This window comes from Blennius ocellaris (assembly GCF_963422515.1).
Source record: "Blennius ocellaris genome assembly, chromosome: 4".
Classification (NCBI taxonomy): domain Eukaryota; kingdom Metazoa; phylum Chordata; class Actinopteri; order Blenniiformes; family Blenniidae; genus Blennius; species Blennius ocellaris.
In genome coordinates, this window is record NC_137653.1 from 6256881 (window position 1) to 6378776 (window position 121896).

At 40.4% G+C, this 121896-nt stretch overlaps 2 protein-coding genes across 3 annotated transcripts; both read left to right on the plus strand.

Annotated features, from left to right (window-relative positions):
- Positions 1-9914: 9914 nt before the first annotated feature.
- LOC308129761 (plexin-A2-like) lies at positions 9915-79264 on the plus strand (the record flags this gene model as incomplete). The annotated part of the gene is made up of 31 exons (XM_080495824.1): positions 9915-11138; positions 15011-15193; positions 29875-30009; positions 39562-39662; positions 41753-41876; positions 42833-42986; positions 43745-43841; positions 46948-47062; positions 47955-48155; positions 48867-48963; positions 49669-49868; positions 52528-52679; positions 53724-53841; positions 54348-54484; positions 55007-55174; positions 57121-57214; positions 58906-59145; positions 60047-60190; positions 60675-60909; positions 61293-61435; positions 62193-62461; positions 64615-64681; positions 65069-65215; positions 67064-67223; positions 67997-68100; positions 72403-72499; positions 73361-73560; positions 74400-74569; positions 75601-75813; positions 78113-78263; positions 79169-79264. The coding sequence occupies 31 exons, from the start codon at positions 9915-9917 to the stop codon at positions 79262-79264; spliced, it is 5736 nt and encodes a 1911-aa protein (XP_080351950.1).
- A 9338-nt stretch (positions 79265-88602) lies between these two features.
- Positions 88603-105670, plus strand: LOC308129767 (uncharacterized protein). Of its 2 annotated transcripts, none has more exons than XM_080495837.1 (8): positions 88603-88789; positions 97589-97699; positions 98072-98328; positions 99558-99650; positions 101479-101599; positions 101935-101987; positions 102892-103041; positions 104399-105670. In XM_080495837.1, exons 1-8 carry the CDS (start codon positions 88705-88707, stop codon positions 104591-104593), a joined length of 1065 nt encoding a protein of 354 aa, XP_080351963.1. In that variant the 5' UTR covers positions 88603-88704; the 3' UTR covers positions 104594-105670. The 2 variants fall into 2 exon arrangements, with proteins under 2 accessions (XP_080351963.1, XP_080351964.1); XM_080495838.1 differs by having other exon boundaries at positions 98126-98328.
- Positions 105671-121896: the final 16226 nt, after the last annotated feature.

A 121896-nucleotide genomic window follows, 5' to 3' on the forward strand; every position in this document is an offset into this window, starting at 1 on the left:
AGGGACCTGCAGAACATGCAAACTCCACACTCAGCAGGTTCAAATTACCTTGTTGCTGTGAAGCAACAGTTCTGATGCCTGAAGTCTTTCCATCCAGAGTTTAGCTGTTTGATTGCTCATCTCACCCTTACCAAGTGTTTAACACAAGGAAGCTGAGACCCCCCCATGGTGCACAGGCACTTACTGCTACTGTCAGTCAAAGGCACTACATACTGTGTTGCCTAGTTATCAATGCTTCCCTCACAATTTTCCCTAACCCCAATCCCTTTCGAAGTCTCTTGACCCAGGAGGCGACACTGGACCAGTGTCAGTGAAGTAATTTAGAACATCTCTCTTTGTGATTTTCACCCAGAAGCAAGGAGTTAAATGTGATCACAGACTTCCACAAAGATTAATGAGCTTCTGTAAGTTGGAGGATTCCAAAAAGAAATGAAAAAAACAACGAGGAAGGAATCGCCATGACATTAAAAAACAAAAAAAAAACAAACAAAAAAACCTAACTTCTGATGGAAATGTTCACTAGTTCAATACGTGACAATGACTTTGGAGTCATTTGAATATCGGGGAACACAATGTGGGTCAGGGGCAAAGGCGATGCACACACTCGCTGCAATAATACATCAGGCGAATTAGCGTACGTAACACAATTACACGGTGTGTGAGTGCACAGCAGTTCACTGCTGCTACCCAAAGCTGGAGACCCCCTCATCTCAAAGCCTCGACCCCTCCTCCCACCGCTTCCCCCGTTACCCATGGAGACGCTGATTAAACACGACTGTTCAGATGCTACTGCCTGAGGAAGAAGTCGAGACCCCAATGTGTGTGTGTGTGTGTGTGTGTGTGTGTGTGTGTGTGTGTATTGTCTGAGTGTGTTAGTGTTTGCACTCATGTGCATGTACTATATGATTAGGAATAGACACACGTGTGTATTATATGTGCACCTTTGTACGCAGGTGTTTACACTGGAGAGAGTCGACAAAACGACAGAATTAGGAGAGTGAGCGGTGAACGTTGAAGTGGTTGAGAGCTCACAGCAATGTGAAATCCACTGAGTGAGAGAGGGGAGAAAGAGAGAGAGAACAAAATAGTGCAGCTCATCAAACACAGCCGACGTGCTGTTGTCCTCACTCTTTTCTCTCTCCTTCATCCCCCTTTCAATCTCCACGCTTCCGCTTATTTCAGCCTGTGATCCAAGCCTGGAGGGAGGTGGATGTACAGGTGGAGGACGGGAAACTAACAGGGGAGAGCAAGAGATGAGAATAAATAGGTAGCAGTTGTGAGAAAAGGCCATCAAAGGCAGGACTAGACAGAGCGGCAGAGATGGAGAAACAGAGAGGTGGTAAAAAAAAAAAAAAAAAAAAAAAATAGGAGGAGAGATGTGAGAAGGAGGAGAGGTACAAGTGGAAAGTGTGCAGCTCACCTGCCAGATGGCAGCTTTGGCAGCGCTCAGCGTGCAGCGATGGCAGTCTTGCAATATGGCGCGTTGCCTCCAGATTGTCACACCGTTGTTGATACAAACAGTGCAATAACTTTGCTGATGTGTGTGTTTTGCGTGATTTTCTTTGGCACTGGTGTGAGCGCCCAGCATATGGACATACAAAAAAAGCTGACGAATGTCAAGTGGTGTCGCAAGGTTTTCACTCTTTGAAAAGTATAGGAATTGTTTGAGGTTTTAAATCTATTTGGCTTGATGAAATGGCCTTGTAATTTCACATCTACAGTTAATCTTTTTTTCATCATTGAGTGAAGCTAGTTTTTCATCATTCAGTTGTATGTATCCCGCTGCCTTTTAGTCACCGAACCACACATTTTCAAGAGTAAGATTTGAAAGGTGTTTGGCATTTATCATGATAAGTATCAGTTTGCATTATGGGAATTAGAGGATTCCAGTATATGTGGAGTTTCACTCAGATTATGGACCAGAATGGGCTGGATATTCAAGGAGTTGTTGGCTTGATGTTCATAATATAGTACATGTCTGTTTTTAACTGTGCTTTTTAAGCCATTTCTCAAGTGGCCCCTGATTTAACTTTTATCTCAAACTAAGGCTGCAGGGTGATGCCCTTGCCTTTCCTTGTAGTTCGAATAGTCCTGGTCTGAATCCAGGCTTGGGACATGTGAATCTGTCTGGACTGTACAACCGGTATCACGTTGGGTGTAGGTGTGAATGTGTGTGTTTTGCTGTCGCTTTGTGTTTGCTCTGTGATGAACTGCTGACCTGTGCAGGGTGTACCTGATCTTTGTCTATCAAGCCCTAAGTTAAAGGAAGCAGTACAGAAGATTCATGAACAATCAAACTGCTTCAGATTTTTTTAATTTAATTTGCTATCAGGCTTATAAATGCTCTTAGATAGTTGATGGTAAATTAACTTTCTCATTTAGCCAAAACCTGATTGATTGATACAGACGTTATCGACATCAATCTCCACCAGATGACTATTGTTTTAGTTTCAATGGCCAGTTTTTGTGCATTATTAGAAGCAGAACGCAAATATCAGTTTTAGAATAATTTAAGTTGTTTCTAAGAATTACAGATGATATCATTGCGTGAAAGAACCATGATGTGCAGTGATGTATTTAAGAGGACAAACACAAGCATGCTGCAGGTCTGCTAAGGTTTAAACATTACGTATTTTGTTTAATTTTCCATCATGGAATTGTAACAAACCTCAGAAAGCATATGATGTGCTTACTGAAGAAGAAAAAACCTAATCAATGGAAAGAACGAAGAAGCTCAATTACAGATTAAACAATGTTGCACCAAATTGAACTGATTGATACTAAAAATATTCTCTCAATACATTAGTAAAGACATTTTTACCCCTAAAATGTCAGGTGACAGCCTAAATTTTCCAGTGCGACCACTCAGTGGAAAACATCTATGAAATGGTCCGTGGCGTTATCTACACCATCTCCCACAAGCCCTCACTACCTGAACTATATCTGAGACGGATGTACAGTGTTCAGCCCTTGGCAGCTCCAAACCAGGTGGGACTGGACTTAATAGACTTTGAGAATTCGGTTTTAATTGGAGGATCAAGTCATATTAAGAGGACAGGTTGTAGCAAAAGGACATGTTCTCTGCTGTGTATTCACTGCAAAGATTTTAATGTCTCCACAGTATGCCTCAGTATGTTCTTTTTTTTTTTTTTTTTTTCAAATCAGTTGAAAAAAAGTTTTAAAACCCTGCATCCCATTTGCCTTTTAGGGATTTTCTATTTTAATGAAATTCACCTGTGTTTGTAGTCCTGGTAGAACTCTGGTTCACGAGGGTAACTCCAGGCTATTTCTATATTTGAAGGTTAAGACAATTTCTGTGCGTATCCTGAAAAATCAAGTGAGAGACTTGGAGAATGGGACAGAGTTTATATGACTGGGTTAGAATCAGACTGAACCGTGGAAGCAGACTGAGATAATCCGTGCAGATGCTTGTATTTGTACAGCTTTTGGGTGAATGGCCAGCAAAGGCTGTATTTGCACTGCGGATTAAATGTTAAATGGGCTTTGGAGCAGCAGATACTTAGAAGGAAAGTTGTCGAATAGTAAAACATGCAGAGTCTCTCCTCCTCTTTTCTGTTTCTTTCTCCCTCGCTTGCCGCCGATCGCTGTCTCCTCGTGCTCACAGTGATTTGTCAGCAGTGGAGGTAGCAGCTGTTCTTTTTGCATTGTAATTTCTTTGATCATAATTATTCGTGCCAGCTACCTCCCACCTTGGCATCCTCCACCCCACGAAGCCATATGGGCAAAGAGGGAGGAAGCCGAGGAAACATACAGGCTTCTTTGGAATTAGTTCTTTGATTTCTGTGTGCAGTGGTGTGGGAATTGTGGACATATGTGCTTCACATTGATGCTCTGCATCACTGTGTTTGATTTTTTTTTTTTCCTCATTCATACATGCGCTCAGGTCTAGTTTCTGCCAAATATAATGTATTTTCCCTGTCAGATCGCCATGATTTATGCATGCAAAAGCAATATAGTCCTACACATCTGCAAGTGAATTACTCTGAACAGGAATATGGCTTTGCTCTACTGAGAAGGGGAAAAAAAAGAAGCAATGTCAGCTCAGACAAAAGAGAGTGAGAGACACTGAGGAGATGGGAGCAAACAAGAAAAATCACTGGCATGATATATGGAATATCGTGCTGGCTGTTATTGAGCCAAATGAAAACAGCTAAAAGATAGTGCTCTTACAGTGCACAAAAAAACAAAAACCACACGCTCAGCCGTTATGCATTTGTCTCAGGACTGGAGAAGAGGGGTCATATTTCAACATCCTCATTCTCTATTCCTTCAGTTGGTCTGTCCACAAATCACTCCAAACCCTGCTCAGACCCTTGTTCTGCTTGCACTTAAGCGACACTAAGAATGAGGGGTGCTGGTGCAGCACATCACTACACACAAACACACACACGGTAAAGGAGACGCAGCTCACTCTGTCTTTTTCTGCAATCGTTGAATTATAGAAGACCCTCTATTGCACTCAAACTGCATTGGTTTTCATCACAATGCTGGAGGTCACTTTGACTTTCCCCTCTTTGCTCATCATATATGCAACACAAGGGCTTCAGCAGTTGAGATGAGCCGGCTTGAGGTCAACATTAACCAGGAAAGACCGACAATGAGATTTATGGAAGAGGAGAGAGCAAAGAAGAGGGGAAGGGAGAAGAAAGGCATGCATGGTTAAATCTGAGTGTGGCGGCAGTGCCCTTCATCTGGTCCCGGCTCTTAACAGCAATTTTAGAGATAGTACTGTATCTGCATGTATAATGCATACGTTCTGAGATAATGGCATGCGTTGCAGAGGAGGTTGCTGACTCTGTTGTGGTGATGTGTTGGAATGGGTCCCTTATGTCACATTTGCCTCGGCCCAGCTTCCTTGCAGCATCCTGCAGTTATTAGGAGGCGAGCGTGTTGCGATGACATAGTGCCGTTTTACTGTTCCCCACAGACACCCTCCGCTACTCTACCATCAAGATTAGTGGCTGACTGGAGAGTCCTAAAGCCTACAATATCTGCGCTGACCAATAAACTAAACAACAGGCGTGGAGAAAAGGCAATTGTGGTTTATTTTTGTTAATATAAAGTAATGTTGCGACAGGCAGACATGTTAGGATAGCTGCCAACAGAATGAAATGAATTCAAAGCAATTTGCACTGGTTTCCAGAGGATACTTGAATCACAAAGCGTTATTACCATTAATCTAAATACTGGTTGGAACATTCTCTCCCCCCTGACTGAGAGAAACGTCTGAGGGAAGCGCTGCTGTTTGAATTTACATTGTTGAACATAATGATGAAAATTAACCACAGGCCAACTGTCACAAAATTTCACTCTGCGGCATCAAAGTGGAAATATCCTGTGGGTATCTGCAGTGTGAGCGTCCGCGCTACACACTATGCCTTCCAAGGCCTGACTCTGTGTTTCTGAGGAGGGGTCTTCGGAGGCGGGGCCTGTTGCCCTGGGGTGCCCCTTCACTACGCTGCCACAGACAAAACACGGTGGGCTGATCACAAAACATTGTTTTTTCTAATAAACCCACTAGTCCCGCGTGATTCAATATGACATTCATTTAAAAGTCATCGTTAATAAAGACGGCATTTTCATGTCCTAATTCCCCGACTCATCACTGTAGGTACCAGCGACAGCCCCTGGCTCTGGCTTGCTGGCTCCCTCCTCTCTCCTGTCTCTGCCACGTTTGACCTACTTCTGTCTTCACAACATTGTAAACAGATCTACTAATTGCCTTCATTTATTCATTTGGAAGTCAAGTTCTGTTGCGACTGGCGCCCTCCCAGTCCATTCATGTGTAATGTGAACAACGTCGGCCCTACCCCCACTGGCCCGCCTATGTACTGTTGAAAGCCCTGAAGACAAAAGTATCTCATGTGGGTTCACGTACTGTAAGTGCAAACATTGTTCAGAAGTGCATTGGTCTTTTTTTTTTTTTTTTTGTATTAATTTTTTACCATAAACATTTTCAAAATGATCTTCAAGAAAACTGTTGAAACTTCAGCAGCCGCCTCTCCTCAAACCCACAGCTACAAAGAAAAAGAAAAAAAAAAACCTGGCGCGCTTCTGCACAGCCGGCTTGTAATCATGAGGACAGAAGCTGTTATGACTATTGTAGTTCAGACACTTTTTCCGCCCCCGTGGTCTTGTACTGTTATTGCCTTTGTGTAGCCTTATAAAAGTAGGCCACAAAAAACAACAGCGACAACATTTTTTTCATCACCTCTGAGGCGAGTGACAATGACTCCTATTGTTGACTAAGTGTGAGAACAAAGATGTACTTTCTGACCTTTACAAAGATCATGGCACAGTCTGTCGACAGAGCTCCCAATCTCTCACAAATCTATAATCCAAAATGTAAACAAGATAAGATGGAACAGCATGCTTTCAGAGCCAAATCTGGCGATCCGGGAAGTGACATAAATTATGTTATACCATCATTACTTCTGTTACTTCAGTATACATTGCCAGCATGCAGACAATGTTTATACTTTGCAACAATATTGTCTCCATTACTGTTTTATAGTATTTTAGTCAATTAGGACACTCTGATGACAAAGCAGCAATCTTGACTACAATTTATTACAAACTACCAAATCATATTAGAGAAGCAAAATTCAGATTTGAGTAATTACTTTGAGACAGATGGATCGATCAAGACACACACATAAACACACACAAAAGAAAAATCCTAACCACCCCGCCTGCCTCATGAATCATGCCTAACAGGGTGTTACAGACGCTATATGACAGCATTTCACCCCAATAAAACCTGAACTGAAACGATGGACTTGGTTTCACTGATCTTGATCCAGGTCAAAGGGTCGTGTTTGTAGAGCGCAAGAGGCTGGCTTCTCCCTCTTCTACGTTGTGATTGGTGCCCGCTGAGAGCTTGTGTCCCCTTGAGGCTTCAGCAAACCATGTTCCTGTGTGTGAGTGTGAATGAGTCACGTCTGGGCTGGAGCGTGTCTGAGTGGCGAGGCGGAGAATTCAGCAGGGAGGACTGCGCAGGGCGAAGAGCTGTCTCTATAATCCAGGGTAAACACTGAGCAGCATGACTGCACGCCTTAGACGTGACCAAAGTCGGCAGAACAGAAATGGATGAAACGATGAGGCTGCTGCTTGCCTGCATGCCTGCCCGGCTTCGCTTGCGGCCGGTACTTCCTAATTTCTCTTCTTGTTTTCCTCTCTTGTTTTCCAACCCCTCTGAGGATTTGACTGGAGACTTTCAACAATAAATTAACCTCGGGGTGGCACTTCTGGTGTCTGTTGTTTAAGGCCACGCCAGACTCCAGTCAGGTTTTTGCAAAAAATCATTGGATTTGCTTTTTGAAATTGGACTTCAAAAAGGCTGTCTTCTCCATTATCGAGGAAATGGCAACATGAGAGTTTCTAATAAGATTACAACACAAATTACGTGAAATGTGCTTGTTTGTAACCTTTTTGTGGAATTTTAACAAGAAAAATGGACAACACAAAAAAAAAGCCACCCTGAGTTGACAAAGTAAGCATAAACCCATTTTTCCTTCTTTTATAGCAGTGAGAGAATATACATAAAAGATCGGGGCAGATTTCTGTGACCTCCTTCACCCACTTTCAAACAGCTCTTTAGTGCTTTGCATGATGTTCCATTATCTACATAAAAAGCCTATATAAAAAAATCAGAAGAGGTCTGCACTCCAGGGAGCAAAGGTTTTCCACAGAATGATGATTTGAGTTTGTTTTTTGTACTAAAAAACGAGCACATATATCTTGCAAAGAGTTTTTAACTTTAGTTTACTCAATATCAAAACATCAGAATGTCACCGCTTCCCCTGCAAGATCTTGAAATGCCTGAATTCTACTTTCATCAGGTTTCACATCAAAGTACAAATGAACACGGGAACACAACCAGGGACTAGTCAGCTTGCAAAGCAGACGACTTGGGAATTTGCAGGACAACATCTTGCCTAAAATAATGAAGATGTAAATATTGGAGCCAGCATGCTCTGCCAAATCTCAGCTTCCTGAGAGCTAATAAAAGCAAACAGTTTTTGTGTCCAGTAAGAAAAGAAAAGACGAAAAAAAAAACCCCAGCTTTTAAAGAAAGTACAAGATGCTTTTGTGATAGAATATAAAAAGTTGAGACACTACAAGTAGGGAGTAGCTTACTTGATTTGAATCTGTTATAATGTAAACTTCCCAGGAACCAAAAAATGTGAAATCAAAGCTCAGATTTAAAAGCAGCATTGCGCTGTGCGACAGATATTACTCTTCGGTGGCCAATTACTGGTAGAGTTGCTCATACTGAGCCTGCCAAATTGAGCAGAGTAGGTCGAGACACTCGAGTGACTTCTCCCCCTGTGCGAGTGTGGCGGGGACAGATGGACAGGAGATGCTGGAGTGGAGCTGGAGTCAGCCCAGCCAGCTCAGTATCAGTCCATCCGCCCCATCCCTGGCCCCGGCTCAACTCAGCCGGACGTCCTGTTAGTCAGCCAATGGTGAGCACCCACCGAATCATGACCCCCACATTAGGATCTGACATGGCTGTCTTCATTTAACCTTTACTTATACCAGGAAGTCTGACTGAGAAAACACTCTGTTTACATTAACTCCGGCCAAAAAAGACAGTTGCCTTTGAGCTGAAGCCCTCCAGCATTTGGCAGGATATCTTCAGAGGAAATTTTGCACAGGAGGAGGATTTTTCTTTTAAAAAAGTGTCAGCAAAGCAGTGTGAAGGTGCTTTTAGGCTGGTGAAGGAGACAACACAGGGAAGATAGAAATAATCTTTGTGATACAGACAGGAGAAGCTCCTGGCGGCACACAGGCGGGATTTAGGGTGATGTGGGTATCTTAATTTATGGTGCGACCTCCTATACAGACAGTTTTATTACTCCATTAATGGACTTCAATGAAGTAATGGTATAAGTGAAGTCACTTTATCTACAATGCGAGCATCGCCTTCACTAAACATCTGTCTGTATTTTGAGCTCTAAACCTGTTTTCATTACAAATGTGCCAATTTAGTCGGATCTGCATGACAAACACCTTGCAGCAGACTAAAACATACTTTATATGGTAGTTATGACAAGGAAAAATAAAGGTAAAAACCCATCTAACATCCTTGTGTCTAACTCATCCATCCCTCAGTCCATCATGTGTTTGACGGACATTGTTTGTCCCCTGAAAATATCGCCATAAAATATGCTAATGAAATTAAACAGGCGAAGTGTGAGAGTGGATGTTGCCAGGCTCTGAATCTCTAATGACTCCCTGCCATCCCTGGAAAAAGCCTGATTAATTTAGGAATGTCGGCCACGGTGGAGAGTGATTAATTCCTCCTGGATTCAACCATTTAAACGAACAAGGCGGAGGGGGGGGAAAGGGAAAACAGGGAGCCCAAAATATGGATGCATAATTAATACATTTGGATCATTTAATTAGCCACCCAGATAGAGGGAGCGCCCGGCTACATTGTGTCACTGCTTTGTTCAAGTAATAGGCTGCAGTTAGTTCATTCTTACAGAGGGGCGACTATAATGAGTCCCCCTGTTGATAGGGAGAATATTGGACCATCTCTCAGGCTAGTAAATATGCGGAGACAGTTTGAACAAATGATTACATGTTTCTTTGATGCTGCATGTCTGACTAAGCAGTAATAGAATTAAAAAAACAAGCAAGCGCAGTTTGAGGCTTTCAGATAAAATGTTTTAATGATACCCTCAAAGTGTTTTTTTTGTTTTTCAAACTCGAAAGCATCAATGATCTGTTTGAGTCTAAAAGCAAACGTTTCTCTTTCCTTTTACAGAATGATGTGAAGATCACTTGAGGCGGACAAGACCACACATTGGCATATTCTTTTTTTTTTTTTTGCACAATCGTGCTCCCTGGTTACACGCAATCAGATTTTTTGGAGCCCTGTGGGAATGGGAACGTGCTCGGATAAAGGATGGACTTACTGCGGCCTCACTAAAGGTCACAGTCCTCTAAAGGTCATGTCATCGCCCCTGGCACTGTGGCTATTGACTCTAATCTCTGTGAATCAAAAGACAACTCTCGGCCAAAGTCTGAACACCTTCCAATCAGAGAGAAGGGAGTGGTCATTGAACCACCTGACGGTGCATCAATCTACTGGGGCCCTTTACATCGGAGCGGTCAATCGAATCTACAAGTTGTCATCTAACCTCACCCTCCTGGTGTCCCATGATACAGGGCCAGAGTATGACAACAAAGCGTGCTATCCGCCACTGATTGTCCAGCCCTGTTCTGAGCCTCTGGCCTCCACTGACAATGTCAACAAACTTTTGCTCATCGACTACTCTCAAAATCGGCTGCTGGCCTGCGGCAGCCTCTACCAAGGTGTCTGTAAGTTGATGAGGCTGGATGATTTGTTTATCCTTGTGGAGCCCACGCACAAGAAAGAGCACTACTTGTCCAGTGACAACCAGACGGGCACAATGTTTGGGGTTGTCGTGCCCTCGCAAGGTCAAGATGCCACTCTATACATCGGCACTGCTGTTGGCGGCAAACAGGACTACTTTCCAACCATCTCCAGCCGAAAGCTGCCTCGTGACCCGGAGTCCTCCTCCATGCTGGACTATGAGCTTCACACTGACTTTGTTTCATCTCTTATTAAAATCCCCTCAGACACGCTGGCTCTTGTACCGCACTTTGACATTTACTACATCTACGGATTTGCCAGCGGCAGCTTCGTCTACTTCATGACTGTGCAGCCAGAAACTCCAGAGAATGGGATGCCGGCAGGTGGCTCCCCCGGTGACCTGTTCTACACATCTCGCATCATCCGCCTCTGCAAAGGTGACAAGAAGTTCCACTCGTATGTGTCGCTACCTGTGGGGTGCGTACACAGAGGCGAGGAATACCGTCTGCTGCAGGCCGCATACCTGTCCAAGGCCGGCAGGGTTCTGGCGAAGTCACTGAACATCAGCGCTCAGGAGGACGTGCTCTTTGCCTTGTTCTCCAAAGGGCAGAAGCAGTACCACGACCCTCCAGATCACTCTGCCCTCTGCGTCTTCACCATCCAAGACATCAACACACGCATTAAAGAGCGACTGCAGTCCTGCTATCAGGGAGAAGGAAACCTGGAGCTGCACTGGCTGCTGGGAAAGGACGTTCAATGCACCAAAGCGGTAGGTCATCTGACAGAACCACACTGCTGTATACTTGGTTTGCACTTCATAACACAAACATATGTGGACTCAATATGGAACTAGGATAGTCGTGAGCACAGATATGATCACTCTATCCTTAAAATTGAATGAAGTAGTGCTAATTTGACAAACGATTCTACTTAAACTCGGATTTTTTGATTAACTGAAACTATTTTGAGGACTAAGCATGTACTACTTAAAAATTAAATTACAAAGTTTGAGGCAATCAGTTGCCTTACTTTTCAGAGTGTGGCAACTTATAGGCGTCTACAGTGTAGATGTGCTGAAGGTTGGCCTTTTGATTATAAACTACTGAAGCCAAACAGCTGATAGGCAGACAGCCCATGCTGTTGCTGAAGACACCATTCAGGTTTTAGGATCCCGTGAGAGCAGAAGAGCTGGAGGAGATTAATTCCACAATGCTAATCAGAGGAGTTTTGTAGGGAGCTTTGATTTCATTCAGGCGTTGGGGCACCGGCTCCCGCCTTCTTCTCCTCCTCTTTCTCTCCCTCGCTCTCCTCATTGCCTTCCTTTTGCTCGTGTTGCTGTCAGCGGTATTTGAACCCTCCGAGACCTGTTCTTGATCTTGAGAAAAGGGCTTTCTTGTAAATGTCCAAGTCGGTGCCTTTGTGAGTGCTATAATTCTGCATAATGAGCGGCTTTCACGGAAACAAGTTGAAAGCGACCATAAAAACAATATTCATCGCATAAATCGCTCTGGTGCCTCCCAACATGCATTTTGATACGACTATGCCATCAAACAAATAATATGCAATGTTATTCATAAAAACAACTGAAGGAGAAAAGAGACACAGTATAATTAAGTAATTAACTCTCACTGCACAGTTTAACAAAAGGTTTTTTTTTTTTTTTTTAACAAACATGGAATATGATCCGGTGTCATCATTAACATGTCAGAAGATTGTGTGCTCTTTTTTGGTTTGATGAATAATTACTCACCGGAGGAACAGGAGCCAAATGAGAGACACACTTGTATGTTTTTTTTTATTTTTGTTATTTATTTATTGTTATGCCTTGTACGATATTCTAAGTGATCTACATGTACTGGGATTTTAGAGAGCCAGTATGGCCTCTTTGATAAATTGTTAAATTCTGCTGCTTTAGTGAAATGTAACAAGTTTCAGGATCACTAATTTTCTGCAAACTAACAAGGAAGACAATAATAAAACACTCGGTGAGAACTTTGTGAGACATCTCATAGGAAGGTGATATATTACCATATAATAATACATATAATTTTAAGACATCTGATAATAACCAAGTCTTTTACATGCAGAGCTGAAATAAAATGTATATTAGTCTATTTTTCAGGTCCTTGTTTAAAACTAGAGCTTTGACCTGTTGATACCACCAGACAAAAGTTATAGGTCCCCCAAAAATGTATGTTATAAATATAAACTCCAATGCATCCAAAAGTCATTGATAAATGTTAATTCTCTCAAATTGACAAAAGCCAAATCATGCACCAGTTTTTAAGATGCATCATTTAGGAAATATAACATTTGCATAGGACTTATTAGCCGTCCAATAGTACTTGAGACATTTCAGTGATGGAACTTGAGTTCACTGAGTTTATGCAAGGAGACGTTAGCATATTAATAAAAGTGTGGAAGTGCTGTTAGATAAAGAGTCATCTGATAAATAAAGTCATTAGGAGGTGTCTTCTTACATACCTGCATCAACAAGTGCTGTGAGGACCCAGCACTGAGAAAAACACAACGTACTTTCATAGGAGTTAAAGCTGGAGTGTCTGCAAACATCATTATTTATGGAACTGAATAACAGGAGACCATGACCATGTCATGGCAATCCTTACAACAGTTAATGACATATTTCAGTCTGAATAGAAATGGTGAGACAACCGAGGGAAAAACTGGTGTTCAGTCCGAACAGAATCTCACAGCCATTGTTTATGATTATTATGGTCAAAATCTTGAGTTTTCTCATGCATGTTTCCAGATGGTGTCCATTAAATGAGAAGTATTTATTGAAATTGTGAGGAGAAAATAGTTTTAAAATCCTAACGCATACCATCTCTTGTTTAATCATGAAAAGTGCAACAAAGGTTTCTATTTGTTTCTCTGGCTTCCTTTAGTTACCTTTAAATATGGACTCTGTTAATGCTGCAACAACAAGTTGATTATTAAACCAGACAATGTAACTGTAGAAAAAAATTTACCTAACCTACGATTTGTGACATTACTTGTTATTTTAACCATCTAAAACTGTTTCTTGTACTCAATGTGATGAATATAACAAATATTTAATGTGTAGTCGTGTTAATTTGCTTAATGTGGAGTCATGTTGAATATGCACTCATTATTGTGATTGCAAATGTTCAAAATATTACTCATATCTCAGTCCAGCTGAAAACAATTATATGTATAATACATAAATGATGATTATAACTAATGCTATGGGAAAAAAAAGTAACCAGCTACGTGGTGACACATTAGCTGAGCTGTCAGTACAATATGGGTCGGTTTATTGATGGATGCCCTCATTGAGCTCAACTGGAGCTAAATCAGTATGAGGATGATGCTCTATTTGCATGTTAGGGGTTCTTTAAACAATTGGATTGATCAACTTTTAAGAAAATTCCACAAGAATAACTACAAACGGAGTCAACAGAGAGGTTAAATGAGGATACGCTACAGTAATGTTGACACAGAAACCGATTCCATGTTGCTGCAAGGAGGACCGAGTTAGTTCAGGATTAGCTTCCTGATATAAACAGGAGTTTAGTGAATTAGTAAGACAGCTTTTGGAAATGCCATGGGTAATGTTGAAGCCAACCCTATGGGAGATCAGGGTATAGGAGCTATGTAGTTCCTCGACTGCTTTCATGTATGGCAAAACATTTTAAGAATTATTTGTGGCACTGTAGGCAACCTTTAAGCTTTTTACGCAGCTCGTTAAGGCTGTAAGAACAGACATAATTAATGGACTGTAATTTGATACTAATGTGTGCAAAAAAAACTGAGAAAGAAGATCCATGAATTAAAAAAAATATGTATTTGTAATTTACAAGACTGGAAATTCTGTGTAACAAAAAAAAAAGAAAGAAAGAATTGAGTGAGATGAGATATGAAGCTTGTTTACAGTGAGATCACTCCACTAATCACATTCAGTGAAGCTCAAGCACATTGCTTGATGGAAAAAAAAGCACACAATGGCATAATGTGTGCACAAGAAATGGGGAATGTGAATGAAAGAATTAGCTTTCCCAAAAAGGTAGATTTGGATCCTAAGTGACAGGCAATTAACAAAGGTTTGAGGTGCATGTTCGCAGATAGAAAAGGACTGCTAAGCATGTAGCTCTCTTTGATGCTTAATCAAAACCTGACATCTCTTGTGCTGTGTGTTTGTGTGATGCCAGATCAAGCAATCTAAAAAAAAAAATAAAAAAAAAAATCACAGAAACAGGCGCAAAACACACAGCTTTTCTCATGTTTGCCATCAGCAATTAGTCTGCTCTGTAAAATGTTCTCCTCTCGGCGGCTTGTGGAGGAACACACAACCGAAACCCTTTTGAAGCAACTATTTACCCTGAAAATTGTGCACTTAATGCATGTTAGACTTACCAGAAGTCAGTCTGAGTTCCCCTCTTATACTCGCATGTGTCAAGAGTAATCTCAGTCAATTTCTGGCTTTCCTCACCCCTTCTCATTACCTCTGCCTCCCCCTGCTTACATCTGTCATACTCACTCCCTCTTCCTTTCACTTTTTTCTGTTTTGGTTCCTCCTTTTTTATTTAATATACATTTTTTTTTTCCTCTCCTCTACTATCATTATTTTCTAATGCTCTCCCTGCCCCCTTCTCCCTGCAGCCTGTTCCCATCGATGATCACTTCTGCGGCCTGGATATAAACCAACCCCTGGGGGGCTCCCAGCTGGTGTCGGGTCGGACTGTGTTCACCGAGAGCAGGGACAGGCTGACCTCTGTCACCTCCTACGTCTACAATGGGCACAGTGTGGTCTTTCTGGGCACCAGGAGTGGACGTCTGAAAAAGGTAAGGGCAGTCAGTCATCAAGCATGAGAGGCTTTAATCTGTCTCTTATTAGTACGGGCATGCTGGGATAGTCTGGTGGTTTACAGTGAGCCGCCGAAGCTCAAGGGATGAAACCAGATATTTTCTAATGCTGCTGCACCTTTGTAATTCAACACGACATTACTGTCTTAGAGATGCTTATTGTTGATCCACTGGTATCTTTACTTTTTCTTTTAATAAGAAACAATTTATACCAATTAGAAAATTGCCCTGATGTTTTACTTGCTGATGGCTGTTTGTGCTGCTCAGTAAGAATTATCATAATCAGCGCAATTATTTTGATTACCAATATGAATATCACTTTCTTGCTGATCTACTAAAATAGTTTGCACCACTGAAGTTAAAAAAAAAGCAACTCTTTAAAATGGTGATAATTAAATATATTTCTAAGAATGGTGTGAAAAAAGTTGCCCTGTTTCCTCTTAAACAAGTTGATACAAAATGAAACAAGCCAAGAATTCCGTCTGCTTATCCTGTTTTGCAATGTGTGTCACCCCGTACCTTTAATAAAGATTGTAATGCAGCATTTTACTGGAGCAGAAAATCTAAGGGTTTCTGAGAGGCAGACCGTGAAAAGAACAGCCAAACATGCTCCAGCTACACTTTCCATTGTGCAACCCGATACCATCTTTTAGTTCGATCCTCCTGGTCTTGTAATACTCGCCTTTTAAACTGCACTCTTTTAGGTTGTAGCTTTTAAAAAAACGGAAAGCTCCAGGCTCGAGCCAAGATGACTTCACTGTGACAGCAGGTTTATTTCTCAAAGCTCCCTCCAGCATGACTGCGTAACCAAGTAATCTAAGCTCAAATATCTCATCTCAGTCCCAATTTAGACAACTGTTTTGACAGGCATAAGTCATGCTGCATGACAAATAAACTGATCATTGTGTGTAAAATGGGTGGATTGCACCTTAAATGCTTTGGCTGGGTTAAATGGTTCGTGCTCTCCAACACTCCGTGTTACATCAACAAGATTTATCTATCTCGATGAGATACAGACTGCGGAGATACGTCATGCAAAGCTGCTTTTTCTGTCTCACTGCCACAGACGTTGCAAAGACCCTTGATGCTTTACCAGCAATTAACTCACTGATCTTCTCAATTACCGATCTAATTAGCATAACTGGCCAGGTTAAGTATATCTGGGCGATTATGCGGCGACATTACGCAGCTGAACAAAGGTGGGGTAATTATGCAACGCCACATCTTCTCACTCAGCCTTTAGACTTTCACTCATCCTATTGATGTAAATGTCCATCCATGACTACTTCAGCAGAAACTGAAGTACCTACTCATTCCTTCAGGTACTTTGTATTAACTGAAAGTAACAGGACATTATGCAGTTGCAGAGGCTCTTGTTAAACAGTGCTCCAGTGAATTTGGGTTTGAAACAGCTTTTAGCATCACAAATTACTTATAAAGGGCCTCTTCACAGACTGAACATTAACGGTATACCTGATATTCATTTTACCGTGCTTTTAAATGTAATTAGCTGCAAAACTTTTCCGTGTATTGCAGGTCAGTCACTAAATCTTTAATCTCATGAAAGTAAACAAAATAATTCCAAAGCGGGATTTAGTTATTAAACAGATCTGACGGGTCTTTGTTTTTAAGCCTATCATAGGATTTTCTATTTGTTTAAAAGTCTCTTTTCAGATTTGTCACATAATTAGGGATAAACTTGACGACACCTTTTTTAGCAGAAGCATCAATGTCAAGGAAGACCATATCCAGGAATTAAATGAATTAACAACTCAAACTGTATTTTTTTTACACACTGCTGCAGATCTCTGTTGTAGTGCAAAAGCTAATAATAACAACAAATTATTGTGCATCGCTGTTCCACCAGCTGAGCATTCACTTTGTAGTCTATTTTAACTCGTTTGACTCACAGTGCTGTGCAGCATTACATTACTCACTAAATCTGTGTTTGAAAATAGCCCAGAGCAAATGCACTTACTACACTAATTTGAGTAACATTTGTTAATAATTACATTCTCAAACAGGGTTTGAAGTTTCAGCTAATTTTTCTAAGTCATGTGAACTAAAAAGCTGAATGTCCTTGAGATATGAAGTTGACTGTGCTCTGCTAATAAGAAGAGTTTCATGTTAAATAACATGTTGACTACAAAGAGCAACTTTAATTTGTGGTGTTCCAACAACTTTGGATACAAACCGAGGCTTTTCATAGCGTATGAGTTTATGAATAAAAATATTGTGTATTGTCAGATTTGTTCGCTTAATGACATCTTTGTGTAGCCAAAAAAAATTAAAAAATCAATAACTCACGAGTACAAAATGTGCCAAAAGTGTACAATCAACATGAACAAATATCTCTATGTGGAGGTTTCATGGTCTCCCTGTGCATGTGTGGGTTCACTGGAGGTAATCCAGTTTCCTCATAAAAATATGTATGTGAGGTTAATTAGTGATTTGAAATAGACGCGAGTGTGTGTGTGGGGTGTATGTGTTGTTTGTTTTCTCTCTGTTTTTTCTTTGAAAAAGAGGCAACCTGTGGCAGTTCCAACCTGCCTTCAGCCATTGTAAACAAGAATCAACTTCAGAAACACTGAACTAAATAAAGGCCTATGGAAGATGTATAGACAGTTCGGAAGCAGAGTGTACCATTTAAGAGGTGTTCAAGTACAGTTCACATTATCCTTGAGATTTCTTTTGAGAAAGGTCACAGCTCTGCAAACTTTAGTTGTATTTTAAAACCCTAAAATAAGCATCAGACGGTTTGTTGAATCTCTCAAAAGGTCCAGCATTAACAGCTCATGTACAAAATAGTAAGGGGGAAAAAAAAGCAAAAACAACTACTCAAAATAAAATGTCCAACAAGCTCTTTTGAGGCAAGATAAACATCTTCATTGAAGTTTTTTTTCTTACTGAACTCAGGACTAGACACTTTATGATGTCTTCATATGACAGCTTTTTTTCCTAATCAGGTGGTTTAGTAGTTAAATATTTCACTATCACAAGAATTCATTCGACATCATTTTAGGGATATTTGTTCATTCCGAGACACTAATGCGAGTTATTTGACTTTGGCAGTAACATTATGCCGATAAAACTGGCAAATAGTAGTATTTACTTAATCTCAAACACAGTGAAAGAAACCTGTAGGTCTGTCATGGTGATATCCTGTTGTCTAAAGGCTTGACGCTCCATCAGTAGGACTGACCAGGACGAGTATCTGGTAAAAGAGCAACTCCGCTCTGTTCTCTTTTGGCTATTTCCGCATAATCACATGAGGACCTCCAGGCAACCTCAGTACCAGCTGCACTGCCAAAAATAAAATAAAAATAACCCCCAAACATGAGCTAACTATGCCCCAGTTCACGCCTCTCACACATAGCTGTCGATTGCGTTCGCGCCGGCTTAATGAGTGCCAGCAGGAAAAAAGTATTTTATGCATGAACAAGATTTATGCCTCTACAGTGGCAGTAAACACAGCACATGGGCCAGCCAAAAAAAAAGCTCTGATACATGATTAACAAGATAGCTCAAACAAAACAATTTGTCTACTTATAATCGAGCTGTAATCGAGCTAATAGAGACCCTTGTGTTTCTACTTATGAGGACAATGGGGAGCATTTTCAAAAGTCAGTCATGCAGTTCCACTTAAATAAATACTAAAGTTGATAGACAAGCCATTAACATATAAAATTTGATGAAGTTCAAATCTGCATATGACTTTTTGAAGTAATCCATGTACTTCTATTAATTAGACAACTAAGAAAAATCAAGACAAAATGCCCTAACAGTGGGTTTTTTAAATCTGATTAACAGCCCAAATGGTGAAGTAAAATCAGTTAATCAGACATGAAAGAGAAAAGCCTCAAATCCTCACATTTGAGAATAAAAGACTTTAAACTGATTATCAAAACTGTGTCTCTGTCAATCAACTCTTACTTGTTTAATCTCTTTAACTCCAAGCGATAGAAGTGGACATGCTTCTCAGATTGTGCGTTTGGTAAACATTAAACTACTTTTAGAAACTGCTGAGGAAATCAAAAACACCAACCCGCCCCAGACTAAGCTTGGAACTCACTGAACTGCTCCTTTATTTTGAGACGTACAAGCAAACAAGATGTTCACTAATCATGCTTCGAAATGAAACACGGCCAACTGTATAAATGTAAAAACAGCTTAAACCCTTTCTAGTGATTTCTTTCTTTTATCACAATAAGATGCTTCACAGCCACACGCATAGTTTGACCCCTTTCATGTAGTTGATTCAGCTCAGTGTCCGTCATGTTTCACTTCTAGTGTGCACTGTAAATATTTATTATAATCAAGTTCTTATAAGGCTCAAGTTTTGAATTAAATGAATTGACTGGATGGGACCGCGGGCTCGGCGCACTGCAGTCGTACAGCATGCAGCTGATTGAGGAAATGTGTGAGAGGACTGTTGTGACATTAGCCTGCGGGTCTCAGTCTTATGAGGAGCAATCTGTGTGACACACACACACACACACACACACACACACACACACACACACACACACACACACACACACACACACACACACACACACACACACACACACACACACACACACACACACACACACACACACACACACACACACACACACACACACACGGCCAGACTCGGGGCACAGATAGTATCGCTGCAGCTCTTTCATTTGATGAGCCATCGGGGGGGAAAAAAGACAAGATAGCCTGACAGTGAAAGAAAAAGAGTGAGAGAGAAAGAAGAAAAACGACAGGCTATGCGAGACAAAGAAAGAAGAATGGCCAAGGGAAAGAGAGAAACAACAGATATTGAGGAAGAAGGACAGAGATTTTAAGTGACCGAAAGAAAGGCGGACAGATGCGGAATGAGGAGGGGGAGCGAAAGACTGACCGAATACGATGTTTTGGGTTTGTGTCGGAAAGTGAGCAGTGAGTTTGGGTGAGCGGAGAGAGGAATCCGTCATTACTACTGGTAAGTGCAGTGTCTAAAGGCCAGACTTTGTCATTACACTGACAGAACATGCAGCCCTGATTCCAGACTCCCAGGAGCCTCTGAGGAGCAGAGGGTCACCTCTCCAATCCTTTTCCATCACCCCTAAATGGACAGGCTCAGTGGAAATGGGGCATGACAATAAATGCCATCAGCAGATCACTCCAGCACCAGGGCCACTGCAAAGGTCAAGCCTGCCGCAAAAAAGGGTGGAACAAGGTGAAAGGTCAGAGGGATAACCAACAGTGTCACTATCTGGGCTCAGCACAGCATATGGATCCGCCCATCAATTCCTCTCGATTAGATGACTCCTGTTCCACATATAACAGGACATTTCTGTCATCATCTGCCACAGCTTTGTTGCCTTAGGTGCATGGATTTAGCTGAGTAATATGACCCTGAGGGTAACTCTGCGCTGAATACAAAAGGGGCTCCTACACTGTACGCGACATGCACTAATGAGGCGAATCTGGGTAAAAGTCATTATCGTACTGATCCTTATTAAAATGTATTCCAGTCTCAAGGCAGGAGGTGTAGATACATGCAACTTTCAACGGCATGGTTACCACTTAGCAAAGTGCTGAGAGGACCCAGCGAAGAGAGATTAGCATTTCAGTTGGTGCTGTCACATCAAGGTTTAAACAATTTATTGCAACCGTGATGCACAATTGGGTTTGGTGATGTGGCTCTGCTCATGTGATGCTCTGGGAAAGAAAAAAAACAATAATCTTACTGAGCTTCACAAACATTGCCCCTGAACTTAGAAACCCGCTGGCAGAAACTGAGAAACACACCATGTACTTTCTCTGGTCTACACACAGCTTTTTCATGTCTGTTTAAATGAACACTCAGAGCCCCTCACAACTCCCATAAAGGCAACGTCTCTTACACGAAAGTGAGTAAAATGTGCGAAACCACATACAAATCTCAAGCAGAAATCTCAAGATGGAGTGAGAGAACAAGCTGGTTTTTGTCATGTCTTGTCTTGTTGTTGTATTTAACAGTTACTTTCAGTCTTTTGACTAAAGCAAGTTGAAGGACTGAAAGAGAATCATGGTGCAATAACTGTGGCACAAGTACCTTCGGAGGCATTCACTGTATAAATTACTTTTTTTGACCTATTTTGTACTGAGTTGGAAGAAAAATTGAACTGTATACAGGCAATGCGAGTATAGCTCTCAGTTTGAAGAATGTTTTCTTAAATCTTTGACAATATCTTAAGAAACAAAGTGAGTGAGAACAAAGCTTCTAACTAAATTCAACAAAGCCTTGTATCAGCAAACTGAAATATATTTTCTACTCCTTAGAAGAAGGAACCAAATGAGCAACAAAGATGCAATGCTCAGCAATAAACTGCATTCATACTTAATGCTATGGCTTAATGACAGCCCAGTGGTTGATACCTGCAGTGTAGGTTTTGATCTATAATTTAGCATGGGATTTCACCTATAGACAGCAGAATCCTCACAGCACATGGAGGTAGCACATTTGACCAGGCCGTATCAATCATGTACATTTTATCCTCCACCTCGCCATATGCAGCAGCCTTGGAAAAGCAAATGTTGTCTAATCAATGAATAGGGCAGGGAGGATACAGCTCAATAAATGCAGCAAATTACTTCGCCTTTTCTTCAAGCTGCTTGGTGTTGTCTTTATTTTATACAGCCTCCATCAGTGTCATACGTTTATAGAACAGAGTAGGAAGCTTACACCATTTGCAGTATGTTTGTCATCTAGGCTATATGTGCAGGATCTATTGCACAAAACTGTATGGAATAAAAAAAAAAATTCAAATCAATTTGGCATCGACATATGGTTTTATTAAAGTCCATACATTTAGCAAAACTGGATGTTGATTGGCAAGCATATAACAAAACGATGAAAGGATCCTGTTTTGATATCATCGTATTTTTTCCTGTTAAGAAATGTCATTGTTGCCGAGATGTGCAATACAAATATAGCTGCCTTGCCTTTAGTATTGTAGCCTGGAAAGTAAGCAAGCAGCAAGCATGCTGTAGAGTGACATTATACCCTTGCTTACCCTGTGGCAGCTTCAAACACACAACAGGTGTTGAGTGGAATTGATTTTCTAAGGAAATGTTTCTGCAGAGCACAGTAATGCTCAGATGGACCGCCCCAGCATACAGAGTGGAATTGGACGCTCCACTGACTTAGTGGGCACATTAAAAAGATTGTGCAGCTCAGTATGACAATGTTCCTCATTTCTTGTAATTTCTTTGTGTATAACTACATTTGAGGGGCTCAGTCATGTCATAGCTGCTGCAGGGGGGTTGCAGTAACATTTTATGATTAACCCTTAATTGTGAGCCAGTAGACTGCCCAGGAAAACCAACCACCATAGAGCTAATCCCTGCGGCGGCTGCCTCAAGATTGTTCTTGTGAAAGCCTGTGATGCCTTTATTTAGTCAACTGAAGAAAATCCTGGGCCAATGGAAATTTCTGGATGATATGGTCATTTAAAGGTGGGTAAACCATTAAATGAAATTAAAATGGACAAGCACACTATCAGTGGAAGTATTTCTTTAAAAATGGTTGAAAATATTAAGCTAAAACCTTAATCAAACACTCGCGTGCAAATAGTGGACTCATTATGGCTCATTGAGAAAGGTGACCCGAGTGGGGAAATTTCTCAGTGCAAATGATGTGAACTTCTCAAAGTCACAGTTTTTGATGGGGAGAGATCATTAGAACAGGGTTCTGTGGAAGGGAGGACACAGGCAGAAAAGGTGTGCTTAAGGCTAAACTGTAAGGATTTTCATAACTGCATGAAGGAGGCAGGACCGGAGGTTAAAGTCTTCAAAGCGGATTGCCAGTCGATGTCTTTGCGTCGCTGAAATCGCAAATGGCATTAAGAGAAGCAATTTTGTGATAACACAGAAAAGGTGTCTATCTCACTGCTCTGTCCTGACCAGAATTCATTGGGCAGCACCACCTCCTTACTCTACTTTAACTTGCTTTGTCCTCTCTTCCTTCTCTGGCTCATCTTTCTTCTTCTTGGTCACACAAATGGAAACAAACTAGAGGGCTATGACTGTTGTGCGGTCAGGAAAATGAAGACCATACGGCCGCCATGAATTGTTCCACTGTCTCCCTCCCACTGCTTTTGTTGGTGGGCCATGGGAACTGGACAAACAATGGCATTGATGTGAAGGATGAAGGCCGTGTGGAGGAGGACAGGAAGCGTAGAACAGGAAACCGTGTCCTCAAGGAGAGAGAAAAGACGTGAACATGCATAGACAGAGAGGAGACTGTGGCTGAGTTGCAAAAATTGTGGTATGAAGACCTGGATGCTTGCCATGCAGCTGAAGGTTCTGAAAAACTGAGAATTTGGCTGCTGCAACTGGAAGACTTAACTATATCCACGGAGACACATTTGCACAAGCTTAAATGACATGATCGCTCTTCCGAACCAGTTGATAATCACCTGTAGGTGAGCATTTCCCAATATCCAACGTATCCACTGACTGTAATCAATATGTCCCTCTTTGTGGCTGCATTCAACATAATGGCTGAATGATTAGTCGTGTCCTGTACTACACATGTGCACCGCTGTGATGCTCGTTGCTTTCATTAGCCGCTGCAGCTCAGCTTTTGTAATGAGCCCGGGCTCTTTAGCATTCACACAGCCGGGATGGATATATGGGCTAATCAATGTGCACTCTCTTGGGCTGTCAACCGCAATTCGACCATATGCACAGCCACTCAACCTTAAAGGTGGACAGTTGTCTGGCCCTTATGTCACTACATGCCCCCTGTCACAACACAACAGTCAAGCCTGGGAGCATCCAATATAAATTCTCTGCCAAAATCCCTCTTGGTACAGTTTGTGTATATCTCTATTAGATCTGGTCTTGTATGTATATAGTCATTCTGTCTCCCTTTTTACAGGAATGACAATATTTATGTGTGTCTTTCTGCCATAAAGTAATTCTGATGACTTTTAAGTGAAAAATTAAGTGATTTTTAAATAAAATGTCCACAATGAGGAAAACCAATCAACGATTCTAAGAAAAAAGGCTGAATAACATTGTGTTGTAAACAAATACACATAGCTTGTCATGTCTCGTTCAAAATATGAAAGACAGACGGGTCTTGGGGGACAGATGAAACCTTGTCAGGGCGGCAGATTGAGAATGATTGGTCGAACAGATTGCGCCTTGCCTCCTGGGTCATCATCCATATGTTTAGGTTAAATTGGGCACAGACCGGCTGGAGCAATATTCCTCCGGTCTTTGTCAAGTTTGGATAGCCATGACCACATAAACACAGCAATCATCTTCAACCTCAACAAGGTTTTCCACCAAAACAGCAAAAACAGGGGTTTAGGTACATTTACTTGTATACTCCTGCTGGAATCTTCACTTGAAATCAATCCCATGTGTACATACTCATGGGAGAGGCATTCGGGTGAGTGTTTTGCTATACAAGGCTTGGCAGATTTACAACAGAGCCAACCAGGCTAGAGCCAAGTGACATCTTAGAAGGCATTTTCTGTTTTCTTTGGCTCTCACAGGATAAGAGTGGAGCCTAGTATTTAAGATGCACAAGGAAAGAGGCGCTGTTTTCTTTTGGAGGCCATGGGCTCAGGTTGCGTATCTGTTTGTGGAGTCCAAACTAAGATGTTTTGTCTCCAACCATCGCAGGTTCTACGAGGGTATTTCAGCAACAGGAAGGATATTGCTGCTATTAGCTTACATATTATTCTTGGTTTAAAAATATATATCCCTGTCAGCTGTGAGAAGCTGTGAAAAGAAAATGAAATAAAAGGTACATCGAGGTCATATGAACATGTGGTATTAAGTGCAGTTCCTTTGTTACATGGCATGGGCCACACAGGAAGATTCATGAAGGGGGTTTACAGAGGTTTGGGGGAAATAAGCTTCCTCTTGGTAAAGAGTCCCAGTAAGTAACAATGTTATTTATCTTACTGTAACATGAAGGCAGCTGGACTTACATGAAGTATTCCAGAACAATGACACACAGAGATACCAAGCACAACAAAGGGACCTTCTTTCAATAACTCACTGGGGGATTATTGATTCCATCACTATTGACCTGGAACTCCCAGACTTGTCAAAACATGAAGCAAGACCGCTTTTAGTTGTGATACAAACACACTTGGACCTTGATCCATTGCCTGATTACTTTAATACTAGCTCACGTGTCCTGGAAAGACCGTATGTTCCACTACAGAAGGCCTGGGTTCCCTTTGTGCCAAAGATCCCAGGGGAGCACGAGGTCTCTTCTGTCCTGAGATTGTCAAAATTAGATTTTCACACACGTTAGACGAATAGTATTGCACCTTCTAAAATATAGAGTCAGCATTGGTCAATGCTTTCATTTTGAAAGTTTCTGCTTTTCGATATTCATGACAGTCTGCATGCCTGTCAGTATTTGGCTTCACTATATTATTTTAGCTTACAGAATATCAAGAGGGGGAAAAAAAAAGCCTGAGAATCACTGTTTTACTCAATACAACAAAAATCTAAGTACAACCCAAAAAGATTCAAAGTGAATAAAAGTCTCTGACATTATAGCTGTATACACTATAAAAATACAAACTCAGAATCTCAGTCCCTTGAGAGAAAAGGAGCATAAGTAACAATGTTTTGAGACTAAAATGAGCTATTTTATAGAAGCATTAGGAAAGGTGCCATCAACCTATTCAGATATATGGAAAGTGGCACACCTTGGGAGGATGTATCTCATGGCAACTCAGTGAAACAAATGGTCAAGCAGTGGGAGAGATGCAATGTAAAGTTGTTTTCTTAAAGTTTTAAACTATGAATGGAGATTGTTACAAAATTCCCTTACTTTCCCACCTATTGGTGCCTAATATCGCCAAGCATGCTTTGTTAAATAATTGCTGAGTGAGTTTCTGGTAAACTGTGTGGACAACATAAAATTACGAAGATTATAAAATCAAGTAACTTCAGACTGAATGCTTAGTGTATGATTTGTGTTTGCTGGCATGGTTGTGTGTTTTTGTGCAGCATTTAGCATGTATGTGTGTGTCGGTAACTTTGTGTGTCACTTCAGCATGCAACCTCATTATAAAACCAATTAAACCCGCCTTATTCTCATTATGAAGCTGTGGGGCTTAAGGAGAGATTGAGGACCTGTTGTATTCCCAGAGGGCTCCTGCCTGGTCAACCCTGCTTTAAATGATAAAACCACTTTTAAATCCACTGAAATCAAACACCACATATCAGTCATGATGGGTCAGCATGTGCCTGAGCTCAACCCGGTATCCCATGCCCTTGGTGGAAACAAGTCATACCCAACTAAAATCACACACAGCTTCATATCCGTCCTCTGAAGGATCTTCTTTTAAAGCATTCTGTCATAACAGAAATACTTACATCCTCTGTTTTCTATTTGTGCTACTTAGAAAAAAAAAAATAAGAAGAAGAGTGTGGGAAAAATAACACAAACTGGCTCTATTACTGTGTGGGATTATGCCACAGGAGAGAAGGAATGGGATAAGGAACTAGGAGTAGGAGGGTTAGGAGAAGAGAAGGCAGGAGAAGGAAAACAGACAATGAAAGTGAAAGCCGCTTAGTTCTGAGATGAATCTGTCTTTGAAATAACTATTTAAAGGATGAGATGGTGTCACGATAATGACAATGTGACAGGTGAGACAGACAGCGGCCTCTTGTGATCGGGGATCAAACGACCATCCCATGTCTCTATTGTCCTTGTTACTTTGCTGTTATTGCATGAGGATGATGGCGCCAGAGTGTTGCCTCACCCCCACATGCAGACTTTGGCACATATTCCCTCCCTCTTTTCCTTATTCCTGGATGGCAGCACTGACAGTCGGAGAGGCGCAGCTGGCTGAAAGGTGGAGGCATGATTGATTGATGAAGTTTTGGTGCCCAGGGGATCCAATCATGTAATCAGTGTGTATTGATTGACTGTCCCTATTGAGAGACTGCAGAGGCTCTGCCTCCGTGTGTATGAGCGAGCTCAACCTGGCATGCATTCAAAATCTTCTGCAGTCAAATTTGATTTGGTTGTTGAGGTCGCGTCAGTCCACGTGTCAGGATGCATGTGGGGAAGACGGGCATAATCTCACTGCAGACGTTTCAAAACTCTCATAATTCCCTGCTCCAAATCTTCTTTAGCTTGCATTTGTTTTAATTATTTGACTGAGGAATTAATTCAGCTTTACTGTAATTGCATCACATAGTTAATGATCCCATGTCCCCTGAATATAAATATGGCTTCAACCTGGGTTTACATATCTAATGAGGATATTTCTTTCTAAATAGGGTTTTTTTTCCCTCCAATTCAGGCTTTGCTCTTTTGTTTCTCATCTGACTTGCATTTCATATGTCACATCATCCTCCCTTTATGATGCAAGTCACTTCACACCTCCACCAACAATAAAAAATGGGTTTTGTAAGTGCAAACAAAGATGTTTGTGTGATATAAAAAATATGGTCTACATTATAAAGGGAAGATTTGGTTGTTGTTTTTTAGCTGGGATTGGCTCCAGTTGTTACATATTTTATATAAGAGATATATATTATATATAAAGGCATTTCAAAGAGAACATTGCAAAATTACAAGGCTGCTTACAAGGTTTTCCGCACTTCTTGTAAATGGAGACATGTTTATTTGTCTCCATTACTGAAACAGCACTAGTTGATTTTCGGCAGAAGCAAGTCAAAACCGATTCACTGGCGGGCATCTGTTCTCAATGCCTGCATTTAATGAGCCCCAAAAGATTTCAAGCTTGAAAGTCATTCCAAAGTCGAATTAAGGCTGAGCTTGCCGAACGCATTTAAAAACTCAGCTGCGTCACTGCCTTGTCACCTCAGGGTGAGAATGTGGGTCAGTTTTGCAGGCCACTACTGAATGCGCTGTGAAGGCTATCAGCTGATCTATCTTTTCTGTCTCCTCTCTCCTTTTTTAGTCTCTTCACTCATCGCAAAAGTACCATTTCTCAGAGGCACAGTGATAAAAACACTCACAGAGAACTTGCACACAGACTGCTGCAAAGAAGCCTCGTGCTACATTCTCTGCAATTACCCACAGTGTTTATTTTGTAAGCTTTTGGTCACATGAGAGATATTCCCAAAGAAACTGTTGACTGAAAACCAAACTATAACTAAAGAGATAGGAAGGCAGGCAAAAATGTGCTTATCATGAGCTTTGTTGGAATCTTTTGTTGTTTTATTTATTTTTTTTAAATGAGGACGCTTTCAGCTATTAATACATATTTTTGGTGCTTGTTTATCTAGAAGCAGTTCTCAAGAGTGAGAGATTCAAGAAAGTTATTGACTCGCAGGTGTTTGTTCAAATTCTAAGCTAATTTCTATATACAATGACAAAGCCATGAATGAAAGCCAGCATACATAAAATATAGTATAACACATTTTATGCAGCCTTGATGCTGCAGTGATCGGTGTCTTAAATCCTGTTTTAAAGTGATGTAGCTTTATGCCAAATAGTATTGATATGATAAAATATAAGATATGATCAATTCAAATAAGATAATCCACGGCTGGGATTCCATGCTGAAGGGTCAAGATTTGAACTGATGCACCAGAAATTGCACAGTACTGGAGACCTCATACTATGAACCTATGAAGCTACTTGGATGAGGGGATACACGTCTGTACAAATGAGATTATACAGAGACAGTACTGGCGAAAGTAATATTTTATCTTCTTTATTACAAAGGTACACACACTTAAGGTATTTAAAATAGTCACTTCAACATTAGTTTTCTTACTCTGCTTCATGCAGTGGTTAATGTTCTCATATTCAAGTTTGAGCTTGGTGGGCCTTTCTGTGTGGAGTTTGCACATTCTCCCTTTGAGTGCCTCGGTTTTCTCTAGTTAAACCAGCCAAAAGCATACATTTCATCAGTAATTGCTTGTAAAATTACCAGCAGATGTGGTTATGAGGGTGTGGTTGTCTGTCTCTTTTTTTTTTTTTTTGTACTGTGATGGACTGGCGACCTGTCCAAGGTGTATTCCGCTTTTGCTCATTGTTAGCGGAGGTCACCTCCAACCACACATGACCCTGAATGGGGCTTTTTAGAAAGTGGATGGCTGTTTTCAGTTCTAAACCATTTAGTGTTTGTGATTTACATCTAAATGAATGTGCAAATTTGCAAAATATTCAGTCATGCCCTTCACAAGATAAGCATTCTCTCATTTAATAACCAAACCTTGTCAAGAATTACTGTGAAGGAGGATTTCTTTACAACTGATTATCCTTTATAAAAACACGTCTGATTGCCAACACAGAACAAAATGTGAATGGCTTTGACATTTTGGGCTTTTCTTTGTTGGTCTGAAGAAATATTTTGACAGGTTTTGCTTTGCAAAGGACTGAAATAATAAGAAATGTAATGCTTGCCTGCAGTCCTGCAGGAGAGATTTTCATGAAGTTCGATATCCATCTTCAAAAAAACAAGATAAAAAATGAGGTTCATGAACCTAACGAACAGACTGCTTTTCTATCTTCTTTATATTTTCTACTCGGGGAGGAAAATGATGTGCATCGAGAGAACCAAAATGATTTACAGGAGAGGGACAGATGTCACACTACAAATGTACAGTAGCCACTCGCTGTGACCTGAAGGATGACATTCAGCATCTCTGCATTTCTGTGTTTGTCCGCGTCTTTGCAGATCAGGGTGGACGGTCCTCTGGAGGGAGGAGTGCTGTACGAGACAGTGACTGTGATGAAGGATAGCAGCCCCATCCTCCGGGACATGGCCTTCTCTCTGGACAGGAACGCTCTCTATGTCATGTCCGACAATCAGGTGAGGAAACGCCCTGATTTCAGTGACGCTGTCACGAGAAGCCCTCAGCGGCATCGGAAACCAACGTAGCAAACGATGAGCCTGTCTTTCAGATGGAAGCCCATAGGGCCAAGCCCCGATGACACGGAACACTCAAGCATGCCGACATTGCCTTGAGCAACATACTACATGTGTATAGGGGGAGATTTCTAGTTTTCTTGACATAGGAACGTACACAAAGCCACATCATTGGGTCAGTAGAGACAGATTTGCACTAAATCGTTGTCCTTAAGGGATTTGTTTGGATGCTTGGAATAAGGCTTTAGTTTGCAGAGATGCTAGCATTTCCGTTATCATTCGATTAGTACATACTGTTTACGAATCATTTTAAATCGAAAACATTATTTTATTATAAATAATAAATGAATGGTATTAAGCTGGAAGCGTACCAGATAATAATGACTTATCCCCAAAAATCCAATGTAGCAATTTTCTAACGTTCACAAACTGTGTGTCTCCAGAAGGGATTGTTAAATATGTAGGCTGTGTGTAAAGGGGATGGACCACTGTTCTAATTACTTATCCATGCGAATCGACTTACGGTGCATGCATCTTTTGTACGCGGAGCACACCCGCACACAGACACACACACACCCCATAGAAACCCATCGGCGGCTTTTTTTCTGTGTGGCTGTATCCCCCATCGTCTGCTCTGCACTTGGCCCGGCATCACAGAGGCGAGCAGTTGTTGTTGTTGTTGGACGATATTCTCTGCACTCATTGGAGATAAGAGTGAACAGTGGTAATCACTTTCAACTCCCATCAAGTGATTATTTTGGCTCGGCGGCATGCCACTGTGAAATGGGATTAGGTTTCAGTGCGGCCAAAAAAAAAAAAAAAAGGCCCTATCACTGCTCTCAGTTGTCTTTTGACTGCTGGAATGTATTGAGCTGGAGTCATAGGACACAGAGGCAAAGGGCAGTGCCACAATTGCAGCTGTGTCAGTTATTTTGGAATGACTCAAACTCTTTTATAAAGATTTTTTTTTTGGGGGGGGGGGGACAAACAAACGGCCTGAAAATCCTTAAAAGCTTCAAGTTTACAGCAAATGATATCAACTAAAGAAACAAAGGAGAATAGAAAGAGCATTGTGTTTGGTTCTGTCTTTTAAACCAATCAGGGCAGCTCTTGCCACTGTGTGATAGACCGAAAGAGACAGGACATCACTTATTGATGAGCTCTGGTCTTTCAAGGAGAGACACATGCTTCCTTCAAGGAGATAGCCAACTGCTCTCTTTACTACGCGTTTCGTGACGCATAATAACTGAGCAAAAACCAAACCCAGCTTTGCTTGGCATTTTCTCTCAATATTAGAACAGCTTTGACTTTGGAGCTCCGAGGAGCCTGCAGCAGAGTAAAGCCATCCTCTTTCTGTCTCCTTCACTATCTTTGCTCAGCTTTCCCTTCAGACTCTTCCCTGCAGCCCGGGTGAGGAATCCCCCGGGGAGGGAGCTTTGCTCACAGATTTCCCACATTTCCAGTAGATCCCAGAGATGAGAGATTTTCAGATTCCTGGGAGTCAAACAATACAGGAATGATGTGGAATGAGGAGCGAAGCACAGACAGATTTGGCTGAGATCAGCCGACCCATGTGGAATAACAATGAGCCCCTCTGTCTCCCACCGAGTGAAACATGCAGGGTTAGCATGATGATGAAGACCGAGGGAGAAAAAAAAAAAAAAAAAAAAAGACTGTGTGAATCTGTGTGCTAATATGTGTGTGTACGTCCTCACCAAAACGCCATTTGGGGAACATTATTGATATGAAGGGGAAAAAAAATCTTCACAGCAGTTAATCTTTTTTTTCTCAGTGTGCGCCTTTAGTTTGATCATTCCTAAGAATAGAAATGCACCGAATCCAAACACACAACCACCTCACTGAATGTCACTCCTCAGTCTGTGAAGTGATGGCTAAGGCTTTAAACCTTAGAGAAGAGGGGGACTGCTGCAGGGTTTTTCCAGGGCAATCTCTCAAAGTGCCACTCTGTAAAATGTAAAAGCGTTGTTTGATATCCCACCCATCCTCGCCTTTGTTTCCCCTTACACTGCCTGCCTGTCTGTCTGTCTGTCTGCTTTTCCTCCTTCATTTGTATGGGAGTGTACCGTCCAACACTGGTTTCCAGACTGTCTTAGCTGACATACCCTTGCTGATCTCTTAAATGTGATCAAAAAAACCATTTACCAACTCTATATGTCAACGTCAAATGGCTTTTAAACGTTCAACACTTTGAGCAACACAGTGAATTTACAAATTTGTAAATCTAGAGATTGAATTGTGGAAGTTTCAAACATAATTTTCTCAGGCTTCCAGTTGGTCTCATCAAGTTTGCATTTGTACTATGACCGTAAAACCCAGAGAAGCAGAAGCTGGGCATTGCAATACTTTGGCAACATATTTATTTACATGTTTTTGTAGAAGCTGGTGTGTTTAGTGTTTACTTGTTTTACAAAAAAAAGAGCAATAAGGATAATTCATAAAACTGGGTATAGAGATCATAAAAACCCACACTTCTTAAAATCAAAAATACTAAAATTCACTGACCTGGTACATTTTCGAACAACACAAATAATGTAGGAAACAATAAACAACTAACTTCCTAGTAATATTCAAAACTTTTTCTTTTAAAACAGAGATAGGGGGTTATATCTGTATTTAACGTTAAAACACGGAAGACTTTGCACAACACTCAAGTCATTTAGTCTTTCTATATGTGTAGTGAGATTGTGGAACTGATTGGAGGTGGAGTTCAGGCAGTGTCCAAGAACAACTCAGTTCAAAAAACAGTACAAAACAATGGTGTTCACAAAGTACAGGGAGGAGGACGGGTTGTTGACATCGGTGTAAGCATGATTTATTATTCAGATATATTTATATTATAGTGTTTGTTGGTAAATACATACATAAATAAGTCCATGGGGTATGAATGACTGATGGTTGAGGTGGGAGTAAATGAGCTTTGCTTCTTCTTACTCCTTTTTGGAACTGTTGGGTCATTATTTAGTTATTATTTGTTACTTATTTTTTGCTTGCTTTGCCTGTTACGTTTGCGTTTTGTTTTTTTGTTGTTGTTCAAATAGGCCCAAAATTAAAAAAAAATACAATAGCCTCATATTTAGCTATATATAATCCTATTCCACATCAGTATATTTAACATAGTTATATTGCCCTCCATTTGAATACGCTGTCTTTTTTTGACTGTTAAATATTCTACCAATATTACAATATTGTTTAATATTGCATTAAAAACAAAGAAAATAAAAAAATGTCCACCAACAAAAAATATTTCATTTCCAGAAGTTGTTGGGAAAGGCTGCTGTGCTGAATTTATTCTGAAAAAGCAATTAGCAAGTTACTGGAAATGTGCCAAATTAAAAATCAGCCTATATGTCAGATTTAAGAAGTTGGTTTCATCTACATTTTGGAATAGATAAAGTGCACTCAATTTAAAATGCAATCCCGAAATTGACTCCTTTCATTCCAGACAACTTTATCGATTCCAGGAAGAAAAATTCATTTACAGCTTACTCAGACTGAGTGCGAAAGCAAATGAACACATACATGGGTCAACAACAAGGAGGGATACATTTAAAAGAAATAAAACAATTATAGATGGATGGACAGATAGGTATAGATTACAGTTTCTAATGCCGACAACAGAGGGAAAGACAGACTTACTTAGCGGCAGCAGTGTGTTCTCCTATAAGAGACACATTATAATGCCAGCCTGAGGGCACTGCAGTGAATTCAGCGGACAAAACATGGTCAGATTGCTTGATAATTCCTTTTGCTTTCTGGGCCACCTGCTTCCCAAAGGGAGTACGAGACTCTTTGTTAGATTGTGGTTATCTTGGCACAAACTACTATTTGGGCAATTTTTGTCCTTCACAGGCCTATTAAACTAGCAAATAAAAGAGACAAATGACTTTCAGTGATGATAAAAAGAAATTCATCAAGGAGTATATCAGACAAAAAAGATCTATGGTTTCACAAGAAGGCAATACCTCTCTGCAGCACTTCACAACATTCTCAATGTTTGCATCAACACTGGATGGGATTGTAAATAGTACACATGTGGACAATTTAAAAATCCTTAAATTCTTCTTAAAACAGACGGCATTAGTGAGAATTATTATGTTTACACATGCCTGACTTTATCTGGGATTTAGTGACTTCAAATGTTTTTATGAGCATGACATTTATCTCACTTGTAACATTAACTTTATTTAGGTTACACGCTTAGAAATAAAGTTTATAAAGTGCTTTGAGGGAAAAAAAACAACGAATAAAAGTAAGAAGAATGTGTTTTGAGGCGGTTTATTTTCAAAGATTTGTATAGTGTGCACACACAAAACAAAACTGGTTTTACAATAACTGTTACGCAAATCTACATATCTGAGTCTTACAAAAATTGGGAGAAAAGGCACAAAATGCTGGATGTGACCCGAAATGGCCAGCGATCATGTGACGCAAGCACAGTTGTGAAACGTGGATTTTCCGAAGCAGAGCGAGGATATAGGATGACAGCAGCGCAAAGGTCTAAAAGCCTGTATGCTCGTCTGACAGCATTCGTAAAGTTCCACTAAATCCGGATGAAAGTGTTAGAGTGATCGCACACTGGTAAGATGATAAGGTGGCGCATTAGTGTGAGGGGCATCCCAGATGTTGTGAAAAGATAAAGACTTTGTAATTCTCAAAGCTGAAATGGTGGACATGATCATCACCTGGCCCTGTAGTGATGCGACGCTGGAAAAACATTAAAGAGGCAATTGGACTATGATTGTGCCTTCAAGGGAAACTGAGGATTTTTTTAGTGGTGGTGGTGGTGGTGGTGGTGTTGGGGGGGGGGGGGGTTATTTTCTTTCATTTACTTGAAATTATCTATTTTTCCAGTAGAAATGATCTCTGCGAAAAACAAGGCAAACAAAAGCTTGATGAGAATTACTAAATACTCCGTCTGGTCATGAATGATTTATGAGGAAACTGCAGTACATTGAAACAAAACAGAATGCAGACACAGTCACGTATGCTACTGTTATTTGTAAGCCTTTTGTAAATATCACCATTTCAGGATCAATTCACCTGAAAAAAAAGTTCAGCATTTCTTTGTTTGAGGTTTTCCTAAAAAAAAAAAAATAACTACACCCCTATTACATGTTATATTAAAAACAACACAATAATTCAGAGAAGCACGGCAGGTGATTAAATCACTGTCTACTGGCATCTTTGTTAATGAGATCCCACAGTGTAAACGTTGCATTTCCAGGTATTTAAGTATAATCTTTGTTGTTTTAAAATGTCAACATCTCGCCCTCCATTCAGCAAGTTCTCAACGCTATACTGCCTCCAGACATGCTGAAGGGTTTGTCTCATTCTCCTGAGCTGTGTCCATTAAAGGTCACAATATAATGGAATTGATCAATTAAAAATTGGGGACAGCCACGCAGAGTTGTTATGCTAACATCGCACTGAATCAAATTGATTATTTTTTTTTTTGTCTCAATAGGTTTTTCAAAAGAGGATTTCGTTGATCCAGATATTTGACACCATAGTTTTCCATGTTGTGTTTTTTTTTGATCTTCCAAAGTAAGATAAAAGTGTGGCTCACTGGTGGTGTAGAGATTAAGATGCATGTTGCATAGCAGCACTGGTGTGATTGCAGCCAGCAAGCATTGATACAAGTTGTATAATTATCCCCTTCGACTGTATCTTGACTGCTGCTCAGTGATGGGTTAATGTAAACTGTATTATACAGTAGTCTGAAACATATGTGAGCAGAGCAAAAAAAAAAAATAAACATGAATATCACGGAGAGAGAGCGACTGATGCTAATCCCTGTGCATTTCAACACAGAGTGCACATAAAACCAAAAGACGTGTCTTTTGATCTTATTTGGATTCAGCTCACTAAGCTCCCGCTTAGGTCAGCTCCACTAAACAAATCAACCCTGATGCACAGTGCAAGCTTCGCATTTGATTCTTCTCGAGGTTGCAGAAAGTGGAAGATCCATAGCTCTCCCCTTGCAAAGGTCAAGCTGCCCAATGGCCTCAGACCAACTTTGTTAGTTTAGATGAGCTCCGGTCTACAACAATTCGTGGATTATTCCTGCTGCGTCAGATATGGACCAAGAGCCCTCAGCCCCTCCCTGCTTCAAAATCATTTTGTTAATGGAATGCACCGAATAGGCTCTGAACTGCTGCAAAAAGACAGAAAGTTATTTCGTGGGGAGCAGCAGATAATCCATTTTGCCAACACAGACCTGAGAGAGCGCCCACTTACGCTATCAAGAGCACCGGAGACACTCTAATCCATAATCCACTCTTCATTTGTGATTGCTTACATCAGGAAATTGCTTGCATCATATGTCCAGACCCAGAATAATAACCAAGTATAAAATAGCCGGACTCAGGCTGGGGCTCTAACTGGTTTAGTATTCTGGGGCTGCGACTCTCACAGCAGCTAATGTTGAACTTGTGCTTTGCCAGACATTCATGCGCTGAAGTGGTAGCAGAGCGGGAGTGGGGGGGGGTTGTCAGTCTGTTGGAGTGTCTTAATGCTCGTGTTGGAAAATAACTTGTCATATCCAGAAATGACATTTTAGTGGAGTACAATATCCTTCATCATGATGAGTCACACAAGAATGTTGCTGCAAAACTGTTTTTGCCCATTGTTGTGGTATCATTTCATCTGCTCTCTGACATCTGAGAAAAAAAGAAACCTCACAGTTCCTCATCTGGCCACAACCACAACACTACATGTATTGGAATTTTCTGTCAAGGTGGTTTTTCTTTGAGATATCCAAGTAATGAGGCTCCCATATATAAATATAAAATGTAAAATAGAAAAATGATGAAATGGACTTTCCTCCATCCCCATCATAAGTGCTCTTTATTTCATCATAATGTCTTAGCTGCATGCCTTCACTGACCTTATTTCCTCTATCCATGACAGCCATTTTTAATTTGTCACAAGAGTTTGAGACTTGTCTGCACAGTACTTGAATTTATAGGCAAGTCAAACAACTGTGGCAAGGCCAAACGGAGCGAGAGTGAAGCTTAAGCTTTGGTTTAATAGCTCTCGTTCAACATAACTGCTGGATTGTTACTCTAAAAGTGACATATAACACATTACTTATTAAAATAGAAAATAACTTAATTATTCGGGGACTGCAGATGGAAACTAGCAATGGCTAAATCTGGTACAAAGCATCTTTACTCTAAGATTGTTTTTTTTGTACATGGTCTCTGAAAAATAGACATAAGCAAAATTAAACTATTCAATGTCAAAAGTAATGTTTGTCATACTTGATCGATCAAATGTGTGTTACGGTGCAGATGTGCCATCTGCTAAATTATTCTATATCATGAAACCTTCTATAAGCCTTCACATCGAATCCTTCTTCTCATGAAGAAAATGTCCATAAGAGTCTAAATTACAGTCCTTTTTTTAAGCATTCGGCTGCTTGTAATAAAAAGTGAAGCCACAGAAGAAGCAGCCCAAAGCGCCAATCTGAGATATACCATGTATCCAGAAACTTCAAATTGATGTTGCTCTTCTTTTGATTAACAAATAACGTCGATTTAGGCACTACTCAACAGATGGCCTGTGCCATGTCTGACTTACATTCTGCTTTAGGGTTAGAGTTAAAGCAATTATTGCCCGGCAGTGTCTTCTCAATGCATATGAAAAGCAAAGTTAATCCACTTGATGTCAAATGAGACCAAGTTATTGTCGCTTCCATAATTCTATTGCTGACTAACCTTAATGCGATTTTAAGATTTTACACCCAACACTGATAACGACATATTATATTCATCACACTTTTAAAGTATTTGACTGTGTTAAAATCTAAGACATACATACATTTATCTAAGTTAGTTGGGTCACAAAGAGGCAGTTTCACAGTAACCAAATAACCTATCATGCATATTTTTGGATTGCAGGAGGAAACCTGGGTATTCGTAAAAAAAAAAAACATGAAGACTAAAGTTCCGGTGACCCAATTCCCTACAATATGACTGTAAAATGCTAAATGTGAGTCAGTTAGTTGTGACTTGCTTTCTAACTTCGCGCTGTTAAAACTACAAAGGAAGTTGATCAGACACAGCATGACGTTGTGAGATAGAGTAGTAGAAGCAAGTGGAGGTCAAGACCAGATCAGTGAGCAGCACTTTGGTTTCGTGCCAGCTAAAATCACGGCAGATGTAATTTTTCGCTTTGAGGATGCTGCTGGAGGAATACAGAGAGGGCCAGAAGGAGCGGCACTGTGTTTTTGTGGATTTGGATGACACATGTGATGCAATGCCAGGAGAGAGAGTGGTGTTGTATGAGGAAGTCAGGGGTGACTGAGAGGCTATGCATGAGGGAGGGCCAACAATAGTAAAGGCATCACTGTCTGTCCATACTCTCCAACACCATTTCTTCTTCATGTCTCTGTCGGTCTCCGGGAAGCTTATAGATATTGAGCAACTGCAGATCACTGCCATCAATAACTGACGGATGACAAGCTCGTTCAGAGAGTGGCTGTGTGATACTTTAACGCGTTCAACAGCCTTATGGACAAATAGTGCTGCAACGCTACCTCCTATTGTGTAATAATATTTGTGCGACCTTTATTTTCCATCACAGTTATCAGCGACTTACATCTCCCCACATTAAAAAAAAATACAACCTGTTTACAATCATTCTTGGTTGTTGCCAGTATGTTGATTCAAGGTGGTACCTGCTGAGATTGATTACAAATACTAATTTAATGCATGGAATTATCAGGTTTACGGCATTTACACTATCTGAACTGCACATATCAGTTTTTTTGTTCACACATAAAGTATAAATGAGTCTTAAGGTGTTCTGCCACTGTGCGTCATAATAGCTACTCTGAGCCCTTTTATTTTTTTGCCGTGGTGAAACACACTCCATGATGTTTGCAGATGGCAGAGTAACGAGCAGATGTAGGAGAATCTGGAGAAGAGAAAAGGAGCGAAACAGACTCCTTTAATGTGAAGTAGGGAGGATGGTGGCACAGTGAGGAGAGATAGCAAGGAGACAGGCGATTAAGTACTTGGGGTCAAATGTGCGAAGTCGTGGAAGAGAAGTGAAGGACAGAGGAGAACCGGGATGGACTGGGTGGAAATGCATGCAAGATGTTACTCAAGAAAAACATGTGAAAATTGATACAAAGAAAACATCAGATTCATATCTTAACTTAACCCTTAACTGGATTGAGACGATAACAGGATAAAAAATAAATAAATAAATAACTATATATATATATATATATATATATATAAACATAGTTTTTGTTGAACAGTGTGATGAAGCCCGATGGTTGCATAACAATTTAAGAGTATTTGACATGTCCAGATTGTATTGTTTATCTCTATGTAGTTTCTGTCTGCATCTACACAGCTGAAGTTAAACACGCAATGTCCAATTGCTCTTTGAAAGCCTTCCATTTGTTTCTGGTTGTTATGTAAGCACGATGGTAATTTAACTCATGTCATTCCTTTGCTCTAGGTGGCTCAGGTCCCTGTGGAGGCCTGCGAGCAGTACGGCACATGTGCCGAGTGTCTGAGCTCTGGTGACCCCCACTGTGGCTGGTGTGTCCTGTACAATATGTGAGTCTGGTCTTTTTTTTTTTTATCTCCTCCCAATGCTTACATACACATATCAAAGCCGCGAGATTAAAACCACAACATCACTGTTTACCAAACAGCTTGCAGAAAGCCAGGAATATAGGCCTCGCACAAAGTCATGTGATTTGTGCAGTTTAATATAACGAACTCATTGTACTCCCCGGGGTTCACCATTATCAACAGCTGGCAGGAAAAAACGGAGAACTATGAAGTGGTGGCCGGACAGTGTGATCCCTCCTAAATAATGTTATTTAGGACAGCAGAAACTGCATGCCCACCAGATTTTATTGTCTGTCGGGCAAGAGGACGACTGGTGTTAATGGAGGATGGAGGGATTAGCTTTGCAATCACAGCAGGTGTGCCAGCTGCACCTCTACATACCCCGGGAACATTTTGGACCTGACAGTGCAAGCTTATCTCTTCCATCTTAATTATCTGACCCCAGGTTAGCTTGCATAATACCTCGATATGGAGCAAAGGGGATTCAGGGGATTAAAACCCTGTGTTTTTGAACCAGCCGCTGTGTTTGAAGCTGACCTCAGCCAGGGATTTAACTCCTGTCTCATCATATGACATCTGCATTTCCGCATGCAGTATCTTGATAATGATCACTATTATTTAAATTGCTCTCCTTTTAAAAAAAAAAATCAAATTGGCAGCAAAATGAGCAAGAAAAAAAAATTCCTTTGAAAATCTAAATTACCTCATTAAAGAGTTGTTTTTTCCTTTTTTTCCCCCCTTGTGTGCTGACTGTGTCTGCAAGTCCCATTATGCTGCTTATTTAAATTAATGCCTCACACTTATCGGTGAGTAGATAGGCTGCTGTTCCCATCAAGTAAACCAAAGTGAATCATGATCCCCCACACTGCAAAATGAGGCTGCTTTATTTTTCTCTCTATTAAGTCAGGATTGGGGTCCCTTTTCAAATCTCTGAATGACTCTCACAGTGTCAGGAAGACTGCTTTCAGGATCTCACTTTCCCCACCCCTGGCACCGTGCACCGAAGCACCTATCTTACCGAGTGTGTGTGTTCCTGAGCATGTATAAAGCTTGCAGGAAAGGGGGAACGAATGGTTTCATCAGACAAAACATGGTGAATAAAAGAGGCAAAAAAAAGCAACGAAAGACAGTTGGAGTTGAAAGGCATCTTTTTTTTTTTTTCCCCGCCCGGTGGCACTTCAGCTGATGAGCGGTCAGAAGGTGACCGTGGCCCGCCTGAAAGAGACAAGCCAGCAACAGCTGTCATTGCATTTTTCGTCCACCTTTGTAATTGTAGTTGTAATTACAGCAGAGGCCTCGGCGCTCTTTGAGCCGTCTCAGGAGGTGCCACCCCCCTCAGCAGCTTCTGAGAACGTATTAAGCAAAGTGTCCTCTTGCTGTGCACATGACACATAAAAGCTGATGGTGAGCGGCCAAAATACAGTGAGTTTGGGAGTGCAAGTCCACAGCAGATAAAATAAGTTTATTTCTTTGTTGTTATGTGTTAAGAAACACAGCATATCTACAACTTTCAAAGCGTGCACAGACAAAACTCAACAAAAAAAAAAATCTTTTTTTTCTGAGATGAATAACAAATTATTCCCATCGCTTCACAATAGTCTTGTGAGATTAATATAAGGTCACACCATCACCTTGTCAGATCTTACTTTTAATTACGTGAAAGGACTTCCATCTCATTTTAATAATTTTTTTTCCAGTAATGCAAAGAAAAAAGGAAACTTAATATCACCGCTGTCTGAAAACAATCTGCTGATGATTCAATCCATTTGAACAGGCGCCGTTTCTGTTGTATCCCTTTGCTCTGCATGCCTTTTGTTGTTTTTGTTTTGCAGATAGTGATATCATGTGACATAAAAAGATTATGATTCAGTCTGTGGGGGATATGAGTGGGTGCACCCCACCCCCACCTTGGTGGTTACACAATTATTTGGGTCATTCATGGCAACGGATATCACCTTGAAAGTGCTGTAAATGAATACGTTCACTCAACCCATGAAACCCATCCTTAACCTTGCTGCTCCGATATTGTGTACATCATGTATATATTTCAATGAGTCCATGTTGCGCCACAGGTGCTCGAGGAGGGATCGCTGTCAACGAGCGGAGGAGACCTTTCGCTTCGCGACAGACATTGACCGTTGTGTGAAGGTTATTGCTCACCCAGACAGCATCGCTGTATCAGCACACAGCGTCCCCGTGAGTCTGCTTATCACTCTGCCAATCACCACACTGTCACTCCACTCGCACAATGCCAGTGTTTATGAGCAATCACTGTGAGTAGCCTTGTGCAACAGCATGTACAGTAAGTATACGCCTGGGAGAGAAGATTAGTTTCTGTGCGAGGTGAAGTAAGACTGAAGGGTGAATCTCCCCCCAGGGCGCCCGCTGTATTTATTTGAGTTTAAAAACATGCATTGTGGGATGGGAGACAAATGTGACAGCAAAGAAAATAGGTAGGAGTTGTTTTTGTAGCACCGCGCTACTCTATCTTCCTCTACGGTGCATCTGCCAAAAGGTTGATTACATTCTCCGGGAGCTTAATTCAGCTGTCTTTGCACGGTAGCCAAAAGCTCAGAGGACACTAAAGAACATTACCTCAAAGGAAAAGTTTGACATCTTGGAGGAAGCATACTTATTAGCATTGTTCTTAAGAATTCAACCAGAGGATCAACATTACTCTTGTTTTTGTCTGTTCAATTTCAAGTTGAATTTAGGAGATGGTTAGCTATATTACTAAAACAAAACATGTAGCTTAGAATCATTAAATCAAATAAATCAAGTGTTTGGCTTTTGCACTGGTATTTCAATGAGACAAAATGTGGCAATTGGGGAAATTTAGAGAGCGTAACAGTTGGTATCTACTGGGAGAGAATAAGGCAAGTTGGCTAGACATCTCACTCCTTCAGTAGTCTGTACAACAAGGGCAGAAATCTTATTATTGTACAGCTCGATAAACAGAAAAATAATTTGTCACAAGCAATTTTTTTTTTTGAGTCCACCAACTGTGCCACTTCTGTCCTCAAACAAATCCAATCTAATGGTTTAGTTATTGTGCTGTAAATTAATAACAAACATCAGATTCCTCACCACTGTGCCTTTATCAGTGTATTAAATCTCTCATCTCATCTTTTTTTTTGTTGTTTTTTTCCCAGCTTCTGCTCGAGGTGAATAATGTTCCCGATCTTTCTGCTGGAATCACCTGTTCATTTGGTCAGCAAGCTGAAGTGGAGGGTCACGTCAATGGAAACAGAGTTATGTGTCTTTCCCCTGCTGGGAAGGAGGTTCCACGGATACCAGAAGGACAAGGTGAGTTCAGATATGACGTTTATAAAACAACCGCAAAAGGGGTGGAAAACGATATTATTTTTCTTTTTTAATGAATTCATTTCAGGCATGTACACACACCTCATATATCTAATAAGCATGCTTAAGAAGGGGAAGTAAGAAGTAAACTTATCAAATCCCACGCCTTCTCCAATATTTAATAGTTATATTCTATAATTATCCTTTTGTATTAATAATAATATTACAGTATTACAGTAGATAGACAAGCCCACATTTACAAACTAAGATTGATGCCAGTGTCCAGTGAAAAGCTTAAAATATGAATTATCCACACTGCGAGAAAAACAGCTTTCAATTCAGACTGACCAGCCTGCATGTTTTTGTTTATCCAAATAGTTTGGTGAGTAGCAGGGAGCTGCTGAATTTTCTCCGAGCGTACGCAGTAATCCCTCAATTGAAGTTTCTGACTGAAGGTTTTCTCACAACAGCAATGTGCCCTTCCAGGAAGGCAGACACCAGGTGGCTCCTTACAGGAATGTGATAAAAGTATTAGCATTTTCTTCTCATTCTGACCTCTTCTGTTTATTCATTGTTTTGGTTCTTCCACTTATATTTTTTCTTCTTCTTCTTCTCACTCAGTGTCTTTCTCATTCCCCCCCTCCCCCTTCTCTCTCTTTTTTATATTCCCACTCCCTCTTCATTGTTTGTTTGGGTTTTTTTTTTTACACTTATTGTGCTCTCTCTCTCTCTCTCTCTCTCTTTGTCCGTCCCTGTCTCAGACTGGGCTGGCGTAGAACTCCGTCTCAATTCAAAGGAGACGGGTCAAATGGTCGCCAGCACCGAGGTGAAGTTTTACAACTGCAGCACGCATCAAATGTGAGTCCAGCTGCCGCTGCCACCACGCCTCCTCTCTCCTCCCCCCTGCCTTTGATTTGTTCAATAGATGGGAGAGCACAACTTAATTTAGGGCAATGATGTACTGATGCTCGCAACCTCCACTTAAGATCGGGCTGTTAGATAACCTCTGAGTTCAATTTATCTGTCAGGTTTCGTTTGACTCAACATGATGCATTTGCCATGGCTTGTTTGTTTCAACTTTGCTTAAATGGGCAGTTTATAGGCTCACTGCTCACAGTTTTAAAATAAAGCCCACTACAGATTTTCTTACACACACGAGTGAACTCAATAATTCAGAATTCTATTACAATAACTTTCATTCACCTGAGAATATGTGTGCTCTTATTATACTGGAGCTGAAAACCTGTTAATCCATGGAGAGATTTATTTGTTAATTCGTAACAGTGTCTGTATTTGGATGCAAGACAGAGTGAGAATTCTGGCAAGAAGAGCTATTCAGTGTGAAGCCCTTTGATAAATATGGACTGTTTCGTTCAAGAAAATCATTTGGTTGCTTCCAGAGTGTTTCTTCCTGATTGTACGATTTTGCAGCTTTCACTCGTTAGGATAAAATTAGATTACATATGAGCGCTTTGGACTTTTGGTGAAATGATCATAGATGGTTTCTCGTACATTTTACTGAAAGTACACCGGTAGTTCTATATTCTTTTGTTAATTTGGCTACACTGGGTGGGGGGGCACAGGGAGAACCTGCAAACTTCTCATACATACCACTGCGCTACGATGCCAGCCAATTGCAAGACTAATCAGTGATAAAGTATAATTATCAGTTCCGACCCTAATGCATATTCACACCTGGAAATAACTTTGCTGTAGGCTAGCTGTCTCCAAGGACTGCAAAATTAAGAGGTATTACACTCACACACACACGCACCCATTTCACTTGACTTTGTCCCAAAGGGCCCTGTCAGAGAATTGTGTTTGCGTCTGATATTAGACAGGAGATATTTTATATTTTAAGCTTTGCTCTGGTGCCTTGAGGGTAACTGAAATAATGTAAATTGAAGAGCACTTTATTTAAATGTCATCCAATATAAGCTTTCTAACTGGGCAGGGAAGCTGCTTTGACTTTGAGCCATTATGCAAATGTCAACTTTATTTATCATAACAGTAAACTATGACAAGAGTCTTTGTGAATAACAATTACAAACACTGCAACAAAGGTGGATCTTATTATGATGAATGCCAATTAGATGCATTTGTCCTCTTTAATGGAAGTGCGCAAATCAGCAACATTTGCAGAGCAACATCAGACTGTCAGCTGTGATCCAAACAGGCCAAGTCATGTCATGCTGATCGCGCCTTCAGAAACACAGCTGAATAAAGTGAGTCATGCTGCAGCAGTTAAAGAACAGCGAGATGTTGCTGAGCTCTGAACTGATGGCCTTCAAATGCAGTCGCCACCAGCCTCTTGCTGCACTCAGAATTGAAGGGAACCTTGAGCTCACAAACGCTGGATTCATGGATTTACAAGTTCATTCTTCTCAGGAGCGTTTGACTGATGCAGTATTCATACCCAACCCAGGAAAATTACCCCACAGTGGATACACATGCCATCTACTCACAGTGCTCTTTGACTGCGACACGAATGCCCCGATATAACCATATTAAGCCATTAGAGAGAAACAGTTGGAAGCTCATCACATCCCCAGCACACCAATACGGTCTCCATTAGCTGTGGGCTGACCCTGCATACTCCCTGTGATTAATATTTCAAACCAAACACACTCCTAACCCTGCACCTTGTCTCCACCTCCCCCACCATCACATCACCCTCTATAATTAATTATCCAGTGTTTGCTGCTCCCTGCCAGTCCACTTCTATTAATACGCAACACCCCAAATTCCTCTCTCTCACTCTCACTCACACACACACACACACACACACACACACACACACACACACACACACACACACACACACACACACACACACACACACACACACACACACACACACACACACACACACACACACACACACACACACACACACACACACACACACACACACACACACACACACACACACACACACACACACACACACACACTTTAATGTCCATACTGGCCCTGAGCAGCTAATTAATATCAAAAATGTAATGATCCTACACTACAAGTATTGGCATTTGCAGCTTGCGATGAACTGCAGTATGAAAGAGCTGTTGCTGGAGTTGCAATATATTGAATGGCCACATTCAGAAGAGCAGACCATGGGAGCTCATAGCACTTTTTCTTGTACAACGTACACCGATATTAAGTCCGTCACCTCCCCAAAGGAAAAAAAAAAAGGACATTTTCAGTTTTAATCTCTCTGATTGCTCTGCTGGTATATCAACAGCTGTGTATCACCAATCTCAATTGTATCTCCACTGCCTCATTCATGTTGGCTAAAATGTGATTAAATCCAGCACAACAAGGTTGTTTAAGCACGACTTTAATCCACAAGTGACCGCCGGATGTAGACGACCAAGTCGGAGCCAGGCATGTTACACAATTTTCGCCATCAAATATTCAATTGTCACTTTGCTCCAAATTTTCTACAGAATACAGAATTGAGCGAGTTATGCGATTAATGCAAGTTAGCCCGCAAAAATATGTATGAACTGTACAAATTCATTGTAAATTACTTAGAAAAATGAAATGCTGGGACTGTGGTACATGTAACAAGGGCACTGTACTTCCTTAATGCAGCATATTTTATTACATAGTTACAGCAATCATATTCTATTGTAAGTGACAGCAATGCATGAAAAATTGCTCTTCTGCCAAGACTTTCTGCTCAAGGTAATGCATCGCCATCTACAAAAATGACTGCATTGAAACAGCCTGCATCAAAACTCGGGACGATCGTTCCATAAAATACAATGACAAGAATAAACTCAGCAGGAGGTTAGAATCTTTTATATGTCACCCCTTTTTATGTTTTCTCTCCTGGGAACAGGATGCAGATAATGTGAAAATTCTGCATACTGCATAAAAGAAAAAAAACCCAAGATCTTTTATTTGAAATGTTGCACGCATCCTGCTCAGCATGTAGTAATATGTTCGTTTCCTCCTGCAGGTGTCTGTCCTGTGTAAACAGCACTTTCCGCTGCCACTGGTGTAAATACCGCAACCTGTGCACCCACGACCCGAGCAGCTGTTCGTTCCAGGAGGGAAGAGTCAACGCCTCAGAGGTACATTACCGCTGAAGCTCTGCAGTAGGCTAAAGTGCTGCTTCTAAGAACACCACTCATGTTTTAATTGTTACATTGTTTTTTTTTTTGTTGCTCTATGGGCATAATATGTCATTAAGTAAAAATATTATGCCACTTGACTGACGGCCTTCCTAATAGTTGCTGAGTTATTCGAATAAAAACCTTGAAACTAAACCTTTTGGTGGCACTCAAAGAAAATCGACGGGATCGACAAAGTCCCAGGTAGTTCAGGATAAATATTTGTGCTTGTTTATTTTTAGAACTATATTTTTTTCTGTTAAAAGTTTTAGAAAACAGTTTTTTGGTAGTTGATTCATTTTGCTGCAAACAAAAATGTTTTGGTTTGGATTTGATCGATGTGTCTCGTGGCTTTCCCACCTACGCCCTGTACACATGAAAAATATTACAAGTAGTCCAGTTTGGAAGCATAAAATATATTGCGCAGACCAAATGTTTGCCAATTTTCTATACCATCACAGGGTAAAATTGCCTTACACAATAAACATGGTCTTGTGTTGAAGAAAACGTAACACATAATGCAAATATAAATCATGTTTGAATTAGCAGTTTATTTGTTCAACTATTCCCTGTGGTACATTAGTATCACTGTTTATGTAACAGCTGCATATGAATTAGTGCAGATTATATATTACAGACAGGCTGATAAGCATCTACAAATACAGATGTATAGATGCTATAACAGCATACTTTAGATACTCTTCAATAAACCTCACATGGAGAAAGTAGTTATGTAAATAACATGTTTTATGCATGAGTAAAATTAATCCAACGGGAACAGCGATTGAACATTTTTTTGTGTGTTAATCATGTTTGGGTTAATTATTATTGTATGTTTGGGTGTTTTAAACAGGATTGCCCTCAGCTCCTCAACTCTGGGGAACTTCTCATTCCGGCCGGTGACGTCCGACCCATCACCTTGAGGGCCCGGAACCTTCCCCAGCCGCAGTCAGGCCAGCGGGGTTACGAGTGCGTGGTGAACGTTCAGGGTGTCAGTCACCGAGTCACGGCGCTGCGCTTCAACAGCACCAGCGTGCAGTGCCAGAACAGCTCGGTATGACCTCAAACACTCCCAGTGGGAGTCTCACAGCTGTCAAATGAGGCAGGCAGCTTGGATGCTGTGTAGGCAAGGTACACAGGGTACATGAGCATCAGTGGATACCGCCTGAGGTGCCGAGCATACTGAGGAGGAAGTAGAGGAAAAGGAAAGTGCAAAACATGTGCAAGAGAGCTGGAGAGTAGCAGGAAAGATAGCACCAAAAATGAAAGTTGTGTGGGGGGAAAAAAAAAAAAAAAGTTAAAAGAATGAAAACCGTGACAACATGACCTTTCAAACTGACATTTCAAGATTTACTTTTGACAGTTCACTGAGGGTGAAGGTCAATTTCTAAATAGAAAGTTGGAAATTTAGGAGACGATCTCTCATCAATTTTTCCCACAGAACACAGATCACATGACAAATTTCAATACAAAGTGTACTTTGCTACTCTGTGACAATGAAGGAAAAGGCCATTTTCTTCAGTTGTGGATGATTGGCCACCAGTCAGAGTTTGCATCCCTACATGTCAAAGAGGAGAGGAGCAGACAACCATGGCAGAGATGACAGATGGTTAAAAGCCTCGTCTTTCCGCTGCCCTTTCATCCTCTCATTTTCCCCTGCTCTGTCTGTCTCTGTATTATACCCCATCCTTTGTCTCTCTTTGACTTTCTCTTTGCCTGTATTAACTTTCTGGACACTCTCTCGCTCCCTGTTTCTGCTTCTCAGTACATGTACGACGGTGTGAAGATCAGTGACCTGGCAGTGGACCTCTCCATCGTATGGAACGGCAATTTCATCATCGACAATCCCGAGAAGATTAAAGGTGCCTCTGCCATCCATCATTGCCAGGCCACAGAAGTGTAAAGCACTCAATCCACGGGGAATAGATGGGTCATAGAGAGCACTTCAAGGCTCCCAAAGGGCCTTGAGAGAAAGTTCACAATAGCAGGGAATGTTATCAAAAAGCACCCAATCACTCGTGGCCCTGATGTGGTGAAGGGTTGAATCTTCATACTTGCTCAGCTTGGAATGGCTTGAGGCTTAGTCTTATTTCCATCATCATGCAAAAAAAAAAAAAAAGTGTCTGTTGCCATTGTGGGTTGTACAATAAATGCATCCCCGTAGTCAAGGATACTGTGACTGATGGCCATGAATTTTAATAGGACTTGTCATTTAGGCTTCATGTGAGCATAAATATAGGTTCCTGTGAGGATGTAAGAAACAGAGTTCAAAGAAAGGTTTAATGGATTACTTTATATCCCATGTATTACATGAAACAAGAATTTTGCACAATTAAGTTGATGTATTTCATGAAATTCTCAAGATTGCTGCCTTGCTATTTCAAACGAAGTGTACAGTTATTTATTTTACATATTTCCAACATGTTTTATGTATGGACAACAGCCTTTAAGGCTTATTCATATTTACAGCCTGTTCTTTTCGATAACGTCAATACATTTCCACTTCCATTATGAAATTCTCGATATTGCGTCAACTGACATCATCTTTACTTGTGTGCTGCCTGCAGTGCACCTCTACAAGTGCAGTGCCCAGCGGGACAGCTGTGGCATGTGTCTGCGGGCGGAGAGGAAGTTCCAGTGTGGCTGGTGTAGCGCCGAGGGCCGATGCACCATGAAGCAGCACTGTGCTCCCATTTCCCCTTACGCCAGCCGCTGGCTGGACCTTTCTGCCAGGAATGTCAAGTGCACCAACCCACGCATCACTGAGGTCTGTTTGTTTGGGCTGTTGGCTAGTTTATCACTGACTCATTCACTGGAGCTACAAGTACTTCTAGAGAGTTCAGATTGTATTTGGATAGGGGGAGAGAGTTTTCTAAATACTTAAAATTATTGTGACAGTTGTGTTTATATTGGTAAATATTTCCATATGTTGGTTTTTTTTTTCCAACGTGCAAGAAGACAAACCATTAGCAGGATCAGCAGACAAATAATATGAGTATTTTCTGTACAATTCACACAAACATCTAACAACCAGGAAAACTATTCTGATAGAAACAACTTTGTATCTGATTCCGTCACCTTCTGTACTGAGGTCTTGTTTGTTGTTTTACCATTGTCTTGTTTATGGGTGGTATGGTTATTCGTCATCTTGTTAGTGACCTTCAATCGACAGGTCATTGCCAAAGGGGTGTGTGATTTTCACTGATCTGCATGTGAAGGTTGAAGGATAAAAATTAAAAATCTGTTGTTTATCTTAAAAATATATATATAAAAATGTGATTTCTAATGAGCCGAGTTGGGTTTTGGTGGGCTAAACAATGTAAAGGCCTTTTGTACAATGGAACAGCAATGAGCTGTTGCGTATGCTTTTTAGAGACTTAGAATTCCTCAATAAAAATGAGTTTCATGCATCTCAGTATAAAACTAGGAAAAAATATTTAAGACCAACACTGTGACATTGCATTCAGTAAATTTTAAAGATGGTGTATGTGTTTTGTGAAACATTTGATCGAGAACAAAAGCAGATTACCATCATGCAAAATATATATTTTGGTCTGTTCTCACAGTACAGGACACTACAACAGAGAAATAGAAATATGTAGAACTCTGTAGTGATGTTTACATGTAGTTTGTGTGTTATAATAATAATGCATAATGTATAAGAATCAGGTTAAGCTGTGTTTAGTTCTTTGCTAGAAGACCTTCAATACAACTCTCTACACCACAGTACAGGATCAGGAACAGGATGCCTCTACAGCTGTTTGTGGACATGAAGAGAAATCTGTTGAATGAACATCGACAGTTAAAACTATTTTTTATTAGTGGCTAGCTTCTAGTCTCACATCCCAGTGACTGTTTACCTGACCAGCTCACATTTTGTTCCCCACCGGCTGAAAACCTACAGTGTTTGACGGCTAAACGAATTCAGTCTGTTTAGAAAGTGATGATGGATCTTTTGTGTCACAAACTCCTGTTCATTCTCTTGAATGAGGCACAGTAGGTCAGGCACTGAGATGCAAGGCTCTTCCACTTCAAAGAGCCGCGAGCCTTTGATGTCGCTGTCACATTATTAGTGTTTCTGAAGGAGCTGCAGCCGAATGAATCAACGACCAAGTGCTGCTCGGGAGCGGAGGCTATGTTGCTCCGGCATTGCTCCTGTTCTGCTTTGTAGGTGCAAAAGGTTCCCTGCTGAGATGGTTAACTTTGTGCTGGAAAAGAGAGTGAATAGGTTTTCTCAAGGTTTTATTATTCACTGCATTATTCATTACAGTTTGTTTTGAATTAAAGTGAATGTCAAGGATTTATGAATAAACGAAGTTTGCATGCATGTGTGTTAAAAGGTACATTTATGAAAGATTTGCTTCTGAGGTTTAAATTCTGAACACAGAGCCTGTTCTTGGGTTTTATTTTTAATTTACCATTACACATCCTTGTTTTTTAATTTTTTGGACCAAAGCAGCCAACAAATGTTCAGACAATGCTCAAAGTGAAATTTGAAGCTGGGACTTATCAAGAATTTAAATTTCTCTATAATTTCATTCCCACTCAGTTGGATAGACCTTGAAGGCTTGTTGAAAATGTATGCTGGTCTTTTGTAACTGAGAATACCTACTAGAGTTGAACTTTTACAGCTATATTTGAAACATTTATACAAGTACTTTCGATACATTTCTCGAAGGTACAGAAACATTCTTTCAGCTCATGAGTATGCCCTGAATGAGTTGTCAGTACATTTGGGCTGACAGAAAAAGAAAGCGACAATCACACAGCCACTTATGGGCAATTTAAAGAAAACGCATTTAACAAACAGCCAGACAAGGAAGCCAGGATTCAGGGAGCGCATTAAACGCCACGGTGTCATCCCAGATAGAGGATTCCCAGTTAGAAGACTTAATATAATAAGTGAATTACTTCAACATGTCAGTGACCTCAGATGAATAGTAAAGTATTTTTACACATAAAGACAGTTTAAAATTGCGGCAGCAGAAGAAGAAAAAAAGAATGTCGGACTAAAACATTTAGACGACTTAATATAAGCGAATTATTTGTAACATTTTAATGACAAATAATTCACTTATTATATTAAGTCATGCAAATATTTATAATCCCAGGTCACTGAAATGTAATTCACTTACTAACTGGGAATCGCCTAACTGGGAATCGTCTATTTGGGATGAAACCAACTCCACATCTAAAGCTATGGATTAATCCCAGGTTATGCATTGTGTGGCACCAACAATCCTGCAGGACACACAAAAAAAAGTTTTAAAAACAAAGTAGTAAAGTTAAAAACATAAAAGACCTACACTGCTTTGTTTTAGAGGAGTCTGACATGGAACAGAGTTTCACCGTTTGTGGTAAATGAACTCAACACATGCCAGAAAAATAATTCACTTTACTCTCATTTTCTCATCATGCTTGTGTAGGTGAGCCCAGTGGCTGGACCTGTGGAGGGGGGCACACTGGTCACCATCCAGGGCTTGAACCTGGGTCTGTCCTTTGCTGAGCTGGAGGGAAATGTGGAGGTGGCAGGAATTCAATGCACCCCACAGGAGGAGGGATACATCACTGCAGAACAGTAAGAATGACTCCTCCCCTCCCCTATACAGTACCGTAGGCATACTGTACAAATGCAAGCACACGCACACACATCACAGAGGAGAATAATGCATACGGTCTCCCTTTCTCACTCACACTGGTTTCCAATTGCGGTCTATCAATAAGCCGCCGGATACCCCGCGATGCCTCATCAGGTACTGGGATTGTATGTGAGGCTTTGCATTGCTCTGGTGCAGTCGGAGCCAAAGGAAGAGACAGTCTTTGTGTCGTCGTCGTTATGAGGCTGTCGGCACAGCTGTAATTGAAATGCGCTGCATGTCGCTGACTGGAGGGACAATCTGTTAGCCATGTGTTTCTCTCACAGCCATGTAATGCGATTGGGCTCAGGCTGCAGGGACTTTATTTATATGCCTGTAAAAAAAAAAAAAAAAGAGGGAAAAAAGAAAAGAACGTGCCAGCAGAAAATTGGAAAACTCTTGTGATGTATGAATAGAAGCGATGGGCAGGGACGATTCATTGGATGCCCTTATTGTATCGATGAACGAGTTTCTTGCGTGGAGCAGTGCATCCGGCAGGGCCATTCATTTGGCAACCAGCGTGCTTTAAAACATGGCATTACAGCTGTTACAACCATTAATTTCAGCATGGGGTCAGTTGCTATAATGACTTATTCATGGCGCGCTTTATCTTATTGACCTGACAGGCAATACTGATTTATTGAAGAAACCTCTATGTTGTCATGGCAACCAGAGGTAATGGTGGGTGGCAATCGTGCCGGAGATGGGGAGGGGTGCAGTTTATCATTTGAGTTATATTGCTGTTATAGGTTTCCCATTAGGAAGAAAGATGGCCCTCGGTATTGACCCACAACTTCTATGAAAGTCCACCTCAATCACACCGGCCAGCAGAGGCCATCTTCCCACAGTACAGTTCATAACAAATGCAAGGCAGTGCTGCGATTCCTCTACAAGTCCACTGCTTACATTACGCATAAAAGCTTATTTTATTTTTATTTTTTTTGTGGGTGCCTACGGCTATTTATTTCCTTTTGTTGTCATGACAGGATTGTGTGTGAGATGGCTGGGGCCCCTGAAGGAAGTGCACCTGGTCCAGTTAAGCTGTGTGTTGGCGAATGCAGACCAGAGCTCCGCGCCCAGTCCTCCCAGCTCTACACCTTTGTGGTAATTTGGACACTGAAAGACACTAACTCTGTTCATTTGTTGTGGCACAAACATTAAGGGTTCGTAATGAAATGGTCTGAAAGCATGATTGCAGGCGAAAGTCAATCAATTAGATCTATTCATCTCGAGACAATTATTAACTGGAGAGCAAAAGGGACAGAAAGACACTTGATTTACTTTAAGTGCAGCACAGGATTCGAAAAAGAAGGACTTTAAAACGCTCGCTGTGAATATTCTTATAATTTTAAAGTAACTGCCATTAATTTTGTGATCTCTTGCACTCTCTTTGTGAAAAAGTACTTTAAATTAGCTTTTTTTCTTCTTTTTTTTACATTAATTTTTTGATCAATTTGTTTCTAGCCTAACTTTTCAAAGATTTATATCGGCGTCATCATTTATACAAGACTTAATAAATGGGAATACTTAGACAATAACTAACAAAGTGTATATTTTCTATTTGAGGACCTTGGTTGAAGGAAATATGACTAAAATTCGGCCTTTTGCAGACCCCTACAATGTTGGCACTGACCCCCGGCAGAGGACCTGAGTCTGGGGGCACAAAGGTCACGATTGTTGGGGAGAATCTGCGTGCTGGCAGTACCATTAATGTGTACTTTGGCAATCAAACCTGCGAGCTGTACAGGTGAGTGATGATAATATGACATCCTGATGTTACATTACTATAAACTCCACAGTCCCAGACGGTGTTTTGGCAAAGTATTAAAGATTTAGTCTTCTTTGATTTTCAAGGCAACACAGTGTGAGATCGCTCCATTCTAAAAAAGCACGCTTTAGACACAATTACGTGTCTCTATGTTAGATTCAAAGTCTTAAGGATTTGTGAGAAGGTGATAAAACTCCACGAGGTAGGTATTGTCCTCTGTGTATTTATAGATCTCTATTTAAAGTTCAAAATGCCTCACATGGTAGCAGCAAGGTGGGTGAGGCCAGAAAGCCATTAGCTTGAGCACCGTCTAATTACTGTGTTCCATCCCTAATGTGTCTATAACGAGGAGGAGATGGGACAGACCATAATGAATCTTCTCCCCTCATGGTAATGTGCACGGCTCATGACTGCGTGAAGCCAGGGATTTGCAACTGCAGCAGTGAGTGGGCAGTCACAATCAAATGTATGAATAAATCCCTCTTTTGGCTTTCACACCAGGAGGACCATGTCAGAGATCGTGTGCTTCTCTGCACCGTCAGTGACTGGAGCAGGGCCAGTGCAAGTCAGCCTGAGCGTCGACCGAGCTAAAGTCCCCGGAAGTCTGGCCTTTGAGTACATCGAGGACCCCACAGTTCAGCGCATTGAGCCCCTGTGGAGCATCACGAGGCAAGTCAGAGCAATAGAGCACTGCATATATGTTTAAAGATAGCCACCACAGGCTTGCACTAAAACTTTCATATGAAAGATCATTCCCGAAAGCTCGCTGCATAGATGACTCCTTTTAGTGTTAATGCTCATTTTATTGTCATCTTAATAGTTTATAATACACCATGGGTGTTGTGAAATGAAAAAAAAAGTATTATCCTCTCAACCAGACAGTCAGAAAGATACATGACAATATATAATATTCCTTTCAATATTATGTAAAAAACAAACAATTTAATGATTACTGAAAATTGACTAGAGACATGAGGACTGGAAGCTACCAGTCACACGTTTCCTTTATTCAATCCACAAACATGCAAACTATAGGGTATGCTTTACAATCTGTGAGTAGCAATGTCTGTAGCAGACAAGAATGTGACTTAAACAACATCCACTCGTGCTCACGAGCAGTTTGCAAATCTGGTGTTAGCTTTGATCATAAGGTATGTCATAATTATTGCGGGAGGAAGAGATCTCAGCTTGCATGCTGCAAATTTGGTAACCGATGCGAGATGAAGGAGGTGCGAAAGGGGTGCTTGAGCTGCTTCTCATGTTTGCACTTCTTTCTGAGCTTTACAAATTAATGCCAGCTGAACAGTTTTCGTGTCCTCGTTAAATCATAACCCATCCAAAACGCACACTGTGCACACTTTGCACATCTATGAACAGTGTGAAGTCGGCGATATAACAAACACATAGCTCTTCTGGTTGTCCTTTTTCTCAGTGGAGGATGCATACAGCTACTGTAAAGTTGACTACTTGTTATAATGGCAATGGGGGTTCAGAGTTTGACTGTCATAAAGGGTGTAAGTTCAATCATGTCTTATAAAGAACAAAACACTCTTACTGACATGTGACTGTGTCCATGGTTCGAGTTAATAGTGTGCCAGAAATTTAGTAAATGAGCCAGTAATGTCAGTGTTGCTTTATAAGAGATGCAAAACAAATGTTATAATGTATTACTATCTCATCTGTAATCACAAGGAGCTGCCTAATATCAAAAAATTATCCACTGCTGCAGGTATAATCATTTGAGGTAAAATACATTGAATTTAATGATTCCACATGAAAAGGTTGGATAACGCAAAAAAAGAGAAAGAAAATTCTGCTGCATAAACATTTCTATCAAAGTAGATAGGTGCATTACCTGTGCTCCAATAAATAAGAGATGGCACTTAATTTGGGGTCGGGTGGGATTACCCAGCATTACGTCCCTGCAGATTAGACTTCAGAGGGACACGCTGGCCCTCCGCCGAGTGACAGGAGGAGCTTTGTGGAGCCGCAATCAAGAGCCCTCATCATGAATGTGCAGCCCTACTATGAGGCCCTACAAGCGTCGGTAGCCTTTGAAGTGCAAGAAGAGAAGGATTGGCAGTCCGTCGGGCCGACGAGACTGGCCAGTTTTTTTTTGTTGTTTTTTTTCATTTCTCTCCTGTATTTCTTTTTTTTTTCCACTTTGGCTTCTCCTTTTCTACTTTCCAATTTCGCTCTTAAACGAAGCAAACACTGCAGCACAGGTTATGCAAAGATTAAAGTGTGTTTATTTTAATCACATCTCGTACAGATATGTAAACAAGCAGCACCTGTATTCATGCTATGCCAGTCTCGCAGTCGTGGATGAATATAAAATAGCAGCCAGCTGGTTCTCCGTTTGATCTGGCTCTTCTGCCCAATAACAAAGAGTGAGCTCCCATGCCAGATTTACCTCCTCCAAACTGCATTAATGCAGTTTCTCCGGAAAATGTTGTGCAAAAAAGAACGATTACGGTATGGCCACTACTCTCGTTAAATCACAAAGAAAAGGTGGTTCGCATTCACAATATTGCTACCTGTGGCAGAGCAGGCTTGCATGTGTATGTTTGACCAATAATTCCATTTAAATAAATGAATTTCTTTCTTCCAAACAGTGGACACACCACCCTGACAGTGACTGGAACCAACCTGGATGTAGTTCAAGAACCACGAGTCAGAGTCAAATATGCCGGCCATGAATCTGTCAACGTGAGTGATTAAAAATGTTTTTATCTTTTTGAGCAACATGATCAAAATCCTGCTATCAAAGTTGCTCTTAATCAATGTTTTGCTCGATTTGTAGTTGACTTTCTAAAAATAATTTTGCTATGGTTGAAACTGCTAATCCAAACATAACCAAAGAGGTGACTGTGTTATATTGTACCGAATGGTTTGTTCTAAAAAGAGATTTTATAAAACTGACATGGACGCACAACTCATTTTTTTTAGGAGGTGATTTATGGAGCTGGTCCTGCTCGCATGAATTGCTCAGTCAGGCTGCTTCACATTGATGGATTGTTTTCAAGTCTTTGGGTACTTTTGGCAATGATCCAGACACCTTTGCCTCCAAGTCATCAGGGACCTTATTCGAGGATTGTGTACCGGTACTAACTGAATAAGTTGTTTTGAGATGGTTTAACAATATGTCTATTTTTATAATGGAAATAATTTAGATTGGAAAAATAAAATGTCAGTGGCAGTATTTTTTCATTGCATTGCTTGTATACTTTTTATGCATTTAACAAATAACCGAGAGTCAAAAAAGAGAAATATTGGCTTAAACTAAATAACTAAATGTATTCATAAAATAAATGCAGACACACTGGGGAGTTTCCAGTAAGGAATATGTATTATTTTGGTATATCAGTTTAATAAAGAGAACATTAGAAATTGCTCAGTGTAATGTTTTTGAAAATACAGGAGCTCTTCATGATGAGTGTAAGAGCTTTGGCCTGAGTCAATTAGATGGCGCATTAATGATGCCAACCCAACATTTGAGAGAGTCAATTAAAACGGCATGTTTTACAGTGTCACTGGCAGCACTGAGATCTAAAGGGATTAAAGCTGAACTCTAACCCGAATCAGCTGGTTAAAAAATAGGGTCACTGGTGAATTTAATGAGGTCGCTATCTTCATCGTACATATCTTGAAAACATTACTGGAACCGCTCAGAAATGTTTATGCAAGCCCAATTGACTTTAAACTATTTTCAGTGAGACATCGGATGTGACTGAAGCGGACTACAGACTAGCCTGGAGCCGGGGAATTTCAGAGCAGCAGCTCAGAACATACTTTAAAGACCTTCTGAAAAAACAAAACAAAAGAAGAAGAGTGAATCCAATCCAGAGATTGAATAACTGACTTCATTTGAAACAGTTTATGATTTATAATGTTTATGATTATTATAATCCGTCATAACACACTCAAAACAACTGTGTGTAAACTTTGACTGATAATATAAATTCATCGCATCTGTTCAGACCTTTTCAGTGGAAGTGGTTGGAAGATATTTTGTTGTGTCTCTATCCATCCATCCATTCTTCTATAGCACTCTATCCAACTCAGGGCAAGATGCTGAAGCCAATTTCAGCTGACTATGGGCAAGAGCAGGAAACACTGTGGGCAGGTTGCCAGTCCATCATAGGGAAAAACACACAGACACACTTTCACACCAACAGGCAATTTAGAGTCAACAATTAAGCTCATATGACAATTTTTGGACTGTGTGAGGAAACAATAGAGAAAAAAAAAAAGTCACTGTAGTCAACCACTGTGGAACTTTTCTAATGTATCTACTTAACTCCTATATTGTTAAAAAGTCAGGGTCATATTGAACTGAAGTATTGCTACTATACAATAGTATATTAAATTTAAACCCCCCCCGTTTGATTTCTCTCCAGGTCTGCAAAGTTATGAACACAACCACCATCAGCTGCTTCGCCCCTTCTCTGAAGGCGGAGTACACAACAGACCAGGAGACGATAAAACACGTGGACGAGTTCGGCTTTGTCTTCAACAACGTCCAAGCTTTGCTCACTTACAACAACACCAGTTTTGTGTACTACCCCAACCCTTACCTGGAACCCCTCAGCCTCTCGGGAGTTCTGGAACAGAAACCTGGAGCTCCCATCATCCTCAAAGTGAGTCAGAGGAGATCCAACCTGGTTCAACTGCAGCTGCTCCTTTTCAAATAGCTTTCTGACGTTTTTCTACTCAACTGTAGCGTTCAAACAATCGTTTTCAGAGCTGATGTCCCTCCAAGTTCTGCACAAAGCCCCTCAGCTTTAGCGTCAGCATCATCCATAGATGCATCTCCAATAAAGAACATTATTATGGAATCGCCTACCTCTTTAATGAAGGACAAGCACCTTATTACTCCCGAATGATCACTGTCCTCCTGACAGTAGAATTAGGGATGTGTACCGTAATATTCTTTAAGCCTGTGTCACAGTACACAGAATAAATGTCATCTTCCCTGTATAATATTCGCAATTCTGGCTTCATGTTTCTAGTTTTTAGTATGCTGCTTTGCACTCTCATTAGTGCACAAGTGTGTTTCTTTCAAGAACCTGTGACATCCAGATCATAGACCATCTTTCTGCATTTCAAATGATGCAACTTAGTAAGAGAGCAAGTCATCAGCTGGACCCACACACTGCTGACAGCTCAACCGACGGGTTACAGCTTCATTACACAGCATTGTGTAGTGCACAATGTTAGGGCAGGACTAACTGGGAGAAAGACTTTGCATTACATTGAAATACACACCTCACAACCTTTACCTTCTATCGTGGTGACAAGTAAATGCAATATAATTTTCACTATTTTTCATAAATAACAGCCATTGAGGCTATACCCCACTGTTTTTCAGTATCTATCCACTTGGCTTAAGCATTTAATGCAATTTTTTTCTCAACTGCGGCTTGAGATCAAGCTTTTGCTTGTCAAAAGCACAATGAAATGTTCAGTTTTGTTTTTTTTTTTCTTAAATTGAAAATACATTGATATATTGCTATTTTGTTTTGCGTCTGTGTGTTGCAGGGACGTAATCTGGTGCCATCTGCATCTGGTGGAGCCAGGCTAAATTACACAGTGCTGATTGGAGATACGCCCTGTTCTCTCACCGTGTCCGACACGCAGTTACTCTGTGAGCCTCCAAACCTCACGGGCCAGCACAAAGTCCTGGTCAGTTCTTCTGTCCATGCTACTGTTTTGGGTTTGTCCGTGCGCTTGATTGCCTGTTTGTGTGAATGTGGGTCGCTCTGTGTAGGTCAGTGTTTGTCTCTACGTCACTTTGTTTGTGGGTCACTGACAAGCTTTCAGTTAGTCACTGGCTTTCTGTCATTGTCTGTCACTCATGGTCTGGTAGGTTCCCAATTACAGCACATTGCCCTCTAGAATTATTGACAGGCACTCTTGCAAATAATGAGAAAAGCACTGCGAAAAGAAAACTAAGCTTGTGTGCCTGGAAATTGTTCTATTCAAAGGCAGCTGTTCAAAAAAAATACAAATAAAAATGCACGTCATTGTATTTCCTGTTTTAATCCTTGAGCAACAATGTTTTTGATTCATTGCCAGACATTTGATTAAGACGCTTTCTTATATTGTTATTTGGATGTTTTTCAGCACAGTTGGAAAATGCATTTGTGCCCCTATCATCACAATCCAGGTCCAAGTGGGAGGCCTCCACATCTCCCCGGGAGAAGTTCACATCCGGTCTGACAGCCTGCTCACGCTTCCTGCGATCTTCAGCATCACAGCTGGAGGAGGGCTGCTCCTCATCATTGTCATTATCGTGCTGCTGGCCTACCGACGGAAGTCACACGAGAACGACCTGACTCTCAAGCGCCTGCAGATGCAGATGGACAATCTGGAGTCCAGAGTGGCTCTGGAGTGTAAAGAGGGTCAGTGAAACCTGTGAGATTAAACCATCATGATTTCCATTAATTAATCATGTCCTCAAATTAGCATTTAATGTATTGGCATTAGTGTGCCATCTATCTACAGCTATTTTGATTTGATCATCTTACTTTAAAAACAATAACGATTGATGCCTTAAAATGAATATGCGTGAAATATGAATGAGTTAAAAGGCAAGCAGAATTAAATTATAGCAATTCTAATTTACACATTGTCATTGGCCTTTATTGTGTATAAAGCTATCAAAAAAATAGAAATAGATTGTTAAGAAATGTTATTAAACAAAACTGGAAATTATCACATAGATCTCAAAGTTTCTGAAAAATTCAGTTAAAAAGTAATCACCGTGTCCTTCTGTCTTTTGCAGCTTTTGCAGAGTTGCAAACGGACATCAATGAGTTAACAAGTGACCTGGACCGAGCTGGTATACCGTACCTTGACTATCGTACTTATGCCATGAGGGTTCTCTTTCCTGGCATCGATGACCACCCGGTGCTCAGAGAGCTGGAGGTGAGGGAGCTCTGAGGTAGCGTTGCTGCAACACTTTTTCCAGGCATCTTGACCTTAGGGCTGCAGTGTACTCCAAACTAGATTGGTTTTAGCTTTTTGGTGACATCCTTCAAGCTGCTGTCAGATTGAGCAGTGCGAGCCATTTTGGGATAATTCACAGTACTTTCAGGTTCGTTTGTTTGTTTCATGGTGGCAACACCAAAATCTGGATTGAGGATTAAATTGGGACTTTGTTGCCTCCCTTTGTCGACGTGTCACAAACCTGGTTACGCTTTTATCTCTTTTAATGTATTCTGGCTGATTGTGTGATTGTCCAATGTTTAGTTTTTTTGTTAGTTTTTTTGTCTTAAGCACTCAGCACTAATTTTAAAAGAATCTGAATCACAAGCCAATTGCCTTTTCATCATCTGGAAAAAAAAAAAAAAAAAGTCAAGGTCAGGTTTGCAAATTATAGAGCCTCACTGATTGCACTTTGGAACATATTCACCTTTTCATCAGTGAGGACCCTTTATTAGCTGCATTAATTCAAATCTTAAGAAACATTATTATGGTGGGGATGTGTCAGTCTCTCAGCAAAGCTCACGACTGAGCCGAGTCTGTTGCCACACCAGTGGTTCTGTTTCAAATCTACAGTTTGAGCAGGTGCACTAGAATCCTCGCTTTAGTTCATGTCATGACTCATCCATGAGCACTCTTTAATGAGCGTGTGCATCTTTGTGTGTGTGTGTGTGTGTGCAACAACGCATGATGCGTGTAGGTGCCAGGGAGCGGACAGGCGAATGTGGAGAAAGCCTTGAAGCAGTTTGCTCAGTTGGTGAATAACAAGGTTTTCCTGCTGACATTCATCCGTACACTGGAGCTGCAGCGATCCTTCTCCATGCGCGACCGTGGCTACGTGGCCTCGCTCATCATGACCGCTCTGCAGGGGCGGTTGGAGTACGCCACAGACATCCTCAAACACCTGCTGTCGGACCTTATAGAGCGCAACCTGGAGAGCAAAAACCACCCTAAACTCCTCTTACGCAGGTAAACCAAGCGACTAACAATCACTGAATACAACTTGTGTTTATTCATTAAAAAAAAAAAGAAAAGAAAAGAAAATCATCCTGGAGTGAAATATTTCCAATTGTTTACAAAGTGTGAGTTTTCCATTTTGCAAAAACAATGTATGTCTTTGACTTTCAGAAACAACTTAATTACAAAACAGCCGTATGAATGTGAGATAGGCTATTTTTAAAAAAAGAACAACATCAACATAAGTGTGTATGAAAGCGAGATACCTGCTGTTTTATTTTTAGCTTCTTCTCTCCCCTGTGAAACTACGAGAGGGCTGTTGATAACGATTTCACTGAAAACACATTTGGAGCATATGCAGTTAGTTTACTTGTGAATTTCCATGTTTTATTTTAACTTTGAGTGTGAAAATGTACCAGCAACTCATGCAAGACAGTATTAACATTTTTCTATTGTGTGCAGTCATGCCTCTAGTTACTGTTAACCATGACAATCACCTCGACTGTGATGACGTGCTTTTGAATCCATGCAGAGTAAATAGCAAGTGAATTACTAATGAGAACATAAAAATCACATTATTGTGATGTACTTGATCTTCAGACCCTTAGACCTTCACTGTCTTCCAAAGACCTGCCAATGCCAACAGTCACATCACAACTGCATGATGACACACACTCGAACATTGAGCATATCAGTTGGCCAGGTCAGCAATCCATCACACGTTAAAAACAGACACACACACACACAACAGTGTACCTGGAGAAACCCCACAGGTGCACAGGGAGAACATGCAAAGTCTGCACAGAAAGGCACACCTGGCCCAGCCCAGCCCGGACTCAAACTACGGACCTTATCATGACGAGGAGAGAGCGCTAACCATGCCAAGAATTAACCAATATTTCCTTCCTGAAAAGTCAAAAGTAAAGCAGAGTTGAGAATCTCATATACTGTAATGACGTATACTGTAACTGTCTATATTTGGCCATGCGCATGTTTTAAACACTACTCTTCTGCAACTTATTTTCCGCCAGAGTAAGAGGATTGATACTCCAGACCCATTCTCTCACAATCCTGATGAGTCCTGATCATCGCTGCTTATCATTTCGCATAGATAATTCCTCTGAGTTTTTCTTTCCAGCCCAGTTGCCACACTCCTGACGGCTGAGCAACTAGGCCAGTGAGGGAAAGCCCACCTCTGTTCAGCTTTGTTTTGTGCAGCGGTTTGAAACATTGGTTACGAGTCAGAGAAACAGTGTGCCTGAGCAGACAGGTGAAAGGCAGGAGTGTTAAAAGTGATAGAGAGTGGGAGGGACTGGCAGAGGAAGAGAACCTAATGGGGAAGTGGGAGTGCAGCGGCGGCAGAGTTGTTGTCAACCTGACTTATCTTCTGTGTGCCTCTCATGAAACATTCAGCTGGAGCTCACGCCCCCCCCCCCCCCCACCACCACGACCACCTCTCTCCCCCTCTTTCCTCTCGCCTCTCCTCTTTCCTCCACCTCTGGTTATCTGCCGATTGTTTTCCCAGCGCTGAGGCCGGCCTACTGAATGTTTCATGAGGGTTTTCTTTTTTTGTTAAAGAGGGTTCTCTCAATCTGAAGCATCCTCATTAGATACGAGTTCACATGGGAGCTGCTACAACGAGAACTTGTTAGTCCAAACATGCTGCTCTTGCGGAAACACTCTAAAACTTAATGGGATGCCTTCAACAGTCAAGTCAATACAGGTTGAGGTTGGAATGCTGGTAAAGATCAAAATGGAGTGACAGACTGCAGGTTGAGGAAGGAGAGGGAGGGACTATTTTATTGCAGGCTCAGATTCAGAAGAAAAACTGGCTTTGATTCTATTTTGTGCGATCCGGCAAATCATAAAATATTTCTATCTAGACAGAACCTGAAGTGGCCATCTAAGCTGTGTCTGCAAAATGATGTCATGACCCACATATGTTGTGCACCAGAAGCACTTACGTTACAGTACAGTGAAGTCTGTGTGCAGCTTTAGACAGAGACTAAAGAGGGTATATCGTGCAAACTCTCCACGTCATCTTTTTGGCAACAACAATGTTGGGCTTTTCTCTTTCTTAAATTATGAAGAATAATCAGAGCTCTCCAGCTCTCTGTGGGATTGTGCTCACTAACAAATGAGTGTGCTTTCTTCTTGTCTTGCAGAACAGAGTCGGTGGCGGAGAAGATGCTGACAAATTGGTTTGCCTTCTTGCTCCACAAATTCCTCAAGGTAAAAATTTAATCTTTGTCTCACCTTGTTGCCACAGGTGTCAGTGTGATGTACTACAGCACTGCTTCTTGGAATTATTTGCATTGATTTTATAATAGACTGCTGTGCATGGTGGGGTTTTTTTGTAGCTATGATCTTAGCTGCCTGATATTGATGCAGTTCATGCACGCTGCAGAAGGATAATGGTTACCTGTGAGGTCAAACATGTCTCCAGTGCTGCATTTCAAACTGATTTTTAACATGTTCGATGTGTCATGCACTAGTTAAGAATCTAATCTTTTTATTTTTTTTGCAAGGAATACAGATTTATCTCCTTTTCTCAGCATCTTTCCTATGTCTCATTTTCGTCTCTCCCATCTAATCCCCGGGTTCCCTCCCAAAACAAAGGAGTGTGCTGGCGAGCCTCTCTTCATGCTGTTCTGTGCAATCAAACAGCAAATGGAGAAAGGGCCCATAGACTCGATCACAGGCGAGGCACGCTATTCCCTCAGTGAAGACAAACTCATTCGCCAGCAGATTGAATACAAGACACTGGTGAGTCAACAGACATTCATAGATGTGGGGGGAAAAAAGACCTTCATTTTGTCTGAATAATTTTTGCACATCTTTTGGCAAAAAACCTTGACAGATCTTTAGAAATGTGGCGCATGCCAAAGCAGGGGTTACAATTTCATGAATGCTGTGAATGTTTGGACACTTTTTAAAACATGATGTCAGTGTACAATAATCTTGCACAGCCAGATGTTGATCTTGTCAAGCTTAAGATCCAAGCAAACAAACTGAGAAAAGACAACCTTGTAATGTTGCCTTAATGGAGTTGATTCAATTAGCAGCAACAAGCCTCACTCCATCTTAAAATTTTCATATGCTGTATATTTTTCTGGCTTATTCAGTATTCTCAAGGCCATTTGATAGGTTTGTGTCCTTTGCTAACTTCCCACTTTTGGGGTGCAGTGTGGGTAGACATATTTCTTTATCTTAAATTGACCTGGATGGCACAATATTTCAAGAGACTTTGCACAAAACTTGCAGATTCACCCTCATACAAACATCCCAACTACTCGGATACAGTCTCAGTCAAGATACTATGGAGCCCCGAAAGGGACACGGAAACAAATACAAAAGAAATTTGTGAGATCTTGCAAATCTATTGCGCGATCTCTGACAATGGAGCCCCAGAAGAAAAATGTGTTAAAAATAATAAAAATACAGAAGCCCTAAAAATATGGTCGTTTTTCCATTTGAAATGCCTTGGGTTTTTTTTGGTTTTGACTGAACAGAGAGATCTAACTCTGTAGGCTGGATGTGATATCATCTCATGTTTTTTGTTTTTTTTTTAATTGGTTTTCAAATTGTTGCAGGGGAAACTTGTGGTACTAGAAATTTTTATTCAACAAAAACATGGTCACTGTTGAGTACCAATTGAATGATTAACTTTGGTCCAAGAACATCAGTGTTGAATGACTCCTTTATTTTGTCTGTAATCTTATACACCTCTATTACAAATGCCTGTCCTCTGACCTTAACATAATGAAAACATTTACCGATTGGACCATTTGCTTTAAAATAGTGTGATTAGTAAAACAATGGGGCTGTAGAGGGAAACTAGTTTATGCTTACTGTAATTTTAGAAAGTCCCAGGCCATCAATGATGTTTTATATAGCCTCTGGTTGGCAACCACCTTTTTGATAACGTGCAACAACTTTAAAGCCATCAAGTGAAACATCTACTGATGCTTGTTAGGTCCCACATTAAAATATAAGAAGCTATGCAGATTTTACTGATCACAGATGTTCTATCTGGCATCTAGACCAATAGACATTAGATTTTCTTTAGGATGAGTTATCCAAGTTTAAAAACATTATTTCCAGGTTTTAGGACTCATTATTTTCAGTAATTTCTCAAAGTATAACCTTTGAAATTGTGTTCTCAAGAATCTTAAATGGTGAGATAACAATAATATTAAAGGCTTGATGCTAATCATGTGATTGTGATGCCTGCATAACACAACATGCCCCTTTCTCTTATACCTTTATTTAAATTAAGCTGGCTGGGTTCCTCTCTCAGCCCATCAGAATAAGTTCCCCCTCAGGGTTTGGCTGTAAAGCAGAGCCAGCCTGCGAGAGAATGACACTTCTCTGATCGCCATGTCAGAGAGTCTGAGAGGCTGTGTCTCATTACTTGTTTAATGCCCCTGCTAGAGCTGCACAGCCACATCCTGGAGGTGTGAAATTACATTTCTGGCTAAGATGCTCTCCTCCCGGACAGTTTGGTGAGGAGCAGGTAATGAAAGGACTTCCCTAGCAAGCAGGGAAGCGCTCTGACACTCTTATTTTTATTCCCCTCTCCCGTCCTCCGTCTTTTCTACTCTGGATCTGCAGACGCTGAGCTGTGTGAACCCCGACAATGAGAATAGTCCCGAAATCCCAGTCAAGGTACTCAACTGTGACACCATTACCCAGGTAAAGGAGAAGATCTTGGACGCGGTGTACAAGAACATGCCGTGCTCACAGCGACCGCGGGCCACAGACATGGATCTCGGTGAGGTTGCAAATATTTTGTGAGAAAATATGTTTTCTTCTGAAACAATACAAAATTAAAATTTCTCCATAGGCCACACTTGGTTGTGTATTGACAGGTGGCATAATCTAGCTGAGGGTGGGATTGTTAAGGCACTTGTCACCGAAGACACAAAACATCAACAAAGGACTCCACGTCAGTTTTTGGGAGACATCCCCCCCTTCCTGTAGTTGTTTACAGACCTAATCAGAGCTGCACTCCTCAACAGTGACATTAAACCTTTCTGACAGCACACCCACACTTAAGCTGACGCCCACAACATGTCATCCAGGGCTGAATGACTCGGCACAAATCCAGCTGACATGCACCTTCAAAGGGGGTTTTACCTTGTAGGTAGAGGCTGATATTGCTCTGGGCTTGTAGTTCTACACCTTTACAGGTTAGGGATTTGGAGAAGATCAGTTTCTCTTTGTTGGTTTGGGCAGCTTAACTCCCGGCGGAGACACTGAGTCGTTTGTATTTTGTTCAAAGACTCACAATCACTTTAATTGTCAAATGGAAACACACAAGCAGCTGTCTGGGTGACATTTTCACTGTGACATTTGACAACTTGCAGAGATTGGAAAAACAAACATAGTGCAGAAAGATAACATGACCGCAGCTGCAGCAACAAAGAGGAAGTACCAGACAAATGATAGACGTTAGACAATATGTAACTGTCAGGCACTTGAGATACAAATGTGTCCTAAAATGCTCAGTGTCACTGATTTTCAATTGATTTTATTTTTGCACAGAGTGGCGGCAGGGCCGGACAGCTCGTGTGGTCCTGCAGGACGAGGACATCACAACCAAGATAGAGAGCGACTGGAAGAGACTCAACACACTAATGCACTACCAGGTCAGTCAATATTATAATTGCCACTCCCTTAACTAAACGGTGTCTCAGCCCTCTACTATGTGCCTTTTTATGTTGGAAAGCAAACACATTTTTGAGATCTTTAAGGTTACCAATAGTGTATCAACCATGAAAGTGATTAAGCATACTAATGCACCTGAGGGCAACAATGTGATAGGATTGTACAAAAGTATGGTTTATAATTATTGAAATGATGAAATGCAAACAAGAGATGCATAAAAAAAAAAAATACAAATGGTTTGTCAATCAATTAGGCAATTTATATTTATAGTTGCTATTGGATGTGAAACAGAGACAGATCCTCGGATTCCTTCCTGAGTAAATGTAAGTACAGAAGGGACACTTGTAAAACGGTTGTCAAAGAACAACTTGTGATGCTGTTGCCTGAGTATAGTTTGGGCCACACGGAGGACAACATTGCCAGTTGCTCTCACATTGGGCAGCTCAGGGGGTTGTACAACTCTCCCTGTGCCGTTCTCAAAGCTATTTGTAATACATTTAGAATTGGCCAAGACAAGTGTTTTGTAACCCAGTTAATGGGGTTTTAGCTAGAAGGTATTGCTTGAGCTTGTTCCTTTGCTTGAAGAGGACAATCTGTTCATGTCCAGCAAGCTTCTCAGTCATTGGGATGGTTTTCAACTTTGACGTGAGATGATCTACCAGTGGCTGGATCTGGATGATCCTGTGTTTCTGCTTCACTGTGATTCAAGTGCAGGCGTTTCTTAATGGCTTCCCTTCGATTCAGATTCATGGTGTCACTGACCTGGGACACCCAGCTGGCTTCATGCCAAAACATGTGTATGGCGGGTAGTCAATACAGTGACATATAGACTGTAGTATACAGGTATTGTTGTTTAGTCAATGTTCAGGAGTTTGTCAGGGTCACAATGTATGGCATACAGATTTCACTGCTTTGAAATTGATTCAAGGAAATTTTCTGAAAAAAAGCTTGGAGTATTGACGGAGGGATAGAATCTCTTGATCTTGGGAGGCTTCCCTGCCATTCTGGATATTCAGTGAAGTTGACACTGGTCGCTGCTCTCCATTTTAATATGGTATTTACCCATTCCTACTGTTTAGGTGTTTCGGCTGTCTCAGCCTTTTGTGGCTATTTTGTCATTTTAGCAAATACTGAACCAGTTTTTTATTCATAGTCATATTTTTGCACATCAAAGTGTGGCGTAATAGACAAGAGCCGTCCGTCTGTCCTCGTTTCTGCTTAGTCCATATGAGCTCGCAGTGGCAGTATAAGGACCAATGAAGCCCACACATCTCTGTCTCCTTCTACTTTTTCCAGCACTTCTGAAGCACCTCAAGTGTCTCTCACATAAAACCAGAAATGTAATCTCTCCAGTAAGTCCTGGCCTGACCACGGGGCCTCCTCCCAGTCAGACGTGTCTGGTAAACCTCTAATGGGGAGAAACCTAATCAGACACCCGAACTACAACTGATTCCTCTCAATGTGAAGCAGTAGTGGCTCAGCGTTGAGTCTCTCACAGATGGCTGAACTCCTCAATCTGTGACGAAGAGTGACGCCCGCCACCCTGCAGAGAAAATTCAACATTTTACCTTTTCTATCGCACAAATGAATCATGGCAGCAAGTGCCGAGAGAAAAAGCCCATGTAGACACAAGGAGAACCGGCAAACTGCACACAGACCAAGTTCAAATCCAGACTTGAACCCAGTTCATCTTGCGCTGAGGCGATAGTGCTAAGCACTCATCCACTGTGCATTCCAGATGATCATTTTTAAAAGAAATGGTTAAAAAAACAAAAAAAGAAAACTGTGAAACATGCATGGTACCCTGAATGGACTTTTGACTTTAAATACAGTAAAGTAATAAATGTAATGACATAAAACAGAACAGAGCAAACAAACAAAAAAGCACAGGTAAGCATTTACCAGCAAATTTGACGTTCTTGGTTGAAAAGACACACAAACAATGAATTAGCATAATCATTTTTCTTCAATCAGCTAATCATTTTGGCACTAATTAACACCCGGCTTGAACAACATTTGCACTTCTCCACCTGCCTGAGTAATTTCCAAACCTTTTTTTTTTCCACAGAAATTGTGATTATTCAGTTGCTGGAAGGCATCACAGCGGATACCAATGAAGGATTGCTCATTCATATGCATATCATTCACTTCATTGCTGCCAATATTTTTTCAACCTCACGGTCACCAGCGCACTTAGTCAACCCACCTTCAACATGTGTGCGCGGGTCTTTTACAACACCTTTTTTTCCCAGCACGGAAATACGACGACACAGATCACCAACCTCAACTGAGTCAGCCGGGTTCTTCTGTCAGGCGAATGTGCTTGTTGGTTATTAGCTTTCATTCAGATAAACACACGCACAAAGAAAAATACATAAAAAAATGACTCCTTTTTTGTGACAAAAGAAGAATGCGCCGCTCTCTATCTTTAGAAGAGATAAACCATTTTAGTGTTTTGTGTTTAATCTCTCCGTCAGGTGTGGAAATGTTTGTTTTGTTGTTAAGCTGGGTTTGGTATTATGCAGAACACCAGTGTAAATTCTGCTCATCCAGCGGATGACGAGGGCTCATATGCCAAGCACAGCAAGTGGTACGCAGCATTTTATTGGATGTGCTACAGAGACAAAAATCTAGGACCGTCACTTGGAAGCAAGTGTGGTTCGCCACTGCAGTTTTTAAAACTTTCAGCAGTCTGGTGTTAAATCTCATTTCTGGAGGGCCACTGCCTTCACGTTTTAGACCTTAACCTGCTCCAACACAGCCCGTTGTAATGAGCAGCTTGTTATTTGGCTTTCGCTTGAGCTTGATAATGACAAACTCAGGGGAGAAAGAAAGAGTGAAACATGCAGAATTGTCGGCCTCAGGGACAAAGACATTTCGGTATACACAAAGCATTTTGCTATAAGTAGGTGTAGGTTACGAAATACTTGACAGTTTGGGCGAACAACTAAAAGGACCCATAAACATCAATGTGTTGTCTACAAAATTCTAAATACTCCATTCAGACTGACCTCGCTTAATCAGAAAAAAAAAGAAGTGATCATGTCGGTTAAAAGTAGGTTAAAAAAAAATAAAAAATTGTAACAACAGTATGAGGAAAGCTAATTTTGTCCAGCTGAGAACAAATACAAACAGTACACTATATTCCATTAACAAGAAGTAACTTCACTGACAATTGCCAGCGTGTTATGACTGAATAATTGAAACGATTTAAAAACGAGTCCTTCGTGCAGTAAAAAGAACATCAAAACACATTTATAATAACATGGCTCCATAAGCACAGTTGAAATCATGGGAATCCTGACCTCGAAGGGGCGGGTCATTCACAATTCGCTCTGCAAAACAACTCAGAAATCTAAATTCCGAGGACAACACACTGCTGCGATACAGTTGTCCCCTAACTTTCAATTCCTGACCTGTTACTTTGTTTGGGAAAATATGTCTGGAGCTTTTCAGCTGATCACAACACTGAATCCTATTTACCACTAGATAAAATACAAACATCAAAGAGCTACTGACAGAAATCTGCACATAAATGACAGTCAACTTTGTCATACTGAAATGCTTGTAAAGTCTTTATTATAAATAGATGTCATTACCCTTATGGATTCACTCGTGCAAGCAGCCAATGGAGGGTTGGTTAATGAAGTCTACAAATTCTGGATATGCGTTTATCACACAGGAAAGATTAAAAAATTAATTATCATATATTTGAACAAAAGCTGTTGGGGGGGGGGGGGGGGGGACGAGGCTTTTTTCCCCATTACCTATGAATTTTTGCAGACCAAATGGTGTTTTGATGATTTAATCAATGCAAGAAAAACTAAAAATGAATTTGAACATGTGAAATTACCTGTGCTTACAACCCCCCTGAATTATATCACAATGGAAGAGATTCTGTTACTTCAATTTTTATTAATCCAATCTGTAGTGGTTAATTTTCACTCGGCTGAAAGTGCCTTGACTGTTGGTGTGAGCTGATAATACATAATAAAAAGAAATGTGAGTTCTGAGTTTGAATGTGTGTGGTACAGTTGAAGTGTGGTGAAGTGGTTAGGATTTTACATTGTGAGGATTGTGGATTTCTTTCCAGGCAGTCAGTTTTTTTTTATTTGATATATTATGCTTGAACTTAAGATTGTTATTCTCTCTGTTCATAAATCCATAGTGAGTGTCTTTTTTTTTTTCTTTTTTTGCACAATGTGTTTGAAATTCATGTTGTGGTTACTTTTAACCAACAGCTGGCAGGCAAAAATTCATAAAGCTTTACCTTTGCCTCTCAGGTGTCTGAGCGCTGCGTGGTGGCCTTGGTGCCCAAGCAGATGTCCTCTTTCAACATCCCCTCCTCAGCCAGCTTCCCACGCAGCATCAGCAGATACGGTAAGAACTGTTGACGAAATACAAATACTTAATATTCATACAGCTCGCAGCAGTGTTACACCATCTGTTGCTGTCACTCACCAGTCTGTTGTAAAGGACATTAGTATACACTGTTATTTAGCACATTAAACAAACACATTAACACATCTTGGATAGGAAATGTTCCAAGGGATACAATCTACACACATTCTTATTAAAATAAATTTCATTTGGAAAAATATGTCGACAAATGCAAATCAGATAGGTATAAACTGTTCATGTGATAGCACATGTAGCCTGCAGTGTTCATGTGCATTTGTATTAGTTTTTATATTCATAAAGAGCAGCAGGAAGAAACTTAAGTGTTCCTGAGATTAAATGAGAGGCGTACTTTATTGGAGGATGTCTGGTTTATTTCTATGACAACCAATAAAATAATGTCAAGTGATTATCCAGTCTGAGCTTACAGTGAATACAGCTGGCCTTATAGTGAGATCAGAGGAACAAAAGCAATTTTCTCTTTTCTTTTCAGTTTTACCCAGCTAAACAATTGTCTTTTAGTTCATGGCCAGAATAGTTTATTATTTACCAGATTTGTAAATTTTTTTTTTCTGTTGAACATCATACCACCACATCCATACAAAATTTCTATATGTGTAAAAATGGCTACTTGTTGAACTATGCATGAAATTAGTTTCCCTGTTGTTTTGTAGCACCAAATAAAGAATCCCTTTGCTTGAAGTCTCTCCTGTGCTTTGGTTTTATTTAAGATCAGCTCATTTAAGAACATCCGTGATGCCCTTGAGCACAGCTCAAATCGCTCACTCTTATTTGTAATGGACAGCTCTTTAATTTGATTTTGTTTCATCTTTGACCTTGTAGGTGTGGATGTGCCTTTCCGCTCCACACCCACCAGCCCTGACAGCCCCCACTCCCGTGTGCCAATGCTGACCCCTGACCTGGAGAGTGGCGTCAAGGTTTGGCACTTGGTCAAGAACCATGAGCACGGGGACCAGAAAGAGGGCGAGCGTGGCAGCAAGATGGTGTCTGAGATCTACCTGACGAGGCTGCTCGCAACAAAGGTGCCACGGCCGGAGATCATCAACAATATTCCCTCAAGCAAATAGCCCCCTTGCAGATGATCTTTTTTTCTTCCCATCACATTTTAACTAGTGGTTTTAGCATGTGGGACCGGTTAGAGTGCTCAAACATCAGGAAAAGTCTTGATGTCGATGACAATTTCAAAAAAGAAGTTGGGAGTAAAAATTACTGGAATAAAACTTTTTTTTAAAACCGAATAGAGACTAAATGATAAAATACGCTTCAGTGCCACAAATACAATGGTTACAAAATGCATGTAAACTTGTAAAGATGTCCTATCAAACCTTTCAAAAGCATTTAACTTGCAAAAGGACAGTTATGCTCTCTTTTTGTACATGGATCCCAGTAGACCCAATAAGGGGCTACTTGGTGGGGCTGAATTTGCAGCTAAGGAACAATACTTCAGGAGGCAAACTTTGAGATCTCTGGAGTTTGAAGTTGCCTTAAACCAGATGACACATTCAAATTCAACGCATCAGTGATTCACTGAACTGTAACGTCGCGGGTCAGGAAGCACTCTCCTCAGACATCTACCGCACTGAGGGATAAGGTGACTATGTGCTTTGTCAAGACTGTAGAGGAGACCTGTGCAACTTTCTACTTTGATCTGTCCAATACTTAACTTGTGCTGTCCGCATTACTGGAATAATCTTTTGAACCATCTCATATAATGAGAGTTTTCACAGATTCAGTCATATTTTGGGCATTTAGTCCATTTGACCCTCATGATTAATCTTTATTTTGACAACATGAGAAATAAACAGATTGGCCCATATCCAAACACTACAATTCTATTTTTTATGGTTCTGTTTTTCTCCAGGGAACACTGCAGAAGTTTGTGGATGACCTGTTTGAGACCCTGTTCAGCACTGTGTGTCGGGGCACTGCTCTGCCTCTCGCCATCAAATACATGTTTGACTTCCTGGACGAGCAGGCGGACAGACATGGCATCCACGACATGGACGTCCGCCACACGTGGAAGAGCAACTGGTGAGAACTGATCCAACAAAGACGTACATAATAAACACTTGCACAACTTCCATTTTAAGATTGTATGGAAACTCACCATCTCTTAAAACCCTTCACATGGAAAAGTTGAACTCTTCGATATAGTTGAAGAATATTCTTAATCTTCAAGCCTTTAATATCATTATGAAGATACACCATTACATACCATTTACTCAAATCTCTTGCAAAGTGGCTTGCTTTTAATCAAAATCGCACATTTCCTGTTAAAATATTCACAAAATGAAATTTAGTTGCATTTAAAGATTTTCTATATATTATTGACTGCAACTATTTTAGAATTCAATGTGTTTATTACAAAAAAAAAGCGCAGTAATGTTTAGTAGTTTTTTGTTTACATTGTTGCTATTAGTTTTTCTACATTTTTGAGATAAATGCATCAAAGTACATTAACAGCAAAAGGCCTAATAAAAGGGACCTTACACCATAGTGTTTGGGAGATTATGAAAACTACTAAGAAAACAACACTAATCCAAATTACTACAACTATTTTCCCCGATGTTCTTGTATTTCATACAGTCTACCTTTGTCAGCTTACAAGAAAACAAAGACATTCACAAGTTATTATGAAAGGTGATAATTGAAAAGAAAAAGTACAGTTCACAATTGACATTGCCTCCCTTCAAATCTACCTTCACTTGGTTATTCTGTTTGCCTTTCACGTTTTTAAAAGATTATTCTTATAAAAAAGTTGTTAATAGGCGTTTTATTCCCATTTAAATCCTTTGTATGTTTACACTTTTTTTTTATGTTGTGAAGATGCTTTTGACCATAAATTCTTTACACTGTCTATTACACTTGTTATTTACACAATGTTCCCATAGCAGAGGTGTGATATGAAAGTCAAATAAGGACAGGGAGAAAAAAAAGACCACTTTTCTTTTTAACACAAGATGAAGTAAATGATTTATTTTCACTTTGAAGTTTTGCAATGCCTGAAATGTTTTTTGTTTTTTTTTATTGTTTTCTGTCTCTGTCTTTTTGTCTGGTCTCAGCCTCCCCCTGCGCTTCTGGGTCAACGTGATCAAGAATCCCCAGTTTGTGTTTGATATACACAAAAGCAGCATCACAGATGCATGTCTGTCAGTGGTGGCTCAAACCTTCATGGACTCTTGCTCGACGTCTGAACACCGCCTGGGCAAAGACTCCCCCTCCACCAAACTGCTTTATGCCAAGGACATACCGCATTATAAGAGCTGGGTAGAAAGGTGCGTACATGCCACTCACGGCAACCAAATTTCTGTTGGCATAAGCGTTGGTCTAAGGAGCTGCAGGTGAACAAAGATTAAAAAAAAGAAATAAAAAAGAAGAATCAAGACTGTCTCACTTTATAGCTACTTTATGAAGGGTTGTCAGGGGACATGACATGTACCAAGGGCCTCAATCAATTTTATAGTTGTGCCATATCACAACATTGGCTGCTATTATGTATTTTTTTTGACCAGCAAACTATTATTTCTTTTTATCAGAACTGGCACTTTCCTGGCAAGGTTCTCACTGCACTTTAGCAAATCGCCTGCACATTTGTCACATTATGTTTCAATCTTGATTTCGCACACTGGAAAGACACTTCAGGGATGAATTTGAAGCAGCAATGTGAAGCAACGTCTTTAGATAAGATTGATATTAGAGCAATCTGGGTTCCTATGTATATATATAAATAAACACTCTTAAATGTGTGCATATATTCAATTCAATTCAAATACAACGGTCATTTCAGGGCATTTTTACAGGGGGAAAACCCACATAACTATTCCACACAAGCAAGCATAAGCAATGGTGGAAAGAAAAAAAAACTCCTTGAACCTGCAGAACCAGGCTCAGAGGTGGAGACTTTCTGACATGACGTCTAAATGATGTATACAATGGCTGATCCAACATCCTTTGAGGGTGTTACATCATGATGTTTGATAACTTGATTCATCAAGAAAGTTATTCATTTGTATGACTTTTTTTTGTATGAGTTGCAAGTGTTGACATCTTCCATTATTTACCACTTTTTTTTTAACCTTGACAGAAAAAACAACAGATTAAATCACTGTGGGGGAATCTTTTCACAGTTGCTCTTAAAGTCATCAACATCACAGCCACAACTAGATGTAATATTTATATATATATATGTATTTCGTATTACTGCAGTTGAGCATCACACAGGACAAAAACGGATCAATGACAGTATTTCAGAGGAAACTTGAAAGTTATATAATGATGTGGTTTTTAAATATTGTTACATTATTGAACGATAAACTTGATGAACAGTGTGATGTTTCGCAGTATATTATGAGTACAGTACCATGTCAAAATGTTCACTTCTTTAGAATTCACTTCTTTAGAAATGCTCTAATGTGGGAGTGTAATGCCACTGTCACTTCTTTATGAGCAAGTTTTAAATTTCAAAATGACTGGAAATTAAATATTGTCACAATATTTTTACAGCTTCACTTTATCAAAGTTGACAACCAGTACTTGTATTATACGAGATTCATGATTGATGATTACTTTGTTGTATAAATACTTGATTACTTGAAAGCCTGCTTATTTTCCTGTTAAATGGTGCTTCATTTTAAATAAATCTGCATTGGTGAGATGAGCCTGAACAACTTTTCCATGCTCTTGCTCGTGACTTAAGAAGACATCAAGATGAGATTATGCAACAAATGCCAATCTCTTACCTCCACAGTTTGGGTTCAAACTCTACCCTCCTGGATGACAACAATCGCTCACTAAAGAGCAGCGTTTCCTCAGACTATTTCAAAAATATGGTAGTGGAGTCGTTACTTCGACCCCATTGAAATTGTAAGAAATGCTGGTTGAAGAATGGGATCAAACTGCAGTGTGTGCATGCTTTTTGACCACCATAATTAGGAGGTGCTAAGCTGTGTATAGCTCTTCCACACACTACTGAAGCTCCTGTTTGTTAAATGGATAAATGGCAGATATGGCAGACTTCATCTAATCCACCAAAAAATCCCCAAGTCAACAGTCATAAGAAAAGCTCCTTGGCACTGGCAAATGATCATTTATCATTTTCATGTGCAAAAAACCTCACATTAAGCTCTGCTACTAATCCCACAAATGCATGTTTATTTACAAACTGCAGCCCAGTTTGAGAGGGAAATAAACAGACATTCCAATGGGATCCATTTATTTACAAAAAGCATTGGTAGAACAAATAAATTATTGTCTATTTCTTATCCATGATGATTAATAGAGGCAGACTGTGTTTGCGATCATGAAAGCATCCCCACATGAGTGAGGGGTGTATACTTATTATGCATTTAAAAAATGTGCAGGTATGCTTTAAATGCACTGTGCATATGTCGAAATGACTGAACCTGAGACTGACGTTTATTCTTCTGCCCAGACGCCTCTGATTTACAGACGCCTCCACTGGTGGATACTCTGACTTCTCACAACAATAGTCTGAAGTGAGGTGAAATGCTGTGATGCTATGCATGACTATGCCCTTGACACCAACTGTGTGTGTGTGTGTGTGTGTCTTCTCAGGTACTACGCTGACATCAACCGCCTGCCTGCCATCAGTGATCAGGATATGAATGCCTATCTGGCTGAGCAGGCTCGCCTTCACTCCAGTGAGTTCAACGTGCTCAGTGCCCTCCACGAGATCTACGCCTACGTCAGCAAGTACAGCCAGGAGGTGAGGCCCGGTCAACACGCTGGAACACGGGACACCTTCATGCATGCCCCTTCGGCACGATTTGCTGACAGAAGTTAACTTTTTCTGATATTAAAGCAGAAATCGCCATTAATTTTATATTAATTTTGGATCAAATCGTGGTGTTTTGCTTGCAGGGAGAGTTACCACTCAGTCTTTAAATTCCCCACAGCTCAGAGCACTTAAACATATTTTCTGTCATTATTTTTGGTTTCACGGCATGGAATTCCACCACTTTAGTCCACTCTTAAGACTCTCATAGTGTCATTTGAGCCCCAGCAGAAGGCTGACTTATCTGACAAGCCTTGATGAATTCAACTTAAGCATTTAGCAACTAAAGAGGCAGATATTTCCCTTAGGATTTTGTGAAAGGAAAAATAGAGAGTAAATAATGCTAACCGTATTTTGGCACAAACATAACTCTTAAGGCATGCCAATGCTGCGCGTACAAGGTGTGGTGGCCGAACATGAATGATGTAACAACTCAACATTGAAATGGGAGTTTTGAAGAAGACAATTAGATGAGTAATATTAATATTGTGTTAGAAAATCAACACATTTGTGTTTTGATTAATCATTCCATTTATCCATTTTTTTAAAAGATCAATTGTGATTTTTTTGGGGGCCTATAAAATCCAATTATTATTAAATGTTTAGTTTTTGTCTTGTATTTTGGCCTTAACAGGAAAAATACAGGAGAAACTTTTAATGCACTAAGCAGGGCGACAATTTCTGTTGGTATTTTGGGTCCACTTTGAATCATTTTTGTGTGCACTGCACATAGACTGGATTTCCACAGCTGATGATTTCTACGGCTGACCAGAGACACGCCTCTCTTCCTGGGTCTCACAGTTTTATTTGTGTGTTTCTGTGTGTATGTGTTTCAGATTATTGAAGCACTGGAGCAGGATGAACAGGCCCAGAAGCAGAAGCTGGCCTATAAAGTGGAGCAGATAACCTTAGCGATGTCTATGGAGAGCTGAGACAAACGCACTCTCTCACACACACACACACACACACACAAACACACACACCCATGCCTTCAAATACACACGTAAACATGCACCTCCAGATCCGTACACACACCATTTAAACATGGGAGTAAATTTGGGCTTCAGTGTCCACAATATATGATCACACACTTCTCCAGAGAAACCGTGGATTAAATGGACCTCGTGTATAAACAAACAGCGACGCAAAGAGATATGAACACGTGTACATACACACGTGCAAATGTATATACACAGCACACATCAAAAAGCAGAACGTCCCAAAGCAAGACTCTTGAATCCAGTGTCACCGCTTCTTTTTATCCAGAAGGAATTCCAACAGGCAAACATCCAACTTCTAAAACACTTGTATAGAGAGACAGAAAGAGGATTCAGGCCATCACGGTTGCTGAATCTGCCGCCAATTCTTTTCCGCTGGCTAACAGATCGTCTTTGTAGTTGGTGCTTATATGAAGTGTGTGTGCGTGAGTGTGCGTCATGGCTGGAGCTCTGAAGAGAGGCAGCACTTAATAAAGAATGGCCCATCTTGAAAAGTCACTGGAGGAGCTCCACAAAGACACAAAGACGGGAGCCAATTTAATGGGATGGCACCTGTGGTGAGACGAGACTTAAAGAACTTTTCATGTGTCAAAGAAGAAGGACACTCATTCGCACTACATATCACAGGCTTGGAGTGACATCGCCATTTGTAGTCATTTGGTGCAACTTTGTTTTATGCCTTTTCCGTGACGACTAATTGAGGGAAAGAAAAGTAAGGATTCTACCATCACTTCTTTCAATTTTCACTTTGGAAGGTTCCCATCGTGTGTTTTTCGCTTTATGGAGACTGTCTGAACTACTAGTATTTGAAAGCAGCATACACCAAATCCGTCATCGACAAGGTGAGAATCTAGCTTTTTAATAATCCAGAACCAAGACGTCATTTCCCTCCAATGAAATATAGGGTGGGATATTTCCAGATTCAATTCCTGGCTTTTTTTTGTGCCAAATATAATGCATCTCATGTTTCATTCATGTTAAATGCTCCTCTTGGAGCTATTAATAATACATGCATTGTACGGAAAAGATCCCATTTGAGATAGGACATTTTTTACAGTGATGATCTATAGACCACTAATTCAGCCATTCAAAGATAAGTGGAGACCAAATTGAACTGTAGCAGAAAGCATGATTAATGATGCTATAAGCCTGATCCTGGATCAGATTAGCCTAACCCTGTCCAACGGCGCCACTCTCCCACCCCTCCGTTCTCATCAGTCATTGTTTACATTGAGCGTAATACTTGAAATGCACTCAGTGTACAAGATATTAGGAACACCTGCAGCTTCCGTGAGGAAATAAGTGCGAAGACTTTGATGCTTTCTTGATTTACTCGATAAATCCACCTTCAACGAAACCTGGAAATCAATCAGAGGCAGAGAGCTGAAAGTGTGTTCCTTATGTTTTGTAAACAGAGTGGATATTAATGATATGTGTTTGGACCAGTTACTGGTCCTTGTAAAATCTGTTTGTTGCTTCACAGTGCTTTCGATGCTTTACATTCTGGCTGTTTTTTGTGCTTCAACGTATAAAGTCACACATTATGATTTTGCATACCAGTGTACATTTTGCCCGACTGCTTGTTGTCTCCTTGCTGCTGTAGTTATAGTGCCATATCTAAACTTTAAAAGAATTATCATGATTGAAAAAGAAAAAAAAAAAGAAAGAATTCAGGGTTTTAGTTTTGATTGTTTTACCCATTGCAATGATGAAAGATAAATGCCTTTCTGTGCTTGAGGCGGTTTCTTTGCTCTGCAATAGTCACTAAGACTATTATCCAGCAAAGTCTTTCTGGAGTACTGCTCTTTCTTTTTTTTTTTTTTTACCATTTCAGTATCAGTGGAGTTACTATACTCTCCACAGGACCTTGATTCGTGTTAATCTAGAAGATCAAGATAAATTAAGGAATAATAAATACGTTTCCTGTTAAATGTTGAATTATGACAGAATTCATCTGTTCCATGTGTAGTTTGATGACGATAATTTATAAATGTGTTGTGCAATAAACTGTCAGATGTTTAAACTGTAATGTTTTTTAAACTATATATAACTGTATAAATACTGTACATAAAAAACACTCCTATTTTGCAAGCAAAAGATTCACTTTGTACTGTTGTTATACATTAAATGCGCAGCTGATTAAAACCATTTTTGTCTGTTTTCTGTGGTGATTTTCTTAATAATCGTGTTCAAAATGATCATACAATTAAAATTTCAACCCTACATAAAATATTGCTTCCATTCAATTAAATTTTTGACTCTTTGTGCTGAGGTGTATAATTTATTCACCATTTACAATCCTGCAATGTGTAACGCAGCATAAAAGATCAACTGTCCAGTGCATGATTGTGTAATTTATAATTAATCGAGGCCTCATTTCTGTTTTGCATTTGGTAGACCAAATGCTGCTGCTGCTGTTAGAGGTGAGGTCATTTTTAAACCAAGCTGAAGCCTGCCACACATAACTGGATAATCTATTCTTATTATGTTAGTGGACCATTAGCATTTTAATTCAATAGTTACACTCTTATTGGGTTTCACTGGGAGGGCTTTAAATGCAGCAGAATGATGTCAGAGATAAACTGAAATCCCTGAAGTACATCCATCTCTCAAAATTAACATAATGGTTTCCCCCTCACACAGAAGACAGTGGCCTTCCACTGATGCCTCCAAATAAGGATGATCGATGAATAAAGGAGCAAAAATGAGATTCATTTCAGTTTTGCTTGAAAAAGACATTCATTGTTCAACAAACTGAAGACCTTCCACACTTGTTCCATCGCGGATGATGCAATGTTACTGTGTCAAACTAAATTTTTGTATGATTACTGCAGGGGAATTTTATTTGGGTATTCATTTTTTTTATTAGCAATGCTGAAAATTAAGCTTTTTGAATCAAATGATAAGGAGTAATGTTAGGCAGCACTTCAAACAATATGTTAAGAGTAATTTCACTATTCATGAGATAACTCACTTAACAACACTCAGACATACCAGTCTGCTTTACAGCACTTGACAGGAAGAGGGCGTTGCATTTCAAAACCAAAAACTAGTGAGCACATTTTTACAAGATGCAATCACTTGTGGCTTGCTGATCTGCTTGGATATATTGGAATGGTTTGGTTTATTTGTTTGTTTGCTTGCTTGTTTGTATCTAAAGGTGAGCCAATGATGCAGAACAGCATTAATTTATTTTCAGTTTGTGTTAATGCAAAAGTGTATTTTTAAATGTCTGGCATGCAAACACTTCAATGCATTTGTCTCTTAGTCATGCCAACGCATGGAAAAGCAGAAGATCAAATCCAAGAAGCTGACAGTTTGACACCAACAAGCTCCAGTCTCTGCAACAAATAAATATCCTGGAAAAACTGATTTGATGCGACAGCCTTTCAGGGATAAATAATAGTTTGCACTATGTGACTACATATTTACGGCATGTGAGCAGCATATACTAGCTCCAAAGCACTTGCCATAAGGAGACACGAATTCATTATTCATGTTGAACCCCCAGGGCTCTGGGCAAGCATTGCAGAGGCGGGCTCGGGGAGGGAGAGGAGAGGGGGTAGGGAGGTTAAAGGAACATCCAGGCCTGCTAACCCATACCTGTCAGATCCAGGCTGGCTGTCACCAGTGTTCTGAAGAGGTCTGTGTCCACCTGCCAGGCGTTAATACCTTAATCATGCCTCTTTTAACTCAAGTCAGAAAGCCTAATTTTAGTAGCCACCAATTGGCCCTTGTTTACTACACGCTCTGACAACCGTGTACACTGAGGCAGATTGTCAGGACTCAGACTTCTTCAACTGACAGCTGAGTAAGCCATAGAATTTCTTCCTGGTGGACTGTGAATGTGGGTGGTATCGGTTTATGGAGCCAGTGGAGTCATCAGAAACCAATTATCCTACTATGAAACCTTGCGCCTTGTCATAGTATCTAATTCTGCTTTGACCTATAATTTAAGTAATTACATTCTACAGAATATGAAAGCAATTCTTCAGTTCTGTGAATTACTACTCATACTCTGCCGGGTGCACATCCTAAAGGTCTCCTGTGGTGCAGTTGAATTGTGATTCTGGAAAATGTGGAATGTATATATGAACTGCAAGTCCTTAAGAATAATTCCAACTGCGGCCTCATCTGTGGAAATAAACACTGAGGTGGAAAAGTCCTTGAACTTTCCATGCAAAGGAGTTGTGCAGAGATACTGCTTTGCTGTCCTTTAACACAACAGAGGACCTCCCACCTGCATATTTACATCACTATTTGCATTAAATAAAAACTTTAGGAAATATATATTACTCCAGCACTCCAGCCTCACAGCGAGAAGACTCCAGTTCGATTTCTACAGAATGCCTTGTCTGTGAGTTTGCAGGTTCTTCCCATGCATGCATCAGGTTTCTCTGCGCAATCTGGCTTCCTTCCAAGACATAGTTGATTGCTGCAATTGACCGTAGGTGTGTCTTCATGTATTAGCACTTTGATAAAGGTGCCATTTATTCGGCCTTTCGCCATCTGGGACCAGCTGCGCCTCCCAAATGTCCCGTAGTGAGTAAAGAGTCTATATAACTAAGTTGAATAAATGAATTGATCTTAACAGGAAGGCAGCAAGATGTTGTAGTGATTATCGTCGTCGCAACACACAGTGCAACAAAGAACTCAGATAGGGTCTTTCTGCGCAGTTTACATGTTCTCAATGCGGATACATACATTTTGCTCTGGCCACCACTTCTTCCTAAAATCCAAGACCCTGCATGTTATATGATCCTAAAATTGCCCTTGGATGTAAATATTTTGATATCAGTCTGTGTGACTCTTGTGATGGATCAGTAATCTGCCAAGAATGTATCCTCTTGTTTCTCTGTTAACTTGGTTAAAATGAATGATAACAGAAACATGTAAAATATCCTGAAACCATTGATTGATTCATCAGAAGTATCACATTAACACGCAGTAGCATTCAAATGCTTTTTACCATGAGGGAATTAATTACCAAGACTCAGAAATCAGTCTTCTATTGCTGTTTTCTTTTCCTTTTTTCTTTTGCTTTTGTCCATAATGATTGGACTTCCCCACTACTTCTACTACATAATCAAGCATCATATTCTCCTGAACACAACTGGAACGCAGCCTTCAGGCTGCTGCTGCCATCTGTTTCAGATAAATATATGCACACTATGAAACAGGAACAATCAAACACAAGTAATGCAGAAAGACTGATTCAAACTACAATAAAAAAAAAAGCCTGATAGCTATAGAGCAATCCAAAATGTCTTCATTTTGGGATTTAGATGGTGAGCTAATCCACAATGCCTTTTTTTGTTGCCTGATAGCAACTGTGGCTCCTCTTTTGTTCACTTATGACATCATAGTAACTTGAGGACTCTTAGGGGAAACATCTGTCAAAAAAAAACTAAGAGTTGAAACCTCTTTTTTTTCCTTTCTAATATCCGGCAGCAGTCAATAAGGTGAATCACTAAAGACAAATCAAGGGTTTAATGACATGCTTGTGAAGCTAATGTCCAGTTCATTGATGTGGGCCTCACCCCAGTCTACCAATGCCATCTCCTGGCCAAAACCATTATCACAAGCATGTCTTAAAATCTTAATTCTTACAAAGATACATTCATTGTCAGCCTCTGTTAGTCAGGGTGCAAATTGAAGGCTGAGAAAATGTGATGCATGAAGAGGGCAAAGGCTAAGTATTTGGCAGCGACATAAAAGAATAGTCTGTTTCAGCCCTGTCGCCTCAGGATGTGCATAATGTCTGTAGAGCCATGTGGTGTTTCTGCAGGTCATGGCACACACGCACACAAAACAACGAAACTGGACCCTGAGCCTGTGAAGAAGTCTTCTCTCAAGGGCTCCACTGATGCACATTTTGTTTTTGGAAAGACTGACTTTATTGATCTGATACTTTCCCTTTGTCAGTTTCTCTTCCTTTTGAGGTCATTTGAAGGCAGAGACCTCACAATTCAGCCCAAAGAGGTAACGGTCAACATTTGCTGCAGTTTGAAATTAAATCCCCTCCCTCTACTCTTCCCTCCAAACCCTCCCTCAGTTTTCCCTCCTTTTCAGCCTCCCACTCCTGCACTCATGAAATCAGTTCAAGACAGACTCCCTCCTACATGGCCAATCAGTGTGCTTTGTAGGATTTATGGCTCCCATTTTCAATGCTCTTTAAATTCCGTATTGCAGCACGGATGTATTTTTGTGACTGTTTGGCTGCATGTTTGTAAAAACAATATGTGTATAAGTACCTTTCTTCAAAAAAGTATCTTCTCTAACAAAGTTTGTCCATTTCTGTGCTTGTAAAGTCACAAAACACAACTGTTAAATTGTAAAGGCCAAGGAATTCTTTCCTTCATTTTTTCCCACGATTGACCATCACATTGTGTTAGTTGGTGTTTTACAGCTTCCTGTGCAGAGCTCTGCCAGGACTCTTACAAAGAATCCATGGCTGGAGGACTGAGAGCTCTCACACAGAATAAAAACAGAGTGCATTTTCACTAAATCTTCAAAGAAAAGTGTGTTTGTGCATTGTGATGTTATAAAAAAAGAAAAATGGGTATAAAGACACAGTCTTTGGAGAAATAAGTCCATTAAATATTCCTCCAGGAAGCTTTCTATTAGTAAGACGGATCTGTAACTTAAAGTCAAGCTTCAATGATTTCAGGGATGTCAAATTAGCAGCTTTAACTTTCATTGTTTGAATGCTGGAAGTATATAGTTTTTAACATTATTATCATTACTACGGTAATACAATTTCTTGAATAAAGCACCAGAGACCTTTTTTCGAAAGCTTCTCTGAGAATTCACATTTACAAACTCAAGCTGTTGATCAGTCTTGATCAGTTGTCTTCCGCCAAAGAAACAATAATACTGATATAATAATATTAAATGATGAAATCCCACCGAAATACAATTTTAAATGATAGTCTGATTAAACTGACTTCGATATGAATGGAACATATTTTGGATTTTTCCTGTTTGATATTGAAAACAGGCGTACATTAAAAAAAAAAAAAAAAAAGTAGAAACAAGAGCGAAAAAAGAGCAAAGGAAAAAAAAGATTGCATGTTCACAGAATGTTTTGCACCCGCTCAGGATTTTTGCGGTAGTTAAAGTATAGTGCGAATCGACGGGGTGCTCCTCGTGAGAAAGTACAAACACAAAAAACCCCCCAAAAAACTGCCTTTCTCTTTTGATAGAGAACCCACGAGCCTATATTCCCCCCGAGATGCTTCATCATAGATTTTATGAGCGTTTAACACACATGCTCGGAGGTGTATAGCCATGTTCCATAAGCTCTTGAAATCTGACTAAAAAGACACTTACAAACTGAAGCGAAACATGCACTGCTGTCAGAAATAATTTAGGGTCCCAGCGAACATATGGTGATTGCAATGTACTGTTACTGAAGAAACAATGCAGCGGTGAGGAGGAAAAGAGTATGTTGTCAAATCCCATAAGTTGCAAGAGATGTGCAGGGCAATCTATATACAATAAACAAACAAAAACCATACTCGGAGAGTTTAGATGATAGGATATCCATTGATACAGATCTTTCTTCAGACTGCCACTCGGTAAGGTCTTGGGGAGAATGCCTGAGCTGTCTGTGTTGGTTTCCTGCCCCATGAACAGGAACACGTTAGGTCAATTTGGTCACGCAAAAAAAGAATAAACTATCTCGCTCATTGTGTAATGGAGACTTAAGAATTTCTGACTGTATTTGCAGTTAAATGTTTACATTTGTCTTCAACATAAGACATTTTCATTCATCAAAAAAACATTTTTATCTTGTCACTTAAATGGATTAAAATTGAATTTCTTCTGCTTTATTGAGACTTTAAAAAGAAAACTATTTAAAAGGGAGAAAATATAAAGTAAGAACTGGAAAATGTCTGTGGAAGAAAAAAAAAGGGGGGGTGGGGAGTTGAGTGGGGGTTCCTATTTGTTGAGAGGAAAATACGTTGTGAATCCCAAAAGGATAAGGAGAAAAACTCTTAACTAGATAACAGTGTAATTAATGTTTTACTGCGGTGATATGACCACGGCAGTACAGCTGAGGCTGCTGTAATGGGGACTCCACAGCTCTTCTCCCTTGGTGTTTGCAGCAAAGCTCATCTTGAGTCACAGCGAGGAGCCAATTGCCCATCTCAACACCCTGCTGTTAAAGCTGAATGTTTGATAGAGGTCCGGTGGGGGAGGGAGGGTTGGGTAAACAGAGGAAACGGGATGATGGGGGAGAAGGATGAGGTGGGGGGGGGGGGGGGGGGGTACAAGGGGGTACTGGCACTGGTGTCAAATTACATGAGTGTTCCTAAAGCATGCATCTTCTGCTGCTGAATCTTTTTCTCAGCTTGCTGCTTGTTGCGACTTTCTTGGCGTTCAAGGGTGGGTCCTTTTATTCTTTAACGACTCATTTAGCATACCTTCACCAGTGGTTCCAGATGTGCAATTTCTAGAGAGCATGAGAAATGTTAGCATCAGAGCTAACTCAAGCAAAGCAAATACTCTCAAGTTGCAGTGGGGGTAGATGCTCTCAGGACTTTGTGGAAGTGTGAAAGATTTAAGCAGATCCTGTGGTGTCTCAACTACTGAGATGTCGGTTGTTGATTGATGGTCTTGCTGAGTGTTGGAAGTACTGGTGGGGAAGAGGTGGTGGTGGTGGGGGGGTTCATGCCAGTAAAATGGATTAATACTATTTGCATAACAGTGTATTGCATCTTTGTTTCGAGTATGATTTTCTGCTCCTCGGTCTATCTACATAAGCCTATTAAGGGCCTGCGTGTCACAGCCTTTTGTCAGTTATCACCTTTTATTGTAAGGCAGATTACTGCCCCCATCCCAACAGGGTTCACAGTTCAAACAGACAATGTGGCCCAATGTGAGCTAAAGAATGAGGTAATGAGGACTGAAAACCAGTAAATTCTCTAATCATGTATCAAACAATTCACAATGAAGTTGGATTACACTGAAGACTTCAGTATAGGGACTGTCCAATCCTTGCATATGCGAAATAAATAATCTAAATTTAGCAGGTATTTAAAGAATGCATTTTAAATAGTCAACATCCCAACAAGACCCCATTATCCTCTTTCCCTCCGTCTGTCTTGCCTCCTCTTTTAGAGGGGTGGGGGCACGTGGGAAGGGTTAAAGTAACCAGTGGAAGATGGGGTGTAGGGCTGGGCCTTAGTTGGGAAGGAAAAGGGGGGGTGGCTATATAAAAACTGACACAACACAAGTAGTGCTTTATCCACCCTTGTCCCGCTCTGGGTAAGAGGAAACCCTAAACTGCTCCGGCTCAACCAGCTTAGCCCTTTTCTCTCTTTTCCTTTCACTCACGCCCACGGGACGTGCTCACACTCGGGACAAGAATGGCAGCATCATCTGCACAGAGAAAAGATGGGTTCAGCAAAATGCTGACTTTTGCTTTGCTTCTCATCGCCTTGGTCCTTAATGGTAAGAAAAATACTTGCAAATTTTCAAAGATCGTATGACCATCCAGTGGTAAAGACAGGGCCAGGAGGGGTGGGGTTGTGCTTTGGGGTGGAGTATTATTTGAATGGTCTTTGAGCTGAATCCAGGTTTTAACCCTACAACCCATTCACTCTCTGGAAAGTTATCATAATGTGCCCATACGCAAAACAAAGGAGGACCATAAGATTTTGCATATTTTTTGGAGGGGAATGATGGAGATGTATTTTCTCCAAGATACAGAGAGAAAACACGAGTTTTGAGTACACTTTGGCAAACAAAGGAGAGAGGAGGTTTTTATTGTCTGGCGGCACAGTGAAGTCATAAACAATTTTGCGAATCCAAGTCTGTATTCTGGGTTTGTAAATTGCTATTAGAGTTTCAAAATAACAGCCTTAGGATGATCTTAGCAATCATCTTGCTTTCTGCTATTCACTTAAAACTATTTATGAAGTTCCACCTGGAGTTATGTTTGCTATTTTACTGACCTGCTTCCCATGATCTTCAAGGACTTTGAGAAATGTGTGTATTTATATTTAGCTGCTTGTAATGTGAGGCCAGCTGAAGCGTGCGTGAAAGAAGGGTGTGGACTTTAATGTGCATTTCAAATGTGGCTGAGCTGATTGAGTGGGAGATTTAATGAGGCTTTTGGGGATATCTAAGGAGGTTAAGCAACGCATCAAGACTGCATGGCTTATGGTCTATAATGCTCAAAACAACAGTTCATCTGGAGTGGAGCAATGTTATTTATTGTTTGGATTTGGACATAGACTCAGATTTTTTTTTAAGTTCATCTCAACTGATAGAAAAAAATGTATATATTTTAGTATTTTGTGTCTAATAGTTGCCAGAGTTTGTACAAAACATTGTTTTTCAAAAAGTTTTTTTTTTTTTTTTTTTTTAATTAAAACAGAAATTTTAACTTGAGAAAAAAATTCTTATGCAGATTGAGTAATGAAGCTCAACGCATAAAACCTGTAGCATCTCCTTCAACAAGCAAAGTTAAGAATATGCAACAAGCACACATTGAAGACATATGGCAAGATGTATTACAGGATGTATTACTGGCTGTTTTGCCTTGATTCCTTATAAATTCAGATAAAGATCACTTTGGATGTGTGATCACACTCTACTTATGGCCTATGAAATGCCATAATCCACTGGAAGGAACTCACTATATCTACTATACAATGACTGAGAAATAAGGGAAAATGGACATAAAAGAAACTCTACATGTTGGAAAAATGTGGAGGCACACATGAACTACTTACACCACACCATCACTTACGCACATCATCCCCAGTGCTCTCGATTGTGGCCCACAATGAATCACTCAGAGATATTTAATTCAAACCTCTTGTTATGTTCATGGGGTGTAGCTTATAGAATGAGATCATCAGCAGCCAGCTACAGCTGCTGTGTGGAAACTGCATCTACACTGCAGCCTATGGATTTTCAAACACAAGCAAAAGGAATATATTCTATGTAGAAAACTGTCTGATGACATGCACAGTAAACTCAGAGCAGCTCAAAACATGCGACACACTCCATCTGGGCCAAATGTGTGTCAAAAAAAGATGAATAGCAATGAAGCAGATATAAATATTGTAAAGATAAAAACAAAGTGAAGAAAAAGCAGGCCTCTTATGCAAACTATATTTCAACTACAGCATGTAGCATCGTTCTTCCGGGTTTGTTTCTGACTTGTCTTTCCAAACTGGCTGATGTGAGCTGGGCAGAGTTATGCAAGTAGAAGAAAGATGAGCTCAGTGAGCAGCTTCACTCTGATGAAGCCAGAGCAGATGTTATCGAGGGTACTTATTACCCAGACTTCCACGTGTGTCAAATTGGCTAAACAGAACCACAGAGGGAAACCTCTTGCTGAAACAGTTTAGCAAATATCTTTGCTCAAGCTGTAAGAGGGGAAAGCACTATATAGGGTGGAAAGACAGACTTACTCTGTGTTATGCTTAGAAACGGTCATGCTAGAATTATTTTGTATCCGGAAACTGCAGTTATAAAGAGTTTTCGTCATACGATTTAAGCTCTGCCTGCACTGTGAAGTGGTTTGAGCAGGCTCTCTAGTTAAGCAATGAACCCTGCCCAACCTCAATGCCAAGTCCAGAGCATGTAATTATATGAATCATTGTTTGTGTAGTACCTATTGAAGTAACAGATGCACCAAAGAATCACAGAAACAATGTCAACAACAGAGTGTTCATCCCTCTTATGAAGAAAGTACTCTAGAAATGCTGCCAAGTTAAATCCTGGAGTCAAGTGAGCCATTGGTGACAAGCAAGCAGTCTTCTGGGAGCACACACCCACATACACACTCAAACATAAGATCCTCATTCACTTGGAATAATGTTTTTCTACTTTTATAATAAGGGAAGCCTTAGCTCAGCTCAACTCTCTGGGGCTTAGTCTTTGAACTTATTCCACCCTGTGAATTTTCTTTTTACGCTGCATGTATTTGCATACAATGACTGTGCACATGGTAAATACAAAACACGCAGAGTTATTGTGAAGAATAAGTTTCCTGAGCTTCATATAGGATTAAAAAAAGGTAAAAACAGCTGTGTGGCAGATTATCCGATTACATTTGTAGAAATGTAATGTAGAAAATACCCTGAATGCAAGTAATCAATGTTTAAGAAGCACAGAACAAATCTTTTAACACCATCTAAGTGCACTCCAATTCAATGTCTAAATGAGATATAATCAGCGGTTCTCAATACCACCCAGGGACGTGTGTGCAAATAATTAACTCTGCTAGATTTTTTAACAGATATACTCCGTCTCCATTTTTGGACGATAAAAATCAATGTTAAGCCTTTGAGCTACCGATACCCTAAAATGCCTCATTCGGCAACAGGATCCTCCAACAGTCTACCTGCATCCACTCAAACCAGGCAGGCTTATTCTAGGTAATGTACAAGCCTGTGAAACTTTAGCAGGCTCGCGTGTTTGTGTGTGTTGGGGGTGGTGTGTGGGAGTGATATAATGCTCACAATTGAAAGCAGATGTCATGTTTCCTGATTGTGGTCCCCAGAAACCGACATTGTACTCTTGATAAGGGTCTGCAGTGGCCTCGGGGTCGGGGCTGGGTGACTGCTGCCGCCGGGCAGCACTGGGTGAGGTAAATGCTGCTTCGCTGGCCTGATTAAAACCATAAGATCCAGTTGGCTTTCCACCACGAGAAGGATGGCCTGGACTGCCATTAATCGCTGTGACAGAATTGACATGGGAGGGGCCGTGGAGAGGGCTGAGTGAGAGGGTCAAGATAGAGGGGTCAGCAGTCTGTTGTTTCAAAGAGGGTAGAATTGCAGAGCATGCTTAATCCTATGGGGACCATGCTCCAAAGTCACATTCCTCAGCATGCTCTTAAATACACGGTTGAAGTGTAGTAGGACACTAAATCATGAAAACATTGCTTATTTAGCTAAACAAAGATTTAAGTCATTATTGTGTATTTCTGTTTGGGAATATAGTAAGTATAGACAATCAAAATGTCCTACTTACATTGTTTAAATTGAGAACTTTAACAATACATTTTATTGATTTTGAAATTTCAAAATGTTTCAAAGAATTATCTCCGAGTTCACTCAAAAATGTGTGGGAATGAAGAGATTATAGAAAATCTTGTATAGAAATGGTCCCCTTTGATATTTAATATGTATTCAACTGATTTCAGAAGGATGCTACAGAGAATTTAAAGATCATTTCAAATAATGGCAGTAATTCAAGTATGTATTAAATTAATGTGTGCAGATGAAGAAATCTGCCAACTCATTTTGTGAAACTAATACAAAAAGTCTTGGTTGCGTGAGAAAACTCCATGCCATGTGGTAACTATCACATAGTACATGTGCCATGTCAAGTGTGGAACTGCCATCACTGGGGCTTTGGCATGGTGGTCCACTGATGTGTGCAGACCATTATCACCTCTCCATGCCCCATTACAAATCATTGGGCTTTCCTCGACAGAGGCAGGGAGAGGCCAAGGCCCCTGGGGACAAGATGCCATATTTTTAATAATTGTTCCTCCAGGACACCTCGCACTGGACTTTTCTGGAAGTCAGGCTACAACTGGAGGCCAAAGCCACACGAGGGTCGATCAACTGAAAACATCCAACAGCTGGCGCATACTTCACATACTCAGTGAAACATCTACTGTAGCTGCAGATGAATGGGGGCTTTCTATTCACGTACATGAAAACGCCATATGTCCCTCAGAAATGCTCAAAGTAATCTGGTCAGTGAAGCACTGTTCTGGTGGGATTTCTGGGTTTGAGGTTACCGAAGAAACACAAAATTGATATAGAGAAAAATGCACTCTCATGTGAAAGTTACATGGCTTGAGTTGTTACAAAAACCATAGAAGAGCCCTAAAAGACTGAAGATAGATGTAGCATTCTTGAGAAATTAAAGCAGTTATAAATAAACCCTTGGCATATTGGTTAAAAATACTGTATGTGGTCAAGGAGGTGCGAGACCTAAAAAACCTAAATCTCACCTCGATAGATGCCTGGGATTAGCAGTGCGTGACTGGGACAGAATGAAGAGAGATGGAGGGCCGGGAGAGGGAAGGGCGTGGAGCTGAGGGCTCGTCCTCTTCCAAAGCCTGCCGCATTCCTCCGTCCAGAGTCCCAAGAGACGGGGGGTGGAGCAGAGCCAGACCGCAGCAGTCATTCAGAGCAAACTGGTGGGAAACTTTTCAAAGGAGCATGAAGTCTACGTTGAATAACACGGGGAATCGGATCTGATTGGAACAACTCTGTTTCGCGTATTTTTACAATGCACAACTGCAGACTGAAATCTTGGCTGCTTTTTCGTATTACACATACAGAAAATAAATGGAAAAACTGTGCGTAATAGTGGTGATAACAAGGTGAAGGGGATGTCAAAATAGCAGATGTATCATGTGTATGTGTATATCAGTAAATGCAGTGAAGGACGACCTTCAGCTGTTGCCCTTGTTGAGTCTGTGGGTATACAGCCGAGAGACGTGTGATGGGGATGGGTTCAGAGGTCATCTTCTCAGAATTGTCTACAGACCTCACTTCAGAAGCACAGTGGCAGAAAACAGCAGAAACATCAGTGTATCAATTACAGCACAAAGGTCAATGCTACAAACCTCAATATAACAAAAATAACTTGTCGTTCATTTTGGTCTAATCAACAGTTTACTAACAGACAATTCTTAGTAGTTCTGCAATAACCTTAACACGCATGGTGTGGCTGTCTGAAATTAATTCCAGATACAGCTAAGGTTTTTATTTTCAAAACAATGTAATAAAAGGCAGCCATTCAAATCTTACTGGTCCTGTAAATGTTGGTCTTAAGATGCAATTATACACAGAGCTTCCATTCCATCTGGTCTTTGGTCTCTCTGGGAAGTTTGTTTGTGTGTAATGAGTGATGGCTGGTCAGAGAACTGGGCAGCGCTGGCAGTGTTGCAGAAATATGTGTTTTGTTGTGCCTGAAGCGAAATCAAGGGGTTCTTTTACTTCTTCTTAGTTTATGAAAATGTTGAGGCCAAGCTTTACAAGTGTACTTGAGGTTTTATGACATGATTAGCACAAGATTAGCAGGGAAACACTTGGCATTTTTCTTAAAATGTGGTTTTAAATTTCTCCGTGATTTAGGAAACTCAAACCGAGTGTTTGATGTGATTGTGAAGGGGTGCAAATTCGCTTCCAGTCATACATTCAAAATCCCCACAGGAGAATAACCAAACCCTGAAAGACACTCATCGGCAAAGAGGAAAATCTTGAGCTTTTATATTTCACAACACCACCATTGGAGTTTTCCTTCCAGTCCACTAATCTTCACTCGATGACAGAAGATAATCACAGGGCTGAAACAACACGTCTCAATCTTAGGACTGCTGCACTCCTGTATGTCACATTTGTATGAGAAAAACCTTATTTATGCTCGGCCATCTCACCCATTTTCAACCTCATCCTTTCTGGTAAAATAAACAGACAGACCACCCGGAAACACATGAGGGATGGCAGCTGGAGCCTCCAGGCTGGGAAAGCCAAAGAACTAATGGTAGTCTATGGTGGTTTGTACAATCACATCCGTGTAGTGAAACTTGACCACATCCACCAGAAGAAAGATTTTGATTTTCTATTGTTTAAAGAAAGTCTACACGCAGTGCCTGTGATGGGCTTTCCTTGAAATAAAACAATGACGAAGTGCACAACAGATACTGCATGACAGACAGCTGCAATGGACAGTTGCTAACACTAAACACGCTCAAAGACCTCCTTGGAGATTACCGCCCCTCCTGCTAACACGACACACAGAGTATTTACTCTTTGCTTGTGGCACCTGTCTGTCACAGTGATTTAATGAAGGAAGTTGGCAGACATGTGTCACAGTGCCATCACTGTGTGAATGTATGTGCCCAACATGTGCAAACACCTGAAAAAGACACAATTGAGAGATGATGCCATTGTGGAACAAAAGAGAGCAACAGAGGAAGGAAAACAACTGGCACCATCAGGGGAGACTGTTTTTAAAGCCTTAACTGGAGCAAAAATAAATAAATATTACTTGGATCACATTTTGTGCAGCAAGGTTTAAACGATGTTCCCAGATAACTTTTACAAACACTTTGCGGCCTGCAACAGCATGACTTTTTATTGAGCTGTCTTGTTTGGGCCTTTTCATAGTTTCCCAGTATTATGGAATACGTGCAATAATGTAGCATTGATTATGAAATATTTGGGAGTTCTTCACAGGTGCCATTTCATTTGTATAAATAACGAATACAGGGAGACGACAAAAGTTTCAGGATGAATTTAGTAGTCAAACTTTCTTCCTTAACTCTCAGAGATCATATTGTGCTTATAAAAAAATATTTACTGTAATTTTGGGATTGTTTTTCCAAGTTCCTATGATGCAGTTCTCTATCTGTAATGAGCCATCAAGCAACCGTTTTTAATGACACTCAGTTTTTCTCGAAGACCCATCTTCCGCTGAGTGGCATTTTGAAAGCTTATCTTGAAAAACCCTGCCAATTCTCTGTACTGACTGAGTGCTTGTAATTTGACACCAGCTTTATTGTGTTACTGCTCACATGCTTTGCCTGGGGAAGAAAACCCTATACAGACCTGATACTAAAACCTGGTTCGTTGTAGTTGCACTTGGAAAAACAGACATCACTGATAAGTATGCTTCGAATAAAGCGCGAATAATTAGCATTATTCAGTGCCCCCAATTAAAAATTGAGAATTGTTTAGGTGTAAAATATTAATTTGACTGTGTGCATTCATGAAAGTGAAGCAGTGATTAAAATGAGCTTGTGTTGTGAACGGAGTCCGTCGCAGCACTTTTTTCAAGTTAGATAGTGATTATAAATCTCAGTGTTCACATGTTTTAATCTCGCGTCCAGTGAGGAATAACAGAATAAGAGAGCAGACGTAATGAGATCTGCAGTTATAAGGCATCATGGGAATGTTTGGAGAATGAGGTAATGCTGTTGTCGTTAGCTGGAGAGAAAGACGGCTCTTGGTGAAGGGAACCAAGGTTCAGTACTCTGGTATGACTTCTGGATTGTATCCTTGCAATTTGACCCAGACAACTCACAGCTCTAAAGACCTTTGGCTCATTAACTTGGTGACTGCAGGGTGTGGTACCACTTCTTATAAATCAGCACGGAAAATCAAAGGATCTTAACAATGATAAGACGTCTTCTTTTTACAGCTCAGCTCACGCAACACAAATAATTTAATTCAGTGCAGCAATTTATCAAGAACTTTTTTCCCCTGAAGTCATCGGACTGCATGAAAATGAACAATGATATGATGGCCCATTGCATAACTCCAAAATGTGGAAAAAGTTACAAGCTCAATGGCATCATTAGCTGGCAGAGCTAATCAGGGTAACGGTTTAACAAGGTTGGTGGAAAATCCTTCCACTCACAAGAATACATTTTGGATATTCCGTTTAAGACGAACCTAAAAGTGACTCAGTGCAACCAGAGTACCTTTTGTAAAATCTCGCAGTGAGAAAGATTGCATTTCAAAGTAAATCACTCCATGATACAATCCACTGATCTAAGAGGTTCAGTTATCTGCTGAAATGAGATCCATTACCTAATCTTCCATCACCACAGTGGGCTCCAGGGACACAAAGAAATCATGGTATGAGCATGCTGAAGAGCTCTCCTGCCAGAGGTCTTACTATAAAAACGCATTAAGATAGCACACTTGAACATTGCAGATAATCAAAACTATAAGCTATAACCTCACATCGCTTAGGTCATGGTTTATCTTTCATCAGCTTTATTAGCGCAGCAGTAAATCGAACCCATTTTGAAAAATACTTCATGTTTCGCTTCCATATCAGGACTTGGGACACTACTCAGAAGGATGCCTTTTGTTAAAAAAAGACATTTCTAATTATACCAAATAACAAATTGGATTCCCACAAATAACATCTCTTGCTTGGTTGATTGCATGGTTTTAAAACACGACTATATACAGTAGCATACAGTGTTGGATTTAGAAAGTGATTCTTCAACATTGAAATAAAATGTAAAATCTACAAATCCTCTTCTGAAATGGCAGCAGAGCGCTCCAAACAGAGAAAAACAGAATGATAATGCGGTTAGATGTTGTGCTCTTTGACATAAACCCACCAGAAGTAGCACTTTAACATTTTCATTTGTCGGTGGATTGTCATAGATTAAATTATATGGCATCTATACAAGTGTTTTATACTGAGTCCGTTTTCCAAATAAAATGATTTATATCGTTTCTGATTTTACAGCGGGAGTCGTGGCGCAGGAAGACGAGGTTGTCACAGGCACGGTGTCGCCTGTGGTGGCTGCAGAATCATTTGTGCGAGGAGACATGATCCCAAAGACAACTGAAACTCCCGGTAAGAAACATTGAACATGATAAATGCTTCTGAATTCCACTCAACAAATTGATTTTATAATGCGAGCGCTGGGCTCACAATTCAGGGAAAACTCACTAATAAAAATGACTCATCATTATCTGATTGTGATGAATTAACTTTACTCGGCAAGTTAAAAAGCTTCGAATTATATATAATATTTAAGGTGTAGTAACATCAAGTATTACCTAAAAATAAAAAGCAATTTGGGAAAGAAATCTTTATAATTACACTGAGTTTGCATTCATTTTTCTTTTACAAACTGAGCAAATTACATGCACCAACAGTGAAGAATATGACTGAATTGTGCTCTCTGTATCGAAATAACCATCAGAGTTAAATTGCTCTTTTCAGAGGCAGAGGATCCACAAGTTCAAATCTTGGTTTTCCCTACTATGGAATCTCTAGAGTCCACCGATCAGGCAACAGTAGTTCCAGCTGCAGAGGAGGCAGGACACAATGAAGACAGCAGCCCCGCAGCTCGTGAGGAGGCAGCTGATGAGCCAACCAAATTCACATTCGAGGTGCATACCATCATACCCAATTTTGAGGATGAAGAGACCCCCGCCCCAGCTCCCCCCAGAGGCGATGGCCCTCACATCAAGCCACAGGTAAAACAAAGGACAACTGTCAATTTGCAATTATTCGACATAAATGTTACTGGTTTAGCGAATACAATTTAACAACATTGACTTTGACAGCAGTTACTAAATTATTTACTTCAAAGAACTGTATTTTTAATTCTACTTTTCGTTCTACTAAGGAGCTTGGAATGGCAATGTTTTGAATCAGTTTCATACTGTGAACCAGTGGCAATAAGGCCAGATGTAATGTGTTGTAAGTTGTAATGTGGTTTCTAAACCCATTGTATTTAAATTACCACAACATTGGCTGAAATTGAATTATAATATAGAGCCATACCAATGAAATTCATCACCAGCCACCACTGCTCTTGACAACTGTGCATCGACAAGGCAACATTTGCCTTACATTTGTTTACCAATGCTCGGCGTGCAGTCACAAATGGGAAACTATTTTGTATTGCATAAATAATTTCTACTGATGATATAACCGGTGAGAGTTGGGGATTCCATTTATTTTTCATGGAACTGTCAAACAAGTCAACCACATTATTTTATGGTGAATGGGACGAGAAATTATTAAATGACAGAAAATCAATGGCAGGGGTTTTCATGTGCTTTTTCTCTAGATATTTAGCCCAATTTGCCCTTAAACAATAGCTTAGATGTTTTCAGTTCCGTTGATTTGGACCACAATGCACTGGAACTGCATGTATCAACTTAAATACTGACAGATGAATCATCTCCAGTTTGGGATTTTTTTTTTTTTTTAATGTGTTGATAAGACATGGGTGAAAACTGAGTGGAATGCTGAACTGGTTTGAATTGTCACAGATGTATATTAATGACTGCACAAAGCAAAACACAAAAACGTGTAAGACTCGCACACGATATAAATGTAAAACATGAGATCGGCTACATATTAGGATTTCTTTGTTTTATTTCATTTTATCTCTATTTGATGTTGCCTTTTAAACCAGATGTGTGTGTTTGTGGATTGCTTTTTTTTTTTTTTTTTTTTTAATTGAAAGTGAATTACAATGTAAAGATGCTTATCTCGGGCACAAAAAAGAAAACATAAAAGAAATAGTAAAAACAAGCCAAGAACACCCCCCCTCCAAAAAACCCCACAAAAAACCCTCAACCACTCAAACCTAGTATTCTGTTAAATACATCTGATGCCATAAAGTAGTTACGAGACTGATGATATTAAAAATGATGTCATGAGCAAATTAAGGAGCTCTGTTTTTTCTCTCTAGGTAGTGCCACAGGAAGATGTCATCTGTGTGAACAAAGAGGCTGTCCAGGACAAAAATGCTGTCAATCTGAAACTCAAGGAATCGTCCACTTGTGTGAGTCTTGAAAGCGCTTCCTTCCTGTCTTGTCTCGCACGTATCGGTGTACATGTGATGCACAGTGAAAAGTGTTTGAAAGGGGGAAGTGATAGAAAAACTACTCAGATATTAAACTGCAGGTGGTCCGCAGCAGATAGAGGAGAGAAAAAAAAGAAGAAAAAAAAAGCAGAGGATCTTCAAAGGACCAGACCTGCAGAGCTGGAAATATTGGCTTGCTTTGGCTGCTATTGTGATTTGCCAATCAACTTTGTAAACATGACCTCCTTTTGGACACAGTAATTGTTACATCACAAATCAATATTATCAGTGTCGCTGCAGAAAATAAATGCGTCCATCTATGCTTATCAATACCGAGTTGTAAGCTCGAAAGAGGATTTTCATTGCATGTAACCAAGGGCACAGGATTGTGCTTTGGGGCAGATGGAGGCAGCACAATGGGTGGGCTCACTTCTTCTGTATAATGTATAATGTATAGAGGCCTGGAGCAGTGGTGTGGGTATCTGTGTGGGTGTGTTTGTATTTAGAAGTATACATTCTTAAGAGTCTAGGGATAAGAGCTTTGAGGTCTGGAGAAATCACAGCTTTCATGTGATGGTCCAAACCGACGAGATGTGAATTGAGCGAGCTGCACCTTTCATGTAGCCAGAGCAGAAAATGCATTATTTAACATTTCAACAATGCATAAATAGCTGCAAACCAGTAAAACAACTCAGGAGTTCTGGTGTGGACAAAGACATCAACTAAAGACAATCTATTCTTACTTTTTTTTTCTCTCTCAAGAGCATTTTTGCATCATAAAATATGCATGAAGTAAATTTAACAACTACAATGCTAAAAGGGGAAAATATATCAAAGCTGCAAAATGCAGTGCATGACACCACGGGTTGGAGGGAAGATAAATGAGATCTAAGATGAATCCTACCTCAAATCATTGAATCAATATCGCTCCAGGGAGAGGTCTGAAGCCAGGAGGATGGGTGTGTGCCCTTGTGTTGCCATGTGAATTCAAGCACTGTGAGGATATCCCACATCCACCCACTTTACTGTGGTTCAGGCAGGTGTGAAGAACTTACAAAAGTAGAAATGTTGATAGTTAAGGTTTTTTTTTTTTGGTCAATTAGAAACTCATGTGAGAGCAAGAAGAATTAAAAGAACTAAGCCCAGACATTTCCAGTTCATATCCTTTTTTGTAATATGGGAACTAAACTACTACCATCCTCAAGGCTCCTTGTTCTTCAAGCTAGAGATAGGTATGCGTTGGCATACGACACGTTTCAGGCCACTGTCCTCTGTTGCAGAAAACGTGAGGCCGATCGGACACTTCCTTGATCATATTGCACGATGATAAGCAACACTTTTCCATCTGCCTGCACTGTACCTGCTGCTCTGCTCATGAATTCACATCTGTTCACATCTTCAAATCAAGGCATTGGATATGGACCCTGAGTCTAAGATTTCTGGCTGGAGGTCGCTGTGCCCTTACTATTAATACACTTTGTTAAAAAGAAAAGAAAAAGCCATCCATGTTCTCTTGAACTGGAGGCAGGAACTGATCAGAGTACATTATACACAGACTACAACAAATTTTGAATTCGGGATTGAATGAATTATTGACAAAGACGTTAGAAGATATTGGAGATTGGATGAGCAAAGAAAAATTAAAACGCAGCACTGAAGGAATGGTGCCTTGATGAACTAATGATTTAGAATTAGTAAATAATAATACTAAGTGAAATTCAGATTTTGTTGAATTAGAATGTTGAGGTCCACAAATGCAAAACGAGCCATTATTGTACTAATTAGTTAATTTTTGTCTTTTTTGCAGAAAGATACAAAAGTGAAAATTCAAAGTGTTCTTATGGAGCTTTGTGGTGAAGATTGTAAACTGGAGATTTACCAGGAAGACAATTCAGATGAAATCATTGTGTCTGGAAAGTATGTTGAAGGTCAGTAACAACTTTATCTTAATTTTGTATTGATTTATTTTTTTGTTTTTAATGAAGAGTTTTATTGCTAAAAATCCTCAGCAGTCAGATGGTAAAGATGTAAACTGTAAGGAGCAGCTGTTACGGGGAGGCATTTTATTTATGTAGTGTAACCTGTCATGTAAAGTATATTGCTCTAAACTTTGAAAAGACACCATTTTGTTTTAGTAGTTATGTGGGTTTCATGTTTCTTGTTGTATTTCTATTCAGGCTGCATGATTTGAGAAAAAAAATATGTAGTAGCAGTAATAGTTATAATGTCAAAGGAGGATAAACTCAAACATTTGTATCCACAGCTGACGTTGCAAGAATGGCTAACAAGTTCAACAACGACAACATTAAAGACAAGGTAAAGTACCAGTTAATTTATAATGCAAACATACCACACACATTTCTTTATGAAAGCACTTCTGGGAACATGACCAGTTCCGTTGGGTACCGTGGGGTCTTGTTCAGGGGAATGTGTGTAATTCTCCAAGTGCCGTTCTAAGACCATGACCGAGGCTTTCACACGTCTAACAAACATAGTAAATCACACCATGAATCACGAACGGCTTGTAAAATAAATGTCCTCTAGCAATAACCAACACTGACTCAGCCAGCTGAATTTTCTGGTTGACTCATAATCAAACTTGAGAGGGAAAATACACCAGGGAGAAGAAAAACACTCCCCGAGTTTGTAGAATATTTCAAAAGCGTGAAGCTGCCAGGCTGACAGTTGATGTGACAAACAAAAAGCCCACAAACAATCCACTTGTCAGCTAGAAAACACATTTTCTAATACCTAGGGAACAATATTGGGTTACGGGTGTGCCTGTCACACCCGTCTCTCTGTATTCAATATACTCTACATTCCCCTCTGTGGCGCACCACACACACACTGAATGACCTTGTTAGCAACCTAAGAGTTTGCAGACACAGTCACTCTTTTCTCACAAAGTCATTTTGATTGCATTTGCCTTTGATGTCACACTGTTGATACTGCATGGTAGATTTCCATCAAGGCTTTGGGTGTGGTTGTTTTGGTCTCTTTCTCCCCCCCCCCCCACGCCTTTTTTTCTTTTTTTTAACTTTCCAATACAATAGGCCACCGTAACTAGATATAATGTTACACATTTGAAACAATGGAGCCAATCTCCATTCTTCATGGGAGTCTTTTTTGGTTTCTATTGTGAGTTTAATCATTTACTGGGTTTACTCAACTTTGGTGAATGCTGAGCGATGTTATTTTACTCTCATTTTGTTGTTATCAGACCGATGTGCAGGAGGCTGCTCCTCGCTGGGGAAAGAACTCAAAGCTGGTGCTGGTTTCTCTGCTGCTGGCTGGACTGTTGTTGGCTGCACTGCTGGTGGCTGGTTATTACCTCAAGACGCACCGCAAAAACTCCAAAGGGGTTCGACTGGTGAGTGTACGCAAGGTGCAAGAGACATTAAAAGATCCTCCATCAATCATTGATTGATTACAACTTCGCCATTATATTTTCATCAAACAAACCACTGACAAAAGAACATAGTATGAAATCATCCCGCCGCTGCAGTGCCCAAAAAACCTAAAACCCTTTCAGGTTTTAAACCACTGAACAATTTCTTTCTGCATGTCCATTAAACAAAACTACACACAGGTCCTATGGTGGCACTCTTGCACCAATTGTGACTGACTGAGGTGTAACAGTTTTGAACACAACTAAAAATCCTTGATTTAAAGAATGTCCATTTCAAAACTCACCATCTTCTGAAGCTCCCCTTTAAACCCTCCCCTGCACATCTTGTTTGCACCTAACCACACTCAGCAGCCGTGTGGTTATTATCAAGGGAGACGTGATCAAAACGCATGTAGTTTACCTTCTGTGTTTTGTGAAAGTTGCTGGGGAGGGACAAGCAGCAGTTCAAATATGCAACCGCACATTACTTCACAGCCAAAAACAGTGTTCTCTTCTTTTCTTATTAGAGTAAAAATCACCCATCTGAAAAGATTTAGAAGAGAACAGGCAAGAGCTTTTTGGTTTTTTTCCTACACAAACGTTAGATAATGTGGTCGAGTTCACTGAGGAAATTATACATTGTGACTGTTTATTTGAACAAAAACTAGGTATAGGTTTGAGGTCATTCTGGCTATCCTCCAGTCAAATCCTGAAGTAAAGGAAGACATGCTTGACTCATAGGTCCAATAACTCAAAGCAGCCTTCAGTTCTTTCTTCTGCTCCCCCTTCTCTTTTCCCATTTCCAGGGGGTTACAGATGGTTTGGGGGGGGGGGGGGGGGGTGTTTCTGACTCAAGCTCATGACATCATTTTTTTTTTAAACATTCACACATGGTGGCACACCCTTGTGATGATTTACAAAAACAATATGTTGAATTAGGGCTTATTTATCAAATAAGTCAATAATTACCTTCAAAGTCATTACCAACCGAGCACCACATTGATCTCCATGTAAAGTACTCATTCAGTATTTTCACCGAGAAACAGGGTAAAAAAGAAAAAAATAATCTCCTTGCATTGTTAAGGTGCCTATTGTAAAACAATTACCAACACCCTACTGTGAGCATACACAGCTGAAGACCATAAAACTCATTAACAAAGAATGCATGTGTTTACTTGAAAGCAACACCCTCAAAAACAAATCCATTTTCAATCACCACACATTCTTGTTGCTTCGCATGTCATATTTCAAGATTTAAAATGTATGTATGCACATTTCAAAACTCTGCTCATCCCCACACAAACCCTAACCATATGTTTTTGATCCGGGCTGCCTGTAGGCCGAGTCCTTCCAAGTGGATGAGGAAAACCAGGCGAATACCCTAGTGTCTGTGGCCCCGCTGCCTCAAGAGCCCCTTGACAAGCCGACTGTCAACGGAGAGTCTCCACCTGAGAATGGCACCAACCCCACCCCCACCCCCACCACTAATGGACACTCTGCAGCCCAGGCCCCGGTGGCTGATACAGAGATGTGAATCATGACACCCTCTGCCTCCAGTCCAAGCAATCCCCCACTTCCACCCCCCCCCCCCCCCCCCCCCCCCCCCCCCCCATGCTCCCCCGGTGTGCAAACACTGAGGCAAATTCAACCTGATTCAGTCCTCACCGTAACTCTCAAGTCCCCTCCTTCACCCGAATCTCTCTGGACAATGACGCCGACAACGATGACGAAGGTCTTGCTGACATTATGATGACAATGAAGATAGTGCCTGTAATGTGAATGTTGGGGAACATTTACCTTTGCTGGGGTGAAGAGGGGCCGACATACGCTGACTGACTTTTCACAGTCTTGCTGTAACACTCTTTGTAGAGCCACCCCATAACGCCCAATTTGTATTGTTGGTCCCTGACAATTGAATGAAAAATGCTGTAATATTTCCATCCACAACTGTGGGACAATGAAACCAATGAAGCTAGGCAGACCAGTTTGAGTATTGTTGTAAAAAAGGGCTGAGGCTCATTGCTTTAAGGTTTTTTTTTTTCTTTTTCGATCTCATATTTGCCTCAAAGTGAATGCAAAATGGATTTTTTGATGGTTTTGATTTGCTGAAACATTTCTGAAACTGTAATTTTAAGATGGATACTTGCTGGTGTTCCTCACAGAAACCAAAGGTAGACCTGACCTATCATTAACATACAAAAAAGAAATTAATCATTTTGATTATGGAACGGAGTTATGCTGATAAGATACTCTATGTGAAAAAAGCAACACCTGAAGATTTTTTCACACCATTGTATTTTGACCTTTATGACAATTCTGTTATTGAAAATTAGCAAATTTGAACTGGTTTTATGGTTGTATGTTTCTTCATTGCTGTACAGTTTATTGTTTGTTTGTTTTTCACCAAATGTCAATTTTTGTACTGTTACCACTGTCTGTATTTTAGGTAATGACTAAACATAGCAAGAAGTTTAAGTTTAAAGAAGACACGTAAACTGGGTTTTTAGTTAGAAAGTCACTGCCATTGAATTATTACACAGCAGAAGGTGCATAGCAGATTCAGCATTACTGAGACTGCCTTTAATGTCCTTGTTGATATAAAACATTTTTTACATCACTGGTATTTTTTTTTTGCCTCTCTTTTAAACAACTGGCTTGCTTAACGCATTAGCAAGGCCTGTGCTTAAGTACATTTTGACAGTATATTTGCAGGCCGTCTTCAATGTACTTGTATCATTCTTACTTTATTTGGAAATTGAAAGATTCCATGCACGAGAAATCCCCAACATTTCCAGGAAACCATTTTTTTTCACATTACAAGATGCAATGCTTGTTTCAGAAAACAACTCGCAAAAGACACCATCACTCTCCGAGACTTATGAATTTGATGACCCGTTACAACCCAAATCTTGACCCAGTATCATGTATTTATTCTGAAACGATATACTTTACAAAGACTTTCTTTTCTCTCTCAAAAGGTGTCTCCACAATATAACTGTGTAAACTGATTTATGCCTCTGCAGCATGAAAAGCCAGCACAAACCCATTTCTCTGCTGGAAATGATAAATTGACTTGCAGCTTAAGGACCTGCATACAAATGCAACTACGAGTTGAATAAACAAGCTTTAAGTAGATTAACATAAGGATGGTAACTCTGGATGATACAGCAAAGTGTGGGATTGTAGACATGCACATTCAACACCTCGGGTCCCCTAAAGTCAACCCAACTACTTGGAGATTAAAACAGCAGTTTGTACAAAAAAATAAATAAAAAATACACCTGAGCCAGGTGTTCCAGCAAATACTTCCATCTGCATTGAAATGTGAACGCAGTTCCCCCACAAAGCAGCCACAAAAAAAAAAAAAAAAACATTTTGCTATGTACATAGAAAAAAATTAAGCTTTAAAATGTAATGAGCGCATTATCCTGAACAAAATACCTGAAAGAAAATTTGCAGTTTTTGAAAAAAAGAATCGTTTTATAGCCCAGCAGTGAAAAAAATCTAATTAACTAAATGTGATGTTTTACATGCAAATCCTTCTTGATTTAAAAAAAAAAAAAAAAAAATGAAGGAAAATCAAATTGGCTTGTTCTAAAACAGAGTTAAACTGAACTGTTAAGACTACGTGAAGCAAATGTTAAAGTCCTTTGGAACATTTGAAAGAATGACAGAATTTAGCAGCGCCAGCAGGAAGCACTTTCTACTATGATTACATGGGTACATTATGCAAGGTTGTCAGTCTTTTTTCTAATCCATTGAAATGCAAATCAATATTTTGACTGAGGTAGCACAGAAAATAGCTTTAATAGCTAAACCTTACAGTTTGGGTGTTCATCGTGCGTGTGCATGTGTGTGCAAGTGTGTGTGTGTGTGTGTGGGGGGGGGTTAATATGCTATTCACAACTTAATGTGTAAAGTGTTTCCGTGACATCACAGACGGAATTGTACTTCAAGAGAAGCATTGCAGTGCAGTGATTAAAAAAGGACATGCCTATTAAACACACCACTTCAAATATGAAGTTCAAGTGCTCAATGGTTGTTGACGTTTCAAAACTTTACATTTTTTAACTATGTTCCTTTAAAACCTCATGAAGCAGTGTTTCAGTCTTAGGTGCTTTAATTGGTTTAGCTCTGACTTCATCATGAGCCATTTTGTAAGGTCACCTTTTGTAAGAATGTTTTTTTATTTACATTATTACAGTACATTTAGTAAATTCAAATGACTATTGCTTAAAAGTAAATGACTGCCACTATTTCCTGAACACATTGGCACCAAATACACAAATATATATTTAAAGTGGATGTGTTTCCCATTACCATTTGGGACAGACGAATGGAAATATTTGCCAATACGACCCAACGATCTTCAGCCACTACTTTCCATTTCACTTCATTTGTGAACATTTGAATGCTCCCATTTGTATTAGTACACCTGCACATGCCGTCCTCTGTATTTTCATAACAGAAAAGGATACGATATGATTGGGCGCTCGCTGCTACTTCAAGTCCTCATGAGATCCTTGAAAAGATGAGATAATTACAGAAAAGGGAACTTCGACATCAATTCAATATGAAGAACGCTGCATGTCGATTTTTCTTTCTCTTCGGTTTCCTTAGGTTGACTCAATGCACCTTCTTTGGGAAGCATATTTATATGGACAAGAAAATTACTTGGTCAAAGGCCAGGGAATACTGCAGAGAGCATCACACCGATTTGTCTTCAATCAACAGTGAGGAGGCAGACATTGCATTTGACCAATATTTAAATGATTTGCCTCAAATCTGGATTGGTCTCTACAGAGACGCCAGCGGCAGTTGGAAGTGGACTGGAGGAACAAATACATCGTACTTCAACTGGGCAGACCGAACCAATACAAATGGGAGAAACTGTGTGGCAAAAACTAGAGGAGGCTGGCGTCCAATGGACTGCGAGATAGAAAGACCCTTCTTTTGCTTTCAGAGAAACTTGGTTTTGGTGAAAGAAAACAAGACTTGGGAGCAGGCAGTGGAGCACTGCCGTCACTTGAACATGGAACTGATGAGTCTACTCTCTCAGTCCGCGTTGGTTGCAGCCCTGCAGACCAGCAAGACAACACAGATAGGCCACCTGTGGACCAGCCTACGCTACTTGGGTAATAGCTGGTGGTGGGTGGACCAGTCCATCAACGCACCGAGTATCGGTTACCAGACCTGGGTCCTGTGGGAGATGCCTCGCTGTCCTGCCTGGAGCCACCACTGTGGGGTCCTCTCACTTGAGGGGCGGCGTCTGGACATTTGGGACTGCGCAGATACACTTAACTTTCTCTGCTATTCAAAAACAAAACCGCGTCCAAGCCAATGATGTGATGATCTTTTAAGGATTGTGTGGTTTTGGAGAGTGTCATCTAAAATATACAGCAATGTAGTTCAGCACATGTGTCACTAAAAGTCTTCAATTACACATGAATAGCTAAAATAACCAAGTCGTTTTTAATTGCGCTATAACAATACCATGTGCATGGAAGTGAGTGCAATTTCTTTATGTTAATAATTATGTCTGTGGTGTGATTGTAGCAACATAAATGTGCTTTCAAACATATTCAACCTCTTCATTTATGCTGTATGCAAAAAGATGACAAATATTCGTAAAAAAAAAAAACTTGTGTTTTTACTGTAATATACAGCTTTGGATTGGTTACAATATTGTCAATACTATACTATAATATTTTTGGGGTCACTGATGTATAGCTATTAATAAGCATCAAGTCTGTTATACAATTTTAATGTTTGATGTATCCCCAGTTATGTGTATTATGTCATATCAGAAAATATATTCTCTGACAAATATAAAGTAGTCACTGTTAAATTTGTGTTTTGCACAACAAATAGTCTGCTGGAAAATGTTAAAACAAGGAGTGATATACGGCTTCTTGACGTCTGTAAACATTTCGCCATGCAACACATTTTTACAAAGTCTTCTGGTTTTTTTATTTTTTTTATTTTTTTATTTACATCAAAACCTTTTGGAGAGACTTATGTGTGGAAAAAGTCAGATTTTTGCATGTGTGTGCTATGAGCGCACCTAAGGTAAATTAACTACTGTATTGCCGTCTTTCAAGCTGATATGACCTTTATCGGCCCTTGTTGCTCCAGTCCGACAGCCTATATGTACTGGCTGTAATGGTTCACTTACCGATCCTGCTGAGCTAGACGCTGCCACTGTCTGTATAGCCGCTGCAAAGCTGAGTGGGAACAAAGGTCAGCGTGTTGTTTGATGGTAGATGACTCCAAACACAGCCACATCAGCCCATTACTGCAAACATCCAAACAGGAAAAATATGTCAGTGCTTCTGCACTTAAGCCATTTATGTTGCTTGTCTCAGACAAATATAGAGTATATTAGTAATTTAGTTTTGGCATCATGAAATAACGCATCAGCCAACACAACTTTCATAATGTATCAATCTAAGGAAAATAAAAAAAATAACAGGTCAAAGTCTTGAGGTTTTTCCAGAGTGGTAAACTCAAGAATTTTCCAAACAAGACTTTAGCGGAGATTGAAGATGTTACAACACTTTATTCAGCTGTGACCTATAGTATGTGGCCACATGAGGAGTCTCAATATACACATATAAACAACACAGAAACCCATGCCAGTAATATTGTGTATTTTTCCCTCGTGCAAGTTTGATATACGACGATATGGATGACTGAGAATCTTTAAAGTGAAAAACACAGAGATCAACAATCAATTCCTCTGCCATAGAAGTGTGAAATATGTGTTGAGAAAAGTGGTTTGTAGCAAGTAACAACCAGTACCAGCGGGGCTTTTTTAAAGGAAACATTCCGCCCAGTGCATCACACTGCTTTCCTGCCTCCTATATTGCTTCCTGCTGCCTCTTTTACACCCAAATAAATCAAATAGACACAGTCAGAATGAGCACTGCATAATAGCTATTGAGCATCACAGTTCGACCACAGTCAACAACTGTGTTTATCACCATTTTTCCTGCTACCAAAACGTCTATATTATGGATTTGCAACCCCAGTTCAGGCATATTTCATACAGTAACTGATGTATTTGTATGTATTCAGGCTTTGATAACTTCTTCTGAGAAGAAATGTGTGATATATTTCTCTTACTAATCTCAAGCAACAGCTTACCTGCGTGTAAGACCAATACGAAATGTGGCCAGCGTTCCCTGTAATCAGCAATCAGTCCTGTGTCTCCATCTACTGGGGATCATTCGTCATTTCTACTAGTATTTTCTTTTAATATATATATATATATATATATCGCCAGTGGGCCTACGGGCTGTGGTACTATATGTAACGTTATCACTTTTAATGTATATGTATATATAAAAAAGTATGTGGGGTCTGAAAAAAACATAATTCAATACTTTGACTTGGTCACCCATCTACACACCCGGGTATTCTCTGTATAAATAAATGTAGTGTCCTACCCTCCCCAAATTTCTCAATGAAATTGTGTTCTGTTCTGTTAGATAGTGATCGTTAAGGCGTTCCGTCCCAAACATAATCGTACTTTTGCATGTGCTTCAAAAAAAATAAAGCTTGTGAGACCATACGTACACATGCCCTACCTGTAATGCTGCGGGTCTGGACACCGGAAGAAGCGCGAGGAGTTGGTAATCTCTTTAATTGCACACAGGTGAGGCCAAAGCGACCGTGCCACGAGCCGACTGGGGTGACGTCACGTGTCGATTACCGGAGAACAACGTCATCGCAGTAGAGAAGTGAGTCACGAGACTTACCGGAAAATACAGGAATGAGTCATAAATAAAGTAAAAGAAGGAAACATGGCCTTGACCCAAGCTAAAACTGATTGACTATAACCACGCCTCGCTGCCTGCCTCTGATTCATAAAATCAGAAATAACCCCCCACGCACGCGCGCACACACGCACGCACGCACATGCAAGGTGAATACATGGGCGTTTCAATCACAGTAAGTGGCAGGAAAACATTTTTTTATTATTATTACAGATCAAGTGACTCCATAGACCGCTATTTGGAGATATAATTTATTGAATTAAGACATTAAGAAAGCACACGATGTCCCAGCCGACACTCAGATGGAGTGTTATGCTGCCATCTATTGAAACAAACATGGAACTGATTGAAAATATATTTTTTTGTCTTGTCACCATACAAATTGATGATGGGATATCAGACCTTTATGAGGGGGAGCACTTCATTCCAACACTTTAGTAAGTAGTTCTTCACTTTTATCATGTGTACTGAACGACTTTTAAGGAAGCTTAGGCGTTTCAGTAATTCACAAAGCTTTCATTGAAAAGGATCTCAACTTTTGGGTTTGTGACTGATTTAAAATGATCCGTTATGTATATGAGACGAGGAGAAAACATACATATATATACATAATGGAGATATGTGGCATATTTGCATAAATAAATGAGTGAATATATGTCCCACATGTACAAATACCTCTATATGTGTGTGTTTGTGTGCGTGTGTGTGTGTGTATATATATATATATATATATATATATATATATATATATATATATATATATATATATATATATAGAGAGAGAGAGAGAGAGAGAGAGAGAGAGAGAGAGAGAGAGAGAGAGAGATAGAGATAGATAGATAGATAGATAGATAGATAGATAGGTAGATAGATAGACAGATAGCAAGCTACAGATATAGTACATCCAATACATGTTTTTTTTTTATTATGTCAGGCTTTAATTTAAAATTGAATGCAATCAATAAAATAAAGTATGACTACGATGTGAACACGACATCTGGAAGCCGCGTCAAAAGCGGGTAGTTTACGGTAAAAGAAACATAAAAAAAAAAAAAAAAGGTCTCCATTACCATGTGATTTCAGCCGATGTTTGTAAACATGCGTCAGCCACATGTGATTGTGGCGATGAGGAAAGACTCTCCAGCCGGGGCACCAATCACGCGACGGGGGAGTGTCAGGGGCGGGGTCCCGGTGTTGCGCTATGGAAAATCGTTTGGGGGAATACACTGGGACAAACGTGCGCTCCGAGATTGGTAGGAGAGACATTAGAGGCTGAAACCGGAATCTATTGGACGGACGGTCCGGCGAGGACCGGGTCTGAATTGAGCCGGCCGGGAAACTGATGACCCTCCCTCGGCACGGAAGGAAAACAGGCTTAGGATAAACACGTAAGTTATTTATGTTGTTACTGGGCCCGGGCGACACAATGCTGCGTATGTTGCGTCGAGAATGCCACTAGGTAATTCATAACCACTGGAGTGCTGGAAGGAAAGGTAAGCATAAAAAAAAAAACCCACAGGCGCCGCCGTGAAAGTGTACAGAATAATGGCAGGAGATTAAAGTCCTATATCAGCTGTCACAGAAGGCTCGGGATCGCGTTGGTGAACCAGGTTGTGAGCACTTTTCGCCTCTAAATGATGATGTTTCACAATCGATGTGACAACAGGTAAATGAAACTGCGTCAGCGCGAAGTCCGACAAGCCACATGAAATCCGGTGGGAATTTCCGCTGCGATGGTTGAATATGTTCGCGGCGGCGTGTCACTCCGGTGAGGCTGGAGCCGAATCTCGACTTGCGGCCGATTTTATTGTTAAAAACGAGAACGTAAACAAAGCGTGGTGCGGGGCAGGGATGGCGTGCCAAGGAAGAGCCTCGGAATAGGATGCTGCGCAAGAGATGGATAGTGCGTAATCCTGTTGTGGGGAGCGGGCGATGTTACGCAGTTCATAAAGGCACGATCATTTAACACTTCGTGGCCTCGTGGTTTGTTTGTTTTTTTTTTGTTATTAATACACAGTGTTATCACAACTACCGGGTGAGCTTCGGACAATAAAACCCAGAATGAATTGCACTTTACTGAGCGCGGTAGGAAAGTGACGCACGATGGCTTGTGAGTGTGATTCCAGGGAAAAGAGAAACTTCAGTGGGAAGTGAGCAACACATTTGTGACGCAGTTTGATTTATGTTCCAGTTGCCAAACAACATTTGCTGCGTCACGTCGATCCCGGAGGCCCTTAATAGTAATCTGGTTTTATAGTGCGCACTTGGTATGATGAAAACAAGCTGTATTTCTCAATCACAGGGGGCGCTATTGAGTAACAATGTTGGGCTACATCATCTGCTGTAAAGGGATGTTGACACAGAAATTCAGCCATAGTGACTGTATTAACACAGTATTTACCTTTTAGCACTGGGCTCTGTCTTGCCTTTTTTTTTTTTGTACTGATGCAAGACCAGGGATTCAAATTACACAAAGTGCGGCACTGTGGTGTTGTACTCATCGTGTTATTTTAGAGGAGCAAACCATTTAACAGATTTGTCATCCTTTTTCAAGAGACTGTAATGCACCCCTTGACGGAACACAAAAGGAGGCTGACACACTGGATGTGATGACACTCTTGTTGTCACCAGCATGGCTGCTGGCCTTTTGCCCCTTCCTAATAATCCTGTGAAGGAAGGTGTGGTGCCACCTGCTGGTCCACTGGCCAAAGAGACAAGACTTCATCACCTCCCAAGGCTTTCGAGCTGAATGTGGGGCACACAGGAGGAGCAGACTCCACCCTGCCAAGTGTATTTGTTCGGCCGGCGCAGTGAATCAGCAGCAGGCCTCGTAAGTTGCTAAACCACGGGCGGTGGGATGGGAACAGAAAGACAGAAAGAGAAGGAGAGGGGAGGGGATCTTTAGAACTTTAATTATGTGTACTGAATAGAAATTTGACTCCCGGGGGAATGTCATTATGGTAGTTTTGAAACAAACAGGTAAAGGTCATGGGAAGAAGCACAAGCTAATCACATAATGAGCGCTGGGTGATCTCACTGCGGAACATCACCAATTCATTTATGCTCTATTTGAGAATAATGAAGAAGTCATTAACTGTAAGATGAATTTGAAGAACAAGAAGCCATCTCTTGTTTTTACTGTGAGAAGTATGCCCTACGCACTTGTTAATTTTGGCCGAATCTCCTGATGCTGACCAGTCGAACGAGTGACCCACTTTCACAGACAGGCACATGTGACTTCAGTAGTTACTTTGTTATTCGTTTTGGGGGGAAAGCTCTCACGCGTTCATGGTTATCATATCTCTTGGAGACATTTTCACTTTTGTCATGACACTGTGACAAAAACAAAGCGATTTCAGATTGGCTAATACCGGAGGAACAGACGTAGATACAATAAAAAAAAAGTATTTCTGCATTTACTGATGTGTTTCATGTAGGCGGGGCAGGGTGGGGGGGCAGCATCACCGATAGCCATTATAAACCTTGAGAGAGAATGACAAGTGACCCACTGCCTTTTAAATCATCACTCCCACATATAGATTAAAGAATAGGATCAGGCACAGAGCCGAGAGATGACAGTGCTAAAATTAAACTCGGAGCACTGCTGGCCTTGCCAGATGATGATGTATTAATAGACAAGTGTGAGGCTGCATTCGTTTGCAGGTATTGGTACCAGCTCGGCATCTGATGTGCTGTAAAATGGGAAAAGAAACCTACGAACTCAACGCAGTGAAACCCCACAAATGTTTTACACAGCCTTGATATTTCCTTGTGTACATGTATGCATTTTTTGTGTGTGTGTGTGTGTTAGTGTGTCGCACAAATAATAATATTGAGGAACGCCAATCACTGCATTCCTGTCTCTGAATCTGTAAGATATTTTTCTTCTCCAGAGTGGTATTTTTAATCTCCCAAATCAGTGTGTGCTTTTACCACTGACAGTTTAACGCATAAAACCGCTCTCCCTATCAGCGAGGCATCTGATGTTTCCTAACAGGCAGAATCGGAGCCAGAAGACCATGACGTGTAAATCAAGCCGTCTCTATTTATTCTCTACCCATTGTGCGGCAGATAAAACAAAGTCCCAAGCTCGTTATTCATGTTAAGCGTCTCACTCCAGTAAACGTTTAGCAATTTATTGCTCCCGGGAGAGGTTGATGCAACACAGAAGGAGTGATCCAACCGATTATATGACCTGAACATTCGGTACTTTTAGGATGTTGTCAGTACAGGCAAAACCACCAGGAAGTGCAGTCCGATTGGCCCAGTCGAGCATCATGTGATTGTTTTGTAATTCTGCTGCTTTCATGGCAACGCATCAAAAGCTGACGGCAACTTTGGAAGTATTACTGGAGCTGTGGCGAGCTTTGTGAGGTACTACCCCCCCAATGTCACACACATAGTACATAATTTTCTTTTAAATTTAGCATTTGAAGAACAGTTATTCTTCGGCTTGTTGAGGTGGTTTTTAAAAAAAAAACATATTACCTCAATGAGTTTGCCCCTCTCACTCCTGATAAATTAAGACCTGTAATCTGTAAGAGGATTAACCACCTACCCTGTTAACACGTGCACACACGCACACAACCGTCCCCCCATGGTGACACACACAGTGTCATACATATGTTCTGTTTACGTCACCTGACCTAAACTCGGGGACACTCCCTTTGACACAGATTGTCTGCCAGCAGTCTGCAGACGTGAATGACTTTAGATGGAGGCTTTTCGGAATCACAAGAATTGTCAAGACACATCAGTTGTTAACTGATAAAAGTTCAACAATATTGATTTTTGACTTTGAGTTTATTTTGGATCTTGACTTTTACTCTGCTGATTTGTATATTTTGCTAGAGACGCACACAGCTTGATATGCTGGCTTCTGATGAAACCAATAGTTGTGTAATTCTCTTTTGTGTTGCCCTGAAGAAGAAGAAGGGGAAAAAAAAGAGGTGCCTTTAAAAAGCAATAAATGGCCAGGTGACTTGGCAGAACAAAACAGCTCCGATGCAGAAAACAACCTCTGCACACACAGAGAGCTCATAGTAAAAAGAACAAGGCGGCAAGAGTGCGGTAGATACAGAGTTCACGTGTAGTAAAGTTACGTGGGAGGAGTCGGAATAAACAAAACAGAGCCCAGTGTAAGAACTGTTGACGGCTCACGATACGCCGTCTGCCTGAGGTCCTCCTAAAGTTTATGTATTTTGTGAAAAAAATCCTACTGCTACTACTCCTTTTGAAATAATAATAATAAAAAAAAAAGACATGTCAATCTGTTAGGGTCAAAGTAAAGATCTGCTGTTGCCTGCAGCCACTGCCAGATTTGCATACCAACACCGCCGTCACAGTCTTGTCCAAACTGTACACCACGTTTTGTTTCAGAAGCAGACGCCATAATATCAGTGAAGAGGATTAGACGCAGACTGGCGAGGAAATTGTCCCTGAAAGACACATGGCGGTTTGGGATTACTTGCTACGTCACCTTTTCCCATCACAGGACGACGTCTGAGATAATGACAGAGCAGGATAAATCCAGCCTTTTAATGCCAGACCTACAAATAGAGCCCAGTGGGTTTTCATATATTAATTGGTGAGGCGCTGCCGTTTCAATAATACCAGGAGAGAAAGTCTGAAGTGTGTTCCCAAAGGACAATCTGCTGTCTTTACAACAGAGTTTCATGCTGATGGATTCTTGCCTATTTTCAGGACTTGGTTTTATTGTCTTGGATCAAAGTCATCCGCACTTGAATCAATAGCAGGACACGATGTCTGAGGGAAACCCAGAGTACAATCATACACCCAATCCTATTGGGTGCTACAACAGGGATTTGAGTGGAATCCATTTTTTCTCACTATGATTCATACAAAGTTTTTGTAAAGGTTCATCACTGCTGCCAGCCAGCTCTCGAGCTTGGTTCCTACACCGTGGTTATCTGATGTACTAATGGAAGGAATTCAGCGGCTGTGTACATCATTAGATGTCAATGACGCAGTGGTTTTTTTTCTTCCTTGTCCCTTAATACATTTCTTTTTAAAATGCTCTCTCTCTGGAAAAAGGAGGTTACAGCATCAACTTAATTCTAGAGCCTCAGAAAGGCGTGCATTACAAACTAAGACAGCATGTAGATATGCTGTTTCACATTAAATACTGTTGAAATTATGCTTAGAAAACATTGTTTTATGCCATTTTATCGTCACCTTAACTCAAAGAGTGTTACAAAGAAGTTGTACAAGTTCGGCAGTTCTTCTAAACATTGAACAAACTTATTGGAGTTTTTCCTTCTCTACCCACTTCAAAAATCAAGAGTAAAGCCTGACAAGTTTAACTGTTTTGTTTTTTTTGTTTTTATTTATCATCCGGTATGCATTCAGTTCATAACTTTTCTGTTATCTAGTAATCAAACAATGAATGTGGTGGAACTTCTGATCTGATTGTAGACTTTCATTTACACCTTGGAACCAGTGACAAACTGCTCATAATTTGTTTTTGTTTTTCTCTCGTTTCAGATTGGGACGTAATTTCAGACTTCCAGACTTTTCTTCAAGGCCTCCTCCCCAGGGAACTGGTTTCAGATGGTGTATTAGAGTATGAAATCCCATCTAGCACCATTTGAAATCGGTGTTCTTGAGTGGGAACACATTTCAGGAATCACATCAGCCAGTGGTATAATTAAGTTGTCATAAGGGTGTTAATAGTGTTTTAAGGGCTTGCATTTTCGATTGAACTGATTCCGAGGTGTTTGCGTGATGTGACGCAGACTCTCATTGCCTCTGTGACAGCCCTCGACACAGTGGATGTCCCTCCAAGCTGGAGTCAGGTCAACCGACCGTCCGACCCCCCTCTCACCAAGGTTGACCGTTTTCCTCTGGTGTTCAGAGTTTCCATCATGTCTAGCACCATTTGAAATCGGTTACAATGTGGAGGGACTGTCAACATGCATGGTGCAATTCCACAAAGATCCACACAGGGGCGGCCTTGTACTGCTATTAATTTGAATGAACTGAGCAGCCAAGTAGGAATCCTTTAAGTGGTTTAAAACATTTTTTTATTAAATTAAAATGGGAAAAAAAAGGAATTTTCATCTCCTTTCACTGAATTCAAGTCACGTTGTCATACTGTTTTAAAGGTACAGTCGCAGTTATCTCATTGTTTACCCTCTGGCACAGCAAAGGGAATATGCTTCATGAGACCAGAAGGTGTGGTTTCAGGTTTGATGCAGCTTTACAAGTGAATGCATATTTTCTATTGCTATTAAATAATCGGTCTGGGGCGAATCACTGTTGCTTTACGACATCTCGGCCTGTTGAGTTTGCATGTTTTCTCTGTTTCTGTATGGATTTCCTCCAGTTTCCTCCCACAATGAAAAGCAGGCACACTCTTGTTATTTGTTGAAATGGGAATGATTGTGACTGCGTCTAAGATGTACCATGGGATTGGAAATAGTCCCCATAAACCTTAATTTTAGCCAACTTTGTACATAAGATGGAAAGATGTTGAAGATAATTTCTATTATTAAAGTACAACTTTTTTCAACTTGAAAATACAGGTTGATTTGTGTGTGTGTGTGTGTGTGTGTGGGGGGGGGGGGGGGGGGGTCATGCGCACACATTAAACCAGACAGGCTTTATTCTAGGTAATGCACAAGGCTGGAATTTTAACAGCCAAGTATGTGGGTCTGTGTGTACGCATTTCATTTCAGAATACGTCGAGATGATTTTCCTGTCACTGCAGTGTCACTTCAATTTGGTTTCGATGATGAGAGAACCTCACGTCAGTTTCCACAAGCACGGATTGAAGCATTTCCAATTAGAGCCTGTCATTCCTGCAGCCGTGCTGCGGAGGCCATTCTTTTGAATTCTTGAGTTTTAAATTGAATTTAATTATAGCATATCATCTTTTTAATACATGCCTGCCGACTGTTCTCACACTTCATGACTTGGAAGGTTGATGGTGGGTAAGAGCCAATAGTAGCTTAAAATATCAAGCCTTCAATGATCAACCTTGTCAACCCATACAGGTCACATAGCTGACCCCTGCATTAAAACATTAAGTCTTTTTGAATCAATTATTGATCATTTGTTAATTAATATTTATGAATGATTAACCCTCACAGTCAAGGTTAACTCCACCCACAGTGTTGGTTTAGAAATGTGCAGTTTTGGAATATCAACTGCCGTTTAACAGGTAAAGAAATTATCAATATTGATTTTTCAAATACATATCTGAATATGAATTTTAGTGTTTAGGTATGGCACACATTAAAAACAAACTTCAGAGATAGCATAAACATTAAGTTACACTTTGAATGTTACATATTTTTTTCACCTTACCGATCCACCTTTTAGAAAGTGACCCATAGGATATATTATTAAAATGTCTTCAATATGTGGCATACATGAACAGAAAAGACAAATGCACACACACTTAATTAAAATAAAATGCACAATAGCTAAATGACTAATCTTCTTGACCTTAATTTTGTTGGGTCCGGTCCCCAGGGGTACAGATCATGGATGAACAAACCCTAATAAAAACTCAACTGTACCCATAGGCTGAAAACATCATCTTGACCATTAGAACATGCAAAACACTGTGATAGTCCAACACTGCCAAGTAATTAAAGCAAGGACACACACTCTAAAGCTGAGACTCTATTTAATGCATTTGCTAGTTTCTCTCACAAAACTTTACCCAAATGTATTTATTTTCTATAAATCATCAAACTTCAGTCTGCAGTCCTGACATAAAATGAACCTTTTTTTTGTGTTCCAAAATCATTTTGCCAACCACAATTCTACTTTAAGGTATTAACGTTTGGTCTTTGCTGGCTTTAAGGTCAATAAATTACTGATCTGCTGTCAGATTTGAATATTATGTTATTATGTTGAACCAGCAGCAACTGCAAGGTCTCCTTTCAACTCCCCAGGCGCTTCTCTGACATTCCCTCTCATAAGAAGAGTGATAAGTCGTGTCGTCCACCGCCTCCTTTATATGACTGCCCCAGCACTTGTTAACCTTCTCAGTGAGATAAGTGCCCTGTTGCCGAGACAAAACTAAACTGAAATGGTACAAAATATTGAATGGTTGCACTTGAAAGGGACGGAACTCAAATCATAACATGGCCTTATTTTTAACTGTGGTGTCTCCAAGAAGCCAAGGAAAATTAAGAGGATATAATTACAGGGGGGGGTTTTCTGAATCGATAGCGAGCCAAAGCATTCGCCTTTCTGGGCCCATATAGTGTTCCTCGCTCTCTGGCTTTCGCCAATGTGAGTCATTGGGAGTGCCTCAGTTACAAAAATGATATCATTGGGTAACACCATCAATTTCGGATGACGCTGAAGCTCTGCTTTGTTTTGCCAAGCTTGTTTTGCTGTGATGTGGCAAGTGTGAGTGGCATCGTTGGTTGCTTTCCACATGGTCTCAGCAGATGTGGGAGTAAAGCCAACGGCTGGAGTGAAAGATTAATCATCACAAAGTTTGAAATTGAAGTGCTGTTGGTACAAAGATAGGCACATAGGAAAAAACTGTTTACCTTTGAAAGGGGGAGTTGGACACATGTAAAAAGAAACATAGTGAATGATATAAGAGAATGTCTGACTTAATAAGTGAGCTATGATTTCTAATGTTAGCAAACCTTAGATAGACGTTACTGATTCAGTCTGATGACTTGTCTCTATTTATGCTTTTCTATTTATACATCTGGTAATGTGCTGCACTTGGGGGGGGGGGGGGACCTGATTTGTATTGCCTTCTCTTGTGTGGCATTGGAAGGAAACTCTGTGAGCAGTTGATTCGAGCTGGCATGCTGGACGGCCGGTTGAGGAGCTGGTTATCACAGGGACAGGCTTGACTATGTGCGTTATCAGCTCGTCTTTTCTGGAAGACGTGAACATTTGCAGTCCTGCTCTCTCACTTCCAAAGAACAGGGCACTCTGATGTCAGAAAAGGGCGAGGCAGAGCGTTTGTTTTCCAGTGAAGTTAGACCGTCTGCGGTGCACGATAGTACGGTATTTAAATAAGCATCTTTTTTACATTCATTTTACAATCATTACATTTGCTGTGAGTTATGTAATGCTGAGCGTTAGGATGAGATTAAAAGTGAGTCATTTAAGTGAAAACCAATTATCCACATTGCCGAAGGTGCACACAATGAGAGCTCCTCCATTAAAAGCATGTAAACATTTACTTGAAACCTCGATCCACACTGAACATCAGCCTTTGGTCCAAGGCCGAATCCTCAGTGGGAACCTTTTATGTCTTGTTTGTCTCATTCTTAAAGTCTCCATCCGCTCCACTCATGAGAACAACTTTAAAGAGACGTCTCAAGCACTTAACCAATAAGAGGTTTTGCCCCCCCCCCCCTTAACATTTTTTCATTCTTTTTGAGCCACACCAAAGCCGTGCTGAAATATACGCAGAACATTATGCGTTGCTATGTGAGTAATTCAGCGCAGACGCATGTTTTATAAACAGTGCTGAGTAATCTCTTTGTCCCGAGTTAAGCTCCCCGTTTCACTCTACAATACCACATCAGTTAGTCTGTCGGTGTGATGGCCTGACTCGTTCACCTCGTTTGTAAAGTTACATCACTTCCTAAGTTGAACCCCCCACCCCCCCATCAACCATGGCTGCCCATGTTGCTGGAACAGGTTTAATGAGAGGCTCTCATGCATGAGAGTGTTTCCTCCTCTGCGAGCTCTGCCAGGACATGAAGACTGATCATTGTCATGAAAAGTTAATGTAACAGGAAACAGCAAAGATGCTATCGTCATATTTTATTCAAAACTTCCCGATAGGAACTTTTGACTTATCGCCCTCGATTAACTTGTGTACACAAACAACTTCAAGTCGGCTCTCTATCAATATTGATAAATGTACAATGTAAATAAGTGGTTTTGGTCAATTAATGTCATTTTAACAAGATTAAATAAGCTTAGTTTTTGGACAGCATTCAAGCAACTTCCAAATGAGCATAGTTTGATAAACAACGGTTATTAAGAAATTTTAATAAGAAAAAATAAAAAGCCTTTGTATCTTGAACTGAGAGCGGCATTGCAA

What these genes read in the sequence shown, in the direction of transcription:
- LOC308129767 (XM_080495837.1), top strand. Translation starts at nt 88,705, where the DNA reads ATGGCAGCATCATCTGCACAGAGAAAAGATGGGTTCAGCAAAATGCTG. An exon ending in CATCGCCTTGGTCCTTAATG is followed by an intron (nt 88,790 to 97,588) that starts GTAAGAAAAATA and finishes CTGATTTTACAG; the next exon opens with CGGGAGTCGTGGCGCAGGAA. An exon ending in ACTCCAAAGGGGTTCGACTG is followed by an intron (nt 103,042 to 104,398) that starts GTGAGTGTACGC and finishes GGCTGCCTGTAG; the next exon opens with GCCGAGTCCTTCCAAGTGGA.